We start from the raw sequence: 144,179 nt of genomic DNA on the forward strand, positions 1-144,179 counted from the left end.
TGGAATCCTTCAAAGCCCCTGGGCCAGAGGATAATACAGCCCAATCTGCAGAATCCTTTACAAATGCATTCTATGAGCACCTGCAGGAATGCATGGATCATGCTATCCCAAATAAAACCAAGACTCACTCCTCCAAAACAGGAGACCGGTCTGGTGGACCCCGCCATAAATAAACTATACAACAGAAGGAGAAAGCTACTACATGACAGAGCAAAATCCCAAAAGGGAAGGCATCTCTGATCAGTATTAGCAAGAAACTTGATCCCTCATAAAATCATCAAAGGCCAGTTTGAAGAAAAATTGCCCTAGACACTAAAGATAATCACAAGGCCTTCTTTAGTTATGTCAGTAACATGGGCAGAAACTCCCAGATATGCTCTGAATTGTTGCATAATGGTACAAAATATACCGAACTTACAGACATAGCCAACATCCTGGCAGACAGAAAACTTCTCCCCCTCCCCCAAAGGAGCAAATGCCTATCCCAACTGAATGTAACCTCCCTGACATCAGAGATGCACAGGTGAAAACTGCCCTCTCAAAAGCAAAAAACACAGCATCTATGGGACCAGACGGTGTCCCAGGCTGTGTCTTACATGAGCTCCAAGAAGAACTGAACCCTCACATTAAGTCATTGTTCAAACTTAGCCTTACTACAGGATATGTACCCAAAGAATGGAGTACAGCTACAGTGGTCCCACTCCACAAAGGTGGTGCCACAACGGACCCCAGAAACTATTGCCTCATAAGCCTGACTAGTCTGGTCTGTAAATCTATGGAGCGTATTATCATGGAACTCATAAACAAGGACATTGGGTGCCTCCAGACACTGGACCCTACCCAGTTCAGCTTTGATAAGGGCAGATCTTGCCTCTTAAACCTAGTTGATTTCTTTGAAACAGTTACCAAAGCCATAGATGTGGGCAAGGTAGTCCACACAGCCTACCTGGACCTTGCAAAAGCCTTCGACACAATACCCCACTCGGGCATCATAAATAAGCTTACCAGCTTAAATATCAACCCCTATATCACAAGATGGGTTGCAGAGATAGAACCCACATGGTCAGAATCGCAGGTGCCATGTCCGAATCCAAACCAGTTACAAGTGGCATCCCACAGGCGCTCAGTTCTGGGACCGCTCTTGTTCGGTATATACTTCTCTGAGGTTCAGGCTAACACGGGGGATTATGGCTGACAAAGTTTGCAGATGACTGCAAACTGGGGGCCATAATCAAATTTCCAGCTGACACAAGCATCCTGCAAAAGGGTCTCACAGAGACGGATGCTTGGTGCCAGAGCCACGGCCTCAAGCTAAATGCTAAAAAGTGCATAGTCATCCCCTTTGGGAAAAACAAGGTGCCATAAATTACCACATAGGTGGTAATCCATTAAGTACGGAAGAAGTAATTAGAGATTTGGGGACCAACGTAGATAGTAATCTCTCCTTTGATAATCATGTTGCCAAAGTGGTTAGAAAGACCTTCTGTATAGCCCACCTTATCACGAAAGGGTTCACATCTAGATCAAGAGAGGTCATTGTGCCCCTCTACTCATCAGGCCCATAATTGAATACAATGCCCCTTTTGGGATGTGTCTTACCCGACACCTGCAGCAACTGGAGAGACCCCAAAAGTACCTCACCAAGAGGATCATGGGCTACAAACAGATGTCCTATGCAGCTCGACTAAAGTAACTCCAGCTCTACTCAGTTGCTTACACCTACTCAGAGGCGATCTATGCCTGACGTACAAAGCCATGTCAAACCCAGAATTAATGGACATGCTCCACCTCAAAAAATCCAAGTCCCTTAGAGCTACGCTCCAGGGACCTAAACCTCAACACAAAATAAATAGGACATGCTGGAGGGACAGATTCATTTCCCAGAGGCTCCCTTCACTCTGGAATAGAATCCCAATTCATGTTAGACATAGCCCTCGCTGACCCTCTTCAAGCAAAATCTGGGCGTGGATGGGAAATAAATTCACCCCTGGGATCTCTTCTGTGTCCCTGCTAGACAGAGGCACAGTAAACTAATCTTGACCTACTTTACAGAGGCACAGTAGGCTAATCTAATAGGGAGGCGGAAGCCAAATACACTCTGGCTAGGCTTATAAATGCCCTAGGGCAGATAGCCTAGTATCTACCTATGAACCTATGAACAACCTATGCTCAGAAAGAAAAATAGATCCTTGCCATAACAAATGGATGTAAATAGTTTGAGAATTTGCATTGGAAAACTGTGTTGTTGAAAACAGAATATAATCCATTGCAGAGTATATTTAAGAAGTTCTGTATGGATGATTATTAAGGTCGTAAAGAATGTTGATAAGATGTAAAAAGCATACTTCATTTGTGAGGCAAAGAAATGCATACAGCAGATATGCTGAAATATTCATAGCTGCAAGTACAACAAAAGGATTTGCTTGATGAAGAATGGAGAAGTGAAATGGGTTAATTCCACAACTGTGTATGACCAAAAACAAGTTGAAATGTTTTTGAACTGTAGTAAGATTTATTGAGAGTTCAGCATGCTTTAAGATGACACATTGAAATTTGGTCAGGACAGAAGTGTTATAAAGAAAGTAATACTACCATATGCTTTAATTTAATGAGGTAACACTCTGTAACACGATTTGATGTTTGAAGCAGACACAGTAAAGGATCTTAATCAGTTAAAGAAATAAATGTTGGTAAGAATACATGAGTCACATTTAGAAAATATGCAGTGTAAACAAAGGCAATGCAATGCCTTATACTAATCAGACATGTTGATGCAAAGAGTGGAAGAAGTAATTGACTCATATTAGACAAATGACGTACTGGTGCTAAAAAAGATCCATATAAGATATCTGCCAGTACTGGACCATGGTGTAGAAGGAAAGAATTATGACATCAATGTTGTTTTAGATTAAGAGAAATATATCATTTGGCAACGCAACCTGCTTGGTTTGAGATTACATATTTGGTCAAAGCAAAACATATATTTTGCTTTTACTGCCTGAATGATTTGCATAGTGGCTTATTTTCTGGCACCCAAGTGACTCATCTATTCCTTCTTTGGAGAAGGAGGCAGGGTTATTCATTCCCTGGACAGGCTGAGAGCCATGTGCCCCATGCCATCGCTGAATGGGGTGACAGCCTGATCACCCTGTTCATTCCCCTCAGAAGCAAGAGTTGGGAGATAGGGAGGTCATGCTGAAAATCATGCAGACACTCCTTGACATACTCCTTATAGCTGTCTGTGACTTCCATGACTACAGCTTGCAAGAGACACATGCATGCACCCGCACTTGTCTACCTTATACCAATGAGGTACACTAATGTGTAGAGAAAGGTCACTACTGTCCATAGGGTCTATATTATATGAACGAAAGTTCATATAATCGAATGTTCCAATGAGTGAAAATTCTGGACATCGAGATGCATGCTGTGGGATGACAGTACAGAGAAGACTGGAGTATTTGCCCTTTCCTCACCATAGTGTGATCTTGGAGTTGGTATATATATATATATATATATATATATATATATATATATATATATATATATATATATTTAGCAGGAGTGGGGTGGGATGGGGTGGGGTGCAGCCCCCCCACAATATTGTTTTTGATTTTTGATATTTTTGCTCATTAGAGCATTTGATTATATGAACTTTCGTTCATATAATATAGACCCTGTCCATATAGTATGAACATGCAGTTGCATACATGCAGGTGTCAACCATGTAGTCAGCCATACAATCTCTCTCTCTCTCTCTCTCTCTGTCCAGCACGGGCAAGTTGTCGATGTCAACACCCCTTCTCTCTACTCCAGTACCCACCAATACTGTTAATTCAACAGGGGGGTTATCTGTGTAAAACAAAATAATTTTTCCTGTTTCCTTGCAGTTAACCACCCTGTTTTGGGACTCATGGATTCTTTCCATTGTTTATTGTATCAGGTTATTTGGAACAATTGATTTATTTGCTCTAAGTAACAGACATGATTTACAACATATTTTCTTCAATGAAATTATAATGCTGACTTTCCCTTGTAATGGCACTTTTGTTATGGAAACTTCCTTTAACTGGAAGTCTTTAAATGTCTTCCTCAGTAAATCCTTGAAACTCTCAGAAGTTCCTTTATTTATTTTACATTTGTTTACTGGGAAAGTCCGACTGGGCAGTGCCCATGTTCAGTGGAGGCCTGGGGAGAAAAGCTCCACATAGTATTAAATACATGCAATAAAAGTCTGTTGACGGGTACAGGATATGAAATGATACATGAAATTCATATCATATCACATATTAAGAAAATGCATACATTAATAGGTTCATTGCTAAGAATAAAACAAAATTGTATAAGGAAACAAGATATAGCTTGTTAGGTATAAAGTAATAATACAATGAGCAGTAGTGAAGACAAATTGACTTAAGTATATCTATGGATACAATAGTAAGCTTGGTTAGCTGAGTAAAATAATAGAATAGTTTTGAGTGTAATTACAGATGGCTAGAAGAGCACGAGGTTCATAGTAAATATACCATCGGAAGGTTGAGCATTTCATACTTTTATGGATGAAGTTTAGGGAATAGAGGGGAGAAGTGACTACATATTGGTTAGCCTGGAGAGTTGCATGAGCAAAGCCATCTTTCAACTAAATGATTCTGTAGTAGATTTCTGAGTTGTATTGGGTTGATAGTGGATATAATGTTGTAAAGTAGAAAGTTCAAGGCTTTAGCTACATGGGAAGAGTAAAGAGGGTCTCCTGCAGTATTTGCCATTTTTGTAACTTGTAATAATGCTTTATTTACAGAACGAAGTGTAAATTGGTTGGAGTATGGATGAAGTATATGGAGGAGAGTAGGAGTTTTTTCAGACTGGTAGAGTAGTTTGTGGGTCATGGTGAGCTGGTTGTAGGTAAGGAGCTGTGGTAGTTCAGGCCAGATGAGTTTTCTAAGACTAAGGCAGTGGTGAGTTTTGTATGGTGAACCAGTAGCAAATTTTGCGATTTTGTTATAGCATGATTATGTTTTTTTCCATGTCAGATTTTTTTAAGTTTGTGAATATTGGTGAGGCATAAAGGAGGGTTGACTGTTTTTTCTACACATCACGTGCAAACCAGATGAGTTCACTGGTGTTGAACTCCTTGATCACGGTTTCCCATTGGAAATCAATGCTGGTGGGAATTTTTTAATGTGCCCTGGCAGTGATTCCCTTTTGAGAGTTGTTTTTATTCATGTTTGTGCAGTCACAGAGTTGGCAATAAGTTCAGGAGGGTTTGCCCCTCTGCAAGCACATTTATTTCTTGTCAGGTTGAATTTCTTGAAATTTGTAAGTTCAATACAGTTGTAACAGGAAAAGTTGTACCGGACGTTTCAGGACTACTGCTTCTGAATACATTTCTGTGGGTCTCTTATAGATTGTAAACGTGCCTTGCCTTTGACATCTTAAAGTTCACATGGTGCCCAGATACTTCAGTGTTTCTAATTTTCATGGTAGTATTCTGATCACACATTCAGCATTCCCCGTGTAGAGCTAAATGAGGCCCCCCAATCAAGTTTTCTGATTTTATGAAGTATATCTATTGTTTTTGATTTAAGCATCTTTATTAAATCACAATTGAAACAATGACATAGTAGTATATACAGCTAACATTGGGTAAGACAGCGATTCAGGTCGTAACCTACTATAGGTCCCCAACCATGTCCCAAGATTCACACTCCACATTTCTAAGCACCCTGGAGAATATTAGGGTCCAACCTAACACTCTCATACTGGGCGACTTCAAGTACCCCTCTATTAACTGGGAAAACTACACATGTACCAATACACTTGCCCAACGCTTTCTGGAATTCATTAATTCCAGTGCCCTGGACCAACTCGTTCTTACCCAAACTAGAGGTAGCAGCATCCTTGACCTGGTAATTACTAACATGGGGGACCATTGCTCTACATCAATAGTCAACTCCTCCCTGGTTAGATCTGATCACAAGCTAATCACCTTGGAAATCCACATCCCCACCCCCACAAAGGTAACCACCATGAAAAACTTCTCCAAAGCTAACTTTGGGCTCTTAAAAACAGAGGTGGCTAACTTCACGGCAACCATGCAAATGGAGAATAGTTGCATGACTGCCATATCATACATCAATGCACTGTACAAACATGTACACAAATGCATGGATCTCGCCATACCCAATAGAACTAAGATGCTCTCCTCAAAAGAAAAAAAAAAGGAAGCCAGTCTGGTGGTCCCTGCCATAAACAAACTCTACAACAGAAGGAGGAAACAGATGCAGAATAAGGTGAAGTCCCAAGACTGGAAAAACTCCCTTATCAGCCTCAGCAAAAGGTTGAGATCCCTCATCAAATTCTCTAAAGCTAGCTATGAAAACAGAATTGCAGCAGATAGTAAAGACAACCACATGGCCTTCTACAGTTATGTAAAGAATCTCCATGGCAATACCCAGATTTGCTCTGAGCTACTGCACAATGGTATCTCCTATACCGAGCCAGCAGATACTGCAAATATACTGGCGAACAGATTCAGTGCTAACTTTACCCCTCCCCCCCACAAAGGACCAATCACAATACCAGTAGATTGCCAGGCACCCAGTATTACTGCTGCACAGGTTAAAACAGCACTGTCCAAGGCCAAGAATACAGCTTCTATGGGACCTGACAGTATCCCTGGCTGTGTTGTACATGAACTACAGAGTGAACTGGCTCCTCACCTGTGTGCCCTGTTCAATCATAGCCTCACCTCAGGCTTTGTCCCTACAGAAAGGCTCACTGCTACAGTCATCCCTCTCCACAAAGGAGGAGCAACTGCAGAACCTGGGAACTATCGCCCCATTAGCCTGATGAGTGTGATATGCAAAGCTATGGAATGCATCATCATGGACCTAATAAACAAGGATATAGGGAATCTCCAAACTCTGGATCCTATACAGTTTGGTTTTGTGATGGATATATCATGCTTGCTCAACTTGGTTGACTTCTTTGAGTCAGTCACCAGAGCTGTGGATGAAGGTAAGGTGGTTCATACAGTCTACCTTGATATGGCCAAGGCCTTTGATACCATTCCCCTCTCAGGAATCATAGAAAAACTTACTAAGCTAGGCATCAACCCCTATATCACTGTGTGGGTTGCAAATTGGCTCACGGATAGAACCCACAGTGTGAAAGTAGCTGACTTCAAGTCAGACTGCCGACCAGTCACGAGTGGAGTCCCAGAGGGTTTGGTCCTGAGTCCTCTCCTGTTTGGTATCTGCTTCTCTGAAGTCCAGGCCAACACGAAGGGACTCTAGCTGACAAAGTTTGCAGATGATTGCAAGTTGGGAGCTATTATTAACTCCCCAAGTGATGCTGACATCCTACAGAAAGGCATCAGTGAGACCAAAGACTGGTGTCAGAACCATGGCCTTAAGCTCAGTACCAAAAAAATGTGTCTTCATCCCCTTTGGGAAAAACCTGGTTCCCTTGAATTATCACATTGATGGTAGTGCACTGAACACAGAAGGCGTTATAAGAGATCTGGGAACACAGGTTGACAGCAACCTCTCTTTTGACCGCCACATTGCCACTGTGGTCAGAAAGTCCTTCTATGTGGCACATCTCATTACTAAGGGCTTTGCATCCGGGAAGAAAGAGGTCATTGTCTCCCTCTACTCTTCCCTCCTTAGGCCAGTCATTGAGTGCAATGCCCCATTTGGCATGTACCTCACTAGACACCTGCAACAACTGGAGAGGCTGGAAAAGTACCTCACAAAGAGGATCCTAGGCCTTAAACACTTGTCCTACATGGACAGACTCAAAAAACTCCAACTATTCCCTGTCTCATATCGCCTACTTAGAGGTGATCTCTGCTTGACTTACAAAGCCATGTCTGACCCAGCTCTGTTAGAAATGCTACATCTAAAGAAATCCCTGTGCACCACACACTCCAGAGACCTCCACTTCATTACCACAATCAAAAGAACATGCTGGAGGGACAGGTTCATAACCCAGAGACTGCCCATGCTATGGAATACACTTGCCATACATGTCAAGCAGAGCACCTCACTGGCCCTCTTCAATAGAAATCTTGATGAGTGGATGGGAAATAGAAAATTCACCCTGGGGATCACTCCAGTGGCTCTACTTGACAGAGGCACTGGAAACTAATGTCAGGTGGCACGTTGCCAGGGTAATCCTATGGGCTAGACTTGTAAAGGCTCCAGGGTCATTAGCCTAGTACACACCTATGAACCTATGAGAGAAGGTGGGTCTTTGCAATAGCTACTCTAGAACTGTCTGTTAGGAGATTTTTATTTCTATATAGGTTTTCCATTTTTTTGGGAACTTTTTTAATTGTATGTGATATGTGTACATCAAATCTCAGCCTGTTGTTATTATGAATCCTAGTAGTTTGGTTTGAAATTCGAGGTTGATTTTTATATTGTCCCCAGCTGTAATAGAGAAATTAGAAGGAAGTTCTGAGAGTCTGGTAGGTTGAAATAACATACGTTTGGTCTTATTAGGGTTGAGTATGAGCTGAGAGTTTGATAACCAAATTTCAATATCGGTAAAGGACTTTTGTGTTGTGTTTTGAAGTTCCTGTAAGGTTGGTGCTACACAAATAATAGTAGAGTTGCCTGCATATTGAATTGTGACAGCAAGGGGGTGGCAATGCTAAGGTTATTGGTAAAAATATTAAAAAGGAGGGCATGAAGAATGGACCCTTGTAGAACACCTAGACTGACGGAGAAGAGGAGAGAGGTCTTGTTACTTTACTGCCTGCTGACGGCTTGTTAGGTAACTATGGAATCATGTAAGGGCAGATGGATTGAGTTTGGGTTTGTGAGAACAGCTAATAGTTTAGCATGGTCGACGGTGTCAAAAGCCTTTGACATGTCTAGAAAAATGGATGCTACTATTTTCCCTTCATTTCTGTATTGGTTTATGGTATTGGTGAAGCTGAGGAGAGTTGAAGTGATGCTGTGATGCGGTCTAAAGCCCTGTTGGGATTTGGCTAGAAGGTTATTTGATATAAGGTACTGCAGAAGTTGGGAGTGTATACACCTTTCCAAGATTTTGAATAATGACTACTTTATACTATGGGTAATTTAGGAATAAGTGAAATAACTTCCAGTTAATCTGGGGTGACCATGAAATTGGTCAATGTTGATCAGTGCACTACCTGGTAAACAAATATAAATAAGTGAACAAACTCAATAAATAAATAAATCAGCAAAGCTCTCTTCATTTTTTTTCTGTATCCACGAATACTCAGTGAATTTGTTGCAGACATTTAATCCTTTGGATTATAAACAATTTGCAGATTATTATTATTATTATTATTATTATTATTATTATTATTATTATTATTATTATTATTTTGTAGATGCTATAACATCATTTACATCCACGGTGTAGGTTCATAGGTAGTTATAGGCTATCTGCCCAAGGGCCTATGTAAGCCTAGCCAACAAGGTTCCCTGGTTTACGCCACCCAAGACAGTTATTTTCCTGTGCCACTGTCAGCAGAGACACAGAAGTGATCCCCGGGGTGTATTTCCTATTTCCCATCCACTCATTAAGATTTTTCTGGAAGAGTGCTAATGAAGAACTTTGCTTGACATAGATGGGTAGCCTGTTCCAGAGTATGGGAAGTCTCTGGGACAGGAATCTATCCCTCCAGCATGTCATGTTTATTGTGGTGACAAGGTTTAGGTCCCTAGAGCATGTAGCTCTGAGGGATTGGGATTTCTTTAGGTGTAGCATGTCCAACAGCTCTGGGTTTGACATTGCTTTATATGTTAGGCATAGATCACCTCGGAGTAGGAGATATGCTATGGAGTAAAGCTGGAGTTTTTTCAGGCGGTCAGTGTAGGGCATTTGTTTGAGGCCAGTAATCCTCTTTGTGAGGTACTTCTGTAGCCTTTCCAGCTGCTGCAGATGTCTTGTGAGGTACATTCCAAAAGGGGTGTTGTACTGTATAATGTATCTAATGAGTGTCGAGTAGAGGGAAACAATGACCTCTTTTTTCCTGGATGAGAACCCTTTTATGATGAGGTGTGCCACGTAGAAAGACTTCCTAACTACTGTGGCAATGTGACTATCAAAGGAGAGACTTCTGTCCACCTGGGTCCCAAGGTCTCTTATCACACATTCGGTGTTAAGTAGATTGCTGCCAATGGTACAGAGTTTTTACCAAAGGGGATGACACTGCACTTTTTGGCATTGAGCTTGAGGCCATGGCTCTGACACCAGGCATCTGTCTCAGCGAAGCCTTTCTTTAGGATGTCCACATCATTTGGGGACTTGACTATGGCTCTTAGTTTGCAGTCATCTGTGAACTTCGTTAGCCAGAGGCCTTCTGTGTTAGCCTGTACTTCAGAGACGTAGATACCAAACAGGAGTGGTCCCAGGATGGAACCCTGTGGTACTCCACTTGTCACTGCTTTGGGGTCAGATTTGGAGTCTGCAACTTTTACAGTGTGGGTTCTGTCAGTGAGCCAGTTGGCAACCCATCTTGTGATGTAGGGATTTATACCTAGTTTAGTGAGTTTGGCTATAATTCCAGAATGGGGGATGGTGTCGAAAGCCTTGGCGAGGTCAAAATAGGCTGTGTGAACCACCTTACCCTCATCTACAGCTTTGGTGACTGCCTCAAAGAAGTCGATCAGGTTCAGGAGGCATGATCTGCCTTTCACAAACCCGAACTGGGTGGGATCCAGAGTTTGGAGGTTACCAATATCTTTGTTTATGAGTTCCATGATGATACGTTCCATGGCCTTGCAGACCAGGCTCGTCAGGCTAATAGGTCGATAGTTCCCGGGATCAGTGATGGCTCCCACTTTGTGGAGTGGGATAACTGTTGCTGTGCACCATTCAGTGGGCACAAAGCCTGATGCAAGGCTATTATTGAACATGGTGCTTAAGTGGGGAGCCAGTTTGTTCTGAAGTTCGTGTAAAACGTAGCCTGAGATGTTGTCCGGTCCCATGGATGCTGTGTTTTTGGCTTTAGAGAGTGCAGCTTTTACCTGCGTAGCTGTGATTACAGGGACTCTGCATTCTTCCTGTATAGATATGGGCCCTTTAGGGGCTGAGGGGGGGTAAAGTTAGCACTGAACCTGTCTGCCAGGATGTTGGCAATATCAGTTGGTTCGGTAATTTTCATGCCGTTGTGCTGTAACTCAGAGAAGATCTGGGTGTTGCCATCGAGACTCTTGACACAGCTATAGAATGCTCTGTGGTTGTCCTTAGAATTAGTGGTGATTTTGTTTTCATAGCTAGCTTTGGAGGAGCTTATAAGGGATCTCAGCTTCTGACTGAGGCTGACCAGGGAGCTCCTCCACTCATGGGATTTTACTCTCTTTTGTAACAGTTTCTTCCTTCTGTTGTGCAGTTTGTTTATGGCAGGGGACCACCAGATTGGCTTCCTTTTTTTGGAGGATAGCATCTTGGTTCTGTTTGGGATAGCATGATCCATGCACTCATGTATGTGCTTATAGAGTGCATTTGTGTAGGATTCAGCAGTTGTAACTGTATTGTCCATCTGCATGGGTGTCATGAAGTTCACCACTTCTGTCTTAAGAAGCATGAATTTGGCTTTGGAGAAATTTTTTATTATGGTTTCCTTAATGGGGGGTGAGGGTGGGATGTGGATATCAAGGGTGATTAGCTTATGGTTGGATCGAACTAACAAGGAGTTGACTTCAGGTGTGGAACACCGGTCCCTCATGTTGGTAATGACTAGGTCTAGAATATTGTTGCCCCTGGTGGGGATGTGGATAAGTTGATCCAGGGCATTGGAGTTTATGAATTCCAGAAAGCGTTGAGCTAAGCAGTTGGTACACGAGTAGTTTTCCCAGTTAATGGTGGGGTAGTTAAAGTCACCCATTATTAGGGTGTTTGGTTGAACCCTAATATTTTCCAGTACATCATGAAAAGAGGAGTGGGAATCCTGGGGCATGGTGGGGGATCTGTAGCAAGCTACAATTTGGATTGCAGTTTTGCTCAGAGTTAGTTGCACTTGGATAACCTCGGATGCATTATGCTGAGCAGCTAGCCTGGAGGTGTGGATATCCTTAATGAATATGGACACACCTCCACCTTTGGTGTTTCAGTCCAGGTTACATGGCCGAAAAGTGTGGTATGAGTTATAGCCTGGTAGTGCAGGGGTGCTCTCTGGAGCCTTGAACCAGGTCTCAGTCACTGCACAGATATCAATGTTATCCATTTTAAGGAGTGCCTCGAGTGAGTGCATTTTGAGATTTAGACTTCTAGCATTGAGTAGCATTACCCTCAGTTTTTGCTTGCCTGTTCCTGTTACAGTGGTGAATTTGTTATTTGAACCTTGCCTAAAAAGGCACTATAGGGGCAGTAAGAGCCTTAGCCAGTATCCAGAATCCCAAGGGCGACAGGTGCAGGCCATCTGTGGCAAAGCATCATGGTCTGTCGACCATGTCATCCCAAGCAGACAGATACTGGATCCCCTCAGAATGACACCAGAAGCTTAGCCAATTGTTGAAGTCAATCATTTTGTCCTTGTACTGCGGTATCATGCTGGGCGATGGCAGAATGCTACTCAGGGCTAGGGTCATACCTGCCTGGGCTACAAGATTGGAGAGCTCTTCCATGTCTCTTTTCATGTAGTCTAGAGAGGTATGTCTCAGGTCATTCACACCAACATGGACAATGACAGAGTCATATTTGTACTTGCTGTGGAGTGATCTGAGTGCATGGGTTATGTGGCGGATACTGGCACCCAACAGGCGGCTGACAGTAACCTTCTCCTTGTTTAGCCTGGTGAGTGGGACATCAGTGTGCCTGACTATAGTGTCACCTATGACTAGTGTGTTGGGTACATTGTTTTGCCTTATTGGCTGTGGTTGAGTGGCACACTGAGTCTGTGGGCTATGTGTCATTTGGGTTGTGTTGGGGGATGGAAGTTGCTTGCGTTTCTGCTTTGGTGGTCTCTGTTGCTTAGACAGATTATTATTGAGAGCCTCCACAAATGTTTTTGTGTTACTATGTGTAGATTTTTGTAGCTTTAGTTTCTTAAGAATACTGTATAGTGGCTTATGATTAGTCGTTGTGAACATTTTCGACATAATTAAACTGATGAAATCAATCATATTCGTAAAGAACTACCATCAATTCCGCCTCGATCTGCACATACTATTTCTGGCAGTCACTAAAAATCATACTCATAAAGAACTACAATCAATTCCTCCTCAGTCTACGCATATTAATTCTGGCAGTCAGTAAAAATGATATTCATAAAGAGCTACAATCCATTGCTTCTCAATCTACACGTATTATTTCTGTCAGTTAGTAAATCTTCTGGAGTCATATGTAACACGAGCTCCTTGTTACAAATTCCTAGCTCTTTTTCCTTTTGCACTAATATAAGATGATAATGTAACAGATTTATTTATGGACACTCTTGTGACTAACAACTTCAGCTTTTGATATGGCAGGATCAGTCCGTATGTGATATAAACCTGGCAAACATTACAGAGCAATAAATAAGCATGCGGCTGTTTATATATTATCTCAGGGTGCCTAGTGCTAGAAGATGGGAGACAGATGGGTCAGAGACAGGCTGAGGACTCATCCTTGATCTCATACCTCTCAAATACCCACATTTTACCTCATAGTTTTTGCTCTGTTCCTCATAAAATTTGTGGTTTTATGGCAAGTCACTGAGGATTGAAGTCACTAAGTAATGAGACACATCTGAATTTCAGACTTTGTATCCTTCAAAAAAATGCATGCTAACACAAAACCTGTTATTCTAGCAACTTTTTTTAAGTTTCTAAGAGCAATATTTAAAGTCTGCCCATGTTTTGGGGTCTTTGTCCCCCCACCTACCCCACTTTGTCCAAACTTCTTGAACTAAGAAGTTGAGAGGTATGGTTGGTCTAGAAATGCCAGGTGTCATACATTATAGAATATTATAGAATTTGATGAGCTTTGGGCATATATCAGACAAAGGGGGAGCTGCATGATATATAAAGGGACACTGAATTTGTGCAAACAGTGTAAAAACAGAGCACACTAGTATAATATGCTGCAATTTAGGAGCTGTATGATATATACAGGAACAGTGAAAACAGTTATAATACAGTAAAGTGTGCAGTCCTGTACAATATAATACAATACAGTATCACAATACAGGACAACTCATTACAGCTGAATACAAAACAACTCCATATAGCACAATACAGTGCAGTACTATGTAGTACAGTATTATAAGGACCTGCTGAACAGCAGGCATGCATGCCACAGTGCTATAAACCAAAGGATATTTAATAGTCATAGCATTAGTGTGCCAGAGCAGCAGGCAAGGATATCACAATGCAGTGGACAATGTAGTAGTAGTTCATTAGTATGTGTATAGTCTGCCTCTGTGGCACAGAGAGATGGAATACAGATTGCAACCCAGGTGACCAGGATCCATTCTTTCACTTCAGCACTGGAGGAACCAGGCAGGAGCTGGGGGAAAGGGAGGTGGCCCACTTCTCCTCCTCAGGGGATGGGGATGGTTGTGTACATTCAGAGGCACATGGAGTGGTGATATTTCTCTGGTGGGGACTAGTGAACCAACTTTTGCTTCAGGGAGGAACAGGGTTGCTTGAGAGGACACACCCCTTGGAGAATTGAGGTGACGTCTTTCTCTATAGCCCATTGCACATCATCTCCCCTATGTTTTTCTGGGTGCAATATAGAGATAGGATGGCACATAAAAATAAAATCTTGAACAACCCTGATGGCTGCCTGATGATGGCTCCTTCTGGTCAAATCTTGCCTGGATGATTTTATTTATTCATTTATTTATTGACATTTGATTACTGGAAAAGTCTGACTGGGTGGGAGTCCATTTTCAGCAGTAAACCAGGGAGAAAAGATGTGAAGCATTACAAAACATTTTACAAACAATAATTTTACAGTCTTTAAAAATAATACAAAAAACAACCACAGTTTAAATGATTATAACAAATCAGACATAATATGAAAACATTGGTTAAGAACAGATACAAGTTATATGACAACAATTTAATAATTACAGAAATTTTAGCCAGTTTACAGAGAAATTAAAGGTAAGTTAGTAATACAAACAAGCTTATTGTATATCTATATATAGCTATATCTAATCTATATATCTATCTATATCTATATATATATATATATATATATATATATATATATATATATATATATATATATATATATATATATATATATATGTATATATATATATATATATATATATATATATATATATATATATATATATATAAAGAGAGAGAGAAAGCCAGGGGGGAGAAATTGATAGAAGTAAGAAAGTGAATGAAGAAGGGAGAGTAAGGAGATGTAAGGTATGAATAGATATTTGTTCACATTTAAAGGTAATACTATAGTTTATCCTGGTGTTGAGATTATGTGGAGAATGGTGTTGAAATGATGGGGAAAATGGTCTGATTAACCATAAGGGAACTGAGAATTCACAAACAGTGGGGACAAAAAGAGAGAAAAAAGTTATTAGGATTATAGGATCATAGGAGATTACTAGGCTATTGACCTGGAGGTCATTTTAAGCCTAGCTGTTTCATCCCACTGTAATACCATGAAAATGACAGTCAACACCCAAAATTGAATTTAGTGATGACTGCCCATGTCCAGGAGTGTTGTGGCCTCTATGCCTGGTAAGAATTTACTGTGCTGCATCCACTCATTCAGGTTCCTCTTGAACAGTGTCATAGAGGTGCTCTGTTTCACACAAATTGATAGCCTGTTCCAAAGGTGCAGCAGTCACTGGGAGATAAACCTGTCCCTCCAACATGTCCTATTTAAGTTGCAGGCCATATTTAGGTCCCTGGAACAGATAGCCCTAGTCCCATTTGATTTAATGATATGCAACAAGTTCATTAGGTTTGGGTCTTGGATTGTTCTGTAGGCCAGGCATACGTCTCCCCTGAGATGTCTATACAACATGGAGTATAGTGACTGGGACTTTAGTTGGTCTGTGTAAGGCACATGCTGGAGCCTCTTTACTAGAAACCTTTGAGGTCTCTCCAGTTGCTGCAGGTGCTTTGTAAGGTACATGCTGAACGGTGCGTTATACTCAATTATGGGTCAGATTGTGCCAAGTATAGAGGGGTTATAACCTCTATTGCTCTTGAGGTGATGTCTTTCCTAGTCAGGTGTACTATGTAGAAAGCCTTCCTTACTACAATAGACACATGGTGATCGAAGTTAAGGTTGCAGTCACCTTGTGATACCAGGTCCCTTACCACTTTGTGGGTACTTAGGGTATTGTTGTTGATTTGATCGTGTGAAGGGACATTGTTTGTGCCGAAGGGAATGATGATATATTTCTTTGCATTCAGTTTGAGACTGTGACTAATACACCAGTTGTTGGTCTGTGTGAGACCCTCCAGTAGTATACTGACATCATATGGAGATTTAACGATTGCACCTAGTTTACAGTTGTCTGCAAACTTGGTCAGCCACAACCCCTTAGTTTTGACCTGAAGTTCTGAGAAGTATATACCAAACAGGAGGGGGCCCAGCACTGACCCCTGTGGAACCCTGCTGGTAACTGGGCTGCTGGTTGATGTGGATTCACCCACTTTGATAGTATGTGTCCAGTTGTGAGCCAGTTGGCAACCCATCTTACAACAAAGGGTTTTACATTTAGTTTGATAAGTTTATCAGTAATGCCCGAATGTGAGATTGTGTTGAATACCTTTACCAAGTTGAGGCATTCTGTGTGCACAGATTTGTACTCATCAATGGCCCTGGTCAGATTTTCAAAGAAGTCCACCAGATTTAGCAGGCAGGATCTGCCCTTGACAAAGCCAAATTGGGTAGGATCCAGGATTTGGAGGCCACCCGTGTCTTTATTTATGAGGTCCATAATAATATGTTCCATGGCCTTATAGATGAGGCTGGTCAGGCTTATGGGAATGTATTTCCCCAGGTCCTTTGTGGAGGGGAATAACTGTTGCTGTTCTCCATTCCACAGGAACAAAGCCTGTGGTTAGGCTATGACTGAAAAGGGTACTTAATGGTGATGCTAGTTCATGTTTTAGTCTGTTTAGAAGACAGTCTGGGATGTTGTCTGTTCCCATAGAGGCTGTGTTTTTTGCCTTGGATAAGGCTTTGAGGAACTGCTCATCAGATATGTAGGGTGTAGGGAAGCTTAGGGAAGGTTTGTGATATTAGAAGGGGATAAGGGAGTCAAATTTTCACCAAACCTTTCAGCTAGCAGGTCTGCTCACTCTGTGGGGTCAGTGTGTGTGATACCATTGACCACTAGTTCTGCACATGCTTGGGTCCTACTTTTAGGCTATGTAAAAGGCCTTATGGTTATCCTTGGCTGTACTTGCTAAGTTTCTCTCAAAGGAGCCCTTAGAGGATTTGACAAGTTGTCTTATTTGGCTATTGAGGTTGAAGAGGGTGCTTTTCCATTGTTGGGGCCTTGCCTTTGTTTTCTTTGACAGCAACCTTTTGTGTTTATTGTAAAGTTTGTTGATGCTGGTTGCCCACCATGGCAGCTTGTTTATACTTGGGACTCTAGCGCTGATTCTTTGTGGTATAGCCGAGTGCATGACTATGTAGCTGCCACAGCACAATATATTATAGAAGCCTTGGCTACATTAGTCGCCAGGACTTCATATGGTGGGTAATCCAATAGGCAGAATGTCATTAGATTCTAAAAGCTGGTTAATATGATAGGCACTAGTGCCGCAACACAGTAATAAATACAATGCAGAAAAGTAGAAGTAACACAGCAAGGTGTGAAATACTCTCACAGTGAGGCTACAGCAGGATAGTAAACAATCATCCACAACAGGGATTCAGTATAGCAGGGCAGTAAACAATTGGCTACAGTTGAGATATACATAGCAGGGAATGCCCATTAGCAATGCTAAATCCAGTGGCACTCAACGGCAGAAAGTGCCACAAACTGCCATCTCATACAACTAGTGTCAGCAAGAACTGTACCAATCCAGAGAAAAATAGGTTGTTTCTCACAATGAGTAGTACTGTTATATGCACTCTGGTATTTTTGCATATTCTGCAATCCCACTGTACTAAGTGAAACACTTCATAGATGTTGTGAGAATGTAATCTCACTTTGCTAAGTGAAACACTTCCCAGATGTTGTGGGATTGTTTTCAAGTCAAATGCAGTGGTAGAATTCAAGGTAAGACTGTAATATTACAGCTTCATACTACAGAGCAGTGGGCTCTGCAAACACAGCAAGGTTAAAATGGACCATAAGAGCACACAGGCCAATTAAAGTTGACACTGATGTGTAGCCAGTAGAAATTCAGGCCTGAAATAGCACCAGCAGCCTCTTCTCTCACCAGAGGAAACCAACTAGGTCAAATAATAGAGATGCAAAATTACCACAGCAGAAAAATGCTCTAGCATACTCTAATGTATAAAAACGTTATTTCCAGATGTCATATATTGTAGGACTGTTTTCATATCAAATCTGGTAACACAGTTTAAAGCATGTTTGTTGGGTTACAACGCAATACAAGAAAGATTCAACAATTACTGCTTTTTCTGAATTTTACACACTTTAGCAAATATGATTTTTCTCATTAAATAATGAGCATATGTAACTGGCTGTATGCTGGGCAATTTGTTAATTCATGTTTATACTTGGCAAAAGATTCTTCTCATATAATGGGCATGTATTACTGACCTTGTGCATTACTGACCTGTTTGTCAATGCATGCTTAGGGAGTTACCTCTTGCAAAACTTTTCACTTACCTTCTTCTTGTGGTTTCGTTTTTCTTGTTTTACCTGACTTTCTCTCTTTCTTCTCATATGCAGTTTTACATGTCTCAAATTCTTCTTTCATCTGATTCCAATGTTTGCTTTATTAAAAATTAATGTGTTTATTCTGCACACATCTATGTTTTTTAATGATAGGTCAGATTTTCTCAGCAGTCTACTCTTGTCTTGATAGTCTCATGTAGCACATAATTTCATGTCATAAGAAAGAATATTTTAATTCAACAATTACAATTTTGGTTTTATGCTTTAAATCAGTAACACTTTTCAGGACTTCCCATGGGGCCTTGTCCTCTGGCAAATTTGCATATCTGGGAGCCATACACATATCCTTCCCTTGATTCCTTGTGAATTGCTTATCCAGTCTCCCTTCCAAATCTTTTCTAACCTCCTTTGATTGATTCCTGTAGTTATTATGCACTATTTTATATGCCCTACTAATTATCCCTTTTTTAGCAGCAGCTTCTTATTCAACTAAAAACTCTACTAGAGCAGGTATTTTACTAAGGATTCCCCTATCCTTTTCTCTTTCTATACTCTGATATCAAACCCTGAGAGGGAAGGCAGTCTCTATTGTATTATTGCTATCATAGGTTCATAGGTGTTTACTAGGCTAGCGACTACAAGGGCCTTTTTAAGCCTAGCCATGCATCCCAAATCTCTGCAAGTTCTGATACCCTTGATAAGTGTAAGCACTGGCCTAGGAAATGAACCATTTTCAGGTTACCTGTTTGCATTAGAGACATAGGTGCCAAACCAGGGATGAACTTCTGGTTTCCCATCCAATTGTCCAAGTTGCACTTGAATTGGGTTAGGGAGGAACTCTGCTTCACATGGATTGTGAGCCTGTTCCATTGAGGGGTAATTTCTGGGATACATGCCTATCTCTCCAGCAGGTCCTGTTTATATCACAGGCAAAGTTTAAGTCTTTAGAACATGTAATTATGATACTGTTTGTTTTGTGGATATTCAGGAGGACCATCAGAGTGAGGTCTGATGATGTCCTGTATGCCAGGCATAGATCTCCCCTCAAAAGCCTGTAGGAGGCAGAATACAGGGATAGGGCCTTGATGTGGTCTGCATATGACATATTACTTACGCCCTGTATTCTTTTAGTAAGGAACCTCTGTGGACATTCCAGTTGTTGGATATGCCTGGTTAGGTACATACCAAAGGGGACATTGTACTCAATGATAGGTTTAATGAATGCTGAATACAGTGGAACAATGACTTCCTTGGATCTAGGTGCCATACCTTTGTTTATAAGTTGTGCAACATAGAATGATTTCCTCACTACTGTAGACATGTAATGATCAAAGACTATATTACTGTCTGTGTGTGTCCCTAAGTCCCTGACTACTGGGTCAGTTCTTAGGGGTGTGTTGTCAATAGGATAGTTACCAGGGGTGGATGACTTCCTGAAGGATAGTATTATGCATTTCATGGCACTTAGTTTTAGTCCATGGCTCTGACATCAGTTGTTTGTCTGTGTCAGCCCCTCCTGGAGAACATTTGTGTCAGTGTGAGATTCAATGACAGCTCCTAATTTGTAATCATCTGCAAATTTAGTCAGCCAGAGACCACTGACATTGGCCTTAACTTCTGAGAAGTAAATGCCAAAAAGGAGCTGTCCAAGGACTAATCCCTGAGGGACTCCACTTGTGACTGACCTCTTTGTAGAGGTGGACTCCACAATTCTAACTTCCAGGGTCCTGTCTCTGAGCCATTTGGCTGTCCACTGGGTGACATATGGGTTTGTACCTAACCTCTTGAGTTTGTCAACAATGCCCAAGTGGGATATTGTATCAAATGCCTTGGCCAGGTCAAGGTAGGCAGCATGAACCATTTTGCCCTCATCCATTGCTTTGGTGACCTTCTCAAAGAAGTCGATCAGGTTGAGTAGGCATGATCTGCCCTTGATGAAACCAAACTGGGTTGGGTCCAGTGTCTGGAGGTTTACTATATCTCTATTGATTATTTCCGTGATAATTCTTTCTATGGCTTTACATATAAAACTAGTGAAACTTATGGATCTGTAGTTTCCAGGGTCTGTAGATGGCCCACCTTTGTGCAGAGGGATGACTGTTGCCTTTCTCCATTCATGTGGCACGAAACCTGTTTGGAGGTTACAGTTAAATAGTAATTCCAGAGGCCCTGATGGGTCATGTTTCATAATATTTAGAAGGCATCCTGGAATATTGTCTTGGCCCATTGATGCAGTGTTCTTGGTCTTAGAGAGAGAGTATTAAAGACCTGTTCCCTAGTGATAGTAGGGAGAATTATATTTGATGATATTTCCTAAGGGAAGGTTGAGGGAGAGAGAGGAGTAAAGCTGGAGCTGAATTTGTCAGCCAGAAAGTTTGCTATAGCTTCTGGCTCAATATAGGTGGCTCCATTTACAATGAGCTCTGCACACAATTGCATATTGCCTTTGAGGTTGTGGATATTGCTAAAGAATGCTTTGTGATTGTCCTTGGCCTGGGAGGCCAAAACTTACCTCAAATGTGGCTTTGGTAGATTTTATTTGTCCTCTGAGTTGTTTGTTTAGTTTGATGAGAGTGCTTTTATCCTGCTGGGTGCTGCACCTCCTAATTTTTACCATGATTTTCTTCCTCCTGTTATACAACCGGTTGATTTTGTGATTCCACCAGGGTGGCTTGTTTTTTGAGTTAGTTTCGTACTTCTTCCTGGTGGGTGCAGCTGCCTCTATGCAGCTAGTAACATGCTTGTACAAGGTTTCTGTGAACAGTTCTGCATAGGCAGAAGTATTCTCAAGGTTTATGGGGGCTTGACATTTTGGCAGGTTCTCACTTAATAGCAGGAGGTTAGCCTTACAATAGTTCCTGAATATTCCTGATTTAGCTGGGGGTCCAGGTTTTATTTTTACTTCAAAGGAGACCATTTTGTGGTCTGATCTTACCAGGGAAGGCATTACAGTAGGGGGTGTGCAGAAGTCTCCCATATTAGTGTGGACCAGATCCAGTATGGTTGTACCCTTGGTTGGTGTATTGACTATCTGGTCCAGGGAGTTTGTGTTTACAAAATCCAAGAATCTCTGTGCATGTACGTTTGGTGTCATATAGGATTCCTAGTTAATAGTGGGGTATTTAAAGTCACCCATGAATATGGTATTGGGTTGGATGGTTAGTGTTTCTAATAAGTTTAAATACATTGTGTGGGTTTCCTGGGTCATAGAGGGGGACCTATAGCTTGCAAGGAAGTGGTATTGGGTTTTACCTATGGTGATCTGAACATGGAGCAGCTCAAGTGCATTGTCCTGTTTGACCAGCCTTGAAGTATATTTATTTTTGATGTAAATAGAGACACCTCTGCCTTTAGTCCCTGCCTGTGAAGTAGCTGGTCTAAATGTGTCATTGTCTTAAAATCTTAAATTTATTAATTATGTCAGCTGTTGTCTAGAAATGGTAAGTTCTCTTTGCATAGAGTTTTGCCTCATTTACTGTTCAAGCTCTCTGTCAGCATGTATTTGGGTCCCAGCATTATTTGTTTAGACCCTTCCAATGTTTAAATATTTTGTTGAGGAGGAAGGATATAATTAGCTGTATCCACAAAATTGTTTTGTTGAGAATTCTATCATTATAATCTGCAGGTGTACCCAAAAGCCAATAATGTCTATCATTTTGAACTGTAATGTAGTTCTTTGTGTCCAAGTAATTTTATGAATAATCCAGTCCCATAAGGGTCGAATAACCTGACATTTCCTAACTAAGTAGAGAAAATCGGCTTGTATTTTGCCACATCTCCAACCTTTATGCTTGTGATTCGGGCCCATGTGACAGTATTTTTGTGATAGAAAAGTGTTATGCACTCAATGATGACTTAAGTAAAGGAGACAACTGAAAATTTCTGAAGGCTGGGCCTTCCGTACTTTACAAACAATTCAGGAAGCTAAAGACATTGACTTCTGTGAATACTAGAAAATGTAAGCTATGATTGAAGATTTCAAAAACAGATGGTCTAGAAAATGTATCATTGGTGATTTAAGAAATAAATAGGCAGGCTTACTGAGAAAGTAAAAAGTCAGGTTTACCAGAATCAGAAATCATGCTCTGATCTAATTTCACACTGATAATGTTCAAATTAGAAGGAACATACTTATTGGGTAAATTCTCGCCATGTGCTCCTTCATGCCTGCATAAGAAATGATGACAAACCCAAGAAACACCAGGGTTAGAGAAATAATGGAAGTTGAACTTGTTCAGTGTTATGACTATGTTACATGTGAACTTGAAAGTTGCATAGCAACAGATCTAGTGCACCCAGACTTTAGAAAAACAGCCTTTGACTCAGTCCACATAGAAGGCTTATGAGAAAACTGGAAGGGTTTGGGGTAGGACCAACCAAGTAAGGAGCTAGACTGCTGAACACATGATTGATAAGAGATAAAGAGTTGCAGTGAGATGGATGAGATCAAGAATTAGGAAAGTGAATTGTGGTGTACTGCAGGGATCCCTGTCTTGGTCCAATGTACTTTAATGTGTGAGCCTCAGACATTTCTAATGGAATAGAGAAAAGGATCAGCCTCTTCACTGGTGGCAGAAGGACAGATGCAACAGTACAGGCTGGGGAAACAGTCTAGAGAAGGATTTGGAAAGTAGGAAGAACAGTGGCAGTTGAGGTTTAGCATAAACAAGTACCAAGTACTGCACTTATGTCAAAGGATGTTGGTATAAAGTATCAGATGGGGGGGGGGGGGTAAACTGGTGACAGAGGAGTAGGACAAGTATCTGGTGTTCAAAGAAATTCCAGCAACCTTGGATCCTGGTGAAACGATTTTATTGCAGAATATATAAAATAAAGTAAAAAACAAAACAACCTTGACCATCAAGGATACCTTGTTGTACCCTCTGAAAAGTAAACGGGCATCCTCAGAGTACAAAAAAACAATTCACAGTCCCACCCTTATATACTCAATTTGAAAATGAATAATTGAATAATTGAATCAATTTAAAATTAATTCATTAATTAGCAACAACAGAAAAAGTTTGTTAACCTTGGTCTGTATTACACACATAGGTTAAAACTATTGCAGAGGTATCAGACAAAAAAAGCAACAAGTGAAAATAGAAAAAAAGTAACAAATAAAAGAAGCAAAGCATTGTGAAGGACTAGAAATGTTTGAAAGTTGTTTGAACAAACACAGCAACACAAATACCACTGAGAATCGGTTACTTACTGAAATGTTGGAGTTAGTATTGGAAAATAATTTCCTATACTTCAATGAAGAATATTATAGGCAAAAAACAGGAGTAGCAATGGGGGCTAGGTGCGCCCCCATTTATGCTAATCTAGTTCTGGCACAATGGGAATTTTAATTCATTTTTAACAGTAAATATTGGCTCAAGGTGCTGTTATATTTAAGATACTTGGACAACATCCTCATTTTTTGGGGTGGGTCCAAGGAAGAGTTTACTGATTTTACAGTTTACTTAAACAACACTACTACATTTTTAAAATTCACCAGTCACATCTTTACAAACCATTGTGAATTTTTAGATATTGTTTTGACAGTAAACAACCGTCAGTTTGAATCCAATATTTTCAGGAAGATAACATATTCCAACTCTTGCCATCCGATTCATCAAAAAAGAAATCTAGTCAAGGGACAGATGGTTAGACTGTCGAGAATTACTAGTGAGGATACTGTATTTCTAAATGAGTTGCAAAAGTTGAGTAATATGTTTTTCACCAGAGGATATCCACACGAATTTGTTACTTTAATTAGTAAAGAGATTATACACAAGAGATCAATGTGTTACAAACCCATTATAAAATATGGATTACCTAGTTCTGATGGTCTTCATCCTGCATTGGCAAGACATGATACTTGCATCATTCCTTACAATGAGACATCACAAAAAATTGTTAACATAATACAAGAAAAATGGTTTAGTACTATTAAAGGTGATGCCAAATTAGTGGACATTTTGGGTAGTCAACCCAAACTGACATACAGCAGAGGTAACAACCTTAAAAAATCTTTTTGAAAAAAGTTACAAAACAGACAATTTTAACAAATCTAAGATGAATAGATGCGGGGCATGTCATATTTGTAGATACATATATGACAGTCCTTTTATTACTGTAGCTCACTTTGCCAAAACTATTCGTTGTCCTGGCCATTGTAACTGCAATACATCCATGGTTGTGTATGCAGCGTCTTGTACTGTTTGTTCGGCTTTCTATATCGGTAAAACGATTAGGAAGCTAAAACAACGCATCACAGAACACTTGAGAGACATCAAAAAACATAAAAAAACAAGTGCTCTTTACAACCACAGTGTTAAATGCAACAACTTTAAAAGATTTTTGTTTTTTGTCATAGACAGAATCCCTCACAATGTTCACAAAGGGGGAGATGAGAAAGTAATGCTTGAAGCAAAGGAATGTCTATGGCAATTACGTTTAAATGCGAGCCAATGGCCAGGCATCAATGAACATATCTCTATATCAAGTATACTCAGTTGAAATCACATTTTATATGATATGATATATTTTTTACTACATTTTTATATTCATATACAAAAAATTAGTTTTTATTTATGACATTCTTAGTAATTGTATCTTAGCTTTTTATACCAATTTACACCATTATATTTTATATTTTTATACTATTTTACACTATTACATATTATTACACAATTTAATTCATTGATTAATTTATTAATGTATTATTCAAATTTACAATTTTATATTTAACATATACATACACTGTTGATATTTATTTTTGATATATATGATTAATTATTGATGATTTAATATTTTAACAACTAAAAATTTAAATAATTAATATTTAAGCATTTAAAAATTTAAAATTTATATATGCAGATATTTATATACACATTTATTTTAGTAATATATACACCACTACTATCTATATAGTTAGAATTTTTAATTTTTTCCTTGAGCATACTATGGTTTTAATACTGCTTTGCTTCTTTTATTTGTTACTTTTTTTCTATTTTCACTTGTTGCTTTTTTTGTCTGATACCTCTGCAATAGTTTTAACCTATGTGTGTAATACAGACCAAGGTTAACAAACTTTTTCTGTTGTTGCTAATTAATGAATTAATTTTAAATTGATTCAATTATTCAATTATTCATTTTCAAATTGAGTATATAAGGGTGGGACTGTGAATTGTTTTTTTGTACTCTGAGGATGCCCATTTACTTTTCAGAGGGAGAAAGCGCTTAGTACAACAAGGTATCCTTGATGGTCAAGGTTGTTTTGTTTTTTACTTTATTTTATATATTCTGCAATAAAATCGTTTCACCAGGATCCAAGGTTGCTGGAATTTCTTTGCTTACAAGTTGTTGGCGTTTGGATTTGGTTTAAGTATCTGGTGTTGCTGGCAACATCTGGCTTGGTGTTGAGCACAACTGGCTTGGATCATCAGGAGCAGAGAGAGAGATAGAAAGAGAGAAGAGGGCAGTAGCAGCACAAAACAGAATGCTGGGGTGTATCATCAGAGGGAGAGAATCCAGAGCTAAAGGTAATACTTACTCTCTACAGTGTCCTGATTAGGCTACATATTGTGTATTTTGTGTATTTCTGGAGGCCATATAAGAAAAGGTCCATCACATTGCTAGAAGAATTGTAAAAGAAGTCTACCAGAAAGATTATTTGGTTGTAAGGAAAACTAGAGGGGCTAGACATGTTCTCACCAGAGACCAAAAGATAAAATCTAGCATGATACTAGTGCATATAACCATGTCTGTATAGGGATAATGTAGCTTGATACTAGTGCATATAACCATGTCTGGGTAGGGATAATGTCACACAATAATAGTGCATATAACCATGTCTGGGTAGGGATAGTGTAGCATGATACTAGTGCATATAACCATGTCTGGGTAGGGATAATGTAGCATGATACTAGTGCATATAACCATGTCTGGGTAGGGATAATGTCACACGATACTAGTGCATATAACCATGTCTGGGTAGGGATAATGTCGCACGATACTAGTGCATATAACCATGTCTGGGTAGGGATAATGTAGCATGATACTAGTGCATATAACCATGTCTGGGTAGGGATAATGTCACACGATACTAGTGCATATAACCATGTCTGGGTAGGGATAATGTCGCACGATACTAGTGCATATAACCATGTCTGGGTAGGGATAGTGTAGCATGATACTAGTGCATATAACCATGTCTGGGTAGGGATAATGTAGCATGATACTAGTGCATATAACCATGTCTGAGTAGGGATAATGTTGCACGATACTAGTGCATATAACCATGTCTGGGTAGGGATAGTGTAGCATGATACTAGTGCATATAACCATGTCTGGGTAGGGATAATGTAGCATGATACTAGTGCATATAACCATGTCTGGGTAGGGATAATGTTGCACGATACTAGTGCATATAACCATGTCTGGGTAGGGATAATGTAGCATGATACTAGTGCATATAACCATGTCTGGGTAGGGATAACGTAGCATGATACTAGTGCATATAACCATGTCTGGGTAGGGATAATGTCGCATGATACTAGGGCATATAACCATGTCTGGGTAGGGATGCCATATTTTCAGATGTCCAAAGCAAGACTTTCAGATTTTGCAGGGCAAGCTATACCCGCAACCAATATGAAGGACTGGACCTCACTTCTTTCCAAAATAAAATCTCATTTTTTATAGAATTTGAGTTGCATTGGCAATTTGGTTTCATATAATATTAAGGTATTTAGATGCAAGATAAGTACTTTATACAGTCATTACTGGAAACCTAGGAAATACTTTTTGCCCTAAAGTCTCAGGGCATATGTCATTTTTCATGGGACCTAACTGCACAAATAGGTACTATTCTGCATAAAGAGGGGCAGGCAATTGATAACCCTATGTCAAGGAGATGCAAGAAAGCTGCCTTGAACATGAAGGGCAGAAGCGGAAGGACAAGGCACACACATTTGACTGTAAAGACTAACAACTCCCTGGATCTACTAAGGTACTTTTTCACAAAGAGAGAGAGAGATGTAGACCCATTGAATGGACTATCAGAATGGGTATAGGATGGGGAATCCAGAGAGGAATTCAGGAGGGCATGGGACAGGTGGAGAAATGGTTAAAGTGAAAGTAGGCTTGGAAGGGAGGGAGGTAGAATAATTAATGCATTTAATGGAGCAGACAAGATACACATATTATCACCTACTGTCAAATAAATGTAATGCAGTTTAAAGACTGCAAGTTGTATAGCTTTATGCTGACTGATTGCATACTATACATCTCATGCTTTTTGCTCTTGTTCTGTTGCTTAATGGGAGGATATCTTACTGATTACTCTTCTTGCCTTTAAAAGAGGCATGTTTCTGTCTAAATGCCTTTTCCTTTTCATATCCAATAATTTCAACAAATTCTTCTGTCTATATTAAAAAGAGATGCTCCTACCTCTTAAGGCTGTATAACTCTCTTTAATGTTGTACTAAATGAGAAAACTAAATTAATGTTTTTTCATAAAAATGTTCAAAAGATGAATATGACATGACAGATATAAAGATAAACAAAGCAATCATGCCTGATGACATTCACTCTGTAGTGTTTAGATGACTGATGGGATAACTGATCATGTCACTTTTTAGACTCTAAATTAGCCATAGATGTGAGTGCATGGGGTATATATTAGAATAGCAAAGCAACTTGAGAGGAAATGCTCTTTCGTTGAGACATAAAGCCCGAAGTCTGAAAAGAGTGAAGTTACTGAACAGCGATTTTTTCCAAGGGAAAAAAATCGCTGGGCCTTTCCCGGGACTTTGCTGTTTTCTCCACTGTGGTGTGATCTCAGAGTTGGTATATTTAAGTAGGGAGGTGTGGGGGGCAAATTGTGTGTGTGGGGGAATTGCTGTTCCGTAACTTTGCTCGTTTCAGACTTTGGGTTTTACGTGTCGACGAAAGAGCATTCATTCTTAAGTCGCTTTGCTCTTCTAATATAGACCCAAGTGCATGTGTGTGTGTGTGTGTGTGTGTGTGTGTGTGTGTGTGTGTGTGTGTGTGTGTGCGTGTGCGTGTGTGTGTGCGTGTGTGTAGTATGGAAGAAAATAGCTAGCCATCTGTAAATGTGAAAATTGACCCTGGATGATTGTTACTCTTGATTTGGCACCCTGACTCCATGTACAAAAATGGGTAAAGTGGGCTTGATTCTGATGCTGATAACTTTTTGAATAAAACAATAGACAAAGGTAATATTCCCGAATATTGAAAAGCGCAGATATAGTTCCTCTTCACAACAGTGGAATGGGACAGGGGATGTAGACTACTGAAATGTCAGCCTGACTTCATATGTGAGGAAAATAATATAATCATTGTTGATGGAAAGAAATTCAGACTTTTTGAAAGCCCCTGGGTACTGGATGCAAGCAGCATGGATTCACAGCAGAGAGGTCATACTGATAAAATGTCTGAATGGAAAGATGATAAAATCAGCAAGAAAAGGAGAGGAGTATTGTTGGAATTTAATTCATCCTCAGGTTGAGATGGACCCTGTTTTTACAAAATCTCACCAAGACAAATCTGATATTTAGACTGTATTTTATATAACATATATCATGGACAGAGGTAAGTTAAAAATAAAAAAGACAGCTGGATGCACAAGTCCCAGGATAAAATATGTCCAATCCCAGTATATGCACTAGTGCCAGAACTGGAAAAAATGTCAGTGTAGAATCCTCAAGAAACGGAAACATTCCTACAATGGGGATAGGCCAGGCTCAGGGGAAGGATGGCTTCCCTGTTGTAGAAGGGAGTAGTAGTCCACAAAAAAATGCAGAAACTGACAGGTCAAAACAAGAGCCATAAAATGATTGCCTGGACTATTGAGGATAAGAAAGAAATTATGTAGTTACTATTAAGCAAAAAGCCCAGAATTTCCAGACCAAAGGTATGCAAAAAGATTGAGAGAAATTAGAGGAAAGAAAAATACTTGCAGAAGAAAAAAATGTCAAAAGCCTCAAATGCAAACAGATCCATGAAAAACATTATACAGAGGAAGAAACTTGTGCCATTTGGAAAAAGAAGTGACAGAGGAAATGTAAAAATATAAAGAACAAGACTTAGAGATTTCTGAAAGGCATAAAAGAAACATGGACATGTGAAAGAAAACGAGATCTGATATGGTGGAATATTTATGCAAAGGAGAAAGCCAAATAAATTAATACAAAAAAGCAGCCCCAAATATATTCAAAGAAAAATACAGGCAAAGGTGCCCAGAAATGGAAAATTTCACAATACAAAAAATAAGATCACAAAGAGGGAGCAGAAGGTTAGTAAAACAGAGGTTAGGCAAATAGATGCTGAAGTTATGGAATACCTGTGAAGTGAAGGATTTAGTGCAGAAAGTCTAACACAGGCAATGTCACAGCATGATGGAAAAATGAGTCTCCAAAGTAAGGAGAAACATCTGGAGCAAGTAGGAAATATCTGAAGAAGAAATATGGACATGGGAAAGAAAAATAGATTTTATATGGTGCAATATTTATGCAAAAGGAGAAAAAAACTAATCCATACAAAAAAGTAGCACCAAAGATATTTGAAGAGAAATATAGGCAAAGGCATCTGGAGATGGAAAATGTCACAATACAAAATATAAAAAAACAAAGGGGAAAGTAGAAAAGAGGATTAGTAATGGAGAAGTTAATGAAGCAGAAACTGAAGATTGAAATTATGGATTACCTGTGAAATGAAGGATTTAGTATAGAAAATCCAACTCTGGTAAATCACAACATGATGGAACAATGAGTCCTGAAATTAAGGAGAAACAGGTAAAACAGGAAACATTTGATCTCTTAGCACATGAAGATACTCTGGAGCATTCAGCAGGAAGCCAGTACAAAAGTTCAGCTGGAGTTGCACAGCAAGGGAAGGGCAAGAAACAATGGCAACTCGGATGCAGTCAATGTTGTAGAGTGATAGGCCAGTGAGTTTCCATATGAAAGAGCAAAGGATGATACAGGATGCAACTAAAAAGAATGTCACCGGACGATGTTCTGGAACTTTCTGTTGAATGCCCACAGGAAATAGAGATCAAGAATGTGCCCACAGTTGAGAAGCAAATGATCTAAAGGAAGAATTGCTTGATTTAATAGAGTTAGACATTTTAAGATTGATAAATGAAAATCAATAAGACCCAAACTGTTAGAAGTCTGATAAATCAAATGAACACAGTAATCAAGACATTTAACAGAAATTCATGTGATATAACAGAAGTAAACAAGATATATTACTGTGTAGCTAAATTAATAACAGCTAAAGTCTTATCATAAAAACACACAAGCAATAAGGAAAAGGAAGGGAAGAAATCAAATACAATCATGGAAACAATGAAAAGAGAGAACTATAAAGCAATTAAGACAAGAAGTGGCACTGTTAGAAGAGTATAGAAGAGGGAACAGCTCAAGAAAAATACTTAGAAAGATGGAAATGATAAAAGCAATGTGCAGTATCAGAGTAGACCAGGATCTATGTTACACTATTGCAAGTAATAAACTAAAGATATCAGCACAGGTGGAAAGAGTTAGAAGATATGCAGATAAATATAAAGGAAAAGTACAAAATAAGCAATTCATTTATGGCCCACAAAGTTTTACAGAGAATTGTGAAAGAAAGCAAAAGGAATAGAAACGCCGCCAAACAAAAAAAAGACACATTTTGGAGAAATATCTATGAAGATCCCATGGAGCATAAATATGCTGAATGGATAGAAGAAGAAAAGAAACAATAAGAAGTTCAAGTGTACAGGATATGAAATGGAATGAAGTAATAGCCAGAGAAATTGAAACAAACTTAAGAAACGCTCCTAACTGGAAAACCTCAGGCCCAGAAGCAATACCTAACTTCTGGATAAAACTATCAACATCTTTACGTGAAGATTTAGCCCTGAGTAAGAACTACTTATATACAAATTGCAAACTGACATCAACCTGGTTAACAACAGGAAAAATGATACTCCTTCTTAAGAATGAACCTGCAAGCTATCCTAAAAACTATAGATCAATAACTTGCCTTCTGATGATGTATAAACTATATACTGGAAGTGATGCTGACAGGATTTAGAGTCATTTAGAGGAAAACTCAATTATAGCAATAGAACAAAAGGGTTACAAATGAAAGTCATATGAAACAAAGGACCAGTCATTGTTAAAGTCATAATGGATAATTGCAAAAAGTAGAAGAATCTAAATATGACATGGATAGATTACAAAAAAGCATTTGACAGCATCCCACATTTTTACATGCATACATGCATACATACAAATGTTAAAGCCGTTCTAGCATGCCAGTATGCCAAAACATTTGTTCCCATAATAAATGTCCAGGCTGTTCTTAAAAATATCTAAACTAGTACTTGCTTTAATGTAATTTGGTAGTCTGTTCCAAGCATCAGCTACTCTGTCAGAGAACCAATTAGTACACTCCCATTCCTATAGAATCTTCTACATAGGTTATCTGACGATTCTCTAGTACTTACTGATAACCCCAAACATTCCCAGAGGTAGTTGTCCCTAAATACCCTATATACCTGAATATGATCTCCTCTTAAATATCTGTAAGAGACACTGTACAAGTTCAGATGTTTTAGTATTTCATAATAACTTAAGATTTTCGCATCCATGGATGCTCTTAGTATATTTATGCTGTACTCTTTCCAGTTTATTCATGCTTGTTTTCCTATAGGGTTTCAGTATTGTTATTCCATACTCAAGTTTGGGTCTAATATAACTAACAAACAATGACTTCATTATGTTTGATTTCCTAGACATTATAAATCTTTTTTATACAACCTATAGTTCTATAACTATCATTAGCCAATTGGTTAATGTTATGTCTTTCGGCTTTTCCTGGTTAGGGGTCGCCACAGTGGAACTCCGGTCCGCTAATGATTGGCAGTAGATTTTTACATGCCGAGTTGCCAGCTCTGATGCACAACCTTCAACGAAGGTATGCACATTCACGCATGTCTCCACACAGAAGACGCTCTAGCTGAGAATCGAACAGGACAACATCTTACTGTGAGGTGACAACGCTACCACAGCAGAAAAACGCATAGCTGAATCTACCCATATACCCAGGTCCTTAAATGAGTCTACAGTTTCAATCACTGTGTGCTGTATTAAATATTCACCTTTCAGTTTTGTCTCCCAAATCTCATATGCTTAGTTTTTGATGTATTTATCAACATATTATTCTCCTGTGTCCAAATGGTCAATTTAGTCAAATTATTTTGCAGACATGCCTTATCTGTAACACTTGCAATCAGTTTACCCAATTTTAGGTCATCAACATATAGACTGTAGAACACCTCAGATAAAAAGTAAGGTCTGAAAGACACACCCTGGGATTCATGAAACTCGGAGCAAGGGCAGTTTTAGCCTTGCACAGAGCGTCCTCCTATATGAATATTTATGAGGGCGTGCTGCTGCACCCTTGACGTGCACAGGAAATGTGTGCGAGTGCAGGGGTGTGTTTAAGTGCTCTACGGAGGCTTAAACATGCCCCCACAGTTGCACAACCTACAATGCTTACTATTAGAACCCGCCTCTAATAGTAAGCAATTAATTCAGTGTCCATGGATACTGAAATGTATGCTTAGCATACAAGAGTGTCCATGAACACTGAAATAAAATCAAAGTAGTAAACACACAAGCACGTAGTGGAATGTTGAGCCCCTTTCCCTAGAACTATCACAATTAGATTCCCCATGTCCCTATTTTACATTTGTATTGCTTCATTATTGAAAGTGTAAGCAAAGTGCAGCATGTTTGCGCATCACTGCCCCCTGCTTAGCGTAGCTTATGCATCAAAATCATCCAAATAGAAAAAAACATGCTGAATTAATGTTAACATCAATAGTGTAGTGGTTTGAACATCCACCTAGCGAACAGGCATTCACAGTTCAAGTCCCACTATAACACATATCATTTTCCATGTGGAATGTGTATATGAACATATTTATACATCTTTTTGCTGTATAACCTACATAATAACATGTAAATATGAACTGGAGTACTGCATGAAATGTTAACTAATGTTATTTAATCAAAGTGGTAGTGTCATAATGAATAAGGCACTAGTAAGCAGGTTTAAGCACAAATAAGCAGCAGTAAACATATATAAGTACCAGTAAGCAAGTCTGAGTGCATTTGCGCGGGTGTAAGCAGTGCCCACACACACATATTAAGCATAGTAGAAGCTAACTGAATTTGAGAAACTGCAATCGAAAGATAGCACAGCCTACCATCACACAAACATGCACACACCCGCTCAGAACTGCTTAAAAGTGCTTTAATTACTCTGTATCCAATGGCCCTTGGATACAGAGTGCTTTAATCACTCTGTATCCAATGATCCAATGGCCCTTGTTCTGCCCAGCAACAAAATAAATGGCCTCTGCAAAGGTCAAACCCAGGACCTTGCACACCACAGCCAATGTGATTTACCACTAAGCCATGGCAGATATACATAAATCTGATCTTATCACAAACATATCATCCAGCACAGTCATGCAACAACATAGGAAATGTATATAATTATGTAGATGTATGTGCATGTGTATGTATGACAATAAAACATACAATAATAATGAGAAGGGAATCAACAGCAACTCCAGTATTATTTAGTGCTGTCAGTGTATGTCATACCAAGCTGGGCAGGGGTGAACAGAGCACTGCTACTCACATCACAGGCAGGATACTACCAGTGGGAGTAACATTGTTGATCTGCTAAGTCTACTTTACAAACAATTACAGGGTAGTTCCTGGTGGGACTACCCAAAAATTGCTAGGTTGTGTGGACTTCTGACCATTACACAAGCAAGGGCAGGTATGTTCAAGGACCAAATGGTGGGAGAGCCTGATGATACATGGGTTGGGACAACATACATGTAGGGTTCCTAACGTTGGGGAGAGGGCAATGTGTGGAGGTGTGTTATGGCTGTGAAAGCAACTGGAGAATGGATGGTTTGCATGTATGTCGAACTCAGGTGGGGTGTAGGAACCATGGGTATGAAATTATGGATCCAGGAGTGTCAGGGTTGGATGGCCTGGTTCTAATTGGACCGCCTAGTGGAGGTCAGCGAGTTCATTATAAGTATATATGCATACACACATACATACATCTATTTGTAGAAGTACATTCCCTGTACCACATTCATTTTTTTTGCAGACATAAATAACATGAAAATGCCCCTACAAACCTCGACAGTAGATAGAATAATAGGTTGTGCATAAGAGGGAAGGGACGAATCTGCAAAAATGCAGAAGTGTGTACTTTGTCTGAAGTCAGTGCTGTTCTCAAAAAATAAAATGTGAGGGCTTTCTCACTATGAAATAGCGGAATCATTCCTGTGATCTGCCTGCTACGGCAACGCCAATCACTAAACCGGTCCTATTTGTAATATAATTTTACCGAACTCATACATTATTAGCTTTCATGTGTAACATGTGCGTTACCACATAGTCACAGTTATTAATTTATTGTAGTGTCTTGTTAACGGGAGTAATGATGTAATGAAGTATAGAGTCTAATCTTGAAATAAAGACGTGTGTCCCAGGTGGGACAACCCAAAAATTGTGAATAGTGTCTTATTGGTCACTCATTTCGCCAATGTTTGTGGACTAAAAGGTTGGAATGTCTGAGGATACGTGGAGTGAGTCAACCCATGGGATGGGTCTACAGGAGTAGGGAGTGGCCAATGTGTAGTGGTGTGGATACCCCATGTATCCAACTGAAGAATGGATGACTGCTGTGTCAGTGAAGTGTTGGGGTGGGTGTTTGGGGAACCTAGGATCCATGGTATATGGGTATATATGCAAATGAAGTAGCACAGCAATAGTGTAGTGGTTAGCGCTTCCACCTAATGAACAGACATCCCCGGTTCGGATCCCACTGCAGCACATACCATTTTCCATTGGTAATATGTATATGAACATATTTTGACATCCATCTGCTGTATAAGCTGCATAATAACAATTAAATGTGAACTGGAGTGAAGTGTCAGTGTCATAATGAATAAGGCACTAGTAAGCAGGTTTAAGCATATATAAGCATGTTTAAGTGTGTTTGCGCATGGGTATGTCTTGCCTACACAGATTAAGCAAAGTAGAAGCTAAATGAGTGCAAGAAACTGTAACCGGAGTTTAGCATTGCTTAGCTCCATGCAAACCCGCGCCCACCCGCTCACAACTGCTTTAAAGTGCCTTAATCACTCTTTACCCAAAGACACGTGTTCTGCCCCACAACAAAATAAACAGCCTCTGCAAGGCTAGAATTCAGGACCCTGTACATCACAGTCACATTAGTTAACCACTATGCCATGATAGCAATACGTATAAAGGAGGTAATCCTCACCACAGGGAAATCAAATCAAACATGTGAACTGAATCTATGTACAGTGTAATGTTCTATAACCTGTCACAGACCATAAATATGTGAATTGGAGTACTGCAGTAAACATAGATTTGAGGTGTTACTGTAATAAAGTTTTGATGTCTCCAGGACCCCATACAGTGTATGTACACATGAATCACGGATACCAGACACATATATGACCTGTAATGAATAAGACATCATTGACAAAAGGTAAATATAATGTTAGATAGCTAATAAGCAATGCTAACCGCAGCACAGCCCAACTAAGTAATTGTAAGCAATGTGTAGGGAAGCCAATACAATATGCCCACAGGTACACCTCTTTAATCAGTGCCATCCTGAAGTAAGCAGGTGTGCCCATAGCTTAGCCTTTTTGAAATCAGACAATTATGGAAAAGTGTGGGAATCCGGCCCTACTTAAACCGAAGAGGCGGGAATATGGCTAACTGATTGCAGCATCCCCCTACAGGCAGAATGGCTGGAGTGGGAGAAGGCACTCACTTTAGAGTGCAGTGCTGGGGCATCCAGGTGTCCAAATTCATGGTATGGCTCCTGGTAAAGCACCATGACAGGAGACTACTGCAGGGCCAGTACCAGGGCTCACAGTACAAAATGGAGGCCTGGGACAGTCTCACCCATGACCTCACTAGTGCCACAGGTATCCCCCTGACTGGTGAGCAGGTCAGGCACCATCATGCAGACCTGAAGCTGTGGAGGGGGGATGTCCTGGAACAGTGGATCCAGGAAGCAAGGCAGATGCAGAATGCCCCAGAACTAAGTACTCCTTCCACTACGTAGTTAATAATTGCCTAGCTTATGTATACTATGGATAGGTATGGCTAAATATCACTGTACTTCTCTGACAGCTGCAGATGAGCATGCTGTGAACCAGCAAGCCTATGATGCTAGGCTGCAAAGGATGCATTGCGAGACAGGTTAATAAATAGCCTACATGTACTGTCATAACAAATAAATGTAAGAGCCTTGGAAAGTGTTGTACCAGTATACAGAATTGTGAAATATGCTGTGAATAAAGGTGTAACCCCTGCATTGCTTCTGTTTACTCTGCAGTCATATGTTGTTGTACTGTTGCAGTTATTAAATAGTACTGTTGTAGTAAGCAGTGTTATCCACACTGTGGTATGCAGATAAAATGTGTATGAAGTGCTGTATAACAATGTTGGAAGAGCAAACAGGTCAGTCATATTAGACAAAATACATTGCAAAGCCTTACAACAATTGCCTGATAGCATAGTGTACAGTGATCTTAACTGTAATGCTTTTGTCACATACAGCAGGGCTTTGGATCCCAGGAGCGCTAGTAAGTTGTATGCATAATCATTCCACACAACTGCACACAGTTTGTTAGAATGTTCAGAGAGAAAGATGTATGCATATTTACACTTAACAACTGTACAGATTTTGCTAGAATGCTCAAATAGAGAGTGGTGTGCATATTCATACCCCTCAACTGTTCCAATCTGGCCAGTATGTCCTGATAAATGGCCCACATCACCTGCCTTTTGCCCTGTTCCCTGACAAATTAGTGTGATGATCCAAGAAATGCAGGCAGCTGTTAATGACATATAACTGATAGTCAGACTTGTACATAGTCAGAGAATGTATATGCAAACATACCTGTCATCCCACCATCTCACCCAAAGTGTATGAGAGCAGTCTCAAAACATGCTGCATTAACACCTGCATCTTGTCAAGCTTGTACATAAGACACAGGACCCATACATACTAAACTACAAACATACCATTGTACAATATAATGCCATTGGGTAGTGTAATAATACATGTAAGGGACAGACCACTGCAGTGACTACGAATGTTGTGAAAACTACAAGGATTTATTAGTTGTTAATTGAACTCTCTCTCTCTCTCATTCCTACCATATGTGCAAAATAACCGATTTACACAACTCATTTGGTATGTCTACACTCCTAACCTTTGTTGGGACATATGTCCTATTGGTTTATAAATATTCACATCTGTTTCTATGCATGTGCCATGTTAAAATACCCTCATATTGGTGGCCTGTTGCCATCAATGAAACCTGCATGTTGTTGTAATGGCCACTGTTTACCTATATATGCATGTGTTCTGCCTGCTCTGCAACTATTTTATATCTGGTTCCCTGGGTAATGGGAATACCTATGCATGCTGTTATAACTAATTGTGAATGCTGTTGATTATTGCTAACCCATATCTGCCTTAAATATGCTACAACATAGCTTGTATGGGAAGGCTGATCCCAGCAGACCCACCTGTCCCACCTCAGCTGGCCATGGCACCGGGCACCAGCACATCTGGGGCCCAAGCACAGGTGGAAAACATGCATGCAACAATATCATACCGGCTTGCATCTGTCAGCCTTAGGCTTTTGAATACTGGCCAAGGCTCTTGGCGCCCCCATGGTGCCTTTTTTAGGCAAGGCTCAAAGGTGAATCCCAACTCCATAAACAGCACAATAGAAAAATCAATGAGGGTTATGCTACTCAACGCCAGGAGTTGTAATCACACAATGCACGCACTCCTCAGTATGGACAACGTGAACATCTGTGCAGTAACTGAAACCTGTTTTAAGGCTCCTGAGAGCACACCAGCACTACCAGACTACAACCCATACCACACATTTCGGCCACAGAACATGGACTGACACAGACATGGAGGTGGTGTATCCATATTCATCAGGGATTCCTACACCTCCAGGTTAGTGGGGTAGTATGATACCTCTGAGATCATCCATGTGCAGCTAACATCAGCCACAACTACAATGCAAACTGTGGCCTGCTACAGATCACCCTCCATGACCCAGGGCCACCACTCCACCTATCTGGAGACAGTGAAAAACATGACAGTCCTACCGAACACCCTGGTATTGGTCGATTTCAACTACCCTACCATTATCTGGAAAACCTACTCGAGTACTCACTTCCAGGCCCAGCACTTCCTGGAATTTATCACCTCAAATGCCCTGCATCAGATGGTAAACTCCCCAACCAGAGGTGGAAACATACTAGAAGTGATAATCACCAACATAGTCGACAGGTGCACCACAGCAGAGGTAAACCGGTCACTGGTTAGATCTGACCATGAACTATTCACTGATGATTTCCACACCCAGCCATCTCCCCCACCCAAGGAAATCACAGTGAAAACCTTTCCTACAGCTAACTTCACACTACTAAAGACAGAAGTGGAAAGTTTCACAGCCCCCACACTAAGGGAAAACACTGCTCAAGATACAGAAAGATTTACAAATGCACTCTATAAGCACCTACAAGGATGTATGGATCGTGCCATCACTGGTAAACCAAGACTCGCTCCTCCAAGACAAGGACACCAGTCTGGTGGACCCCTGCAATAAACAGGCTATACAACAGAAGTAGGACAGCAATCCAGAAAAACAGCAAATCCCAAGAAGGACAGACATCCGTGACCAGTATTAGTAAGAAACTTAGGTCCCTCATGAAATTATCCAAGGCTAACTTCAACAGGAAAATAGCCAAGGATTCAAAAGATAACCACAAAGCCTTCTTTGGCTATGTCAAGGATGTAAGTGGTAACTCACAGATTTGCGCTGTGCCGGTGCAATATAGCACAATATACTGAACCTACTTATATCACCAACATCCTTGCAGATACATTCAGTGCAAACTTCACCCCCTAAAGAGCCCACAACAATACCCAAAAAGTACAGTATCCCAGACATCAGAGACACACAGGTGGAAATAGCCCTCTCAAAAGGCAAAACACAGAGTCAATGGAGGCAGATGGTGTCCCAGACTGCATCTTGCAAACACTACAAGACCAACTAACCCCCCACCTAATTAAGCTTTTCAGCCTCAGCCTCTACACAGGCTACATGCCCATACAATGGTGCATAGCAACAGTTATTCCACTCCACCAAGGTAGAAACACAACTGACCATGGTAACTACCACCCCATAAGCCTGACTAGCATGGTCTGCAAAGCTATGGAGCGCATCATCATCATGGCACTCATTAAAAAAGACATTGGTGACAAGACATTGGTGACCTCCAAACACTTGACCCAACCCAGGTCAGCTTGGTTGAGTGCAGATCATGCCTACTGAACCTGTTTGACGTTTTACAGACAGTCACCAAGGCATTAGATGAGGGGAGAGGTGGTTCACACATACTACCTGGACTTCTCCAAGGCTTTTGACACCATTCCCTACTCGGGAAATATCGATAAACTCACCAGCCTGTACATAAACCCATACATCACAGGATGGGTTGCTAGCAGGTTTACACATAGAACCTACATGGTAAGACTAGCAGCCTCCAGGTCCAACTCTTAACCAGTCACAACTGGTGTCCCACACAACTCAGTCCTGGGGACCCCTACTGTTTGGCCTGTACTTCTCAGAAGTACAGGCAAACACAGGTGGACTATGGCAAATCATGTTTGGCAATGACTGCAAACTGGGAGCCATAATTGACAGTCCAGCTGACACAGACATCCTTCAAAGGGCCTCACAGAGACCGACACAGGGTGTCAAAGTCATGGCCTCAAGCTAAGTGCCACAAAATGCATGGTCATTCTATTTTGGGAAAACTAAACACCCACATATTAACACATAAGTGGCAGCCACCTTAATACAGATGAGGTAATAGGGGATCTGGGGACTAAGGTAGATAGTGATCTTTCCTTTGACAATCATATCTCCAAAGTAGTTAGGACATCCTTCTATGTAGGCCATCTGATTACTAAAGGGTTCGCATCTAGACATACTGAGGTTATAGTGCCCCTTTACTCATCACTCATCAGTCCCATCATAGAGTATAATAACCCATTTGGGATGTACCTCAGAAGACACTTCCAAGAGCTGGTAGGACTACGAACGTACCTCGCCAAGAGGATTACTGGCCTCAAACATATGTCCTATGCAGCCAGACTGAATAAACTCCTGCTTTACTCAGTGGCATCTTGTTTACTCAGAGATGATCTCTGCTGGCCTACAAAGCCATGTCCAACTCAGGCTTAATGGATATGCTCCACCTATGGGAATCCATGTCACAGTGAGCCACACACTGTAGTGAGCTAAACCTTGCCACAACAATAACTACAACATGCTGGAGGGACAGATTCCTGCCACAGAAACTCCCCATGCTTTGAAACAACATCCCTAATTACATTATACAGAGCACCTCACTAACACTCAAGAGAAACCTTGAAGAGTGGATGGGGAACAGTAGATACATCCCAGAGATCCCGCCATTGGTTCTGCTCCACAGAGGGACAGTTAATTAATCAATGGGGTGGTAAAAGCTGACACATTTTGGCTAGGCTTATGAATGCCCTCGGGTAGTTAGCCAAGTACCTACTTATGAACCTATGAACCTATACATACAGTATCAGAACATGTTGATAGCTTAATTTACTGCTCAGGTGTTGACTTACCTTGTGCCAATAGCAGTTGTGTGTGCAATAGTTGACTGCCTATGTTGGATGCACACAGTAGACTGCCTATACATGACAATTTACAAGTAATCTTGTGTGTGTGCCATCCATTTTTAATGTGTGTGCAGGTGGAGAAAGGAGTCAGTCCCTAGGTGCCTACACTGTCAGTGTGTGTGCTATACATTCCCTCCTTGCCAAGGCATGGGCATACTGGGCATGCCTCCGGCTGCCTACTGGGGCTGGCTCAGGGTGTTCATGGTCTGAGCTCCTCTGTGCCTGTGGGGCCTTTGGCAGTGGTGGTGGGCTGTGAGGGCCTTCACCATTCTGTCCCTGCTGCAGCTGTTTCCACAGGATCATATTGTGTAGCATGGCACATACTATGAAGATGTGGGCACATGTGCCTGGAGAGTAATAGAAGGCTCCACCAGATATGTCTAAGCAATGGACCCGTGATTTAAGCATCCCAAACACATGCTCTATGATGATTTTGGTTTGTGCATGTGCCTCTTTATGGCATTCTTGCATGGGTGTGTGGGCATTTCTGATGGGAGTTATCATCCATGGTTCCAGTGCATAGTCAGTATCCTCCACCAGGTGGCCATATGGGATGTCCCCCACTGGTAAATACCTGATATAGCTGTGAGGCATGCCAGATGTGGGAGTCGTGATAGCTTCCAGGGCTGCCAGCACACACATCCAAGATAATGCCCTGGGCATTGCACATGACCTGGCAGTTGATGGAGGGGTATCCCTTGTGGTTTATGTAGTGCCTACCCTGCTCACCGGGTGGTGACTTGATGTGTATGTGCATGCAGTCTATTACACCCAGTACCTTCGTGTATTCTGCCAAATGGGGGAAGATTTGCATATTGCTGGCCAACTCCTCCTGCATTCAGGGGAAGTATATGTGCTCATTGGCATGTGGTAACATGGCATCCAGGAACTGGTGAAGTACCCTGGATGCTGATGCCTGTGAGATCCCCATGATATCCCCAGTTGGCCTTTGAATGGCTAGTATTCTCAGGCTTACACATACCTTCATATCCACTGGGATGGGTTCCCTTCAGTTTGTTTTGGCTCTGAGGTGTGGCTGGCACAGCTCCACAAGTTGCTGTAGGGTGTCCCTGTCCACCCTGTAATGCTCTACTAGCTCCAGATCATGTAGCCCCTGGTAGGTTACCTTGCATCTGAACACTCTTCTCCTCCTCTGGTGCCTGAGGTGGTTGTCAGCATCATCCTCCACACCACCTTCAGTCTCCAACACATACTGGTGGATCAAAGCTATGGCAGCTCCTAACATGTACATATTAAAAGTTCCCTGTATGTATACACCAATGGTGCAGAGTGTATGAGAATACACAAGTGTGTATGAGGTGCTTTCACACTTTATACTATTGTGCGATGGATGCTGCTGATGGATGTCATTGGCTGTGTATGAGCAATTCCAGCTGCAGGGTATCTTAATTATGGGTTTTAAACTGAGTACTGCAAGTGTGGGGCCTGTAGTGTGGAGTTATGCTTGCCTGCCTTGATTAATCTGTTGCCCTTCAATTCCCTTTTAAACCTGGATCCCCTCCCATTGTCAGGCATGCATCCACCTTCCAGCTTTCTTGTTTTGTACTTTCCCTACCCAGTCATGTGTTGCAAAATGTATTTTGTAGCTGATATAATGCAATTCTGCTGTGTTCTGCTGTGACACTTTACTGTTTTCTTTGCAGTACAGCCCCTCCCCTTTCCTGTTCTGCAGGTAGCTGCTTGCAGCCTTGTTAGCTGTTGTCAATGGCCCACTGTAGGTTCCTAGGTGTTAATTAGTCATTTGTACTCCAATTTCCCTGCTGCAGCATTTCCTTATTTTTTTTCTATATCCTTCCTGTTTCAGCTCCAGTGCGCGCCACGCAAACCTGTTTACCGAGTTAAAATGCATTTTAACCTCCGTTCACATGCATACTCTGTTACCTTGTGTGCTCTCAGCTTAGCAAAGCTGAAACCAGTTCAACACACCCCTTTCCTGCAGCTTTGCTTAGCTACGGGCAAACTGGGTTAGCAATGCTCCAATGTGCTTACAGCAAAGGTGACACACCCCTCTCGATGTCATCTTTATCTCATGGGCACACCTCGGTGTTATAACACTACGCTGTGAGGTGCATCCTTACACAAGCGGGGAATCTGTGATTCACTATAACTCCTTTCATTTGCATGAAGTTGCCTACTAATTCCTAGATACCGTGCACGGTTATTAATAGAACATGCTGGAGGGACAGATTCATCACCCAGAGACTCCCTATGCTGTGGAACAAAATCCCAGTACATGTGAGGCAGAGCAGCACTCCGCCTTGTTTGTTCAAGATCTTGACCAATGGGGGGGATATGGATCAGATATTTATTTATGACTACTTCACAGAGGCACAGCAGAAAAACAATAGGCAAAATTTTATAATAACTAAAGGGGTTATTCAAAATAAAGGGTGGCTAGGCTTACTATGGGCCTTAGCCTTATAAATAGCCTAGGCTGAACCTATGAACCTATAACACTAATACAGCCCCTTAGCAACCCTTGCACCATGGTGTGGTGTAACATGCCTGCCATTGACTATTATGGGGAAATCATGATATGTATTACATTGCAGTTTATTCTATATTTTTCTAGTTTCCTTGTGATCCCATTTGTGTGCTGCTGCCCTACACTTAAACTTTGCGGTAGTGCGAAAAAAAATTAAATGTTATCTTTATATTTTGTAAATTTTTTTTATGCCAATGGCTATATATTTAACCACTGGCATATATTAACAATATAATACCCGTGTTTGGCCAGCTGTCATGGCTCCGATTTTATGTTAGCAAAAATGTAAACCGTTTTTTACGCTTTACATTTCTGCATGCTTACACTACGCCTGCACCACTTCCTTGATTGCTAAATACCTTCATTTGCATGCTACACTGCTGCAAATGGGGTAATTAGCATACAGGTGCTGGGAGCTGTGCTGGCGTAGAATACACAGGTAGTGCACATGGAGACAGCTCATACCTGGATCACTCACCGGCCATATTTGGTGTTGGACCGCCAACGCTATGCCTGCATCTGGTGCAAGCTTCATGAATTCCGGGGACAATCTAAACAAGTAAGGGCCTAGTACAGAGCCCAGTGGGACACCTTGACTGTAACCAAGGATTTCACCTGTCCAGTTGGTGTGTGATACTTGCTGTGTCCTATTTGTAAGCCATGCAGCTATCCATCTTATCAACAGTACATCAATACTTAGTTATACTAATTTATTGATCAGTGTTTTGTGCATGACCCTGTCAAATGCTGAAGTTAAATCTATATAAATCACATCACAGCACAATTTTTCATTCATAGCTGTTATTATATTGTTATAGAACATCATGTTACAGGTGGTAATAGATCTATTTTCAACATATGCATGCTGATATATGGTTTCAAGTCCCAACCTATCGAGTTCTGACAATAACTTACCCAGTATTAGCTTCTCCATTATTTTTCCACAACATGAAAGTAGACTTAAGGGTCTATATGATTCTGGGTTTGTCCTACTCCCCTTTCCCTTAAAGACAGGTTTAATAAGTGCATGTCTCCAATCTTGAGGAATCTCCCCATATTTATATGACCTAGTGAATAATAGATGTAATGTAATAGATGTAATGGCAGTGTAAGTTCTTGCTTAGGTGTTCTCAGGTCATTGTTACTTTTTCCATCTCCTCCCTGTGCTTTGTTTGGATCTAGTTTGCACAGTTCTTTTTCAATATAATCTAATTTGATTCCGGTATCTGGGGTTACCTGGATGTCACTAGGACAACTTACCACCCCTTTTGTGGAGCCAAACTGTTTTGTATAAGATTTTGTAAATATATCTATAATCTGTTGTGTCTGAGAATAAATTTTAGAATCTGCATACATTTTATCAGTTTTTGTATCTTTACTCCTGTTTCCTATCATGGTCAATATCTTTATATACATTTTTTTTCAAAATGTTCTTGATCTTATCTAACACTATGCTTAATCTGTTTGTCCAGCTTGTTTATTTCAGTTTTCAAAGTTGTAGTTCGACCTCTCTTCCATTTCTTATATTTTTTGTCTCTTACCTTAATCAGGTATCTTGTTTTTATGGAAATATACCCCCTGATGTTGCATGTCTAGATCCTGATGTCAAACATTTGTTTTACTTTTTGCATTCAAACAATTTCCATTTCAAAACTTTCCACATTCCATCTGCAGTTTTTCCACTGAACACCTTACTCCAGTTACTTTTGTATGGTAACTGTTTTGCTTCCCTATAATCTGTAATTAACCTTCTGTGCACTGGCTTAGATTTCAGTTTGGTAGAATTATCCAGCAACAAATTAACCTTTATGACCGCATGATCAATGCCCTACGCAGACCGTCTCAAAAAACTCCAGCTTTACTAAGTCGCATATCGCCTACTCAGAGGTGATCTCTGCCTAGCATACAAAGCTATTTCAAACCCAGAGCTGTTGGACATGCTCCACTTAAAGAAATCTCAAGCCCTCTGAGCTACACGCTCTAGGGACCTAAACCTTGTCACCACAATAAACAGAACATGCTGGAGGGATAGATTCCTGTCCCAGAGACTTCCTATACCCTGGAATAAACTACCTATCTATATCAAACAAAGCTTCTCATTAGCACTCTTCAAGAAAAATCTTGATGATTGGATGAGAAATAGGAAATTCACCCCAGGGATCACCTCTGTGGCTCTGCTTGACAGTGGCACAGGAAAATAATTTTCTTGGGTGGCAAAAGTCAGGGTACCTTTTTGGCTGGGCTTGTATATTCCCCAGTGCCGATAGCCTAGTACCTACCTATGAACCTGTCAATGGTGGTAAAACTTGACTTGAAGTTACAGGAATTTCTTTGGGAACACAAACAATATCTAGTATATTCCGCCCCCAGGTAGGTTTTTTACAATCTGAAGCATTTATTGTTCCTGAATATACTCTGAATAATTTATTTACTAACATTGTTGAATCAATATTATTCCAGTCTGTTTCTGGTAAATTTAAGTCCCCAGCTAATATTATTCTTCCCTCCTGTGTTTCATGTAAGAACTGTATGAATTCCTCTAGGTCATCTGCACTTGACTTTGGTGGTCTGTATACTCCAATAATTGTTATATGTTGCAGGGTTGTCTTTATTGTCACAGTTACACAGTCTAGAGTATTGGTGTTATCATTGAACATGTAATAATCACAAGTCTCATAGCTATCTTTAAACACTATCATAACACCTTTACCTGATTTTTTTGTTGGATGTTTTGTTTAGGGATGAAGGTGTACTTACAGATGTATATAATACACTCTCTACATTGATCAATTACATTGTAATGACCATGAAACAGTGACAAACCAATTTGCAGCTAATCCATGGTAAAGGACAAATTATTACCCAAGGGATAAAAATTCAGAAGGAGATGTGTCAGGATGACTCTTTGTCACCACTGTTTTTTTTTGTCTTTCTCTTAACCCATTAACCTGTCTACTTAACAGATTAGGTCATTGCTATAGTTGCTCGTTTTCTTGTTGATCCCACATCAGTTCCCAGAAAACAACCAAGAGTAAAGACTTATCTTCTTTCTGTGCATGATTTAAAACTGTATGGTTCATCAGATGAAGAACTGAAAGCATAACTGCAAGTTGTTAAAACTTTCTCCAATGATATAAGAATGTCATTTGGTCTAGATAAATGAGGAAAAGCAACATTTAAAGCATAAAAACTGCAGCACCAAGAAAATATCAATTTAGGGCCGGGATATGATATAAAGGAACTTGAGTAGGAGGGAGTGTATACATATCTGGGAACTGATGAAGGATCGACAATAAAACTTGAGCAAATGTGAACAAAACTCAGTAAGAAATACTTTAGAAGACTAAAATTAATACTGTAAATAGCCCTGACATCTAGGAGCAAAGTCCATGCTATAAACCAATTTGATCTTCCTATTCTAACTTACAGTTTTGGGGTGACTGAGTGGCCCCAAAAGGTATTGGATCAGTTAGACAGGAAAACAAGAAAAACACTTCATGCTTATCAAATAATATATAAAAATTAGTATATGCCACAATTATATATCCCTCATTCAGAAGGAGGTATGGGTCTCTTGAAATTGATTACATGTATTGATCTGCAGTCGTAAGACTACATACAGATCCAAACATAATTTGTTTTAAAACACGAGGAGAAAAAAATCTATGATGACTTCCCTGCTTAGTTTAGGGGAAGCATATCAATGTCAAGTGGGAATGGAAATCAAAGTAGGAGTAGATAAAAATCGAGCAGCAATTGAATGTGCCAAAAAAACAAAAGAAAGAATATAAGATGAAGGATCAGATGAGAAGGCAAGAAATGCGGAAAATGCATAAATATACAGAAAACTCCTGTAACAACCTGATGTTGATCAGGATATGATGCAGGAATAGTTAAGGAGATGTGAATTTAAATCAAAAGATGAAAGGTTAATGTTGGCAGCAGACTGCATACACATTGGTTTACAAAGTCCATTGAACATGTGGGAGAAACAGACAAATGCAGGTTTTGTAAAACAGAACTGGAAACTGTCACACATCTTGTTTTTGGATGTGATAGACTAATAGCATAGGGTCTGTCTACTGAAAGACATAATAATGTGGAAAAACAGTTACATTTGGGATTGTGCAAAGATTACAATACAGAATAAGTTGGAAATCACTGGAAACATGAGCCACAAAACATTATATAGAACAATGAAGTTTATATCACATGGTATTACCCATTACCAACAGTTCAAAAACAGATGTGAAAAAACAGATATAGTGGTCCATGGAAAGAAGACAAAAGTAGCACTGAAATTGCAACACCCAGTGTCTTACATAACAGAGAGATACAAAGTCATAAAATATCAGGATTTGCAGTCAGAAATGAGGGTAATGTGGAAGGAGGATACCCAGACAGCTCCAATAATAGTAGGAACAGTGGATCTCATGAAAAAGAATTTCCAGTCTAATTTCGATATGCTACCAATACATGTAACTCCATATGAATTACAGAAGGAGTTAGTTCTAGGCATGCTGAAGGTGCTGTGAAGAGCACTTCTGGCTAACATCAAAGAGTGAAACAATACTAATTTTGTTAACTTTAATCATACTTTGACTTAGGAATGGGGTCCATTCTCATCATGGTACTAGAAACCCAAAAGACTTGGAGGAATTAAACTTGCAAATAACTCTTTAATAGAGTTTCTCAAATGGGTAACCAGAATCCTTTCTTGTCTAGTGTTCTGGCTATCCATTTGAGAAACTCTATTAAAGATTATTCATTTGCTATAGAATAAAAAAAAGGTTAATGAATAAGTTAGACAGAGCTAGAGAATGTCATGGGGTGTGTCACTACTAAAAACCCTGGCTAGACAAAAGGCTACATATGATGATAGGAAATGAACCTTAGTCCAATGAAAGCATGGTTACCAAGGAGAAGGGTTCATAGGTTAATACTAGAGTAATGACCCCAGAGGGCCTTCCAAAGCTTAGACATGCATCGTGACTGTGTCTGACAAGTTTTGATACCCTGGGGTTATTCTAGGGATATATGTTGACTTGGGCATGGGTGGTCAAGCATCTACAAGCTGCCTTTGTCTACTTAATGTACCATATCTTTCAGTACAGCCACTGATGATTGCTCATGCATGCATAAATAACAACAAAGAAGAGTATGAAGAAAGCATGCACTTTAGCTGGCAAAACAAACATGCAACAAGGAGGTATAGAAAGGATGAAGCGTGACATAGCTTTTAAAATGATTGCACCACCATTGTAGCAACTTTTCTGCCCAACACCTTCTGTTTAGCTCAGTCTTTCACTGAAAAAGCTTTTAAACTCTATTTTCATAAATAAATGATAGAGGATTGAGGAGTTTTTTTTGTTTGTTTTGAAGCATTTCCAACAAACCACTACTGATCTGAACTACTTCAGTTCTATACTGCAGTGAAACCACATATTTACAAAAGGAAAGGAAGAAAATGCAAGAATCTGTGAGCCTCAGGAGAAGAAGCTTTTTATATATCTATATAAATTCTTCTACTCACTCCTGATATGGCTGCAGAGCCTAACAGAAGTGAAATGACACAATCTTATTTTACATCTTCTTCTTCTTCTTTCGGCTGCCCCCGTTAAGGTTCGCCACAGCAGATCAACTGTCTGCATTTCTTCCTGTCCTCTGCATCTTGCTCTGTCACACCAACCACCTGCATGTCCTCTCTCACCACACTCATAAACCTTATCTTAGGCCTTCCTCTTTTCCTGTTACCTGGCAGCTTCATCCTTAGGATCCTTTTCCCAATATACCCATCATCCCTCCTCAACACATGTCCAAACCAACGTAATCTTGCCTCTCTGGCTTTGTCTCCAAACCTTCCAACCTGAACTGACCCTCTAATATACTTATTCCTAATCCTGTCCATCCTCGTCACACCCAGTGCAAATCTAAGAGGCAGGTGGAAAGATTTACCAGGCCCTTGCATGTCTCACCAGAGCTAAATATTCAACTGACTTAAATACAAAAGATTGGAGTTAGGAATTGCTCATACAATGTTGATCACTTCTAAGTGGAGTGAAACTGCAATTCTTGCAAGTTAGTTTATGGTGGCCCAGTCTCACAATCTCTTGAAAAAAGGGTGAGACGAATGTTACACTGACTGCCAGCAATTACTCTTTTTTTCGAGATGCACTGCTGCTAAGTGCAAATAAAATAATGGTGGGGGTACAATGGAGTTGGTCCTTGCAAAAACTACTTTTTTTGCATTCACTTGGTGTGATGAGCTTGAGTACATGCTGTCTGACAATATGTCTGCCTAAGTTGTCATTCTTGTAGCTGAGCTAAGATGATAATGCGCTCTGATGTGCTGCAGAGGTATATCAGATCCTGGTGGGAATATGGAGCATCCTGGAATTAACTAAGAAGAATAGTCTACTTTATCACCTCTGTCTGAGGCTCTTACTTGCATATAATCTTATCTATCTGAAATTATACACTAAAGACTCATTAATATTCAAAAAATCCTGCTAACTGGACAGCCTAATCGAACATAGACCAATAGAAGAAAGTCCATCCACTGAAGTATCATTGAGCGTCCAGACTTTCTATTGGCATATGTTGAGGGACAGAGCAAAATATAAGAAAATCAGGTATGATCTACAAAACTAAAGAAACAAAAAATACTTAATTTCCCTTGCATTTTTGCATTGTCCCTTCTAAAATCTCTATTTTTTAAACAGATATAGTAAAAAAATCACCAACAAAGATTCTCTTTTCTCAGCACTTATATACTATGCAAGTGTGGGAATGTTAAGTCCCATATGCATCAGCATACAGAAGACAATGTGGAAGATGACTGATGTGGTGTTATGCAAAGGCATTATTTAAGAAAGGTGTTGCCATCATTTTCATAGACTTTAACATTAAACAGGAATTTTTATGTAATAAATAAATTATATGCAGACTTACTGCAATAAATAAATCTAAACTGCAAAGTGTTGGTTGGTAATGATCAAGTCTCAAGAGAAAAGAAAAGGAAAAAAGAAGTTTCTAAATGAAGAGCCTAACAACTTTAATTTAAAAAAAACTTTAGTTAAATACTCCAAAACAGCGTTAGCATGATTTCTTGATTTCTTAAGCTTTTCTTTTTAAAATATTGTTTAAAGGCTGCTGGTTTAACTGTTATTGCTAAAAAGGTATATGTACTCAGTACTGTGTTTGGTGTAGTAAGCATGCTATACATTTGGATAAAAAAGTTTAATTATTATTTTTTAGAAATATCTGAATTATGAAAGACCAAATGCATGCTAATATAATATGTATACCCAATGATTAAATAATGTGTTAAGATTTTTTTTTATAAAAAGCTATATAACAGTTGTGTCTAGGCTGATAATGCATGCTACATCAGTTACCATTTAGCATGCCCTGCCCACTTTGTTTATTTTCAGTAGTAAAGTAAACCGATATAGGATACATGTGAGATTAATTTAATTCAGTTAAATACAGTATGCAAAAATGTGCAGGGCATTTTTATTTCCTTTTAGATGGCTTTCCTTTTCCATTCATAAGCATGTTCTGGTTACATAATTTTAAGAAGCGGGAGTATTCTGTTAGCCATTTTTGAAATGAATGCTTTCAATGTTGAGCATCTTATAACTTTGCTTTTATCTTATCACTAATTACATTGTATCAAGTTGCAGCGCTTCCTTAGCCTTCAGCTTTAGTTCCCATTATTTAAATGGATATGGTTGTACTTAAGTAGATAAGAGTGTTTCTGTGTACATATAGAAATGGATATAAAACTGTAAATCCAGATGTTACTTGCTGTTGTGGCTGCTTTGTGGATTTGAATGGCAGAAGGTGAGCGAGTAGTCTGGCATTGATCCTTAAGCTTTAGAAAACAGTTGCCAATAAAGCTGGTGAAGTTTGATGCAAAGTAAGGCAATAATCTTCAGGGCTTTGTGGTTTATTTTCTTTCTTTGTTGCTTTTTGTAAAACACATAGCACTTGCATAAAATGTGCAGTTGTAGTATGTACTTTTTCTAAATATAAATTTCTGCTGAGATCTGATTATTTTGTTTTTGCTCAAAAATTATTTTACTGAATTATTTCAAAAGTATTAGAATTTCAATTATAAACATTTGTGCTATTTCAAACAGATAAATAAACTATATACATTATATGCATAAGGCCTGAGTTAGAAATATTAGCTATAACCATTTGAGTCAGATATTATATATGTTATGAGTTGAGATGTTTTCTTCAATTTTCTTCTTTTAAATAGAGTCCGGGTTTGTTTCTAGTGTCTTAAAAAGAGTAAAGATCTTTCCCCAAGGACTGTTAGTCCATGGCTTAGGTGAAATTCTTAGTTCCTTTACCTTGACTTCCATTGTAGCAGTTTCTTTTAATAATCCCAAGAATTCTTCAAATGATGGTTCTGAAGTGGATTTCCATTTCCTGGTTACGCATTTTCTAGCAACTGCTAGAATAGTCCATAACAGATATATTTTTTTTTATTCATTGTAGATTCTTCATTAACATTCAACAAAATTAGCGATTTAGATAAAACAAAAGAATCAGTAAATATGGCTTGGAGAAAAATACCAATATCTTCCCAATATCTTTTAAGTTTGCAACAATCATAAAAAATATGTATCCAATCTGCTTTACAATTTTGCAGACATCTCCAACAAGTAACATTTTGTGAGGGATTCATTTTAGCTATTCTATTGGGTGTAAGAAAAGATCTGTGTAGAAATTTCCATGTGAAAATTCTCCAGTATTGAACATTTGATGTTAGTTTTATAGAATAGAGTAGATCCAGTAGTCTTATATTTCATTAATAATTTATACATTTTTGAAATGATATTCTTCTTATTTTTATTATCGTAAATAACTTCATATAAATAACTTATACATTTTGGTCTGGCTTTAAAAGGAGAGTTATTAATTTACCTATACAGATCTTGTGAGTGAAGTAAAATATCTTGTAAAACAAGCCAGTCTGAAGGTGAAAGATCATATGTATTTCTTATTAGTTGACCATCCATTACTCCTTGATTGTCTATACATTGTTCCCAACAAGAAAAATGCCTTGCTTCCCATAAGGAAAATATATTCCTATGAAATTTATTAGAAAAATTCTTAGTAGAACCAAAAGGACTTATTAACTCTATCCAAATTTTTATGTCTGAATTATTTATAACAAACTTTCTAAATGTGTTAAATATATTATTTATAAAGTCTAAGTTGGTTGGTCTTGTAATATTATATTGGATTCCTATAGATAAAATATGCCAGGGTTTATTAATTTGATTGTCTAGCATAAGATTATTTATTAAAGAGTTTTCTCTGGAGTAGATGATGATGTGTAAGGTTTTCCAATTTGAAAAATAACTAGGATCAATCCAATTTTAAATTATTCTAATTATAGAGGCATTTATATATGTCTCAATGTCTGGAAAATGTATTTCTCCTTGTTCCCATGATCTGAGATGATGTGTAAGAGCTATTCTATTTTTACTTGGATACCATAAAAATTTTAATAAAATTGTGTTTATTTCTTTTAAAATATATTTATCTGGTATCATAGGAATGGCTTGTGCTATATATAACGTTTTTGGTAAGAGAATCATTTTTATTAACTGAAGTCTATCTTCAAAGGTTAGATAAATTTTATTCCATTTTAATATATAGGTTTATAGGTTCATAGGTTGGTACTAGGCTATCGGCCCTAAGGCCTATGCAAGCCTAGCCAAAACAATTCCCTGGAAATTTTTTCCCACAATATTTACTTCTCTGGGCCCCTGTCTAGCAGGGCGACTGATATGACCCCCGGGGTGAATTTCCTATCTCCCATCCAATCATCAAGGTTCCTTTTGAAGAGGGCCAATGAGGTGCTCTGCTTGACATGTATGGGCAGTCTATTCCAGAGTATGGGGAGTCTCTGGGTCAGGAACCTATCCCTCCAGCATGTTTTGTTCATTGTGATGATAAAGTTTAGATCCCTGGAGCATGTGGCTCTGAGGGATTGGGATTTCTTTAAGTGGAGCATGTCCAACAGCTCAGGGTTTGACATGGCCTTGTATGTTAAGCAGAGATTGCCTCTGAGTAGACGATATGCCACAGAGTATAGCTGGAGTTTTTTTAGACGGTCAGCATATGGCATCTGCTTTAGGCCTGTGATTCTTTTAGTGAGGTATTTCTGTGGCCTTTCCAGCTGTTGCAGATGTCTTGTGAGGTACATACCAAATGAGGCATTATACTCTATAATGGGTCTAATGAGGGATGAGTACAGTGGGACAATGACCTCCTGTTTTCTGGATGAAAAGCCCTTAGTGATGAGGTGTGCCAAGTAGAAGGATTTCCTGACTGTTGTGGCGATGTGGTTATCAAAAGTGAGACCACTGTCCACTTGTGACCCTAAGTGTCTCATCACACTTTCGATGTGTAGTGTCCTGCCACCTATGTGGTAGTTCATGGGTACATGTTTTTTTCCAAAGGGGCTGACTATACATTTCTTGGCATTAAGCTTGAGCCCATGGCTCTGGCACCAGGCATCTGTTTCCGTAAGGCCCTTTTGTAGAATATCCACATCATTTGGGGATTCAATAATGGCTCCCAGTTTGAAGTCATCTGCAAACTGTTAGCCAGAGTCCCTTAGTGTTGGCCTGTACTTCAGAGAAGTAGATGCCAAACAAGAGTGGTCCCAGGACTGAACCCTAAGGTACCCCACTTGTCATTTGTCTGGAGCTGGATTTGGAGTTGGCTACTTTTACAGTCTGGGTTCTGTCAGTAAGCCAGTTGGCAACCCATCGAGTGACATAGGGATTTATGCCCAGCTTAGTAAGTTTATCTATGATTCCAGAGTGGGGGATGGTGTCAAAGGCCTTGGCGAGGTCCAGATAGGCTGTGTGGACCTCCTTACCCTCGTCCACAGCTTTGGAGACCGATTAGTTTTTTAAAATTATCTAAGATATTTTTGAAATTTATAGAAAGAGTTTATTTTATATTATTACATAAGGTAATCCCCAAGTAAGCTATTGTAGAGACTTGTTTGCCCATTATATGATTCCCTTCTATAATTAAGTCCTTTTTTGTTTAATAACATGACGTTAGACTTTGACTTATTAAAATGGAGACCTGAAATCAAATAAAAATGTTCTACTTCCTTCTCTAATTCTTTTAGAGATTGTTTTGAAGTAGATAGTGTAAGCAATATGTCATCTGCAAATAACATAATCTTAGAGTTATATTTCCCATATACATCAATGCCTGTTATTTTTGTATTAGACCGAATTGAAGAAGCAAATAGTTCAATGGCAAGAGAGAATAATATAGGGGACATAGGACAACCTTGTTTTGTTCCTTTTGTTATAGCTATAGATTCAGAAGTAAAAGGTCCTAATTTTACATATGCTAGATTATTTTTATATATATTCTTTATTAATGAGACAAATGTAGGAGGAAAGTCGTATAGAGTTAAAATCCTGAATAAATATTCCCAATGTAATTAATTAAAGGCTTTTTCTATGTCTAGAGTTATTAACAGGGCTTCCTGATCTTGTCTATTTAGATACTCTATAAGTGTCAATACTCTTTGAATATTGTCATAGGTATGTCTATTATAAATAAAGCTCATTTGATTTTCATTTATTGTTTATTAAAGATTTTTTAATTATGTTCACTAAAATAGACATAAAGATTTTATAATCATTATTGAGTAATGAAATCGGTCTATAAGAATTACATTGTGTCAGACCTCTCAACCAATTGGGGACAAATTTCAACAGAATCGGGGACAAGTCAAGAAAAAAATCAGGGACAGTCAGGGACACTTTTAAAATATTAGTGCTATTAACTTGAAATATTGACAGAATCAGAGCATATGAATAAATACACATTTTCTAAGGTAAAAAAAGGTTACAATTCTTAATTATTATCATTATTCATTAAATGTAATTCACCACCTTTTCTCCAAAAGTCACTAGTTTTAGGAGGGATTAAGAGGGACAGAGTTAAAATTTAAGTCAAAATCAGGAACGTACCTGAAAATCAAGGACAGTTGAGAGGTATGCATTGTGTAGGATCCTTATTTTCTTTTATTATGGGTGGTATTAGTGAATACCTCCAAGAAGGTGGAATTATATTATTATTTTGAACTTCTAGCAAGGTTTTGTGAAATAATGAGGTTATGGATGGTGGAAACATTTTATATAGTTTTATTATAATACCATCCATTCCAGGGGCTTTATTACTTTTGCTTTCTTTAATACTATTTGTAACTTCTTTGTATGTAATTTGATTTTGTATATCCAATTTCATTTTTTCAGGTAATTTTATTACTTTGGTAAATTTCAAATCTAGATTTAGGTGATTATTAGTGTTTTTGTCCAAATCATAATGCTTCATATAATGAAATTTGAATGCATCAAGAATCTCGCTTATATCAGAAACCTTTTTGTTATTTTTCCCTTCATGAATGATATTAGTAATGTTATTTAGTCTAGATTGTTTCTTTACCCTGGATGCTAAGTTATGCATGTATCTTGGTGATGTGGAGTAAGAATTTAATTTTAATCTTTCCAATGCTAGATTTGTTTTATGAGTAAGAATTTCATTATATTTTTTATTTAAATCCCCAATTGTTTTTTTGTTATTAGTGTTGTTTATTAGGTCCTTATTTTTAAGACTTATGATCTTCTTTTGTATATTGTCTAACTATGATTCCCATTCTTTTCTTTTATTTCTATACCATGCAAGAATTTTGCCATATATATAGACTTTTGAAGTATCCCAAATCATTATTATATTTAAATCTTCAGTATAATTAGTGTCTAAAAATTGTAATTCTAGATTTAGCCAGGGTTTAAATTCTTTTAATTTTGTAATATAGGCTGGTATTCTTGTTAAGAAATTTAGTTTTTTAAATTCCATTTGAATTTTGAGAAGAAGAGCATTATGATCTGAAATAGGACAATGAATTATTTTAAAATTTACTATTTTTGTGTTTAAATCATGTGAAACATAAATTTTATCTATTCTAGTATGAGTGCTAAATCTATAGTCTTGATGAGAAAATAGTAGAGTTATTTTCTTTAAATTTGTATGTGTCAATTAAATTATGAATCTCAATTCATTTAATGAGCAATTTAGCTATTGGCTTGAGACGTAGGTTTCTAATATTTGTAGTTTCCGAATTATCCAAAATACATTTAAAATCCCTAGCCAATATCAAATTGCCTTTATACGTGTTACTTATAAAGTCTAAATTTTTTTTGCAGTTCCAATAGCCATACCAGGAATCCAGTATAAGTTTACTAATGTCCACATTCTATTATTATATTTTATTATGACTATTGTTTAGAGACCTTCTTTATCTTCATAACTGTAAATAATTTGAGGATTAATAATACTTTTTTTTTCCCACAAAGTTATTACTCCTCTTGTTTTTTTATGTGAGGAATGGGCTAATATTAAGTATTCATTTGGATTCCAGATATGTTTATCAATTATATTAAAATGAGACTCTTGGAGAAATATTACTTGTGCTTTATTCATTTTTAGATATCTTAATAAATTAGATCTTTTCTTAGGGTTATTCAAGCCATTAACATTTATAGAAAGCAATGTCAAGTCCATGTAAGTTATTTAGTTCAGTAAGATTTATGGTTCTAACCCAACCCAGTACTCTATTTTGATATATAGATTGCTCATGTGAGTCTTCATTCCTATCTTTTTCTGTTGTTAGATATATGTTGTAGTCCAACTCAGGCCCATAAGAATGAAAAAATTTAAAAACAAAATCAACTACATCTAGTAATAAAAAATAGTAATACCAAAATACTCCTACTAGACATGGAATGATATACATTCCCAATCTGTTAGATGAAAAAAATCCAACAAATTGTCCCTCATACCTTAACAGCAAAGAATTTTCTATAAGCTCCATAATGATTTACTGGAGATATGCTAATCTTAGTGGTTTAAATATGAGAGCAACAATAGAATGCCAAATAACTTTAATTTCCCATCAGAAATCATTATGTCAGTCTTTTCTATGGCTTAAACAAGTTTTGTGCACCTTTGAACTGATTCATAAGTCATGCCATATTAAGTATTACACTGATATTCATACATACATTACTACATTTGTTATGCTCTATAGTGCATTTTCCCATGTCAATTTATATGTTTGAGAAGTAACTTAGTAAAAATCTTTAAAATTTTTTCATTGGACCCGATACTCAAATGTATACAATATGTTCCATGAGGTCATCACCTTAGAAATTGTGTGAAATGCAACATTATATTATACCATATGTATCGCTACACATACATATTCCTATTAAAACTGAAGATGCATTCCAATGTTATTATCAAGATCATAATAACTTGTGTAAAAATCAGAAATTACTACAGCATGCTTAATAACATTGAATATGTGTTATACCGTGCTATATTTGCACATAAGATGATGTTAACATGGAAAACCAGTGAATGATTCCATGTGCAAACTACAGATGCTGGATTTGAAATTTATAATAAGAAATTACGTTACTATGTTCAGAACTGTGAATCATGTTCTATTTTAACCTTCATGTATAGAGTAAACACATGAAATATTGACCATAGCATGGCATGTCTATAGTATTTCAATATCTTGAAGTTGGCTTGCACTAATACATAACTAATAAAGACAGTCAGCTATAGTGCTTATGCTGGTTGTTTCAAATATTATCAGATATTTGTGTTTTACTAAAATATTATTTTTGCTATAAACTTTATTTCAAAGGTATATAGAATAGATCTATCACCTTGAATTCCCCAATAAATGTTAATAACATAGATGCAATTATCTGTGAATAAGTAAATAACCTAATAAAAGTTATTGTCAGTTTAGTTGCATTTTCTGCTAAATGTTAAAGATTTTACAAGTTTTGGTCATAAACAAATTGGCAGCTACGTGTGATTAAGAAATAATTGACACTATGTCAGTGTGTCATTAATGTGCAGATGCTATTTACAAATTGAAAAAGAAATCTGAATTTACAACAAGCCCAGAGTCTTGTGATTTCAGCAGGTATAGATACATCTATGCACCATCTGTTCTATGTGTCTCAACTTCTATCTTAATAAGAATCCTTACCTCTGTCCCCTTAAAAGACCATATTAGTCTGCTCACATTATTTTAAATTGGGTTTAGTTTGATACAAATAAATGGATTGCAAGCGACAATCTACAAAACATGGCACTGACTCAAATAACATATGTAAAATGGACTGAATAATTTTTGACAAACGAATATGTGATATACATTGCCTATGCTAAAATAAGAATAAACTGAAAGAAAACAAAGGACAGGTAATGTGGAAAGAAATGCTGCATAATGCTTTCTTCAGTGTAGTTATGTGACCTAGCAATTCGGAATGTACATACCCTACAAAGGCTAATAAAAGCCAAACGGAGAATAAATAAAGACTAAATTCAGTAAAGACTCTGATGGGAAATCAAATAATTTATATTTGGAATAAGTTGTGAGATTAAATTTGTTCAAGTTGTATTTACAAGAAATTCTATTATAAAGTACCCCTTTAGATTTGCAAGTATAAACATTTTAGTAGCACCTCTATGCAAGGCATAGATAGAATCTTGCAAATATAATCCCATCACATTTACTATTGTAGAATAGCAATAAGGAACTCATGGTGATGTATATATCAGTTCAGTTCTATCAGTCAGTTGTTAGGAAATAACAATTAAAAGTGGCTATGTGAAAATCAATCTTTCTGGTGTTGAAATTTAATACCTCGGCATCATAAAGAGCTGCTACCAATCACCAGCTAACCAAAACTCCACTGTGATTATCCCCAATCGGGAAAGCTACAACTGCTAATCTTTTTTCATGAATATAGCCTATCTAGCTGTCTGACATGGTACAAACTGTGTAAGACCTGTCACAGCGTCTGTGATGCAAAACAATGTCTCGAACTGCCCTACTACTATGCTGTCATTCTTGAAGCATACATATATTTCTACACTTAGCCATTTTAATTGCCAAAACTATTTGCTGCCAACATCCCCAAAGCCATTAATTATTGAGTAATTCCCTATGTTCACCTCGACCTTCCCCCTGTCCTATTTCTACTTCTCTTGTTCCTGTTACAAACAGCGTATTCGCTTATTCTCCTCATTATACTGTCCTAGCTAATTTACCTAACATCCGACCCAAAAAAACCTTAGACAGTCTAGCTATAACAACCCCACTAGTCTATAACAACTAGCGTATCAGAGCTCTGTTTGGACATTGATGAACAAGCTCAAGAGCATCCATTCATTAATTAAAGATTAAATCTAGTAGATAAAGAGAAAACTTGTTATGTCAAAAATATCTGAAACCAAATTAAGCCAGTGGAATGGGAATTCTTTACTTGAGACCAATATAGCATACTAATTGTGATTTTAAATTTGTTGTTTGTGAGGTAAGGAATGTAAAACCAACTACTTATACTTATTTGAAATACAGATGTCCTATAATTTTTTGTTATAAAAAGATATATGGTAGGCTTGCCAATATTTATTAATCACAAACACCTGTTGGGCATAACATGACATGTCATCACAGAAAGTCACTGTAATTCCTGAACAGTATCAAGACAAGTATATCTGTAAATAACCAGGGTAATAAATTGTAAGATGTGTCTGATTTAGCACAGAAAGCTGTGTCAATGATTTAAACATGTGCACATTGTCCTTCATAATACATTTTGCATTTCTTTTTTTTTACTGAGTTTTAGAGATGCTTTATAGAAAGAAACATATATTAGCAGCCAATTTTAAGACTGATCCATACATACATACATGGAGTTAATTCCCTTTTTAAGTTCCCAGAGAGCTGTGAGTGATTTTGCGCCCTCAGTAGCTCGCGGAAACTCTTCTGAACTATGTACGTTCGTGCTTCACCAACGAATGTTAAAATTTGAAAAATAGTCTGTTTTATGAACTAGAAGTAAACTAGGCTTTAAAACAGATATTATTTATTGTCTCTCAACATTTTTATCCAATTATTTATTTTAAAGTTAAATATTTTAATAAAAAAAAAACCTTTTAACATATTTGCATGATCTAAACTTCGTACCAATCTAACATGCATCTATATCATACCATCCCTTCCCTACCTTTCTATCTCAACGAATCATGTCAAAGTAAGAACAAAACTATACGCAACTGTTAATCAGTGTTATTTATCAATAATATAACAATTAGATTTACTTTTGAGGTAATTTAAACTCATAAAAGCATTTATAGTGTAGAGAAAGGAGATAGAGAAATATTAAAGAGCAGGGAAAACAATGAAAACAAAGAGTGATAAACATGAAGAGAAATATAATAATAAGCAATATAAATCAAATGTTATACATACGCTTAGTTTATTTTAGAGTGTGTTTCATTTTTTAGTTGAATCTTTGAGAGAACTTGTAACTGCTGTGCTTTTTCAATCAGTTCTTTGTTTCTTCTTCTTGACATCAGTCCAAGAATTTTCTCCGGAGATCTTTTTAAAGACAAAGATGATGCCCAGTCCATTTCCTCTGAAATTGTTATTATATTATTATTTTTGATAAAAGAAGTTGCCTCTTTTAAATTATTGAAAGTTCTCATTTCATTTAAGTGGAGGATCTTGATTTTTGCAGGATACACAAGTTGAGCTTTTATTTTATTTTGTTTAAGCAGTTTAACAAGTGGCCGTGTTTTCTTCCTCATTTCTAGGACTCTGGAAGAATAGTCATTATCGAATCTTATTTGGTGTTGATTGTATTTTAAAGGACTATTTCTCCACGCTGATTTAAGTACAAGTTCTTTATCAATATATGATAAAAATTTTACTACTATTGATCTAGGAGAAGCATTGGGTGAGGAAGACCATAGCTTTGCCTACGGCTCTATGAGCCCTTTCTATGCCACTAGATAGCCCTGCTTTTAAGTCCAAAATTTCAGGTAGCCATGAGTTTAAAAATAAAATAATGTCCTCACCTTCATTTTTTTTTCTGGAAGACCAAATATTCTGATGTTTGTTCGCCTTTCTCTGTTTTCTAGGTCATCTATCTTATTGATAAGCCAGTTGTTCTGCTGTAAAAGGAAATTGCTTTGAATTTCTTCCTCTTTCAGTCTCCTATCTATATCACAGAGAAGTCTCGATGTCTGAGATTTTTGTTTGTTGTTGCTGCAATAATTCTCTGAGAACATCAGTTTGTTTTTGACATTTTGTACTTAGATTTTTAAGGTTGTCCTTGAAACCATCCTTTTTCAAGGATAGTTCCTGTAGAGTGGAAGATGTCAACTGAATCTCTTTTCTCAAGGGTGTTTCAGAGTGTGAATTCTTTGAGTTGCTCATATCCACAAGTAATAGTATTCTCCAGGTTGGTTTGACAGGAAAATATTAAAGAAATGATACCAAAATTTATATCCAGTTAGTATAAAGGCTTATCAATAGTATTTGATTGTTTTTATTTGATAATATTATTTTTTTCCTGTGTTTTAAAGCTGATTTTGTGGAGCTCTGAAAAAATGCTGTTACCAGTTAGCCATCTAGGCTCCGCCCCCGAGATCTGATAAATTATGATAGTCTGAAGTTTAAAATGACCCACTCATGTAGTATTGCTTGGTGATGTTATTTTGTTGCTTTACTCTTTTAAAGGATCAGTTGACTAGAACAAGTAGATGTCTCTTTTGTTTTGTAGCCAGTTCTTATTTTATAAGATACAGGGATATGATATGGTCTGTTTGAATCAATCTTTAATTCTGATTTGATTCATGTCTTGGATTTGCAGTCTTCAGCGTGGTATTTATGGTTTTGTTTGTGATGAGGAATCTTGTAAGATGCTCACTTGCTTTTATAATGTGTCTCAGCCAGAAAAAATAAATCTGCTTAATGGTTTCATGATTAAGCAAAAGGAACCTTGGAAATTATTGCAACAGTCCTGTTTCTGGTGGAAATACATATATAAAACAATGTCTCATATTGGGGATCTATACTTAGACCTTTAAATCAGGTTTTTATTCTATTAATTTGTATACTTTTTCTTACATGACTACTATATTTGTAATCAAAGGATAGATAATGGGCAGGATTCACGAAGCCTCCGTGTAAGAGTTACAAGGCTTACAAGGAGGCTGCAGTTAAACAGTGTGATGTCAGCATGCCATGCATATGCATGAGGGCATGCTGAATCACACCTAAGGCTTACACGGTCTGTGTAAGACAGTAGGGGGCGTGTCCGTAGGGCGAGCCCTGCAAACGGACACGCCCCCAGAAGAGTAAAAGTCCCAAAAGTAAACCCCCACGACAGAGTCCGTGTAAATGTGAATAAACACAACACAACACATGCCCCCACAGACTATGAACATAAAATGTATAAATGAACATCTTATATTTTTTTTTATAAGTTGTAAAGATGTTTGCCCGTGAGTGCGCTTTCGTTTGCAGGTGCCTGCCCGCTTAGCCACAGTTAGCAGTCAATGGAAAAGCATATAAGAACTAAATATGCAAAGTAAGCCAAGAAGCAATAGCATAGCGGTAGAGACGTTGGCTGAAGAGGAGGCAGTCATGGTTCGAGCCCACACAATATCAATTTTTATTTTTAGTGAAATAAGCACGAAACAGTATCCTGACATATAGGTACATATATAAAATTATATTTTATGTAAAATGTAATGAAATGGGCCATGTATTTTGAAGAAATGTGAGATAATAAAAAAAAATGTCAGCTGTGCCTATAACTGAGCTACAGTCTAACAAGTTGAGGATATCTGCCTGTAGGTGAGCAGTGTTTTAACAGGTTTAAAATGAATGCCCGTAGGTGAGCAGTGTTGTAACAGGATTAAAATGAGTGCCCGTAGGTGAGCAGTGGTTTAACAGGTGTAAAATGAGTGCCCAGGGTTGAGCAGCATTTTAACATGCTGAAACTGTGTGCCCGTAGCTGAGCTGAGCGTAATATGCGTGCTGACAGCCTAACAGCGCGTAAGCCAGTGTGACCCATTTGCGCGGAGCTGCACACCGCGCCAAGCTAACCAACGGGCAACATTGAGCAAGCTGTATCAAAACTGCCTTTACACAGACACACCTCCTAGCCTGTGTAGACAGTCATAAAATATAAAAAGCAATGGCCAGGCTCGAACCCAGGATACCATGCACCATAGTCAAAGTACTGAACCACTAAGCCATGACAGCTGCACTTAGAAATTCAGTAATAGCATATATATAGGAATGAATAGAAAGAGGAGCATGACAAAGCAGGTTTTGTGAAGCTGATACAATTCCAAAATGGCCAATCACAGATAAGTGCGGGAAAAATGGCATATATAAGCCCCATAGGCGGGAATACACAGCATAACCGATTGTGGAACCGACTTGCAACCAGGATGTCAGGTGTAGGAGAGGGTAGTTGCTTCCGAGCACAGAGGTGGGGCATTGAGGAATCTAAATATATGGTTTGGCTCCTCGTCCATGATCATGAGGCCCAACTCATGCAGGGCCAGGTCCTGTGGGGAGCATATAGGGCTGAGGCATGGGACCGGTTGGCACATGATCTCACCAGTGCCACAGGAATTCCAAGGACTGGTGAACAGGTCCGTCACCACCATACGGACCTGAAGAGATGGAAGCAGGACCAACTGAACCGTTGGATCCAGGAGGCCCGGCAAATGCCCAACGCCCCACTACTGAGTAAGTTACATGTAATTATTTATGTAAGAAATTAACCTAGATGATATTATGGAGATGTGTATTCCAATATTACTTCATTTATATTACAGCTGCAGGTGTCCGTTCCATGAACCGTCAAGCCTATGCCGATAGGCTGGTGCAGTTGCACCACCAGGCAGGTCAGTAATTCTCTCCCTGTAACTGTAAAAAAATATATAAGTATGACAGTTTACAAAAGAGTGTAGTGTAGTCACTTATTAATAAAATGTGCAAGTAACAGTGTAAGAGAGTTTGCAAGTATTGCTTGATTACAAAAGTGTGATGCAGCCTGTAATCCAAAAATAAAAATGAAACAAGTCTGAAATAAAGATGTTCCACCTGCAATATAATAGTACATAACCTGCAGCAGGCTGAAAAGTACAGCTGCAGAAGCTGAGTAAAACACATGTGTGAAATATATCCCTGTTTAAATTCTGAAACATGACACAAGTGAGACTGTTGGAAAGGATTGTTATAACTAAAAGTAAAACATGTCAATAAAGCCTAGAATTAAGTACCATCCTGAATTGTAAAAATAAAACAAGTGAGAGAGTGTGAGAAAGAGGTATGAATCCACCAATAAAGTAGTAATAACTCCTGAATAAAGTATACTGCAGTCAGTACAGAATGAAATGAATGTGACAGGCAGAACCAAACAGCAACATGTGTTGAAAAAAGTACTGAAGCTAGAATGTGTGTCCCAAAATCTGGATATGTTGCTCTCAGTTTGCAATATGCAGATAGTATGGTTGTATGAAATACCAAACATCCACAGGTGTCTATAGCCATATAAAGCAAATGTAGCAGGATGATGTAGCTGAACAGAGCCAGATATGAATGTGTATGAATAAATATGAAATGTGTATTGATGTAGCAGTAACATTCCTATCACCAACCTGAATTAGTTATCACATAGGAAACTGTAGTCAGACCTGTAGTGTGTATATATCTGCAGCTAGTAGAAATGTACAGCATATGTATAGGTATTTGAAGTTGTTAATGAAATATTTATTCACCCTACCCTATAACCACAAATAATCCATTCCACGTGAAATGGGTATGTGCATTCACAATTAACACCCCTGGACATTTGTCCTGTTGGTTCATACATATTTGCATGTACGTTGATGCATGTGCCCTATTCATATATCCAAACCTGATGGCCTGTTGCCATCAATCAACCCTGCATGTTGTTGGATTGTGTATTGCTGTTCAAATTATGCATATGTTATGCTTGCTGTTCAATGGCTTGAATTGATGGGTGTTTGGTTAATGGGAATACTAATGCATGCTGTTACAACTAATTGTGAATGGTATTGTACGTTACTAACCCAAACTGTCATAACATAATGCAAAACATGTAAATCCAAATAAAAGGAAAGGAAGGACCTCGGAAGCTTTAAATCCAAATTAAAAAGTTTTTAATCCACGACAGCCACAAGACAAGAAAAATCCACTACACAGCAACGGAAAGGCACCAACATAAACGCTATTAAATCCGTTTTCGTTTGTATCCCAACACTTCATCAGATGTGATTTGTTAACCAAATCTATCTAATATATATACTCCATTCAATAAATCAATTAAAAAATTCATCAATTAAATTAATAAATTGAACCATTTAAAAAGACATCCTTTAAAATACTCAAATAAACTTTGTTAATGTAACCCCATTTCATTATGTGTAAAACAATTTTAAAATATTCAAATTTCATACAAAATTGAAAAATAAATATATACTTTTATATTCCAACAGGCATTATGTTGTTGATGTATTAAATTGTATAAAAATGCAATGTCTTGATTATAACAGAAGTATTTAATGTTAAAGTATAATGCAAAACATAGGACGACAGGGAAGGCGGGTTCCAGCAGACCCATCTCTCCCACCTCAGCTGGCGAGTGCACCTGGCAGTAGTGCCCAGGCCAGACCCTCCTCCAGTGGCCCTGTGACACCTGTGGGTGGAAGCGCTGCAGGGAATAGGGCTCGTCCCCCATCTGCAAGTGTGGCCGGAGGAGAACATCCACTCACTGTTCATAGTGTCTGGACTGTGGTGCGTAGGGAGATCTGGCACGCTGTGCTTGGGCCCCTACGCCAGCTTGAGGCACAGGTGGCACAACTCATGGGCGTGCCTGCTGCCCTGCCTACACAGCCCCCAGCACAGCCCCATCCTGGGCAGTGAAGGCATAGTGGCAACTGCCCATGGGTGGGGATCTCAGTTCCACTGTTGCCATCTGTGGGCTCATGGGCTCGAGATATCCAAACATCTGTCCCCGTCAACTGTGTAACCCCCCCACATGTGTCATACACCACCCCTGTATGCATCTTGTTTGTCTTGTCTGTTAACCTCTCCTACCTACCTCCCCAGCTATACCGACTTCCCGTACCTGACATACCACTCTCACCTGAAAAAAAAAAAAGGCACTCTGTACCCACAAAAAAATTACGCCCCATACATAGCTGCTCATTTTGCACACATGTCTGCTGGACATGTAAACTGGCAATTACAATTGGCTGTACAACAAATATTATTGTTGACCTCACACCTCTCTCAGGGGTGGAAGGTTTCAAATTTCACACCAAATTACAAACATATGCACAGCTGTTGCTGATGAAGAAATGGGCAGCTATGGGCCTTTCCTACATCCCTCCTGCAAAACCCAAGCTTGTTTTCCTACTATCCTACCCTCTTTGTGCCCCCTTTTTCACCACTTTCCTATCTCCCCATTTTCTTTTCTTTAAAAGAAAATAGCGCAGGTGTGCGTGAGAGTAAGCACTTTTAAGCAGTAGTAAGTGGGTATGCGCGAAGCTAAGCGGCAGTGCGCATGCTTGAACTCCACGCAAACCAGTGCTAACCCGCTTACAACTGCTTAAAAGTGCCTTAGTCACTCTGAATGACAAGGCCTGTAGTTTACTCAGCAGCAAAATAAAATACCTCCCTCAGTCTCGAACACAGGACCTTGGAAACACTAGTCTGCATGACTTACCACTAAGCCATGACTGCTATACAAAAACATTGTGCTGAAAGAAGTATATCATAAAATAGTAGGAATTAATGTAAAGGGAATATAGCAAGTCTAGTACACAAAGCATGTCATGTATATTTACTGTCAAATCTAGTTTGCAAAATAGTACTGTGTGCTGAAAAACAGTCATGCTAGTTGGCAGCTACTAGGTAATAATGTCACAGTAGCATTTGGCAAGCCACACACATACTCAGAGCATGATAAACACTGCCATAGTTGAATAGTTAAGAGATCAGACATAGCAACTGTGACTGAGTTACAGGGATGTCCTTGATGTGAAAACAAATGTCAACTGTGCCCCACTGACACCCTGTCAAATGTACTAAGAGTAGGCAGTAGCCAGAGTGGAGCACATGCAACTACACATGCAATGGTAACTATGACTGACTGAAGGTATGCACCACCTGCACTTCACAAATGGTGTACTAATACATATGCTTGAAATAACCCACAGTCACAACTGCAGAATATCAGAATATGTCATTGGAGTAACCCACTGCTATGTACCATTCCATGAGGCTGATAAAAGATGCACCGGAGAGTATCTGAGGCCTGCTCAGCAGCATGATCAAATACCCCTGTAAGTGTCAAGGCCCACACCATGGCCAGACCACACTGCATGCAGTAACACCCTACCACAACAAACACATAGGGAATTGCTGCCCAAACAGATTTAGCAAGCATTACAAGCTGTGAATGTAAATGGAAAATAGGAAAGCCATAGCAACACATTACAGGAAAGACACCTAGCAGGCATACAAGGAGTGAATGTAAAGATCAAATATTGAAGCCATAGCAACAGATTGCAAGAGCCACTGCTATATACCAGTTACACCACAATCCCCACAGGAAAGCACACACACCCATATACACAGTATTACTAGTCGTAGGTGTCAGTTTACATACACACGGAGAAGAGGACACTGGAGGAAGGAATACTCAGCTTACAGAACAACATGCATTGCAGTGTCTACAACACAGCCTGAAATATGAAAGACATACCAACCCTTACACTCCCAGAACAGTGTCCACAGCAAACCAGCATGGTCCCCACCCTGATAATCTGAAAGGGCTACGCCTACCTAACAGACCTTTTTATAGCACAGTCCTGTAATCAGAGTGGGAACTGCAATCACTACACAACAGGCTGCATGCAATTAGTAAATGCTGGCTAATAATTGGTGCAGAGGCCATCACATGGACATGTGCAGATACCCACAAAAGCATCCTGTACTCCCAGTCCACACATGCAATACTTTCATTGCACCCGCTGGAGGTAGAGAGAGAGAGAGAAAAAAAAAAAAAAAGAAAGAAAGAGAAAGAAACAAAAAAAACCCCTGTAACAACAAAACAAAGAGGCTGACAGCAGGCCAAGTAACTTTAAGCCTACGCAAACAGCTGCAACAAACACAGGTAATGTAAAGTACTACTATAATACTCTACATACTGTGAACCCTCCAGATGTGTTATTGGTCTGTGTCTATGTATATGAGGATGTGCATAGGGACGGGGACATACTGAAACTGTCACTGAAGGCTCCACATACATATGTATGTGATGGTAGCTATGTGCACATAGCAATGTATGTTGTAGTGCAATGTACAAGTAGGTGGTACAGTAATGGGTGCTCAGCAGTACGTTACTGTGTGTATACATATGTGGGCCTAAAAAGGAATATATATATATATATATATATATATATATATATATATATATAACATGTGCATACGTATGTATATTGAGATATGTATGTGTATATATATATATATATATATATATATATATATATATATATATATATGTATATATAATATGCATATGTGTATACATAGATAGAGAGGTATGTAGAAATACATAGACATATATAGTTTCACAGTGTCATAGTTTAGTACTAGGCTATCTGCAGGCAGTGTATAGAAGAGATTTAGAAACGTGCGCCTCTGTATAGTAGTGACACAGTGAAGACCCCCCTACATAATAGCATTAGTTTACTGTGCCTCTGTCTAGTAGTGACACAGAGATGACCCCCTGCTGTAAACCTATGATCTCCTATCCACTTGCCAAGAATGCACATGAAGAGTGTCAGTGAGGGTCTCTGCCTTACATGAACTGGGATCCTGTTCCACAGTATGGGAAGCCTCTTAGTGATGGATCTGTCCCTACAGTATGTCCTATTCATATGTGTGCTGAGGTTTAAATCCGTAGCTGTTGTGGTTCTGATGGATTTGGATTGTATGAGGTGGAACATGTCCATCAATACCTGATTGTACATGGCCTACTACATCAGGCACAGATCACCCCTACGTAGGCAGTATGCTATGGAATAGAGCATGAGTTACGTTAGTCTGGCAGCATATGACAGTTGTTGCAGACCCTTGATCCTCCTGGTGATGTACTTATGGGGTCCCCCTAGCTGTTGCAAGTGCCACGTGAGGTACATACCAAATGGGGCATAGTACACAGTCAAAGGCCTGATAAGGGAGGAGTATAGGGGTACAATGACCCCTTTTGATCTGGATGTGAATCCCTTCATGATAAGGTGGGCAAGGTAGGAAGTCTACCCAACCACTTTGGCAATGTGGGTGTCAAATGAGAGGTCAGCATTGATCAGTGTCACCAGGTCTCCGATTACTTTGTCTGTACTCAGTGGGTTACTGTCTATGTGATAATATGTGGGTACCTTGTCCATCCAAAAGGGTATGAGTATACATTACGTGGCATGCAGTGTAAGGCCATGACTCCAGCACCAGTTGTTGGTGTCCATGAGGCCTGTCAGTAGGATGTATGTGTCAGCTGGTGTATCACCTATGGCGCCTAGTATGCAGTCATCTTTGAACATTGTCAGCCACTACCCTCCCATGTCTGCTTCCACATCTGAGAATTATATGCCGAACATGAGCGGTCCCAGGACAGAGCCCTGTGGGACACCACATGTGACTGACTCTGAGTCTGACATGGCACCAGTGAGTTTGACTGTAGGGTTTCTATCCGTTAGCCGGTGTGCAACCCATCATGTGACATATGGATTTACATTTCAGCTGTTGATCATGTCTATGATGCCAGAGTGCAGTATTGTGTTGAAAGCCGTAGGCAAGTCCAGGTAGGCTGTATGGACTGCTGTGCCCTCATCAATGGCTCTAGTGACTGATTTGAAAAGGTCAACCAGGTTCATAAGGCAGGACCTGCCCTCTACAAATCCAAACCAGGTGGGATCAAGTGTCTAAGTCCCCAATGTCTCTGTGTATGGGTACCATAATGATCCTTTCCATAGCGTTGCAGACCAGGCTGGGTAAGCTTATGGGGTGGTAGTTACCAGGGTCTGTAGAGGTGTCTCCTGTGTGGAGTGGGACTACTGTTGCTGTATGCCAGTGTCCAGGTACATATGCTGTAGTAAGGCTACGGCTGAATGGCATTTAATGTGCATGTGTAGCTCCTCTTGCAGTTCACGTAGCATGCAACCTGCAATACCGTTGGGTCCCATTGATGCTGTGTTTACAGCTCTGCTGAAGGTGGTTCCCAGCTGGACATCTGAGATGACAGGGAGGTTACAGTCAGCTGGGATAAGTAATTCCACATGTGTGGGTGAGGGAGGGGAGTGAACCTGTCTGTCAGAATGTTGGCATTATCTGTGTGTTCAGTGTAGCGTTTGTCACTGTGAACTAACTGTGAACACAACTGAGGTTTCCCACCCAGGTGTGTAACATAGCAGAAGAAGGCCTTGTGGTTATGTGTAGTGACCATAGTGATGTCCTTCTCATTGTTGGCCTTGCATGTTTGTACGACAAAACGTATCTTTCTACTACTGCTGATCAGAGATGCCGTAGCTCTATGGAAGTATGCTCTGCCATGCAGTAGCTACCTTCTGTTGTTATACAATTTGTTCAATGCTGGGGTCCACCAGACAGGATGCCTGCCCTTGGTGGAGAGGGTCATGGTTTCATTTGTGATTGCACGATCCATGCATTCTTGCAGATGTCCATAGAAAGCATATGTGAAGGTGTCTGCATTGTGGGAAGTGGTTTACACTGGCCCAGTGGGCATTAAGGATACCAACTCAGTTATAAGACATGTAAAGTCGGCATGTGAGAGGTTTCCCACTGTAGTCTTTTGTGTTGTGGGGGAGGTGGGATATGTATATCCAGGGGCATTAGTCTGTGGTCAGATGTGACTAGTGAGGGGTATACTTCCGGTGTGTAGCACATTGTCCCCATGTTTGTGATGATCAGGTCTAGTATATTATCTCCTGTTGTGGGAGAGGTGACTAGCTGTTCCATTGCATTTGACTTAGTGAATTCCGGGAACCTTTGGGCTAGGGTGTTTGGGGTAGAATAATGCACCCAGTGTATGTTAGGGTAGTTGCAGTATCCCAATATGATGGTGTGTGGTGGGACATTCATATCCTCCAATGTCTACAGGAAGGCTGGCTGTGGTCCCTGAGACTGGGAAGGTGGTCTGTAACATGCTACCAGTTGTATAGCAGGTTTGCCTATGGTTATCTGCACCTGGATGGTCTGTGATGCTTCATGTGTTGACACTAACCTGGAGGTGTGTGTGTCCTTCATGAATATGGACACACCCCCTCCCTTTTTGTTTTGTCCCGAGTCCTGGGGCCAAAAAGCATGATACGGGATATAGCCTGGTACCACTGGTGTGCTCTCAGGAGCCTTGAACCAGGTTCTCACTTACTGCACAGACATCGAGATTGGTAGAATATGTACATACAGATATATGTAATACACACATACATATATAGATATCTGTAGAGACATATACATATACAGATAGATCTGTCTGACAACAGATATGTCTGTATATGACTATCTCTCTCTGTCCCACCCCCTCACACTCTCACTCTCCCTGTGTCTCTCTCTCACTCTCTCCCCCTCTCTCCCCACATCTATATGTATATATCTACATCTATATATACATATTTTATATACATATATACAAACATATATATATCTATATACAGATATAAATATATCAATATATATATATATATATATATATATATATATATATATGTATATATATAGACTGTGTGAGGCACATGTGTGCAGATGTCTTGCAACAGGTGCCTGGTGTCAAAGGCATGGAGTGAACACCAGTGTGGATACTGGAGTACCATAACCCATTCAAAACACTGACACCAGTAACCACCACATATGTACATGCCTGCCCACCACTGCATGTGTCAGGGGGGAACAGGGGCAACAAGTGTACAATAGGCTCCACATTGATATACACAGTGGCACACTAGTCCTGTAATACCTGTACATGGAATGTGTCAACGGACATGGTGTGTCAGCTATGGACATGTAGGTCACTGTACCCCTCCACACCCCACAATGCCCTACACGGTATGTACCTCCCATGACAGCTACAGATATGGAGAAGGACACAGACATATGCAAGTAACTTTGTCAATGCACTCAAACACCACAGAGCGCACACAGACTACCTACATAGAGGTTACCACTGCTGGATATACATAGTTCAGTCACACCCATGACAGTTGTCTAACAACCATGGTAACACCTCCAACATCCACAACACAAATTACCTATGTCTGTCGTTCTTGTCACTGCAGTATAGAGCACATGGTGGAGGTACAGGACCCTACCCACAGATATGACATATCGTGTAGTAGACCACACAGAATTAAGAAGCAAGGCTCCCCATGAGTAGATGTCAGACATACCCCTGCTGAATGTTATGCAGATAGGTAATATGCCATATGAGTCACCCTGTGTAACTGTTTGTAAGGAGCAGGTACGATCATAACACATGTGCCACAAGGGGCAGGGTAGCATAACAGTATGCTGCTGTAGGCCCAGGGCCAAAAGCACACTACCTACCTAAGACACAATGCACACCCATGAATACATTGCAAATGGAACATGTGAGGTGGAATGAGTGTGCTAGTGACTGGGTGCATGTTGTGTACTGGTGTGATTGCTCACGATGACTGTCTGTCTGTCATGGTAGTGAGTGTCCTTGGTGTGAGGCCAGAGACAGGTGTGTGAGGTATTGTGATCAACACATACTACATTGCCATATGTTGTGCTGTGTTACCCTGTTTGTCACTGTGGTGTAGGTAGGGTTATGGCAAGTAAGAGTAGTGTGCATTACCAATGAAATATGTAACGTGCATTGTGTGCAGTGCATGGACTGATAATGTTCCCCATACAGTACCTTGATACAAACCCCCAGTGTGAGGTTGTGTATTGTACCTGAAACAGTGTGTTGACTGCTGCAGTATACTAGTCTGTCATATGGAGTGTGCCAGGTACTATTACACAGTTGTCGGATGAGCACTGATATCTGGTCATTTACATGTGTATCCCCCAATAGACAGACAGATGCTATATATGGTGCTTAAGTTATATCACTGCAGTCGAGTATTATGTGTATTATGTGTGCCATAGTTTGCTGACAGATATTGCTGACATATTTTCCTTATCCTTTTCAGGGCCATGGTTCACCAGCGGAACCCTGTCTACTCCGCTGCAGAGGAGGAGGAGATACACCAGAGCCTGGTGTGGGATTTCGCTGTACTCTTTTCCCGCACCAGCCAGAACCAGCAGGAGAGGGCTGCACTGTGGCAAGACCTGGTCCATTGGGTAAATGACATAGGCACACATAACCGGACATATGAGCAGGTACGCCATCACTGCAGTGATTTAATTAGAAATGTCCGTCAGTATGCGTCGGATATCCACAGGCAGCAGCTTGCCACAGGTGGTGGGGTGGCTAGACATCCCCCCCTCACCAGACTGGAGGGACTACTCCTAAGTGTTGTGGCTCCAGCACAGCAGCAACAGCAGCAGATTCATACATGTGTAATGATGGAGACTGGAGCCACACAGCAGCAGGACACAGAGCGTGCAGGTAACATGCCATGTGTATAGTTGACCATTCTGTACACTGTTAGGTTATGCATGTGTGAGGTGTGTCCTCGTTTTGTAGCTGTAATCTTGGTAATTATTGTGCATTAGTGATATCCTCAGTATCTGCAGTACACTTGTGGAAGCTAACTGTTGCACTACTGAACTGTATCATGCCCACAGTATCAATGGCACAGTTGTGCCCACTGACGATAAATGTATATTTTCTTCAGGTCCCTCTGGTGTAACAGCAAGGCAGCCTATCCATGCTGGTGAGTGTGTAATACCATTACCTTCAATACTCTGTATGCTAATAGCAATAATAGGCTGAAGCAGTAGTGCTATGTGTTTGATTGCAGGTGTGTTTGTGTCTGTGGGTTGATATCTCATATACTGAGGTGTGTGCATGTGCCCATGTGTGCATGTGTGCATGTGCCCATGTGTGCATGTGTGCATGTGCCCATGTGTGCATGTGTGCATGTGCCCATGTGTGCATGTGCCCATGTGTGCATGTGCCCATGTGTGCATATGTGCATGTGTGCATGTGCACATGTGCCCATGTGCCCATGTGTGCATGTGTGCATGTGCCCATGTGTGCATGTGTGCATGAGCCCATGTGTGCATGTGCCCATGTGACCATGTGTGCATGTGTGCATGTGCCCATGTGTGCATGTGTGCATGTGTGCATGTGTACATGTGCCCATGTGTGCATGTCTGCATGTCTGCATGTCTGCATGTGCGCATGTGTGCATGTGCCCATGTGTGCATGTGTGCATGTGTGCATGTGCCAATGTGTGCATGTGTGCATCAGTGGTGACAATGTGTACACTTTGTAAACTGTGTTTCCTGTCTCACTCCCACAGGTTCTGGTGCTGCTCTGGTGTCGTGCAGCAGGGAACCTGAATCAGCTGCTGTGGATAGTGATAATGATGATACCTGTGTAAGGGCACAGGTAGGTGTGCCAGGGTCCGTCATTGGTCAGCCAATTGACACTACACAGCTGTCAACCCCATCAACATGCACAGTCATCCTGCCAATACATCCTTTGTCACCAATGTCCCTAGGTGATGGACAGGATGTAGTGGGCATTGACCAGGGTAATGTGGTACCAGTGGCACATGCATCCCCACACAGCAGCCATGGCCAGGGTCCTGACATGGTACCACACAGGCAGACGTCCATGGGTTCTCGTGGGAGCATCCGTGGGCATGCCTGTCAGACATGCCCACAGAGGTCTTTCAACCTCAGCTATGTTTCGGGCTGTAATGCAGGCACAGTCACATATGGAATGGTACACCAGACAGGGTCTGCGGGAGCTGAGAGCATGTCGCACAGCCATGAGTGACAGTATGCGTGATGTTGCGTCTGCCATCCGCAACTTCACTGAGGTCATTGACAGACGTTGGGGGGACACATTATATCTGTTCCACAACTACATGTCCATGAGCCAGGGCAATGGTGGACGGTTGAGGCGTTGACGTGGCCGGATGCCAGCAACAACAGCAGCTGGCAGCCATCGCGGACAACAACAGGCCCGCGGCCACACACATAGTGCCAGCAGCAGCCCCAGCAATGCTGGGTCTGTGCTGTCATCAGACCACCCCAGGAGACCACGTGCACGTGGCGCTGGACAGTCCCAACAGGGACCTGTCTCCAGTCACCAACCACCTGCTTCTGATGACAGTACCCACTCTGGCTTAGTACCTGATACGGTCCGTAGCACCCCTGCCAGGCACAGGTACCGTGTCCGTGGCCACAGACAGTGATCTGTATGACCTGGCAGGTACAGTCTGTGGCTGTCCACAAGCACCTGTATATGGCAGCCATGAGGTGGGACTGTGTGCATTCATACACACATGCAAAGTGATAACACCTAGGGCTACCGCATACACACACACTGCATCAACATTGCCCCATCTTGTACTGCTGTCCCTCACCAACACACACACACACAGACATGTCAATTGGTTGTATCAGTGGCAGACTCTGGCATACCAGGTACACACCCTGTGCATATGATGAAACTGTGCCATCTCCTGCAATCTGTAAAATCGGTGCAGGAACAGGTTAACATGGTGCTGATGCACAGGGTGAGTACATAGACATATTGTAATAGTATGATGTTGACAACAGTACAGTGTAATGATAGCATTGTGGGTATATACCAGCATGCCTGATGCAGTTACAGTATGAATGTCAATGTATTGTTTTGTACACCCATAGTAATTACCACAGTGTTCTGTCTGCACATCTTTGCATACTGGTGGTGGGGCCGTGAAGGGATGGCCACCTACATAGGTAGCACAGGGGATACAACAATGTACATATTGATACTCAATGATGGCCATGTCAACTGCGAGTTGCATGCTGTCCACACACGACTCTGCAATGCAGATGTTTCAGGATGTTGATATCTGTGCAATACTGCACAACAGGTTCAAGGCTCACAAGAGCATACTAGCACTAAAAGGTCCCACCTCATACCATGCATGACAGCACCAAAACACAGAACTAACTATGACAGGAAGGAGAGTGTCCATACATGTCAAGGATAATGTGGTGCCAGGACAGGTAGCATACATCATACTAGGTTTGGAACTGCTGAGTGTGGGCTCAGTGTCTGTTATTTGACATGTGTATTATTACAGGTATGAGCACTTGGGTATCAGGCCAGTTATTCAACATTACGAAGGTATGTGGTCTATACACTTGTGTGGGGTGCGGCTGGACCCAGCCCGTCTGACCTGTGAATGTCTGGGTACTGGCTTATAGTGCCTGCATATATGCACGGTTACCTACTGGAAGTCGTACACCTTGTCTGTTGTAGCATAGTCTACATACAGGCCTGCTGACTGTAGCTTTGTTTGTATGCATGTTTGCCTGTTATGTTCCTGAAACACTAATTCCACCTGCAGTGCAGATATACAGTGTCTCTGTGGATCCCTAGTGACATCTGTATTGCTTACTGTACTGATGTCCATGTGTCACTTGACAGAACGTCACTGTTTGTCCTGTTTGCATGTAGCTTGCCTGTAACACATTGCATATGACTTACCTCACATTTGCTCAAGACAGCATTCATATATGCCAGCACTAACAAATCAGGAGCACTACACCCTCACATAGTCATCTTGAGTACCTTGTTCCCCATTGGCCCTATGTGTTGTTACTTAGTATGGTAGTCACAATGCTATGGTAGCATGTGCAAAGGTCACCTGTCGATGTACTCTCAGGTCCAGTTGGTGAATCTGTGAGTCATGTGGCAATGTTACAGCGGCCTCATGTACACAGACAGCCCTCTCCCCTTCCCATACATGTACAACACATGTGAGAGATGCAACCACATAGCCAAACTGGGGGCTAAGCTCTGTTAACACAGCACTGACATTCCCTGTCAGGTGGAGTGGGATACTACAGTGAATACAGTACCAGTCTCCCATAGACCTGCCACGACCGCAATCCAAGCACAGACACACAGAGGTACATTATTGGGCACTCAGAATAGCATCCTGCCTGAGCAGCTGACACCTGCAAAGTAGACACACAAGCAAACGTTAAGCCAGAGCGGAGCACATGCAACACATAGCTCACAAAGCCTGTGTGCCAAACAGTCACAGGCCATACGGCTTGACAACACACCTGCTACAGTTGTATGAGGTACCTCTATCATCACATACACTGAGGTCCTGCTCACAGGCTGAACAAGGTGACGGTCACGCTGAGCTGCCCATCGGGCACTATGATCCACCACATAACACAAGCATACCAGTCACTCCAAGGCATGTAGAAGTATGACTCAGTCATTGTCTGTGCCAGTGTGTATGACCTCTGATGCACCTCCCTGGACTACATGTTAGGGGACATAGAGGGGCTCTCTGAGCTTGTGGCACAGGCTGGTATGACCCTGGCCTTCAGTAGCATCTCACCCTCACCAAGAATGCTGCCGCAATATGTAGACAGGATCATCCGTTTCTGCAATTAACGTATCTTTCAGTGACATTCAAAGGGGATCAATTGCCTGTCAGTGTGGGATTACATGCTGGACAAGCCACATTGCTTTGCTTGGGACATCTTGCACCTGTCACCCATGGGCCGTTGTATATTGACAGAGGCTGTTGCTACACACATAGTGCCTTTGTATGCAAGGCTGACATTACATAGCCACCTACACAGGTATCACACGGGATAGGGCACTAATAGCAATGCTACTCAACAGCAGCAGTGTAAACCTCAAGATGCATGCAGTGGAAACTGTCCTTAGCATGGGGTACAGCAATATCCATGCAGTAACAGACTCCTGGTACAAGGCTCCCAGGTGCACACCATCAGTGCCAGGTCATTCCTGATACCATGCTTGTCATCCCCTACACATGCACCAAACCAGAACAGGGGGGATGTATCCAAAGGCACCTGAGATACACCCATCCCCAGGTTGGTGGCACTGCACAAAGCATCAGAGCCTCTCCATGTGCAACACACAGTGGGTTAGACTGCCTTCAGGTTCATAGCCTGGCACACACCACACTCCCATACCCAGGAAACCCACTTGGCCTTCCTGACAACACTGGGAATATGACGGTCTCTACACACACCATTATATGGTTGTACTGTGACTACCCAAACATACAGTGTGAGCATTATTCTAGCTGCAAGACCCTATCTGAAGGGTTCTTATCATTCATTACCTGCATTGCTATGGAACAACTTGTTACCACTCCAACAAGTGGTGACAACCTGCTGCACCTGTTCATCACCAACATGTGGACTATATGCTCCAGAACAATCATGTATCCCTCGCTGGTGGGATGACACCATCTACAACCCACACTGTATAGTCACATACCACATGCAGCCCCTGCACAGAACACCACAGTCATATAGTTGTCTGATGCATATTCCATGTATTCACATGAGGCAGGCTTCGGACATGGGATCTCTTGCAGTTCACAGGTACATATGTGTAGGTGGCACACATACATCATGTGTACATTTACATTACTGATATAACTTATGTCGTGCAATATTGGGAACAACACCCCACACACATGGACAAATTGTGTGACAAAAATACACATGGCATTTGTAGGATACAAACCCCTACTTAACTATGTTAGATCACTTGTGAGGGTCGCAGTAGCAGAGAGTGCTAATTGCATTACTGGGAAGTTTGCTTTCTCCTGCTGTACTTATAGGGTGCTGACATCATCAGTGTTTAGATAGTGGGATATGCAGCATGTGTTGTGTAGTAATAGTTGCCAAAAGTGACATTTGTCATACACATGTAATTGCACACACTACTCCCCCACGCACATTCACACACACACTGGACACTTGCAGGATTCAAACCCCTACCTAACTATGTTATGATACTTGTGAGAGACACATTAGCAGAGCACGCTATTTGCATTAGTGGGGGGATTGCTTTCTCCTGCTGTACTTATAGGGTGCTGACATCATCAGTGTTTAGACAGTGGGATATGCAGCATGTGTTGTGTAGTAATAGTTGACAAAAGTGACATTTGTCATACACATGTAATTGCACACACTACTCCCCCACACACATTCACACACACACGGAGCACTTGCAGGATTCAAACTCCTACCTAGCTATGTTATGACACTTGCGAGAGATGCATTACCAGAGCATGCTATCTGCATTACTGGGGGGATTGTTTTCTCCTGTTGTACTTATAGGGTGCTGACATCATCAGTGTTTAGACAGTGGAATATGCAGCATGTGTTGTGTAGTAATAGTTGCCAAAAGGGACATTTATCATACACTACTCCTGCACACGCATTCACACACACACTGGACACTTGCAGGATTCAATCCCCTACTTAACTATGTTATGACACTTGTGAGAGACGCATTAGCAGAGTGCGCTATTTGCATTACTGGGGGGCTTGCTTTCTCCTGCTGTACTTAGACAGTGGGATATACAGCATGTGTTGTGTAGTAATAGTTGCCAAAAGTGACATTTGTCATACACATGTAATTGCACACACTACTCCCCCACACATTGGGCACTTGCAGGATTCAAACCCCTACTTAATTATGTTACGACACTTGTGAGAGACGCATTAGCAGAGTGCGCTATTTGCATTACTGGGGGGATTACTTTCTCCTGCTGTACTTATAGGGTGCTGACATCATCAGTGTTTAGACAGTGGAATATGCAGCATGTGTTGTGTAGTAATAGTTGCCAAAAGGGACATTTGTCATACACATGGAATTGCACACACTACTTCCCCACACACACTCACACACACACCGGGCACTTGCAGGATTCAAACCCCTACCTAACTATGTTATGATACTTGTTAGAGACGCAGTAGCGGAGCGCACTATTCACATTACTGGGTATAATATTTGCTCCTGACATATGTATAGTTTGCTGACATCATTATGGATGAAGAGGTATGTACATCTGTGACTATCCATCAGTACAGGGGAGAGCATATCTATGCATTAACTTTGCACAGGCACAGTGGCCTACTGTACTGTGGAGGCAGATGCCAAATACACTGTGGATAGCCTTCTGTATTCCCTAGGGACAACAGTCAAGTATTGCACTCTGTGGCCATATGTTTACCTGTCAGATGCAAGTATCTGTTGCTCATATACTGTTTGTGGGTCTTTATTGCCATAGCCTTCCCTATCTCTATAAACAATGTGTGTACTGTGGGAGATGTTTGCATATGAGTGGGATCCTGTACTTTACTTATGTCTCTGTTGTAACTTCACTGTCTGCACTGGGTAGATGTCTGTATTGTGGGAGGTTCCTGTGTTAACACATAGACATGCCAGATATGTGTGTGCAACTGCTGAACTGTGACATGGCCTAAGTGTGTGAGCATATCCAGTTCGCAGTTTGTATGGCTTCTTGACTGCCACGTCTCATTTATCTAAGTGTGCGAGCATGCCCAGTGTGACCTTTCCTTATGTTGGGATCTGTGTACCACCACATTTCTGTTTGTGTGTGGACGCCATCTATATATCACAAGTACAGTTGAGTGTTGGACATCAGGTTGTGTTCTTACTGCCCAACTGCTTTGTGTCTGAACCTAACAGGCATTATGCTGTGCCTGCAGGGTTGCCACGGGATAGTTTGCATACAGTTGTCATCATCCTTTCCTGCTGACCAAACAGTTGTATTGCCGTATCGTGTACTGGTGCAGAACTTTCACTGTGGTGGACAGTATACTTGGTTTCAGTCCTATCACTGCTTGTAATATTTATAGTGAGCACACCAGACTGGTTGAGGGCCAGTTGTGCAGATATGACCATGTTGCATTTCGTTCAGATATGGACAGCATAGTACATGATTGTCCAACATTGTTAATGTATTCCACAACTTGTGTGGACAGTGACAAACAATGGCCATGTGCCTTACTTCATTTGTAATACTAGTCAGAGAGTGTTTGCCCTTCAACAAACATTTACTGGTGTTTGCCATGACATATGTCACGGTTAGTGTGCTGTGCCTCTGTCTACCCATGACATACAGGTGTTATCCAGGGTACACCTACCATCTCCCATCCAGTCATCATGATTCCTCTGGATGACAGTCACTGAGGGACTCCCTGGATATCCTGTAGTGGGACTTTAGTCATGGGTGGAGTGAGCTTCTGGGTCATGGACCAATCGGAACTGCATGTCCTGTTTATGTCTGTGCTGGGGATCAGGCCTGTCAGCTGCATAGGTCACCAGCATTCAGTGTTTACATGGTGCCAAATGTCCATTGATACCAGGTTGGTCATGGCTCTATACATCAGGCACAGTTCACCTCCAGCCAGGCAGTATGGCAGTGTGTGGAGCTGCAGTTTTTTTACTCAGGCGACACATGGCATCTGTTACAGCTCTGCAATCCTCCTGTTGGGGTATTTGTGTGGTCTTTCCAGTTGCTGTAGGTGTCTGCTACAGTACTCACTGAAGGGCCATTGTACACAATTGTGAGGCTGCTGATGGATGACTGGAGAGGCACATTGACCTACCCTAACCAAGTTGTGCTTACCTTCATGATTAGGTGGGTATATGGTATGTTTCTGTAACCACTACAGACACATGGTTGTCACATGCAGGATATCTATCACCTTGTGTCCCCAGGTCTCTTATTGCTCCTGATGTACTTGCTGGGTTAACACCTATGTGGTAATTTCTGGCCATGTACTGTGTTTCCACAGGGGTTGACTATACACTATTCTGCATTTAGCTTGTTGACATGGCTGTGGCACCACTTGTGTGTTTCTATGTGTGCCTTTTGTAGGTTGCTTGTGTCAGCTGGAGGGTCCGATATGGTGGCCAGTTTGTAGTCCTCTGCAAACCTGTTCAGACAGAGTCCGTCCATGTTGGCCTGTACCTATGTGACATATATAGCATACAAGAGAGGTCCCAGGACCATGCCTTGTGGGATGCCAGTTGTACCTGGTTTGCAGTCTGCCATGGCTACAGCATGTCTGCCAGGTCAGTTCTGTCCTTGAGCTGGTTTGCAACCCATCTACTTGCATAGGGGTTTATAGTTTGGCTGGTGAGCTTATCTGTACCACCAACTAGGGTATTGTATGGAAGGGTTTAGCAAGGTCCAGATAGGCTGTGTGATCAACATTCCCCACATCAATGGGCTTGGTGCATGTTTCACATGAGTCAGACATGTGAAAGGGGCAGGATCTGCCCTATGACAGCCACACTGGGTAGGGTCCAATGTCTGTAGGTACCCAATCTCATTATTCATGGGATCCATGATCATCCTCTCCATTACTTTGCCAACCTAGATAGTCGGGGTTGAGGGGGTGATAGTTTGCAGTATCCATTCAGGCACCCCCTTTGTGGTGTGGGACCACTGTTGCTGTACACTGCTCTTTGGGTACATATCCTGTGGTAGGACTGATAGTGCACAGTAATGCTATTTGCTGTACCCTTCTTCTTAAGTACTTGTTGGACACAACCCAGGACACCATCTGGTACCATTGATGCTGTGTGCTGTGCTTTGTAGATGCTGGCTGTTACCTCAGCATCTGCAATGTCAGGGGGCCAGCACTCTCCTGGGATAGATATTTGGCAGTTAGGTGCTGGTGGGGTGGTTGGAAGGAATCTGTTCGATAGGCTGTTGGCAATGTGTGTGGGTTTGGTGTATTGTTTGTGGTATTAGAGTGCTGTAGCGCATATCTGAACTGTTTCTTACTGAAGTTGGTGCGCCTTGTTTGCTGTGGCATAGACTGGATTCGGGCCTGCTGGATCTAGCTTTGTTTGTGTAACTTGAGCACTAATCCAGACATTCTCTAAAGTATTCAATGGTATTTATTACTGCTTGGTTGTAACTTGATTAAAGTGTAGCTATCATTCAAGTCTTTTGGATTAAGCACTTGGGCTTCAGACCAGTTGTTTTACATTAAGAAGGTTTGTGGCAAGCACTGTGGTGGCAGGACAGGTAGCTTTCATCCTTCTAAGTTGGGAACTGCTGATTGAGAGCCCAGTGTCCAAGTGTATTAGTTCTGGTTTAGGCACTTGGGCTTCAGGCCAGTTATTTTACATTAAGAAGGTTTGTGGTCTGCACTCTTGTGGGAGAAGAGGCTGGACTCTGCCCTTCTGAGCTGGGAATTTCTGGTTAAAGGTTTATAGTGCCTGAATATTTGAACTGTATCTTACTGAAATTGGTACACCTTGTTTGCTCTAGCATAGACTAGATCCAGGCCTGCTGAATCTAGCTTTGTTTATATGCTTGTTGTTTGTTTGCTTGTTATTTCCTGGAAGCTAATTCCACCTAATACGCAACTTCTCAGCGCTTCTGTGGATCACTAGTGATATCTGCATTGCTTACTGTACTTATTTCCTTGTTTCACTTGAAAGAAAGTTACTGTTTGTCGCTTTTGCATTTAGTTACTTGTAACACATTGCACTCAAGTTACCTGGCACTTGCTCACTAAAGCAATTATATAAGTCAGCACTAAAATTAAAAGCACTACACCCTCATTCCCCACTGGCCCTTGTTTTCAATTAAGGATTTCCCAATATTATTCTAGCATGTCCAAAGGTCAGTTGTCAATCTCCTCTCGGTCCAGCTGGTGAATCTGGGAATCTTGAGGCAATGTTATAACTGCCTCATGTACACAGACAACCCTCTCCTCCTCCCACATAACACAAATACTTGCGAGATGCAGCTATTTAGCCAAACTGGAGGCTGAGCTCTCTCAACTCAGGACTGGCAAGACCAGACAGGAGGAGAAGGCAACTACACACACCACAAAACCAGCCTCACATAATGCTACCACTCCACTGAATCAAACACATAAACACACAAAGACATACTCGGAGGCTCTGAGTAAAATTTACCTAAACAGCAGAGGCCTCCAAAGCAGACACCCAAACAACTGCTACCTCAAGACACCCCACAAGCAACACATAAACCACAAAAGCAGTGTGCAAAGCAGTCACAGCCCTTAAGGCCAAATACAACACCAAACATACTTGTCATAGGTGACTCCATAGTCAGACACACTGACGCCCCACTCACCAGGCTGAACAAGGAGAGGGTCACAGTAAGCTGCCTATCGGGCGCTAGAATCCGCCACATAACACAAGCACTCGGGTCACTCCACGGCAAGTACAAATATGATACAGTCATTGTCCATGCTGGTGTGAACGACCTGAGACGTACCTCCCTGGACTACATGAAAAGAGACATAGAGGAGCTCTCTGATTATGTAGCCCAGGCAGGTATGACCCTAACACTGAGCAGTATCCTTCCTTCACCAAGAATGATGCCACAATATAGAGACAAGATGATCAGCTTTAACAATTGGCTTAATGTCTGGTGTCATTCAAAGGGGATCCAGTGTCTGTCTGCCTGGGATGACATGCTTGACAAGCCACGCTGTTTCCAAGGGACGGCTTGCACCTGTCACCCTGGGATTCTGGATATTGGCTAAGGCTCTTGCCACCCCATAGTGCCTTTTTAGGCAAGGCTCAAATTCTAAACCTACCACCCTAGAAACAAAAATGGGAAGAAACTGAGGGTAATGCTGCTCAATGCCAGAAGTCTAAATCTCAAAATGCACGCACTGAGGCCCTTCTCAGTATGGAGAACATCGATGTCTGTGCTGTAACTGAAACCTGGTTCAAGGCTCCTGAGAGCACCCGGCACTATTAGGTTTTACCTCATATCATGCATTCCGCCCCAAAACCTGGACCACACCACAAAAGGAGGGTGTATCCATATTCATAAAGGATACCCACACCTCCAGGTTGGTGGCAACGCAAGCTTGAAACCATCCAGGTGCAACTAACCATAGGCAAAACTGCTCTACAAATTGTAGCATGCTACAGGCCACCCTCTCAAACTCAGGAACCCCACACAGCCTTCCTGAAGACACTGGAGGGTATAAATGTATCTCCAAACACCATCATATTGGGTGACTTCAACTACCCGAATATAGAATGGGAACATTACTCAAGCCCTAACTTTCTAGCCCAACGGTTCCTGGAGTTCATAAATTCAAATGCCATGGAACAGCTAGTCACTGTTCCCACGAGGAGAAAATATACTAGATCTCATTGTCACAAACATGGGGACAAAATGCTCCACACCGGAAGTATATCCCTCATTGGTGAGATCTGATCATAAACTAATCTCACTGGAAATCCACATCCCGCCCCACCCCAAACAAAAAGACCATAGTGAAGAACTTCTCTAAAGCAAACTTCACACTACTCAAGACTGGTGTGGTATCCTTCAAGGCCCCTGAGCCAGAGGAAACCACAACCCAAGCTGTGGAAGCCCTTACAAATGCCTTCTATGAACACCTCCAGGACTGCATGGATCAGGCAATCCCAAATAAAACCAAGACTCTTTCCACAAAGGGCAAACGTCCAGTCTGGTGGACCCCAGCCATTAACAAACTTTACAATAAGAGGAGAAAGCTATTACATGATAGAACAAAATCCATAAAAGGGAAGTCACCCTGATCATTATTAGTAAAAATACGAGCACTCATAAAATCAACTAAGGCCAATTTTGAGAGAAAAATTGCCATGGATTCAAAGGACAATCATAAGGCCTTTTTCAGCTATGTTAGGAACCTGGGTGGAAACTCCCAGATATGCTCAGAATTAGTCCAAAATGATACAAAAATCACTGAACCCACAGACATTGCCAACATACTGGCAGACAGGTTCAGTGCAAACTTCACCCCTCTCCCCTAAAGGAGAGATAACTATCCCAGCCGAGTGTAGCCTCCCGACATCTCAAATGCGCAGGTGAAAGCTGCTCTCTAAAGCTAAAACACAGCATCAATGGGACCGGATGGTGTCCCCGGCTGTGTGCTACACGAGCTAAATGAGGAATTAAACCCGCACATAAGGCAGCTGTTTAATCTCAGCCTTACCACAGGATACGTGCCCAAGGAGTGGCGTACGGCAACTGTGGTCCCACTCCACAAAGGCGGCACCTCTACGGACCCTGGTAATTACCGCCCCATAAGCTTAACAAGTCTAGTCTGCAAAGCTATGGAGAGGATCATAATGGAGCTCATAAACAAAGATATAGGGGACTTGCAGACATTGGACCCGACCCAGTTTGGCTTTGTCAAGGGAAGATCATGCCTTTTGAACTTGGTTGACTTCTTCAAAACAGTCACCAAGGCCATTGATGAGGGAAAGGCAGTCCATACAGCCTACCTTGACCTTGCAAAGGCTTTTGACACAATACCCCACTTGGGTATTGTAGAAAAACTTACCAGCTTAAATGTAAACCCATATGTCACAAGATGGGTTGCAAATTGGCTTAAGGACAGAACCCACAGGGTTAGAGTTGCTGGCTGTGTCAGACTCCAAGCCGGTCACAAGTGGTGTCCCACAGGGCTCGGTCCTTGGCCCCCTATTGTTTGGCATCTACTTCTCAGAAGTACAGGCCAACATGGGAGGACTTTGGCTGACAAAGTTTGCAGATGACTGCAAACTGGCCATAGTGGAAAGTGCATCGGACACGGATATCCTTCAGAAGGGACTCACGGAAACAGATAGCTGGTGCCAGAGCCATGGCCTGAAGTTAAACGCCAAAAATGTATAGTCATACCCTTCGGGAAAAACAAGGTAACCAAGCTACCATATAGGTGGGAATCCAGTAAGCACAGAAGAGGTTATCAGGGAGGTGGGGAGGGAGGTTGAGAGTGGGGTTTGTTTTGACACTCACATTGCTAAAGTGGTTAGAAAGAGCTTCTACATTGCCCACCTGATCATGAAGGGATTCACATCCAGATCTAGTGAGGTCATTGTTCCCTGTACTCTTCACTTATCAGACCAATGATCGAGTACAATGCCCCATTCGGGATGTATCTCACCCGACATCTGCAGCAATTGGAGAGACCCCAAAAGTTCCTCACTAAAAGGATAAAGGGACTCCAAAATCTGTCATATGCTGCCAGATTGAAGAAACTCCAGCTCTATTCAGTCGCATACCGTCTGCTCAGAGGTGACATGTGCCTGACATACAAGGCCATGTTCAACCCGGAATTAATGGACATGCTCCATCTCAAAAATCCAAATCCACCAAAACCACTAGAGCAAGCGACTTAAACCTTAGCACGGATATAAATAGGACGTGCTGGAGGGATAGATTTATCACTCCGAGACTCCCTATGCTGTGGAATAAAATCCCGGTCCATGTGAGGCAGAGCACCTCGCTGACTCTGTTCAAGAGAAATCTAGACCTGTGGATGGGAGATCGAGGTTTACCCTGAATCATCTATGTGTCACTGCTGGACAGAGGCACAACAAACTAATGGGCACAGTATTTTTTCATATAAGGGGTGGCGTAAGCCACAAAAATTTGGGCTAGGCTTATAAATGCCTTAGGGCAGATAGCCTAGTATAAACCTATGAACCTATGAACCTATATCTGTGGATTATCACCATGGTTCCTACCATCAGGTAGGACAGCTGTGTGATAATCATTTGTGTCCTGCACAATTTGTATCATCATAGGTTCATAGGTTCATACTAGGTTATCTGCCCTGGCCTTGTTTGAGCACAGACAGACTGTGTGTGGGTCTCAACACCCCTTGCAATGTGCATATTATGCCCACGTAGGGTTTACTTTCCTAGATGTGACACAGGGATGGCCCCCAGTGTACACCTACTATCTCCCATGCACTTCACCGGATTACTCTTGTTGAGTTTGTGTGTGGAGCTCAGCCTATCATGAACTTGGATTCTGTTCCAGAGTGTCAGTAGCCTCTGGGTTATGGATCTGTCCCTCCAGCACATCCTATTAATCTATGTGTGCAGGTTCAAATATCTCACTGTGGTGTGTCTGCTGGATTTGGGGTTTCTGCAGTGGAGCATGTCCATTCATTCTGGACTGGACATGGCCTTGTACATCAGGCATACATCGCCTCTGACTGTGCAGTATGCTTCTGAATTGGGCTGTGGTTTCTTTGGCCAGGCTGCAGATGTCCAATATTTAGACCCTTTATCCTGTTGGTGGGGTACATTTGGGGTCTCTCTGACTGCTGCATGTGTAAGGTAAGGTACATCCAAACTGGGGCATTGTTGTCACGTATGGGCTTGATAAGGGAAGAGTATGGGGGCACAGTGACCTCTGTAGCTCTACATGTGCATCCTTTCATATTAAGGTGGGCAATATAGCAGGTCTTCCTGGCCACCTTGGCAATGTGAGTGTCACATGACAGGTTACCGTCCACTTGAGTCCCTAGGTCCATGATTATTTCTTCCATACATAATGGATTGCCACCTATGTCATACTTTGTGTGTGCCTTGTTTGGTATTTGCTGAGACATTCATACTCTGAAGTGTCTTCAGGAAGGCTGGCTGGAGTACCTGGATTTGTGTGTGTGGTCTGTAGCAGGCTTCACACAGGTACACAGTTTGAGACAGTGTTACTTGCCTGTGGATAGTCCATGCTGCTTCTTGCTGTGGTACCTACCTGGTTGTGTGGTTATTCTTGATAATTACTGGTAGCCACACTCCTATTGTCATGTGTTCCATGTTTTGGAGCTGTAGAGCATGGTATGAGGCATAACCTGGTAGTATTAGGGTGCTCTTCTGGGCCTTGCCCAGGTTTCTGTTACAGAACACATATTGCCATTCTCCATGCTGTGGTGTGTTTGGTCTGCATGCACCTTGCAGGTTAGACTTCTGGCATTGGGTAGCATTACGTCCAGGTTATTATCCGTTGTGCTACCTATGGTGGTGGGTTTGTGTTTCCAGACTTACCTATTCCAGGCACAGTGGGGGTGACAACAGCCTTTGCCAGTATCTACACAGCCAGGTGTGCTGGGTGCGTGCCATCCCTAGCAGGTGGGGCATCATGTCTTGCTCGGCATGTCATCCCAGGCTGTCAGCCATGTGTTCCCCCTTGCTAACAGCAATACCTCAGCCAGTTATTGTACTTGATCTTGTTGTCTTCATAGTGTGGCATCATGCTTGGTGAGGGTGAGATGTTAGGTTGGGTCTTCATGTTTGCATATACTAGATGGTGTTACATTGCTTAACACATGGCAATCCTGCCTCAGGTGGTGCTGCAGGGCTGCCTCTATTGGATGCACATACTACACTCCCTGTACATGTTTGAGAGCAGGTTGTGTCATGTTAGGCATCCCTGTTACTACATGAGTGAGTCAGAGAGGGATATCATTCCCAGGGTTCCTACTGAGCCAGTGTATGTGCTATGCATTGCCTCTTTGCCAAGGCCAGGGCATACTGGGCACGCCTCCTTCTGCCTACTGGGGCAGGCTCAGGTTGTTCCTCCTCCGAGTCACGCTCTGCCTGTGACGGCCTTGGCAATGGTGGGGGGCTGTTTGTCCCGGCCCTATACTGGTCCTGCTGCAGCTGTTTTTGCAGGATCATATTATGTAGCATAGCACATACCATGACAATTTGGGTACATGTAGTTGGTGAGTACTGCAAGGCTCCACCAGATGTGTCCAGGCACCGGAACTGTGATTTGAGCAGCCCAAACACATGCTCTATTACATTACGTGTTTGTGCGTGTGCCTCATTATGGCGTTCCTGTTCAGGTGTGTGTGCGTTTCTGATGGGTGTAATCAGCCATGGCTCCAGTGCATAACCTGCATCCCCCACTAGGTGACCATGTGGGATATCCCCATTGGCAAATGTCTGGTACAGCTGCGTCAAATGCCAGATATGGGAATCATGGTAGCTCCCAGGGCAGCCAGCACACACATTCATTATTATGCCCTAGGCATCACACATGACCTGGCAGTTGATGGAGGGGAAGCCCTTGTGGTTAATGTAGGCCCTACCCCGCTCACTGGCTGGTGCTTTGATGCATATGTGCGTGCAGTCTATTGCACCCACTACCTCAGGGTATTCTGCTATTTGCTGGAAGAGACGCATATTGCTGGCCAATACCTCACTGGCATTGGGGAAATATACATGCTCACCGACATGTGCTGACATGGCATCCAGGAACTGGTGCAGTACCCTGGAGGCTGATGCCTGTGATATCCCCATCATATCACCAGTTGGTCTCTGGAAGGTACCTGTTGCTAGTATTCTTAGGCCAACACATACCTTGGTTTCCACTGGGATGGGTTCCCCTCTGTTGGTTCTGTGTGTGAGGCGTGGCCTGCACAGCTCAACAATTTGCTGCAGGAGGTCTCTGTCCACTCTATAGCGCTCCACTATCTCCAGCTCATGTAGCCCCTGGTAGGTGACCCTGGGCCTGTACACTCTTCTCCGTCTCCTCACTGTGGGTTGTCTGGCAGCATTTCCATTGTCACCACCCTCAGCAAGTCTCCTATGTCTCCTTATGACAGCTATGGCAGCCCCTAGCATGTTTGGTCTGAGTGCAGCTTTTTCAGTTTTCACTTCTGCTAGCTTACTCCTGTCTTGCTGTGTCTCTTGAGAGAAACATACTGCAATGCTGTTTGCAGTGTTTTAAGTGCTGGGCTGGGCTTGTATTCTGCCTGTGTAATTGCCTGCTTCTAATTGTTTTCACCTGCTACCTCTGCAAGTATTCCCTGCTAGTTTCCTACTATTTCTTCTGCATCATTTTCCTCTCTGTTTCCTCAGGGGGGATTAGTGCGCATACCAGCAAAAACACGCTCACAGTGGCTACCACGTGCGCACACATGCTTACACGGACTAGAATCTGCTTATTCGGGTTAAAACGCGCGCACACCAGTGCAAACAGGTTTACAGATCTTTAAACAGGCTCCTACATGCTTACTCTGCCTTACACGCGCACACTCTGTCTTACTCGCGGCTCCCAGCGTGCACACGCGCGCATGCACGTACAGCAAGAAACTTTGGTGTTGGCCACAGTGTACACCTTCCGTTTCTTGACTTTCCCATGCTTATCTGGTGACACTCCTCTTTTTATGCTGTGTGATTGACATCTTTCACATACCACTTTGCTCCAATGAGCTTGGTTTCTTCCTGACATTCCCCCCTGTGATGTCACCTATCTCCTACTCTGTTACTCCCCCTTATCTAACTCTTACACTACACAGAATGTGCTCATTTGCTATGTGACAGTGTGATTCACTATCTTACCACTCATTTATATAGGATTGCCTACTAATGCCTACATGTCTTACACTCAGCTTCCCCCCTTAGCAACCACTAGACGGTGGCCATGTTGTTTTTGGTCTGCTAGTCCCTGCATTGCAAATCCATGCATTACATAAAACCCACATTTGTGAGTTTCAAACCTTTATTTTTCTGTTTTATGTAGCGCAGCCCGTTTGCGCGGGGCTGCGCTGCGTTTAAACCTCGCCGATCTCCGAAAAAAATTTTTTATTTTATTTCATGTTTGCATTGGGTTAACATGCCAATGGCCACATATTTGGCCATTGGCATGCTGACTGCAACATTTGCACACTTTATTTGGAGCTGTCATGGCTCCGTTGTTTTATTTGCAGTAACGTACTCAGTTGTCAACTGAGTACATTTCTGCACCTAACACAACTCTTACACGGGCTGGTTTCAGCTTCGTGGATTGCTAATCTACCTCATTTGCATGCCTTTCGGGTGCAAGTGGGGTAATTAGCATATCCACACCCTGCCCGTGTAAGAGTAATTTTTAGCTATCTCTTACATGGGATTTCGGGCTGTTCCTGGATCGCGATGGCTGCATGGAGTCTTACACGACTCTTAGACTCCATGCAAGCCCTCGTGAATCCTGCCCAATTACATTATAATTCAGTATTATAAAAATACTTGGAATATTGGATTGGAAACTATGTTTGAGAGACTACAGATTAAATGCAAACTCTCATAAAAATGTCTCACATATTACCGTACGCTATATTGCTAATGCTGGAACCTGTAAATTATGCCTTACTTGTTTTATACAACTTTACATTAGGATTATTGAAACCATGCTACAGTAGTGAGTTTTTCTGGGGGGGGGGGGTAATTTAATTGACATATAGCTGAGGTACATAAATGGCTGTAAACAGTATAGTGTATATAAAAATGCTCAAAGTTTGCCCTAAAAATGCTTTTGTTAGGAATAGATGCATTGTTTTATTGTCTGGGTTATGTTTAAAAACTTAGTCAGGGGCTATTTTTTTCCTATTATAAACCACTTCATGTTTCCCTTTTTAGGCAGAAGGGTTGGAGCTTGGATTGCTGAGTACTTAAGCATTTTAGGAGTTATTGTTTGAATTAATTTTTATAGTTTAGGTTTTCTATCAAGTAAGAAAAATTGTGTTGTACTTGGTAGGATGGGAGAAACTAAAGGTTGTTATTATTATGATATGTAGGTTTAGCCCTTGATTTATCGAGTGCCTTAATGTTAGATTATACAAAGTCAGCATTAACATATAGTAGCCCACAATATCAACATTCAGAATACCTGACTTCATGTAGCAAACTATGAATATCCATTTTTCCGGTACGGGGTGGACAAAGCGCAAACACTAACGTGGGTTCTGCATCGGGAAGATCCATTAACATTTGTATTCGAGGCATACTGACATGGGTTGCTGCTCTGGTCTCTGGTTCTTCCAGCTCCTGATGTCTTTGTCGCACTCATGTACAGTTTGAGGTTTGGGCACTTGAGAAGTCGAGTAAGCATAACGTGTATATATTGTCATTTTATTAATAAATATTTACACTTTTTATGAAGTAAGAGGAAGGAAACTATGTCTGACACATATTTGATAATCTTCTGTCATATAATTCAAATGTATGTAGATTTTTGCTCTCTAAGGTTTACTTCTGTGCAGTTCTACAACAGCTTTCATTAGGCATTGTTTCTGTTAGACATTATGTCAGAATTGATGTGTAATGTAATTGCTGAAAAAAGCAAATCTGTTTTTCATCTATTTTATAACAATGTAGCACAAATTCCAAATATCTAGGAACCCATATGCTAGATGTTCAATGGAATCACATTAAAAACCCTGATTAAAGAATGTTGAGGTACCCAATAACTTTCATATGACACAGTTTAACAGGGAATAACAATCTCCTTTATTGCAGATAGAAGCATGTACATGGGAGACTAAGAAATCAAGGTCCTGCCTCCTTGAACAACAGAATCATACATTTTTATACCCTCTTTCATTAAAAATATCACCATTGTAACCATCTTAGAACAACCACTGACTAATTAGAAATAAAGACTACAGCATTCATTTTGCTAACTAAGATCCCCTAACTCCTTGTTTATGACTTTTCCATATTAGGCATGAGTTCTGAATTGCATAATTGAACTTTCTACATAGAACAGAACTTTCTAGATTTCTGCCATGATGGCAGTTTCTAATATTAGGCAAGACATTAATAATGAGATATATACTGAAAAGCACTCAGGAATCCATCTTGAAATGAAAGCATATTAGAAATGAAATAAACACACTAACATTTTCTACTTCTCTGTACAGCTCACCCTTCACATTCCCCCATCTGATGCTATAATGCACCACTCAAATCATAATACTTTTTTATGAACGGGCAATGATTACAAAAATTCAGATGAACAGATACTTTTCACTTGCTGTCAAACATTCTGATATTAATTGATATTCTGATATATTGATTCACTTACTATCAGACATTCTGATATTAAATGATATAATTCTGATGCACATGAATTCAAGACTTCTCTTAGAAATTACCGCCAAAGAACCTGGAAATGTCACTGCAATCACCCCACTTAAACTCTGCCCTACCCCCTCCACTATTCTCTCGTCCTCCCTCTCCTTCCTTACTTCCTCCTCCTTTCCCATAATTATGCTAACTAGTCTAACTCCTACTTTTTTTTTTTTTTTACTTTTTCTGCTCCCCTCCTGCCCACTCTAATACCATACTCATCTCATTTCTCTGTTTCCTTCTCCCCCTCATCTCCCTCCTGACTGCACTATCCTAAACCCACCACCTGGACACTAACTCCACTCCACTAACTACATCTCCTCTGTATCCTACCACTTGGTTCCTACTAATGACCTCAATTTCTTACACCACTGATACACTTTGCCCCTTAACCTAAGTTCTTCTGCCTGCTCCTTAGCTTGTTCTTTGTTCTTCGTTTTAGACAAAGTATAATTGCTTTTTATCCAATATATTATATTATTACTCTACTACACAACTGACTAATTATTCAAATACAAAACCTGCACTGTGAATTGTTTTACTTGCAAATGTTATGAATTGTAAATTTTTGTTCTACTTATTCTCTATTAATGTGGAGCTTTTCTCCCCAGGCCTCCGCTGAAAAAGGACACAATCTCCAACGGACTAACCCTGTCAACAAATGTCAAATAAATAAATAAATAATTATTCACATGCTGTTTCATTCTGCCCCAACACAAACAATTTTTATGCAGTCATTTCTAAAATGTAGTCTTATTAGCAACAAAAATATGCTTATGTCTTGTTGGAACAAAAATTCAGTCTGAATACTGTAAATAATCTTCAGTTATATATTGTCTATCTCTACTACATATATTTTTACATTCCTCAATCCATTGTGTATATTATCATATATTTTACTAAAGTCTTGCAACAGCAACACTTTATTTACTAAACTATGATTCTTACCAATTGTGGTCAGTGCTATTAATTCAACTTTATGCATTTGCAAGATGACATTGTTTCTGGATTTTAATAATTTTAAAATGCAAGATTTTACCATGAAAAGAATATGGCCTTAAAATATGAATATAACAGCTATAAGCAAGAATAACTTTAAAATACCTCCTCCCCTTTTGGAGAAAAGGTTAGTTAACCATGCCCACTGTGAACTGTCAGCTCCTTTGGCATGTGAAAATTAAAGAACATTCTGAATTATTTCTAGGTGACTATGAATGGCACCGGTATTACTAGAAATAAATGAGTAGCACTCCATTTTGATGAGCGTGCATGTATCCCTTTTACAAGCAAGAGTAAAAAGCAAGTGCTAAGCAGTTCTATAGCACCACACTGTGCATTGCAGTCAAGTCTTGGGTAATCAAATTAATGGATGTAAAGGTGGAATTGCTCAAAATCTTCAAGAGCTTAAATAACTTCCTAAACTGCCAGATTGACTTCAACATCCCATAAGCAGGTATAACACCTGCTCCAAAAATATTCAGATCACCAAGATCCATGTGAGCAAGCCCTTTAAAAGCAGTCTTTTGTTCAGAATTATGCTGAACTCGAGGCATCTGTCTTTCCAACTGGGTTAGGAATATCTTTAGTGTGTCTCCTGTGACAAGTGATATGAATCTTTCCTTCAGCTAAAACTGCTGTATGTTATTTAGCTAGACTAGCGCAGCCTATCTACCAAACACTAGACCAGTCTGTAGGCAACCAGGGATACGTTTGATTTCCACAGATCTAGTAATATTCATGTAATGCTGTCATGTTCTGACCTTCAGCTCCATCATACATTTTCCAGGTGAAATTGCAAGCACCATTTCCAACAAAAAGTGTTACAGTCTTAGAATAGCAAACATGTCCTTTAACAATCACTGATAGTTAAAACTGCATTACTGTAAAGGGGTAGAAACATGTTTATTTGTTTGATTTTTAGCAAGAAAAATAAGATGAAATGCAGTACAAAGCTCTGACTCAGTCACAGGTATAATAATTAATGGAATATCTCCAGGATGTGCAGTAGGTATATGTGCACACACCCAGCAGCTGTTAACATTGAGGGTCTGTGCACAGGTATGCAAGGCAGCAGAAAAAATATCAACACTAGGATGCCATTCAGGTTGTCTCAATTTGATTCAAACAAAATGCCTGTCTCCAGTTTTAGCAATGTGTGTATGTCTATTAAGAAATTATTCAGTACTTACAGTTCCAGTGGTTGCAGATTATGTGCACTTACGTCTCTGGGTAACAAAAATAAATGAAATAAAATAATAAGGAAAATCACAGTAATGGTCCTGATAATAGGTCCATAGGAAAAATAAGCATGTTGGGGCTGGACAGAGTTTTGAAGGAACTGAAAACAACGGTATTGATGTTTGTTCATGGTTCATATAAAATCGATCACCGAACAGTTTCTGACCAAAAGTTGTAATTGCAGAAGATTTCGCAAGTGAATTTTTTTTGGATAAAGCAATGTCTATGTCAGTGCCCAAAAGGCATGATGAATCTGTGATGCTGGATTCAGAAGAAAGAAAAAATGTTTTCAGTGTTGAAGAAGAATCACTAGAGTTTATTTCAGACCAGCTTTGAAGTATTAATTAACCCTCTTAGCTGCCTGTTTAGATTGGTAAAGGGATTTTTAGTATGTTGGGCTTTGTTTCTCCTATGCTTGGCCAAGAATTTTTTCTTTTGTTATATAACCGACAGATATTATGATACCACCAGGGTCACGTGTCTTTTGAGTTTATCTTATTCTTAATACAAGTGGGCACAGCTCGCTGTACACAACTATTGACATGGCTGTACAGGGATTTTATAAATAGCTCAGCATATGCTATTGTTTTACTGGGTTTGGAGGTGCTTGGAATTTAGCCAAGGTGTTGCTTAGTAGAGAGAGGATAGCCTTGAAATAGTTCCTAAAGGTTTTCGGTTTCTCTGTATCCCCGGATTTAATTTTTATTTCGAGCAATACTGCCTTATGCTCAGATCTGATGAGTGCGGACATTACATTGGGTGAGGAACATTTCTCCCCCATTGTTGTGAATACAAGGTCAAGGATGTTTGTACCCCTGGTAGGAGAATGGACCAACTGTTTCAGGACGTTGGTATTAATGAAGTTTGGAATTGTGCATTAGAAGGGGGTGTAGGATTCCCAATCTATAAAGGGGTAGTTGAGAACCCCCATGAAGATCGTATTAGATTTAATGGTGGCTGTAGATCAGAGTGTATAATGTACCTTTAAGAAGCATTCCAGTCAGTGGGCACGTGCATATAACTACTGAGCATGTGCAAGCAAGAGTGCCATTTTGAGTGAGCAGCCAGAGTGAAAGCATGTAAGAGTGTAACAGTTAGTTAATTCATGTAAGTTTAATGTTCCTGCCATCCATCCTGATGTGCTTGTGTGTAATAAACTACTTAAATGAACATCCAAGCCTTGTCATCTTATTCAAATATACAAGATGAGTGACATGATGTCAGAATGGGATCCAGAGTCAAAACCATGAGGCAAGCCGTTAGAAGTGGAGGAATATACAGAAGTGGATCATCCAATGCTCAAACATCTCACAAGCAGGTCAAAAACGAATTCCAGGTACTAAAACTCACTTAAATGAATTTTTTTGCAACAAATATAAAACGAAGCACTCAAAACACTCAAAATGAATTTCTAATTAAATGAAATGTTTTAAACTGCAACATATTGATAAAAATGTTTGAAATAATTCTGAAAACGTTTGAAACAATATTCGAATCACATAAAATATATAAAAAGGGGAAACAAATGTATTTTTTCATAATGTACTACTTTTTAGCATTAACTAAAGCTATTCAAAATATCCGAAATGTGCAAAGTGTTGGTGTGTGCAGCATTACAGCACAGTTATTTCACAAAGTACAGTCATTTCAAAGAATAGTTCACAAAGTAAAATTCTTTCGAAGAGTTTATTGTGAATTTGAATATTATTACAAGTACCTGGTGTGTGTGCATGTTCTTACATAATTATAAGGGCCAAGATTTCATTGTATTTAAATATAATTTGTTGGTATGGTAGAAGGATTTTGTAAGCCTGGTCCTGTTGTGTTTGATAACAATATTGCAGAAAACTAGACAGTATTTGAGCAAGGGTACAATATTTTCATACAGGCTGCTTTTTCTGACAAAGATGCATGTACAAAGGCATTTATTCTGCTTAATTTAGTTAGTTCAGAAGCCATTGAAAGACAGCATTCATTTGTGTACGCACCTGGTGTGTTTGCAGGGGAGAGGGAGAACCACCATATTGTGGTACCGGCTGAAACGAGGGAAGACTCTGAGTGCTTAAAATGTAAATTTAGAGAAATGCGTATCCCCCAAATGAATGTTACAATGAAAAGGCACTTATTTTACACAAGAGATCAAAAGCCTGGTGAAACCTTTACAGCATATATAACTGACTTGAGAAATAAGGCTAAAACTTGCAGATTTGGTAATCTGAGAGATGAGTTGATAAAAGACAGGCTTGTGTGTGGTAATAATAATGATGCATTGAAAAAAAATGTTGCTTCAAGACAATGATTTATCTTTAAATAAGGCCATTGAGATTTGTCGGATATATGAGCTTACAGAAAAACACACAAATAATATGCTTATAAATGAGAAAAGCACGCACGTGGCTTTTTTCAGTGCTAATGTAGATAGTATGCAGCATGAGGTTAAGAGATACAGGCTAAAGGGTGGGGTGGTCACAGCCCGAGCTCAACAAAACCCAGAGCAGCTTCAGTAAGGCCCAGGGTACACGCAGCAAAGCACAAGGGTGACTCAACAAAATCAAAGAATGTGCCCCCACCAAACCTCATAGTCAGCTGTCGTAATTGTGGTAGTAACCATGAACCCGAACGAGAAAAGTGCTTAGCTTTTGGTCAGCAGTGCCACAAATGTAAAAAAATGAACTATTTTAAAAGGCTTTATGAATCAAATGAAGCTCATTCTTTTATTAAAAGAGAATATCAAAAGAGGCAAGCTGATCAGTTAGAAAGCTGCAAACCTACTTTTTATGTTGATGGTGTGTCTGTGCTTGGTGAAGCAGTCAATGCAGTAGATTTGTGGGCAAAAAGTGAAATATTTTGTACTGTTTGGATTAATGGGAGACCCATAGAGCTCAAAGTAGATACTGGTTCAAAGTGCAATATTATGTCAGCAGAAATGTTTGCTAGAGTAAAAACTGGAGAACAACTTTACCTGACAAAGTGTGCAAAGCTTGTTGCTTATGGTGGTAATGAAGTTCAGACCAAAGGCTCAGTAGTGCTTCCATGTTACTCTCCTAGGAACAGCTATGAATTGCAGTTTTATGTAGTCAAGAGACATGTGCAGTCATTATTAGGTCTCAGAGACAGTTTGAAATGGGACTGCTTTCATTAAACAAAGAAGTCCACCATGTAAGCCTTGAAAGAAAACAGCTCAAATTTCTCCAAAACAATTTTTTCTGACTATGCTGATATTTTGAAGACAAACTAGACAAACTCCCAGTTGTGTACTCCATGAAGTTAGACCACGAGGTAAACCCAGTCATCAGACCAACACAGAAAGTTCCACTAGCTATACAGAACAGAGTCAAAGCTGAGCTAGACAGAATGGTGCAGCTAGGAGTAATTTGTCCAATAGAAGAACCAACAATAGAAGAACCAACTGAATGTGTATCCTCCATGGTAGTAGCTCATAAGAAAACTCAGATTATATCAGAATATGTATTGATCCAAGAGACTTGAACAAAGTACTAAAAAGACCTCATCATCATGTGTGTATAGTTGAGGAAGCTGCTGTCCTCATGTCAAATGTTACTGTTTTTTTCTGTCTTAGATGCAAAAAATTCATTTTGGCAAATTTTGCTTGACCGAAAATCTTCATTACTAACCACATTCAGCACACCATTTGAAAGGTACAGATTTTTGAGAATGCCTTTTGGAATAAATTCTGCTAGTGAAATCTTTCAGTGTGCAATGGAACAATTTTTTTCTGGCTGTCCCTGTGCTATTATAGTAGATGATATTGTAGTAGGAGGCAATGGTGAAGTCGAACACAATAAAAACCTCAAAGTTCTGGAAAGAGCTTATGAAGTGAATCTTAAGCTGAATCCTCAGAAATGTAAATTCAGGCTACAAGAAGTTACTTATGTAGGCCATTTGTTTACCAGTTCAGGCTTATGACCTGATCCTTCTAAGCAAACAGCAATTCTTGAGATGCTAGCTCTGGGCAATGTCCAAGCCTTAAAGTGTTTTCTTGGTATGGTCAACTATTTACACAAGTTCATTCCAGACCTAAGTTAACTTTCAGCACTGCTAAGAGAGCTGACAGTAAAAGATGTAACATGGTCTTGGTCAGAACAACACCAAAGAGCATTTGATGTTCTGAGACAAAAAATTGCCAGTCCACCTACTTTAAGATACTATGATGTTCAGAAACCAGTAACTCCTGTGATGCTTCTAAGTTTGGTCTTGGTGCAGTCATTCTTCAAGAGAGTAGACCAGTAGCCTATGCACTGAGAACTCTTACCCAAACTGAAATTCAGTATGTACAGACTGAGAAAGAGCTCTTGGCAATTGTGTTTGCATGTTCGAAGTTCCATGATTATATTTATGTCTGACCTATCCAGATAGAAACTGACCACCAGCCTTTAGTCATTATTTTGAAAAAGCCAATGCACACAGCTCCTGCTAGATGGCAATGCATGATGCTCAAATTGCAAAAATACAATTTCAATCATGTTCACACAAAAGGTAAACTTCTTCATCTTCTTGATACTTTATCCCAGTTGCCCAGAAAAATCACTGAACAGCATGACAATGAGCAACCTGATTTTGAAGTCATGGAAGTGAAATTTTTTTCTTACACACATCTTGATGAGCTTAGAACTCATACAGCTTCAGATCAATTTTTAGGTTCATAGGTTCATAGGTAGGTACTAGGCTATTGGCCCAAGGGCCTAAGTAAGTCTAGCCAACAAGGTTCCCTGGCTTACACCACCCAAGAAAGTTAATTTTCTGTGCCCCTGTCAAGCAGAGCCACAGAAGTGATCCCCGGGGTGTATTTCCTATTTCCCATCCACTCATCAAGATTTTTCTTGAAGAGTGCTAATGAGGAACTTTGCTTGACATAGATGGGTAGCTTGTTCCAGAATATAGGAAGTCTCTGAGACAGGAATCTATCCCTCCAACATGTCCTGTTTATTGTGGTGACAAGGTTTAGGTCCCTAAAGCGTGTAGCTTGGAGGGATTGGGATTTCTTTAGGTGTAGCATGTCCAACAGCTCTGGGTTTAACATAGCTTTATATGTTAGGCAGAGATCTCCTCAGAGTAGGCAATATGCTACAGAGTAAAGCTGGAGTTTTTTGAGGCGATCAGTGTAGGACATCTGTTTGAGGCCAGTAATCCTCTTTGTGAGGTACTTCTGTGGCCTTTCCAGCTGCTGCAGATGTCTTGAGGTACATTCCAAAAGGGGCGTTGTACTCTATAATGGGTCTAATGAGTGCTGTGTAGAGGGGAACAATTATCTCTTTTTTCCTGGATGAGAACCCTTTTGTGATGAGGTGTGCCACATAGAAGGATTTCCTGACTACTGTGGCAATGTGATTATCAAAGGAGAGACTACTGTCCACTTGGGTCCCAAGGTCTCTTACAACACATTTGGTGTTAAGTAGACTGCCATTTATGTGGTATTTAATGGGTACAGAGTTTGTACCAAAGGGGATGACAATGCACTTTTTGGCATTGAGTTTGAGGCCATGCCTCTGACACCAGGCATCTGTCTCAGTGAAGCCCTTCTGTAGGATGTCCACCACATCATTTGCAGACTTGACTATGGCTCCTAGTTTGCAGTCATCTGCAAACTTTGTTAGCCAGAGGCCTTCTGTTTTAGCCTGTACTTCAGAGAAGTAGATACCAAAGAGGAGAGGTCCCAGGACTGAACCCTGTGGTACTCCACTTGTCACTGGTTTGAAGTCAGATTTAGAGTCTGCAACATTTACAGTGTGGGTTCTGTCAGTGAGCCAGTTGGCAACCCATCTTGTGACATAGGGATTTATACCTAGTTTAGTGAGTTTAGCTATAATTCCAGAATGGGGGATGGTGTTGAAAGCCCTGGCGAGGTCAGGATAGGCTGTGTGAACCACCTTACCCTCGTCTACGGCTTTGGTGACTGCCTCAAAAAAGTCAATCAGGTTCAGAAGTCATGATCTCCCTTTCACAAACCCGAACTTGGTGGAGTCCAGAGTTTGGAGGTTACCAATGTCTTTGTTTATGAGTTCCATGATGTAGTTCCATGGCCTTGCAGACCAGGCTCATCAGACTAATACGGCGATAATTCCCAGGATCAGTGGTGGCTCCCCCTTTGTTGGGTGGGATAACTGTTGCTGTGCGCCATTCACTGGGCACAAAGCCTGATGTGAGACTATGATTGAACATGGTGCTTAGGTGGGGAGCCAGTTCGTTCTGAAGTTCATGTAAAATGCAGCCTGGGATGTTGTCCAGTCCCATGGATGCTGTGTTTTTGGTTTTAGAGAGTGCAGCTTTTACCTTCATAGATGTGATTACAGGGACTCTGCATTCTTCCTGTGTAGATATGGGCCCTTTAGGGGGTGAGAGGGGGGGTAAAGTTAGCACTGAACCTATCTGCCAGGATGTTGGCAATATCAGTTGGTTCTGTAATTTTTTTCAGAAGCTCAATCACTTTATCAGTCGAAGATGGCCGTCAAAGCAATCTTGTTTACCAGTAGAAGTGTAGCAGTATTTTCCTTACAGAGATGAGATTTTGTCAGACAATGGTATCATAATGAATGGTCCTAAAGTGATTATTCCAAAATTCTTGCAACAAGAGTACATTAAGATCTTTCACTGGGGCCACCCAGGAACTGATTCTACCAAAAGAATGCCGAGAGGTTTAGTATTTTTGCATTCTATGTCAAAAGATATTGAGAAAGAACTCTGTTCTTGTTCTGTATGTAATAGTACAAAACAGCATCAACAAAAAGAACCACTTCAATTAAGAGAGATTCCTGAACTACCTTTGTCGACAGTAGCCACAGATATCTTCGAGTGGAATGATCAGCATTACTTGGTGTTAGTAGACTCTTACTCAGATTGGTTTGAGATTGACCTTCTTCCTAACCTAACATCCAATACTGTCATTACTAAGTTGAGGAGACATTTTTCTGTCCATGGTAGTCCACACAGAGTCATTTCTGACAATGGTGTACAGTTCACAAGTCAGCTGTTCAAAAGATTTGCTGAAACTTGGGACTTTGTTCATATTACAAGTAGTCTTGAATACCCTCAGTTAAACAACTTGGCTGAATGTGCAGTTTTAGTGCAAAACAGCTGTTAGAGAAATCCAAATGTGTCAATACCGATGTTTTTCTAAACTTGCTTAATCTCAGAAACATTCCTCTCAATAATCTGTTTGGTTCACATGCCCAGACACTTATGTCAAGACAAATTAGAACCACATTACCAATCAGTAAGAATTTTTTGGTTCTAAAGATAACAAAGCAGTGAAAGCCTAACTTCTGAAAAAGCATTTGTCCCAGAAGTTCTACTATAATAAAACCAGCAAACCTCTCAAACCATTAAAAGAAGGAGAGATAGTGAGGGTGCAGACAACAAAAGGATTTGATTGGATTGGACTTGTGAAAAGTTTGTGTGAAGAACCAAGATCGTACATCATGGAATCGCAGGGAATGGAATTTAGGCGGAATTGGAAACATTTACTACCGGTGTCCAAGCCAGTGTTACAGCATCTTGCCTGTAATAAAGACTCTGATTCTCATAGTGATGTGCCCAATGTTCCTGTTCCAGGGGACATTTCATCACTTATTCCTGTTCCTAAAAATATCCCTGAAAGTCCTAAAGCAGAACATTCAGCAGTGATTGTCCCTGTTGCTAAACCCAGTTCTAACTATTACATTATGAGATCAGGTCATATCTTAAGACCTAGTCCCAGATACACGGCAACCTGCACATGGTTGGTTGTTTTGTTTATTATTGTCTGTATAATTTGCATGCCTATTCAAATGTCATTGTCAATGTGAGACAGATTAGTATAGAGGAGGATGTAGATCAGAGTGTGTGATGTACCTTTAAAAAGCATTCCATGTGCATGCGCATATAAGTACTGAGCACGTGCAAGCAAGAGTGCCGTTTTGAGTGAGCAGCCAGAGTGAAAGCATGTATGAGTGTAACAGTCAATTAGTTAGGTCTTTTAAGTTTAATGTTCCTGCCGTCTATCCTGATGAGTTTGTGTGTAATAAACTACTTAAATGCACACCCAAGCCTCATCGTCTTATTTAGATAGTCAAGACGAGTGACAGTGATGGACTCTAGTACATTGAGATAGGTAGTATGGGTTTCCTGAGACATGAATGGTGACCTGTAGATTGCTAGGATGTGGTATGAGACCTTATTTATGATGAGTTGCACATGTATGAGTTCTAGTGGGTCATATACTTTAATTAGTCTGGATGTGAGGCTGTTTTTAATATAGACTGAGACCCCGCCAGCTTTAGTTCCCCCCATTGCAGTAGCTGGTCTAAAGGTTTGAGAGGCATTATAACCTTGCCCTGCTGGGGTACTCTTCATGACCTTAAACCATGTCTCCATTACTTATTACTACACAGATGTCTATACTCTCCAGGGAGAGGAAGGCTTGCAGGGAGTTTAGTTTCTTGTTAGACTTATATCATTGAGCAGTACCACCTTCAGACATTCCTTGGTAGGTTCAGTTATACTGGGAGATTTATCAGTTTGGCATTGCCTAAAAAGGCACTGTGGAGGTGGAAAAGGTCTGTCGTATTCTTTTACCTTAGAAAGAAGACGCGGGACAACTGTGTGCAGTTGGTACCAACTCCAAACTTTATTGACCGGCCAACATACAGTACAATACACCCACTTCCTGTCTCACAGCCCTTACGTCATGCACTTTCCCCCGCCCCCAAAGAGCACTAGCTAAGGCAAGACAACTCAGTCCATTGAATACACCACATCTCCTTTTCCATAAGGCCCCTTTTCACTTAACACAAAACCCAGATCTATTCAATTTCTTCCACTTCCTACGAACTTGGTACATTGACACAAAATGCTCACTTAGCCACGTTCAGATTACTATAAACCCCAATGACATTGTTATTTATACCCTGATCTTCACAGATCCAAACGGTCCGGCTTGTTAATAACTCTTCCTGATCTGGTCCTCACAACATCACTATGTGCCCGGGATTCCGGGGGAAGGCCATTGCAAAATGGCAAGGCCTCATCGGTCTTACTTAGCACACTTTCCGGACACCCAGGGTTTGATTCACAGTCAGGCTCAGGTAAGGGAATCAAATGCACACGGTTTCGCCGCACAGTCCCTTGTGGCACATCTACCTTAAATGACCTCAATGTTTTTGATCTACAGTACCTGGGGTCTTCATATCTGTCACCCACACCTGGTCACGGGCAACACATCCCCAGCGGCCTTGCCCGATGGCGTCTGTTGTAGTTTTCGCCATTATACACCCTCTTCTCCCCTCTTTCCCCATGAGCCTTCTCCAGTCAGGCAGCACAGGGTCCAACGATGAATCGGAAGAGAGGTCCCAACCCGTCCCATAAGAAGTTCCGCAGGGCTATAACCATTCTGCAGTGGCGTTGTCCTGTATGCCAAGAGAGCCATGTACGGATCGGCACTTTTTTAGCAGGTTCTTCACCGTCTGCACCGCTGCCTCCCGTTACTCTGCGGGAACCTGGGGCTGCTTGTGACATGCTCGAAGCCATAAGCGGTTGCAAAGGAAAGACTGCCCTGAAAACTGAGGTCCATTATCAGACACAAGCACCTCTGGGATACCATGGCGAAGAAGAAAGATTTTAGGTGGGTGATGACCTCGTTGGATTTGCTATGTTTCAACAATGCGATCTCAAGAAACCTGGATAAGTAGTCCACAGCAAGAAGGTAAGTATGTCCTTTTAGTTCAAATAAACTCTTTGCCATGGTCGGTCAGGACATTCTGTTGGGATGAGGGGCTCAGGAGGATTCCTTCTCTCTGAGATGCACGTCCTGCATCTTAAAACCATGTCATTTATCTGTTGGCTAAGCCCAGGCCACCAGACGGTCTGACAGGCTCTGGCTTTGCACTTCACAATGCCTTGGTGTCCCTCATGCAATTTCAACAACACCTCATTACGTATGGCAGAGGGGATAACAAGGCATCTTTTAAAAGCAACCCATCTTTCACTGTTAGTGTGGAACGATCTGGCCAGTAGCTCTTCAGTAAGGGTTCCTGGTTATACAGCGGCCACCCCTGGCTGCACAAGTCCATGACACACACTGTCCGCTTTCAGCTGCTCCCGTAGTGTTTGGAGGAAGGATGGCTTCACCTGCATGTTTTCCACAATACTGTTCACGTAGATATCCGTGTCCTCCATTAACTCTGTTTCCTCCGGGTTAGCCTGGTTTTAAGTGGAGAACGTGACAGGGCATCTGCCACCCACAGTGATTTCCTGGGGCGATTGTATGAGAACTGCATCAGTCTCATCCTAAAGCGTTGGATTCTGTAGAAGATCCAGCGCCTGACCTCCCAGCAATGAAACCAGGGGTTTGTGATCAGTCTCTAGACAGAACGATTTGCCTAATAGGTAATCTCCACATGCCCAGGTAGACGCTAGAGCCTCTTTCTCAACCTGTGCATATCGTTGCTCTGTGGGCGAGAGTGACCTTGATGCGTATGCCACGGGTCTCCAACCGTCCTCCCATTGTTGCTGCAACATGCTCCCTAACCCAAAGGATGATGCATCCGGAAACCCTCTTGGTCATACACAGCCAAAACTGGAGGTGAGGTGATTGCCTCTTTTAAGTCATTGAATGCCTTTTCCTGGTCCCCACCCCAGTACCAGCTGTTCTTTTTTGACAATAAGTCTCTCAAAGCTCTGTCCCTCTCAGCCAAATGAGGGATGAACTTTCGCACCTGATTCACCATGCCCAGGAAACTCCTGAGTTCTCCTACTGTAGCCGGTGCTGCCATCTCCGTGATGGGTCCTCCTTGCGTCCGGGCTTATGGCAGAATCCGTAATGACATGGCCAAGAAGGTCACTGTGCCCCTCGACAGGTCACATTTCCTACATTCAACGTAATACCTGCTTCTTCCAGTCTCTTTAATACCGTGAAGTCGGGCATCGTGCTCCTCCTGGCAACCCAGACCAACACGTCGTCCATGTGACAAATCACACCCTCTAGTCCTTCAATGACCTCTGCCATCATGCGTTGAAAGTGTTCAGGTGCAGAATTAATGCCAAAGGGAAGGCGGGGGTTATGAATGTGGTAAGCGCAGCCGACTCCCTGACAAAGGAATTTGCCAAAATCCCATATTGGCATCCAGTTTGCTAAACACCTTCGCCCAGCAAGCATCCCAAGACTCTGCTCAACCGAGGGCAGCACGAACCTTTCCCTGCATACGTATTCATTTAGCTTAGTGTAGTCTACACATAGTCTCAGCCTGTTACTGTCTTTCTTTGGGACTACCACCATGCCTGCACACCAATCAGTAGGCTCTTCCATTCTGGTAACGACACACGCCTCCATCCTCATTAACTCCTCTTTCACTTTCCCCACCAATGGCAGTGGTATCCTCCTGGGGGTCTTCAGAGAGTATGGCACCGCCTTTGGCTGAAGCTTTATGTGGTATTTCCTACCCCAACCCAGAGCACAATTCGGGGTATGAGGTCTTCAAAGACTCCATGGTGATAGTGTCAACACGTTTCAGGAGACCCAGCCCCAAAATAGCAGGAAGGCCTAAAAGCGGCATGCGGAGTCCTTTACAACATACACTTTCTCGCATGTCTGTCTTTGTCCATAGCCGAGCTGAAGCTCCAAGGATCCTGTAACCTCCAGTGGCACCCCTCCAGAACCCAACAAGGGTTTCTCCGGCTGCTGGAGCACAGGAGCATTCTTCCCACTGAACAAGTTGTGCAGGTCTGACTTGGAGATAACAGTAACATCCGCCTCGTGTCAAGCTTGAAAGTCATAGGTGTGCCCTGTATTTTCACCTCCACAATCCAGGAATGGTTCCCGGAGGAGACAGAACCAAGGAAGAACCCCTGTTCTTCACGCCCTCGTCTTCCTCAATACTCTGTGAACTGTCGGCAGACCGCTGGTAGTGGCCCTTCTTCCCACGGCGACATCTTGCAGCAGTCGCCGGGCATAGGAGTCTATGGTGAAATGGCCCCCACACCTGTAACACCTGGCGCTGAAAAATCGGTGCCAAGGGCTTGCCCCAACCTTTCGAGGCCTCCAGCCTGCGTCTGGTGTCCAGTGGTGTCTGCACAGCATTCACGTTATACTGCAGGGCGGTACTGTCGCACCGCAAGGCCGTTTGCTGCTTCTTAACCTCCTCCGACTGTCTGGCCATATTTACAGCTCTCTAAGTCCAACTCTTTTTCCATCTGCATCCGCCGACAGTCTGGTGTCTGCCAAGCCCACAACAATTCTATCCCTTATGAGCTCGTCGCAGCAGCCCATAATTGCAGTGTTCGCTAAAGCATGCAGGGCAGTAACAAAAGCATCAACAGTCTCGCTCAGTTCTTGTTTTCGCATGTTAAATCGTGCACGCTCATAAACAATGTTCTTTTGACAATAAAAATCTTTCAAACCATCTTTCACTTTGGCATACTCCTGGTGCTCTGCCGGCCTCTCAAGACATCGTCTGCCTCATCGCCCATACAGTATATCAGGGTGTTCACCTGGTTCCCTTCTGGGTTGGAAGATAAATTACTGGCCTGCGGAACCGTTCAAACCGGGCGATCCATCGTGTCCATTCGGGGTTTGGAGAAGTCAAAGGGCTCTGGCGGCTGAATACTGAACGTAGCATTGGGCATGTTAATTCTAGCTCGTGGCTGCCGACCATTCTCGTCGTCCGACATGTCCGCTCTCCACGTCACTTGGCCACTCGTACGGTCTTCAGCAAGAGGTCAGCACTCCCAGGCACAGTCACACAGCACTTCTGACACCATGTCGTATTCTTTTACCTTAGAAAGAAGACGCGGGACAACTGTGTGCAGTTGGTACCAACTCCAAACTTTATTGACCGGCCAACATACAGTACAATACACCCACTTCCTGTCTCACAGCCCTTACGTCATGCACTTTCCCCCGCCCCCAAAGAGCACTAGCTAAGGCAAGACAACTCAGTCCATTGAATACACCACAGGTCTTTGCCCATATCTTGAAAGCCAAGGACAAGTGCAGACAATCCCTGGCAAAGGAGCATGGTCTGTCAACCATGTTCTCCCAGGCCATCAAATATTGTACCACTTTGGATTGATACCAGAAGCTAAGCCAATTGTTAAAATCAATAATTTTCTGTTGGTAACCTGACATCATCCTTATAGAAGGTAGTATGCTGGTCAGTGCTAGGCTCATACCTGCCCTGCTGAGACACATAATCAGCAACAGCAAGTTTGGTCATGTCTCACTTCATGTAGTCAAGGGAGGTGCATCTCAGCTCAACACCCGCTGCACTATGAAGAGTCATAATGGCACCTGTGGTTCAATAACATGAGTGCCTGTATGACATGATGTATCCAAGCCCCAGAAAGGCAGCTAACGATGACTCTCTCCTTACTTGGTCTGGTGAGGGGGGCATTGGTGTTCCTCACTATAGAATCACCAATGACCAGAAAATTTGGTTGTGCACTGGTTTTCCTTAAGAGCTTAGCAGTCGAGGCATTGGATACATGATACTATGTGTAGTTGTGGGTGGTGTTTTAACAGAGCATTTATGTGATGGCTGAGGATCATTTTTTGATTGTGCTGGCAGGAGTTCATAGTGTATTAGGAAGATTACCTGTAAGTTCCTCAGCATAAGTAGTTTTATGTCCAGGGTCTTTACCCTGTGCAGTATGCATAGTGCAAGTGTCACTGACAACCACCATAGGATTAGTTTTGGTTGTATGAGAGAGATTTGCCTCAAGTGTTAGTGTGTTTACAACTCTCACATGCTATATCTGTTTTATTAAGAATAAGTGGGTCGTCAGTGTACATGATGCAATTACTACAGTCTTCCCCGGGTATGTTGTCTGCTACATATTGTTCTTGAGTCACAATTTCATGAATACCCAAACTTAGCCAGCCCAAAGAAACCTTTGTAAGCTGTTCGTGTATAGGTGGTAACAAGCCCTCTACAAAAGCTGCTGATAGTCCTCTGACTTCCATGGGCTCTGACTTCCATGGGCTCTGGATGTCAAGAGAAGACTTCAAATGCATCTATCATGCTTTGTGAATACGCATCAATATACTCATTTTCTTTGTAAGCAATAGCTTTAATTCTTACCCACTTAGGGCTTGGGGCATGTTGTAATAATGGGTTTCAATAAATTATTTCTAGCAGCCTCATCTATGCACTTTTGTATGTTAGAGTCTATATTTGATTTGTTCCATATCTTTCTGAAAATATCAGTAGGTATGGATGCTTTTAATACTTCTCTCAAGTCTTCAGTAGTAGAGTTTGGCAACTGTTCATGCCCATCTAGATTTTAGCATACTTTTTCTAATGCGTTTGAATGGGAGGCAGAGAATCTACAATGGTTTGAAATCCACTGCAGTCAATGGTCGTACTACTCTCATAGTAGGTCCAGCCTCTCTATCTCTAGCTGTTGCTGGAGTTGATACTTCTCATAATGGATGCATTTGTGTGGAAGTTATATCAGAATCAGTAAAGGAGTCCGAATCTGTCTCTTCTCCTACATTAGCTTAACAAGGGATGTCTACTGATATTCTTCCCCATATATAATGATCGGAAATTGGGTAACGATGTGCTTGATTTTGTTCAAAGTGTTATTCTTTAAAGACAAACTTTTATTAGGAAATCTTATCAATTTTCCCCATGTGTTTAACATTAGCTCCTTATTTATGTTTCGGATATATTTGTTTCCCTTTATTAGCTATACACGTTAACATTTGATCTGATGGTGAAACGGTGGGTACCGAATATAGTTATTGACAGAGTCTAGTGTTATAAGCCAGCCCAGAGGAGTGAATGTAAGTGGTGGAAGTAGCTTGGGCTATATCTGAGGAAATGTTAGTTGTTTCTGAAACATTTACCTCCACTTCCCTCTTGGGGAGGGAGAACTGTTAGCTACTTGAGGCATCGGTGGGTCATAAGGTGGAAGGGTGCAGAAAGTAAATAAGGCCAGGAATTGTTTCATATAACTGTGTTATTGATAACTGTTCTAGTTATCTTAATCGATACATACCCCAAGAGTGAGATTTCTCAACTGCACAACTCTGTGATGTATTTACTGTTGTATTAGCCACCTGCAGCTGTGACTTTAACCTATTATATTTTAAGTTTCTACCTACAGATTCCTTTTCCTTATTTTTAACTTCTTGCCAATCATTAAAAGCTAACCGGCAAGAGATTCATATCTTATTGCCTTTCTGATTTGTTTTATTTTTTAGATTTTCTAAAAGTTTCTTATCAAAAGTACCCTTTCCCAGAAACTGTAAGTCACTGTCATTTTTAGTGAGTTCAGACCTTTGTATTAAATAGTTACAGCTGTCTCTTCCATACGTATTAAACCTATACCTGTCTGGAGTCCGATACTCCATCTCTTTTAAACCACTTGAGCTGGTGCCCATTATGAAAACCCACCCTCATACCAAAGGGATAGATATGTGACTATAATTAGGGTAATTCACATTCCCAAAGAAGGTATTCCTCTCTGTTCCTTTTCTTCATATTTGAGTAGAACCTGCTTTCACTCAGAAGGATACTCTGTCCTTATGACAAGGATACTCTGTTCTTGTATGTATTGATTAGACCCCACTAGCACACAACTAAATAACTTAATGCTGTTAGTGTGAGTGATTTCACATGCATCCAGTTTCTCAGATACATACAATTTACCCACTCACATACAATCAAAACAAGTGAAGAAATTTTAGTAAAGCCTACCTATAAAACTTTAAACTCTGCTGAGATTTAAAATTGCATATTGATACACTAGAAATTTGCCTGACAGAAAAGCTGCCACATTTGGGCCCAATGATAATTTCTAATATAACAGCCCACAAACAGCTAGGAAATCCAAGCAGACACAGCACCAAACTGTTAAGATATCTGTTAGAAAAATATGTATTAATGTATATGTTTAGTGTTTATTAGAAGCTAAAAGGGTTAACACATTTCATTCTATTTTATGTACAGCTTAATTCTGTATGAAATTACAAGATGCTTTTCAAACTGCAGTATGCTTTTTGAAACTGCAAGATGCTCTCTGACCTAGTATTTGCTAGCACAGCAAAATTCATGTTTATGCCTTTGGAAATTTACTGAGAAGCAGGTGATTATCTGCTAGGTCAGGAAAATAATGAATAGAACAATACTGTTTTCTATAATTTTACTAAACTTGAACAATCAGCTCTGTTCTTGTTATGAGAACATGCACAGCTGCAGAAAAGACAGATACAGTTAAACAAAGACTGCTTGAAGAAATGAACTATAATCTGTACTTGCTTTGTGCTCGAATTAGCTATAGTACCTTGAATGGTAACATTGCATAGTGAGAAGTTGTATCTGACCGGTGGTCATCAAGGCCACGTTGTTTTTCTTAGGAAGTTTTTTTTTTGTAAACTTGATATGCCAGCAGAAAATCATGGACAAACAGCTGCTATGAAATAATATTGAAAGAACTTGTGATTTATTACGTCAGCTTAGTAGGCAATATCTTGTAAGAAATGTATAAGAATAGCTTCACTTCCTGATTCTAGTTAGACAAACTCTGTATTAGCACGTTTTTGTCTCCTTGCTGCAAGATTAAAGTGCCTTAACCTGACCCTGCCGTGTGTTGATCTTTTGAAGTTGTTTTTCCTTTGACAGACTGGTCCTTCGGACCGGAAACTCTCACTTTGCCTCAGGTCAGATGGGCCAGGTGGCATGAAACCATATGGGGAAGAGACCACATCGGTTCTTCTGCTCTGAAAGACCTCCGACTGAATTGTCGTTCAAAAGAGGCCAGCCACTTTTCTGATCTGCAACTGGAGGATGAGTTAATGGTTTTCCATCGAACCTGGTGATCAAGCATGAAGGCTCAGGTAAGGTGAGATTTACCTTTTTTTCTGTTTTAGATCAGGGACTTGATTTGAATCATCTGTCAGGAGATTTGTTTTATACAAGTCAGTGACAGGAAGATTGCAGTCTTGTCATAGATCAGGGAAATTGGCTTACAGATCGAACCCACAGTGTGAAAGTAGCTGACTCCAAGTCAGACTGCCAACTAGTCACGAGTGGAGTCCCACAGGGTTCAGTCCTGGGTCCTCTCCTGTTTGGTATCTACTTCTCTGAGGTCCAGGCCAACATGAAGGGACTCTGGCTGACAGAGTTCACAGACGATTGCAAGGTGAGAGCTATTATTACCTCCCCAAGTGATGTTGACATCCTACAGAATGGCCTCACTGAGGCAAACGACTGTTGTCAGGACCATGGCTTTAAGCTTAATGCTAGAAAATGTGTCATCATCCCCTTTGTGAAAAACCCGGTCCCCATAAATTACCACATTGATGGTAGTCCACTGAACACAAAAAGCGTTATAAGAGATCTAGGAACACAGGTTGACAGCAACTTCTCTTTTGATCACCACATTACCACTGTGGTCAGAAAGTCCTTTTATGTGGCACATCTCATTACTAAGGGTTTTGCATCCAGGAAGAAAAAGGTCATTGTCTTCGGGCCAATCATCGAGTACAATCCCCCATTTGGCATGTACATTACTAGACACCTGCAGCAACTGTAGAGGCCACAAAAGTACCTCACAAAGAGGATCCTAAGCCTTGAACACTTGTCCTATATGGACAGAATAAAAAAACTCCAACTATTCTTTGTGTCATATCGCCTACTTAGAGGCGATCTCTGCTTGACTTACAAAGCCATGTCTGACCCAGCTGTGTTAGAAATGCTACATCTAAAGCAATTCCAATCCCTCCATACCACATGCTTCAGAGACCTCAACCTCATTACCACAATTAGCGGAACATGCTGGAGGGACAGGTTCTTAACCAGGAGACTGCCCATGCTATGGAACGGACTTCCCATACATGCCAGGCAGAGCACCTCACTGACCCTCTTCAAGATAAATCTTTATGAGTGGATGGGAAACAGAAAATCCACCCCGGGGATAACTCCAGTGGGTCTACTCAACAAAGGAACTGGGAACTAAGGTCAGGTGGCACTATGCCAGGGTAATCCTATGGCTAGGCTTGTAAAGGACCCAGGGCCATTAGCCTAGTACACACCTATGAACCTATGAAACAGAATAGGTTTGACAGTTATTCTAGATAAACTGTGAAAAAGAGAAATCGTGGTACCACGTGAAAATAAGAAGGGTTACGTAACATTTTTAATAGTCATTACAATATGGGTAATAATTGCACAAAAAGTTCCCAAGATCCACCGTTAACTGAAGATGCAAAATATATGCAATTACAGCATGCCGACAATAATAGGTACTATACAAAATGGGTTAATAAATATGAATTTGATGGCAAATTAGAAAAATCCTCGCTTATTAAACTTGTCAAACAGCTTAAAACCGACGCAAAAGGTCAGGTAAAAAAGCAACTTCAAGTAGGCATTCCTCAGGCATACAGGTGAATTGAGGAAGCAAACCGTAGGGAACAAAAAAGTAATAATTCAAAAGCTATGTTTCTAGATAAAGAAGACAATAATTTGGTAATAGCATCAGCCCCTCCACCCCCTCCACTTCCCGTACCAGAATATGAAGCGAGTGGACAAGCTGGTCCACCTCCGCTATACCCGGCTGTCACCGCGAAGCCTTCTGACAAGGATACTCTGTTCTTGTATGTATTGATTAGACCCCACTAGCACACAACTAAATAACTTAATGCTGTTAGTGTGAGTGATTTCACATGCATCCAGTTTCTCAGATACATGCAATTTACCCACTCACATACAATCAAAACAAGTGAAGAAATTTTAGTAAAGCCTGCCTATAAAACTTTAAACTCTGCTGAGATTTAAAATTACATATTGATACACTAGAAATTTGCCTGACAGAAAAGCTGCCACATTTGGGCTCAATGATAATTTCTAATATAACAGCCCACAAACAGCTAGGAAATCCAAGCAGACACAGCACCAAACTGTTAAGATATCTGTTAGAAAAATATGTATTAATGTATATGTTTAGTGCTTATTAGAAGCTAAAAGGGTTAAGACATTTCATTCTATTTTATGTACAGCTTAATTCTGTATGAAATTACAAGATGCTTTTCAAACTGCAGTATGCTTTTTGAAACTGCAAGATGCTCTCTGACCTAGTATTTGCTAGCACAGCAAAATTCATGTTTATGCCTTTGGAAATTTACTGAGAAGCAGGTGATTATCTGCTAGGTCAGGAATATAATGAATAGAACAATACTGTTTTCTATAATGTTACTGAACTTGAACAATCAGCTCTGTTCATGTTATGAGAACATGCACAGCTGCAGAAAAGACAGATACAGTTAAACAAACACTGCTTGAAGAAATGAACTATAATCTGTACTTGCTTTGTGCTTGAATTAGCCATAGTACCTTGAATGGTAACATTGCATAGTGAGAAGTTGTATCTGACCGGTGGTCATCAAGGCCACGTTGTTTTTCTTATGAAGTTTTTTTTTTTGTAAACTTGATATGCCAGCGGAAAATCATGGACAAACAGCTGCTATGAAATAATATTGAAAGAACTTGTGATTTATTACGTCATCTTAGTAGGCAATGTCTTGTAAGAAATGTATAAGAATAGCTTCACTTCCTGATTCTAGTTAGACAAACTCTGTATTAGCACGTTTTTGTCTCCTTGCTGCAAGATTAAAGTGCCTTAACCTGAACCTGCCATGTGCTGATCTTTTTGAAGTTGTTTTTCCTTTGACAATATCCAGTAACTTTCACACAGTACAGTTTAGCAAAGAATCATAATCTCCTTTATTGCAAAAATGCAATTATATATTTTTTATGCCTTATTTAATTAAAAGCTACGTTATGTAACAATCTTAGAGTAACCACTGAGCAATTAAAAATGAACACTGCAGCATTAATTTTGCTAACTACAATCTTCTGATTTTTTGTTTGGTTTGTCCATATTAGGCATCAGTTCCACATTCCATAAATGAACTTTCTACAAAGAACAGAACTTTCTACATTTCTGCCATGCTGGCAGTTTCTAATATTAGGCAGGAATAAATTATCAGATACATACTGAAAAAACTCAGGAATACATCTTGTAATAAAAGCATATTAGAAATACAAAACGTACACTAACATTTTTCCTTCTCTGTACAGTTCACCTTTCGCAAGACTATTTTTGCATCCCGGAACTCAAAGAATAGTGTTCAACTGGCTATTTTAAGAAATATGTGAATACAAATTAGTATGTATGGAATTAATAAAGATGATAGATTTTGCTATTTAAAGAAAAATCACTTGATTAAACCTATTTTTATTCTGATTGTTTATGTACCACATTTAAATAAGGGGGATTTTATACATTTTCTTATCTGTATTACAGAAGAGTTTTCGAATCACGGTGTTATTACTAACGATTGAAATGTTGTTTGAGACATTTTAATTGACATAAAAGAGAGGTATGTATTCTGCTTCTTTGCAGGATACCTGGCACCCCATTGGAAATGACAGAAATTCTTCCAAGTTTTAAGATTTAGGTTCTAAGACTTTTAGATTAATGTAACCATTTGTTACTGTTTTATTTAATAAGATTGGTGATATTAACACAAATGCTGTCATTCAGCCATTACTACATTTGCTCTTTTGCTCTGAATGGCTATTGCTACATCTATAAACACAGTGGTTTTATGTCCTCCTAAGTACTTTCCAACTATATTTTGCTGATGGATTATTAACAACTCAGGTGGTGTGGAGTGGATAAAGTAATAACCAGCAGACTACATCAAGCTGCGGTCACTGCTGAGTGAGTGGTGAGTGGAGATGAAGAACTTTTATTTGGGGTGTAGGCAGTTCAACAAATAGAAGATAATTGGGACAATTGACAGTTAGAAGATATTGCTGAAGATGAAATTGTCTGAGTGCATGTGCTGGCAGTGTTTTGTTTTTATTGTGTGATAATGATATTTATTTATTTATTTATCTTATTTTATATTTGTTGATTGTCCAACTGAGCTGAAGATCCCTTTTTCAGCAGAGGCCGGGGAGTAAAGCTCCAACATATTAAACAATTTTCATTATAAATTAGTATTAAATAACATTACAGGATTATTACAAGGCATTAAGTAGCAATACAATGTTATACAGTGTCAATAATCAGGAGTATAGCATAACTATTTCAAGATGTATAAAAAGAAATATGTCATTAAGGTGAATATAGTTTTTGGGGTAAGTGGTTACAAAAACCCAGTTTTATCATAATCTAGTTGCATGAAGGCAAGACAATTACAATAGAATGCAGAATGTAAAATATAATTTCAGCATAGTTCCTTATAATAGATATGCAGCAGCAATATAATTAATGCATTGCTTGTAGTTTTTAAAGTGGAACTTGCAAATGTATTGCTGCACAGCATTCATCTGGGTTTACCATGAATAATAACATTTTGTTTAATTGGGAATCTTGGGAGGAAACTTCTCAAAACAGCAGCAAAAAAAAATAAAAAATACAGGAACAATCTCTCACCCCTCACCCCAACAAAAATAGATAGACAGATAGATAGATAGATAGATAGATAGATAGATAGATAGATAGATAGATAGATAGATAGATAGATAGATAGATAGATAGATAGATAGATAGATAGATAGATATAGTAGCAATGGTAGAACCAATGAAATGTCAAGGTCCCTAACACTGACATATTAACATCGACAAAGAAACATCAACACATTTCTGCACATGTTCGACGGCTATTCCTTAATGCATAAGGCATACCCCCATGACTGGGGAGTGCTTTCATCCCCTCTGAAGATCAAACGCAAGAAAAAACAAACTGCTACTAAACCAGCACAGCTCCTGATTATGATCATAAATGTAAAATCATGGCCAGGGTGATTGTAGACATGACTTGCTGGGGCATTCTCCAGTTTAATCTTCTTCATGGCATATAAATGTTTGTACATGCGTTCATTCAATCTCCTGTCCGTCTTGCCCACATAAAAAGCTGGGCATGACGAACAAGAAGCGAGATACACCATGTGTGTCGATGCACAATTGTATGTCCCTTTGATAAGGTACTTGGTGCCCCTAATCCTGAAATATGTGCCAGACCTCACATATCTACAATGTTTGCACATATTGCACTTATACATGCCAGCTCTTGGAGTCATGTTGCCACCTTTCCTTTCTAACATGTTCTTGATATTCAGACCCCTCCTGAATGTAATCTTCGGGGCCGGCCCTAAATTATTGGGTCCTGTTAGTTCAGTTGGCAACAAACCCCAATTTTTCTGGATGATGGACACTATAGCTCTATCATCCATGCTAAAGGTAGTAATGAAACTGCAATGGTATACACCTCTAAGTTGGCTGTCACCCTTGGGGTGGCTATTCTCCGAGACAAAGTGACCCAAAATGGGTTGAAAATAGCCCATTTCCCTTTTGGATCTAACCTCTAGACACAAATCCACAGCCAACTCCTCAGGATAGCCCCTACATAAAAACAAGATTACATGCCTAGCAAGTCATGTCTACAATCACCCTGGCCATGATTTTACATTTATGATCATTGACCAGTTGAACTATGTGAATTGGGGAGGGGGACTGAATCTCTGAAATTAGAAATGAAGGAACTTATGTGGCAGTTGAGACTTGAAGCCTACCATCACCCCGGCCTCAATAGTATGTTATCTATCAGCTGTGTTCTTAAGCTGAGGAGTTTGGAAAGATAATGCATGGGGGGGGGGGTACAACATTGGGTGTGATTTGGACATAGGACCGGCTGAGCGATCTTGATATATATTTTATATATTTTATACCATGTTTGGTAGATGGAATGTCTTTTTATCAATATTTGAAATAATATGGCATGCTTTTTATTTATTTTAATGTGTCAGTCTTATTATGCGTATTTGGTTCAAAGTAAGTGTGCTTTTATAATATTATTAACTTTTGATTGCATTATCTAAGTGCTATGTAAGGAACAGTATTAGTTTTACAGTTGTATATTTTATATACATACAACTTTTTATATTGTGTGTTTATGGGATAGGAACATTTTAGTTAGATTGAAGCTACTTGTGCCTGTTCCTTTAAGGTAATTGGAGGGTGTGTTTTGTAATAGACTTTGCTTGCAATGGCTTTAAATGTAGCAGCACTTAAGTGTGAGTTGTTATTTTTCAAAGTCTGAAGAAGTTGGTGCAGGGCGCCGACGAAAAGCAGTATCGTGGTGCTTAATAAAATTGAAGTCGTTCGTTTATTGGTGTTCTGTTTGCTTATCCCTTTGGAATTTAAAAAGACCTGCTTCAGTGAGTTTGGCTATCTGGCTGAGTTTATTTTTGATGAGTTTCACCTCTCTGACTGTACTTATTGGAGGTGTTTAGTTCTGCTGCTTGGAATTAGGAACTGTGTTGGCTCAGTAGCAGCTTGTTGTTTTTGCCTTTGACTTTCAGAACAAGCATACGTGTGTTTGGGAGGCGTTTAGTCCTGCTGTTTGGCATCAGGAGCTGTGCTTTCATCCCCTCTACTAATTATTTATTTCAACTCTGAGACTGCACAATTCCCAGGGAAAGAGCATATTCCCCATCCTAGGGGACTGCAGAAAGTCATACAATTGTCAACCATCTGTATTGTCAACCAAAGTGTGTCAATAATACAGAGGTTGATTTAAGCAAAAATTGACCAATGGACTACTGCCAGTGAACCCAGTGCACACACACTCACACTCTCACACATGTATCTATATCTTTCCATCTATATATGCACACACATGCTCGCACGAGTGCGCGCGCACACACACACACACACACACACACATATATATGTATCTATATCTATTGCACACACACACACACACACACACACACACACACACACACACACACACACACACACACACACACACACACACATATATATGTATCTATATCCATCTATATATGCGCGCACACACACACACACACACACACACACACACACACACACACACACACACACACACACGCACATACACACACACACACGTACACTGACTCCTAATCAAACAAAGTCAGAGAAGAGGAAGTAAGTGCTGAACATGCAACACTCACCTTCTCAGTCTTCTGCATTTCAAGGCACTGGTGACATCCCATTGGGGAAGCTATGAGTGTCAATTAAATGGCCATTTTTTCTACTTTGCAGGTTACCATTATGAACACTTTTTTCTACAAAGCTTGACTATGGGGACATTCATAAAGGTTTCCATGAAGCATACGCTTTATAGTAACCTTTCTGATTACATTGAAAGCCCCAGTGTGGTGTGGCACAGTGCTCTAGTACAAAGACATACACAGCCACATAGGACTGGTTCCCTGGCTACATTATATGCTAATGAGGTAGTCTAGGGGAGAGGCATATACTGATAAGCCATGTGCTGTCTTTCCCAGATCCACCTCTGGGAAGGCATGTCTTCTACTCACAGAGTGATTCATGAAACCTCTTGGGTGTGTAGATCAGCAGTACCTCTCCTACCATATCACTGTAGTGAACACTGCTAAAAGGCAGTGTTTATCCATCATGGCAGAGGTGAGTGCTGGGGAGTTTAGTAGTAAGGTAGGGTTAGTACATGTGTGAGTGAGTGTATGCAAGGGGCATGTGAGTGTGTGTCTGCCTGGGAGGTAGTGGTAGGGGAGTTAGTGAGCGGGGTTAGGTAGGTGTGCACGTGTGTGTGTGTGTGTGTGTGTGTGTGTGTGTGTGTGTGTGTGTGTGTGTGTGTGTGTGTGTGTGTGTGTGTGTGTGTATGAATATATGAGAGTGTGCTCAGGTGGGTAGGGGGCTGTTTATTTGTGTGTGTTTGATGTGCATGTGTCTGTGAGTGTGGGTTTGGGTCCACACTCTATTAGAGTAATAAATATAGTCTACAATACTGGGTGGCGGAACCACTATCCACCAGTGATAACTGCACTACAGGGATGAGGGGAACACTAGACATCTGGGATTACTACATAAGACTTGTGCCCTAATGGCACTTAAAACAATACAGGGATAGGGGAAGGGACAACAACTACTCACCAGGACCCCAGGATATGATATGGGACTGCAACATTTTGTGATGGTGTAGGGCCGGAAAGGAGACATTGGGGACATTTGTTTAACACAGCAAAAGGTAAGAGGACTGTGGTGTGTGCGTATTTGAATGGGTTCTTGTTCGCATGTGGGACAGTGATTGAGGGGGATAGGGATGGCTGTGTTTACACGATGAGGCCACTGCAATCATCTACAGTGGGAAGTGCTGATCTGCACATCTCAGTAGGTAGTACGATTCAGAAATATGCAAATTAGATCATAATGAGGTCTTTCCTCAATGTGGCTAATTTGTCTCTGAATCACAAAATTACACATCAGCAGGAACTTTTGACTGTGGTGGAAGCTAATGAATCCGCTAGTATGTATTTATTATTATTTGTAAGATGAATCAGTGAAGTTGGCATAAAACACACTTGTTACTCTGACTAGACCTTCTCATTCTACTCATTCCTACTCGTCTATTTCTTAAACTATGTCTGTAGCTATATTTGTACTTGGCTATAGGTCTATTTATCTCTCTCCCTATGTACATGTCTTTATATGTAAATATATATATATATATATATATATATATATATATATATATATATATATATATATATATATGTGTGTGTGTGTGTGTGTGTGTGTGTGTATATATGTATATATATATATATATATATATATATATATATATATATATATATATATAGTTTACAATCACATAGTCGATCGCAGTGTGTGCGATCAATGTATGTGTGTAAATCAGGTAGCAGAACCATTAGTGCGAGTACTATATTGTCGAATCTTACAATAGCGAACAGCTAATATAGCAAGGTTTGACAGTGTAGTGCAGATTGCACTATAGTTGGGATTGTGAAATGTACCCTTTCCTCAATGTAGTGAGATCTCTGAGTTTGTATATATAAGTAGGGGGGGTGTGGGGGGCACAGGGGGGGCTTGCCCCCCTGCAAAACATGTTAAAATAATGTTAGCAGCTACAAGAATTTCAGTGAATTTGTAATGTTTGACATTCGACTTCACTGAAATGCTCAGTTCGGCATTTACTGTGGTCAGTGTTGTGCTTTCCAAACATTTTCTTTGGATATATGCACTTTCGGCCACAGTAGTGTCGAACATGTGATAGTAAACCTCTCTCTCTCTCTCTATATATATATATATATATATATATATATATATATAAGTACTAAGCTAACTGCCCTTGCAAGCCATTTTAAGCCTAGCCAATTATCCCTTGTGAGACTCAAACCCTGCACCTTGCGTTTGTAAGGACTCCTATATATATATATATATATATATATATATATATATATATATATATATATATATGAGAGAGAGAGAGAATGAAAGAGAGATACAGAAAGAGAGATTTATGTATACCAATCAAGGGTGCCTATCACATACTTGAATTCTCACAAACTTGAAGCTTAAATCCCAAAAGCTCAAAAAAAAAAAAAAAAGAAACGCCCCCCCTGCTAATTTTATATGTATAACCTGCAAGATCACACTACAGTGGAGAAGGAGCAAAACCTCAATCTCCACTGCACTATGACCCCATACAATGAATGTCTATGCCTTTTGTGCTTCTGGGATTGCGATGTTGCCCTCAATCTTTTAAGTTTCAGGCTTGTGAGAATACGGAATTGTGATAGGGATCCACCAATTAGATATATATATATTTATTTATACAAATATTTCTATATACCTTTATATATCTGGCAAACACTAAAGAATTTGTAACCAAACTTAAGCAATATGTAACCAGTACTTGTATAAAGTAATAATAAAACATCTATTTTAGACTTTTGTCACTTAAACTGTCCTGTAGATATTATACATACTAATATAATGTGTTATTCTTTACCGTATTCCACTACTCCTTTTCCTTACTTTCTTACCTTAATTTCCATTCTCTACCACTTGCTTTCTGTTTTGTTTAGTCTTCTCTACTATGTAGTTTTTAATTTTTTTTAACTTCCTTTTCTGATCACTTTTACATGCTCCTCTTTTTTAACTATCCCTACTACTCTTTTTATAACTCTTCCAATTGTATATATTGTAAATGTTTACTAGTCTTTTCAGTATTATTATGTATACTTTCCATATATTGAATGAACCTACCACACTCTACCTTTGTAAACCCAAGCTCTTCAATTCAGAAGTTTACTTTCTAGGATTATATAGATTTAATAGCATGACAAGTCTGTTTGTAAACTTTCTCCCTAGGCCTCCACTGAAAATGGTCTATTGTATCCAGCCAGACTATTCTAGTTAAGAAATAGAAATTAATAATTAAAAAAAAATAAGGTGGATGTTCATAGGTTCATAGGCAGGTACAAGGCTATCTGCCCGAGGGCATTTATAAGCCTGGCCAGAGTGTGTTGGTTTTCGCCGCCCCATTGATTAATTAACTGAGCCTCTGTCAAGCAGAGCCAATGAAGTGATCCCAGGGGTGTATTTTCTGTTACCCATCCACTCATCAAGGTTTCTCTTAAAGAGTGTTAGTGAGGGGCTCTACCTAATGTAGTTAGGAATTTTGTTCCAAAGCATGGGGAGTTTCTGTGACAGGAATCTATCCCTCCAGCATGTTCTATTTATTGTTGTGGTGAGGTTTAGCTCACTAGAGTGCGTGGCTTGCAGTGACTTGGATTTCTTTAGGTGGAGCATGTCCATCAATTCTGAGTTGGACATGGCTTTGTAAGTCAGGCAGAGATCACCTCTGAGTAGGCGATATGCCACTAAGTGCAGCCGAAGTTTTTTCAGTCGGATTGCATAGGACATATGTTTGGGGCCAGTAATCCTCTTGGTGAGGTGCTTTTGTGGTCTTTCCAGCTGTTGGAAGTGTCTTGTGAGGTACATCCCAAATTGGGCATTGTTCTCTATGATGGGTCTGATGAGTGACGAGTAGAGGGGCACTATAACCTCTTTATTTCTAGATACAAACCTTTTAGTAATTAGATAGGCCACATAGAAGGATTTCCTAACTACTTTGGCAATATTATTGTCAAAGGAGAGATTACTATCTACCTGGGTCCCCAGATCTCTTATTACCTCTTCTGTATTAAGGGGGTGGCCGCCTATGTGGTAATTCGTGGGTTTTGTTTTTCCCAAACAGAATGACTATGCATTTTTTGGCATTTAGCTTGAGGCTGTGACTTTGACACCAGGTATCTGTCTCAGTAAGGCCTTTTTGAAGGATGTCCGTGTCAGCTGGAGAGTCAGTTATGGCTCCCAGTTTGCAGTCATCGGCGAACTTCGTTAGGCATAGCCCTCCTGTGTTTGCCTGTACTTCTGAGAAGTATATGCTGAACAGTAGGGGTCCCAGGACAGAGCCTTGTGGCCACTTGTGACTGGTTTAGAGTCGGACCTGGAGCCCGCTATTCTTACCGTGTGAGTTCTCTCTGTAAGCCAGTTGGCAACCCATCTTGTGATATAGGGGTTTATGTTCAGGCTGGTGAGTTTTTCTATAACAAGTGAGGAATGGTGTTGAATGCCTTGGCGCGATCAAGGTAGTCTGTGTGAACCACCTTTCCCTCATCTATGGCCTTGGTGACTGTCTCAAAGAAGTCTATCAGGTTTAGTAGGCATGATCTGCCCTTAACAAGGATGAACTGGGTCGGGTCAAGTGTTTGGAGGTTCCCAATGTCTTTGTTAATGAGTTCTATGATGATGCACTCCATAGCCTTGCAGATCAGGCTAGTCAGGCTTATGGGGCGATAGTTACCAGGGTAATTTGTGACCCCTCCTTTGTGGAGCGGAATAACTGTTGCTGTGCACCATTCTATGGGCACTTACCCTGTGGAGAGGCTGAGGTTGAGCAGCGTGTTTAGGTGGGAGGTTAGTTCATTCTGTAGTTCGTGCAAGATGCAGACTGGGACACCATCTGGCCCCATTGATGCTGTGTTTTTGGCTTTTGAAAGGGCTGTTTCCACCTGTGCTTCTGTGATTTCTAGGACACTACACTTTTCCGGTATTGTTGTGGGCCCTTTTGAAGGTGAGAGGGAGGTGAAGTTTTCACTGAATCTATCTGCCAGGATGTTGTTAATATCAGTAGGTTCAGTATATTTTGTGCTATTTTACACTAGTTCAGAGCATATCTGTGAGTTGCCACTTACATTCTTGACATACCTAAAGAAGGCTTTGTGGTTATCTTTTGAATCCTTGGTTATTTTTCTTTTGAAGTTAGCCTTGGATGATTTTTTGAGGGACCTTAGTTTCTTACTGATACTGATCAAGGATGCCTTTCCTTCTTGGGATTTGCTTTTTTTCTCAACTAGTTCCCTCCTTTTGTTGTATAACCTGTTTATGGCAGGGGTCCACCAGACTGGTTTCCTTCTCTTAGAGGAATGAGTCTTGGTTTTGCTAGGGATGGCACAATCCATGCATCCTTGTATGTGCTCATAGAGTGCAATTGCAAAGGATTTTGCATCTTGGGCAGTGTTATCCTTTAGTGTGGGGGCTGTGAAACTTACCTCCTCTGCCTTAAGTAAGGTGAAGTTTGCTTTAGAAAAGTTTTTCACTGTCATTTCCTTGGTTGGGGGTGGTGGTGGGGTGTGGACATCTAGAGTGATTAGTTTATGGTCTGATCTAACCAGTGACTGGTTGACCTCCAGTGAGGAACACCTGTCGCCCATGTTGGTGACGACCAGGTCCAATATGTTGTGGCCTCTGGTAGAGGAGTTTACCAGCTGATCCAGAACATTTGAGTTGATAAATTCCAGGAAGCACTGAGCCTGGGAGTTTGTACTCAAGTAGTTTTCCCAGTTAATGGTAGGGTAATTGAAATCGCCCAATATCAAGGTGTTCTGTAGGACCTTCATGTTTTCCAGTGTCTCCAGAAAGGTGGAATGGTGGTCCTGGGTCATGGAGGGTGATCTGTAGCAGGCCACAATTTGCATTGCAGATTTGCCCGATGTTAGTTGCACATGGATGATCTCAGAGGTATCATGCTACGCCACTAACCTAGAGGTGTGGGTATCCTTGATGAATATGGATACACCCCCTCCTTTTGTGTTTCGGTCCATGTTCTGTGGCCGAAATGTGTGGTATGAGTTGTAGCCCAGTAGTGCTGGAGTGCTCTCTGGAGCCTTGTACCAGGTTTCAGTTACTGCACAGATGTCGATGTTCTCCATACTTAGGAGTGCTTCAAGTGCATGCTTTCTGAGATTTAAACTCCTGGCGTTGAGTAGCATAACCCTCATTTTTTTACTTGTGCTGCTTACGGAGGTGGGTTTGAATTTTGAGCCTTGCCTAAAAAAGGCACTATGGGGGCAGCAAGAGCCTTGGCCAGTATTTGAAAGCCAATGGGTGACAGGTGCAAGCCATCTCTTGCAAAGCAACGCGGCTTGTTGAGCATGTCATCCCAGGCTGACAGACACTGGATCCCCTTTGAATGACACCAGAAGCTTGGTCAATTGTTGAAATTGATCATTTTTTCTTTATACTGAGGTATCATTCTTGGTGAGGGCAGGATGCTACTCAGGGTCAGGGTCATACCCTCCTGGGCTACATGATCAGAGAGCTCTTCCATGTCTCTTTTCATATAGTCCAGGGAGGTACATCTCAGGTCATTCACACCAACATGAACAATGACAGAGTCATATTTGTACTTGTTCTGGAGTGACCTGAGTGCTTGTGTTATATGGCCGATTCTGGCTCCTGACAGACAGCTAACAGTAACCTTCTCCTTGTCCAGCCTAGTGAGTGGGGCGTCAGTGTGCCTGACTATAGAGTCACCTATTACTAGTGTGTTAGGTATGTTATTTCGCCTTAAGGGCTGTGATTGTGCGGCACATTGATTTTGTGCATTATGTGTTGTCTGGTTTGTGACAGGAAGTGCAGGTTATTTGGGTGACTGCTTTGGAGCTCTCTGATGCTTTTGCAGGTTTTTATTTAGAGCCTCCAAGTATGATTTTTGTGTATTTATGTGTATTTTGCCAGTGCTGGTTTAGTAGGTCTATGTGAGGCTGGAGGTGTGGTGCAAGTGTTAACCTTCTCCTCATGACTGTCTGTTCCAGTCTTGGGTGGAGAGACCTTAACCTCCAGTTTGGCACTATAATTGCATCTCTCGCATATGTTAGTGTTTTGTGGTAGGAGGAGAGGGCTGTCTGTGTACATGAGGCAGTTGTAACATTGCCTCAGGATACCCAGGTTCACCAGCTGGACTGGAGAGTACACCTGAAGTTGCCCTTTGGTCATGCCTGAATAGTAGGGTGAGTTGCTTGGTTGATGAGGGGTGGATAAAGAGCCTTGCCCTGCTGGGCAATCAAGTGTCTGGGTATATTAGTGCTTGCTATTAGGTCTGAGCAAGTGCTGGACTGTAGGATGCTTTTTGAGTGCTTAGGTTGAGAGTTAGACTAGTTTCAAGTGAAAAACTGAAGAGGAGACTTAGTGGAGCTGGGAATAATTTAACCCTAGCTAACCAGTGCTGCCTGGCGCACAAAACAGTGCAAACGTGGTTTTTAAACTACTAACTTCTGGGCTGGAACCACTCCTCCAGGGATAGATGGCTGCTCAAAGTTCTCCTCTCTCACAGGTGAAGAGAGAAACTTCCCTCTATCCAAGTAAGGTATGGGCAACTCAGAAACTTGTAACAGCCCTGAATTCAGCACTAGCCTGAAAACCAGACTATACTAGCTTAGAAAGGCAGGAAACAAGAATTTCTTTTTTGTTTTTTTTTAAAAGATAAGGCAAAAACAGTAAAAAGTACACTTAAAACAGCTTTGAATGATTACAAGCGATCCGAAAAGGCTATCACACTTTAGTGTGTAGCCTACAACAGTTAAACAATTTATTTAAATAAAAACAACTTTTTAAAAGTGCAGGCAGTCAAATAAGTACAATATGTGAAAAAAACAAGCTTTTAAATCACAATAAGTGCTGGAAAATCAGCGTTTAGGCAGAAAACAGTTAAGTACAGCAAGAAAATACAGAAAACTGATACTCAATCACTCCAAAGTCTCTCTTTTAAGCTAGAAGACTTGTATCCGTTTAAGGCTTTCTAGTGCTTTCCAGTAGGTTAGTTACAGGAAAGATGGGAAACAAGCACAGATGTGGTCTTTTAAACCAGAAAGTTGAAAGAGATGGACAACTTCCTGAATGATCAATAAACTACAATTCCTGGGCCAAGAACCACTCCTCTTGTGGTAGACAGGCTACTAGTACTTACCACTCACACTGTGATCATAAGTCTGAGTTTGTGGGGTGCAACTTGGCGTTATATCAAATATTAGAGATTTCTTTGTCTCACTGGAATTTGGATCACATAACTTCTATAGAAAGAGTGATAACATGATGTGACAATCTTTGGATTACAATTCTTGGAAGACTAAAGTTAAAATCAAGAATATACATTAAATATGATTAGTCCTATGATGCAGAGAGATGACGTCTTGCCTGCAACCCAAGTAACCAGGGTTCAGTTATCATCCCTGGTACTGGTGAAGATAAGCAGGACAGGAGAGGAGTGAAGAGGCCCAGCCAGCTTGCCTCTCCCAGGAGGGGTAGTGTGGGTGGGAGAGGGAGGTATGTGCTTGGGGCCACACAGAAATGGTGCAGTTTATCTGGTGGAGACTAGGGAAACCACCTCATGTGCTTCAGGGAAGAGAGGCAGAGCTGTGAAGAATGACAATTACAGACAGCCCATTACATGCCATCTTCTCTTGCATAGTCAAGCATGTGCAGGAAATGGAGGGAAGCAACAGGGAAAAGTTAAACTTCCCAGGTGGCTGCCTCAGTGATGGCCCCTCTCAGTCTGCTGTCACCTTGGTAATGGGAAATGAATGGGCCAACAGACAGAGAGTAGGTCTGATGGGTGGCAGGCAGTGAGGGCAAAATAACACAAATAAAAAAACGAATGAACATTAAATGGCCAAAGAGTGGTCAAAATTTCAGATTTTTAGGCTGTTGGTGCTTGAAACATTTTAGTAGCATTAAACTATTGCCTTCTGTGGTCAGCTGCTAGTAAATCAATATGAATACAGGTTTTGGGCAAAAATATTCATTAGAGTATATTGGCGTATAGACTTTCAGTCGCTGTAATGGTGAAATTACCTATGCTTAGACATAAGTACTGAGATTTTAATTTATGTAATGTTTCCTGTTCATCTTATATAAGCTTGAACGTTGGATTTTAGGATCAGTTTTGTTTAGGTGACTTACTAATTTGTGGTTTCTTCAAACAATGCATTGCTCTATGTTATGAGGAAACTGTAGTTCCATCATATATCACAGTTTGTAGTAAGTGTTTGTATTTAATAAAGTGTAATGAGGTTTAATATCACTCTGTCAGGACATAGATGTGGAGGCTGATAGGCTTGTGTGTACCTAGCAGTGTGCTAGTGCTCCCTCATATATCACCACTGAAGCTGTGAAGCTTATTTTATCTGGTTCTGAAACTGATCCACTAAATACAGTACCTGAAGCTGTCTTGCTTGCAGCACTTGGTATTGATATTATTCCAGTAGGTATCAGTACTGAAGTAGGTCGTCATGTAGAAAGTACTAGTAACGAACATACTAATATAAGTAAGGGAGCAAAGGATAGTCTGCTAATTCTGATAAAGATAATGATCCTTTAGAAGGATCTAGTCATTTTCTTAAACTATAAGAAGATTATGGGTGCATGTAGACTGAGATCCCACTTCAGTGGTCCCCCCTAGAAAAAATTAATTACACTAACAACCACAATGGAAATTTCTTGCCTTATGGCACCAGCTGAACATAATAATGTAAATGGGGGTGGAGGAGGGAGGTATGATGCATACTATATTATTAAGCACCTCATTAAATCCATATGATCCAGAGATAAATGAAAGCACAGGAAGAAAATGAACATCAACCATACTTGAAAGCATGGAAAACACCCTCTTCATAGTTTGAGATGACCCTAGTGGTATGTATGTTATACTATCAAGCCACTAGAAAATTATGTTGGCTGTGAGGTGTTAGTCATTGTGGATTCCACATTCTGAACTTTATATAATTTAATACCTCAGATTAGTAGATGACATTTTACCATCTCTTATTTCCTTGCGTGTAAACTTAGGGATATAAAGGAAGCAGCAATACATTTAAATGGTTGAAAAGTCTAGAAGTGATCTCTAACCAAGAAGTAATTAGTGTATGACTGGATGAGATTAGTAAGTCTACTGTAAAAGAAATGTTAAATACTTACAAGGAAATCATGCAGGCAGCTAAGGAAAGGGGCTTTATATTTTCAGTAATGGACATTATTCCTTCTCAGAAATTGAGAAGGTACTTGCAATCAAAGTACGAGGTACAAGGTGTACTAACTTTGAGAGGCTCTAAATGCAAAAGAAAATTGTGTTTTTTTCCATGGATAGAAACCATTCAAATCACTGAAGTAATTAACGCATTGCTTCAATGGTTATTAAACCAGTTAAATATTTTTTGAAATTATGCAAGGCCAAGGAATATAAAGATCTTGGCATCACTATTGCATCAAATTTATTTTTAACTATTATGTCAGGGCTACAGTACAAAAGCAATTACATATATGGGTTTTTTATTAAGAAATCTTTCAACTAGAGACAAGAAATCTTTGGTTATGTTGTATATAACTTACATCAGACCCATTAACGAGTATAAAAATATATTTTGCACTTACACTTAAATTCAGTTAAAATGTTCAGAAGGTGTTCAGAGGAAATATACTAAAATAATGCTGTCATTAAGACACATAGATTATGGGGCCAGATGTAAGTATTTAAAACTGTTTTCTATTTGCTATATTCACATTCGGGGTAAAAGGATACTGGCATATAACACATTTAACAACCCTGTTTTACAGCTAATGTACTATATTGAAGTCTCTAACTCTCTTAAAAGTTTTAGACAATATGGGGTGAAAGTAGGAAAATCTTGTACTAGGAATTCATATGTTAAAGTCAAAATTGCCAAACTATGGATTAAAATCCTGATCAGGATAAGGAGGTCCAAAAATATGGAGACTTTTAAATCCAGCTTAGACAGTTGGGCTGATGACAAAGCCTTTTAACTATTTCTTGAGAAATCAGTATTCCTTGACAGCTGTGAGGTCTGAACACTATGCCTGAACTTGTGAATTTATGAATTAATCGCCTTAGGAGCACCACTGTTATGACTTAACTACTGTTATGTGTAATGCAGGAAGCTTAAATTCTGAAATCAGGGTTGTTTGTCTTTTCCCGGTTAGGGGTCACCACAGCTGAACTCCAGTCCACTAATGATTGGCAGTAGATTTTTATGGTGCTGAGTTGCCAGTCCGATGCCCAGCCTTCAATGAAGGCATGCCCATTCTACACATGTCTTTCAAAAGCCACTCAACCGCGGGGAGGACATGCAGACTCCACACAGAAGGCACTCCAGCCAAGAATCGAACAGGAGAACCTCTTGATGTGAGGCAACAACGCTACCGCGGCACCACCGTGGCTTCCCAGTAAATTCTGAAATCAGGGTGTTGAAGCATATTGCAGCAACAGGCAAGACTGATGTTTTTGTTATTCCTAAGACACAGTCTGGTATTAATGCCTCTCCTCTTAGATTATTGGGATTCATACGTTACCCCAATCTTCTAAAACTCATCTATGATGGTAGGTTGACACTGTATCTAGACTATTCTAACGTTTATCGTTCTCCAGTAGAGGTGTTGATATATTGGATATTTTATTATTAATTAAGGCACTAAAGAGCAATATGCCTCCACTAGTCAATTCTGACCATGTTTGTGTTAAATTTAAAATATGATTTTCACATAGTTTACATCACTTAGTGAAGTTAGGACATCTTACAGAACAGATTATTATTACATTTCACAGGTTTTAGAAGAATTTTCATTGTTTAATTAGGAAACGTTATGTTATAATATATGTCAAAATTTTTACAATACCATAATTGCTATGATGACATATCACATATCACTGGTTAGAGTTAAAAACTCATTAATTAACTATAATGGTGAAACATACCTTGAGCTACAAAGCTAGCTAAAAACATAGGTTCTGGAAGTTATTTAATCCTGTCCTTTATTACAGTTAAACAGTGACTAAATAAGGCTATTAAAGCTGTTACTAATCAGCCCATACAGGGGAAAGCATAATATGAGAAGTTGTTATTGCCAGTGCAGTGGTGTAGAGGCATAAATTCCTAACTACGGCCAAGGTGAGCCAGGTTCGATTAGCATCTTGGGCGTCTAAGGCACTGGCAGAGAGGTATATGTGGGGCTGTTCTGAGAGGGAGGGCATTCACTGTTGGTACCTACTACAGGGAGGCATGGTCTGATGAGGGGAGTAGTCATGGGATGAATTCAGTGACTGTAGGGGAGAGTAGGGCATAGCAATAAAAAAATCCCCCAAACAGAATGTGAACACCCAAGACTCCCTTAATGCCCTTAAGCTCCATGACCAACCACAGCAGGATATGGAGAAAGTCCAGGGGTTAGCAGTAGCTACTAGTCCCATCATGGATGCAGATCACTAGGTAGCAGTACCGTTAGGATGATTTGGGAGGCAACCCTCTCTCCCAGAAAAATAAATAAATAAATAAAACAAAAAAATATATATATAAATGGTTATTACTCCTTCTACAGATAGGAACAACTCATTTTTCCAATATACCAAACAACCTGATATATAAAGGCTGCTCTGTAAGCTTGTTTGTGAGAACTGTAAATATATTCATGGAGGATTTTTTTCTGGCTAAGTTTAACATGCAATATTTATACTCTACACCAGTAATATGAAATGCCTGTCAATTATGCAGTTTGTTTTAGACAAAGTTCTGCAGGATTTAAAAAAATTGTCATCAAGTCCATATGGTGTCACATGTGTATACTTAAGAAATGTAGCTTCTCAGCTTCCCAGTATTCTGGCAACATTATTCCAGTCAATGCTGTTTAAAAGTTATATATCTGATATTTGAGAAAGGGCAATGGAAGCACTGATCCCAAAGGGTGGTGATGCATCACATAGTGGGAACAGCACATCCATTAGTCTGACCTGCATATTTTTACAATTAATTGAAACACTAATACTAAAGTTAATAACATCAGATTTAATTAAAATACATGATGGCTTCTTTGTTGTGCATTCTTGTATTTACAGCTTACTTTGTTTATACATTTCTGTGACATAAGCAATGGGGCAGAACGTCTCAGTGTATGCTGTCTATCTGGATTTAAGTAAAGCTTTCTGCAGTAACTCACATTATATGATCATTCACCAAGTCAAGGAGTACAAAATCAACATGTTTATTATTATCTGGATTGCTAACAGGTTACAATATTATACCTTTCAAGTTTGGATAGCCTAACAGTTTGACTAGACAAAGTATTTCTATCTCAGGGATCTTTAGAGGGTGTATTTTTGTTTAATCAATGTATGATGTCAATGCCAATTACAAATCTTACAATGTAATGTATTTGTTGCAACCTTTTACAAACCGTCTGCGTAATCCTAGCAGTCTCAGTTTGTGTACAGACAAAATAAAGATCCATACTTAATATGGCATCATAGCAGGGTTATACACAGTGAACACAATACCTCATGCTGTTTGCAATACTGCTGCCATTATTAGACATGCTTTCTTGTACACATATTGCATATAATGATTAAAATCCGGGACTTTAATAATCCCTAGGTTCTTATATGTGTTTACAGGTTTTATAAGTAAATCATTAATGGCACAGGGCGGCTCATTATTTCTGTGGCCAATATGAAAAAAGATTGATGCTTTTGGGCTAATCAAGCAGCTCATCAGGCTGTGCTTGAAAAACTTCGTAATATAAACAATATTGATTACTGGTTAGGTGGTTTTAGCCATCTACAGATTTACTGCATATTATGAAATTTGTAAGTTGTTTCAACCTGTGACCTGTTATATTATCTAATTCTTTAAAATGTTTGAGAATAAAGTTTACAAAAATGTGAACATTGCCTGGAAAGCAGTTAAAATGGATAGTAAGAGATGATACACACACCAGCCATTGTCGTTATCTAAACTTTCATTTTTAAAAATTAACATTTCCCCATGGTTTTCCATCAACTTAATGCATGTTTATAACTGGCTCTAGTGTAATTATGTAAAGAAATGCTGAGATTAAAAGAATTTAGTATCTTAAATCTCCCAGAATCACATTTTAAACTACTCGCTCCTAAAGCCAGTGGTGTCTTAAAAACTCTTGATTTTCATAGCTGCTATTTGATCACCACACACTGTTAACTAGACATTAAAATTAATTCATATGTTTTTTACTTTGGTCCAAAGTTCTACAAATTAAGAATTTTGATCTAGAAGCTTACCCTTTTTAACCACTAAATCTATAAATACATTTTATTTTCCTGTACAGGTGAAGTTTATGATAAGGTCATTCTAACATTTGATTTGGAACTTAGAAATGAGAGAGTCCTTCAGCCTGTACTAAATAATATTAGTAATTTGCTAAATATATGTATGCATGTTAAAGAGTTTTTGACTCCATATATTCGTGCAACCCTACATTTGCCCTGTCAGCAGGCTTACATTACTCATATGCTCATAAACTGTAGTTAATAGGTTGACAGGCTGAACCTAACGGCCCTAGAGCCCTTATAAGCCTAGCCATATTTATCCCACGTTGGCCCAATTGTCAGTGGTTAGGTGAGTGAAGTTCAAAGAGATAAGGGTCTATGGTAGTTAACACTAACTTCTTCTGTCCAAGAGGGACATGGGCACTACCCCAGGAATGAATTTGCAGTCACCCATCCATTAATCTTGGTTGCATTTGAAGAGGGTCATAGAAGTGCTCTGTTTCATGTAAATTGGAAGCTTGTTCCAGAGAAGTGGCAGTCTCTGGGAGATGTATCTATCTCTCCAGCATGACCTGTTCATGTCAGAGGCTAGGTTAAGATCCCTGAAGCAAGTAACCCTTGCACAATTTGATTTATGAATGTGTAACATTTCCATCAGGGCTGGGGCAGAGACTGCCCTGTAAGCCAGGTACAGGTCACTCCATAGCGACCTGTAAAAGACGGAATACAGTGACAGGGCTTTCAATCTTTCTGCATAAAACTTTTGTGTACCCTGTTATTTCTTTGTGAGAAATGAAAAACCTCTGTGGTATCTCCAGTGGTTGCAGGTGTCTGGTGAGGTACATGCAAAAGGAAGCATTGTACTCCACTATTGTTCTGATGAGGGCTGAGTATATGTAATTAGCAGGGATGTCAGCTTTCTCAAAGAGAATAATAATGCATTTTTTTGCATTTAGCGTTAATCCGTGGCTTTGGCACAAATCATTTGTCTGCGCTAACACTGTATGCAGTATATTAACACCATTGGGTGACTCGATGCTTGCTCCCAATTTACAATCATCAGTGAACTTGGTAAGCCACAGACCACCCAAGCTGACCTGGACTTCTGAGAAATAAATTCTGAACAGTAAGGGGCCCAGCACAGAACCATGTGGTACGGCACTGGTGACTGGTCTTTTGCTAGAGTTGAAGACACCCACTTTGACAGTATGTGTCTTGTTAGTGAGCTAGTTGGCTACCCATTTAGTAATGTAGGGGTTAATTCCCAATTGGGAGAGTTTCTCTTTAATACCTGAGTTGGTGATTGTGTCAAATGCCTTGGCTAGGAAAAGATAGGTGGCATGCACTGTCTTTCCCTTGTCCAGGGCCTTTGTGACTTTCTTGAAGAAGTCAACCATGTTTAACAGGCATGATCTACCTTTAACGAATCTGAACTTGGTTGTGTCCAGAGCTTGGAGATTACCTATGTCCTTGTTAATAAGGTCCATAATGATTCCCTCCATTGCTAGTCAAGCTTATGGGCCTATAATTCCCAGAGTCAGTTGATGGTCACCATTTGTGCATAGGGATTACTATTGCTGTCCCTCATTCTGTCAGAACATAGCCAGTTCACAGACTGTGGTTAGACAGGGATCCAAGTGGGTCTGCTAGGTCATGTTTTAAGTTGTTTAAAAGGCAAACTGGGATGTTGTCTGGTTCCACTGATGCTGTGTTTTTGGTCTTAGAGAACACTAAGATGACCTGCTCTCTTGAGACAGTAGGCTGAGGAATGGAGGTAAGCATACTTTGGGAGATGACTGGGGGGAACAGGGGGTGAAGTTTGCTGCAAATCTGTTAGCTAGTAGGTTGGCTATTATCTTCTGATGAGTATGGTTGGTGCCATCTGTAGATCAGAGTGTGTGATATACCATTAAGAAGCATTCTAGTCAGTAGGCATGTGCATATAAGTACTGAGCACGTGCAAGCAAGAGTGTCATTTTGAGTGAGCAGCCAAAGTGAGAGCTTGCATGCATGTAGTCAGTCAGTTAGATAGTTCATTTAAGTTCAATGTTCTTGCTATCCTGATGTGTTTTTGTATGCAATAAACTACTCAAACACCCAAGCCTCATCTTAATCTTAATGCACATATGATGAGCCACATGATATCAGAATGGAATCCAGAGTCACAGCCATGAGGCAACTGGTTAAAGTTGGAGGAATATATAGGAGTGGATCATCCCTACTGCTCAGATGACTTGCAAAACAGGTCAGAAACAAATTCCAGGTATGAAACCTGGCTTAAATGATTTCTTTCACTACAAATATAAAACAAAGCACTCAGAATGCTCAAAATGAATTTCTTATTAAAAGAAATGTCCGAAACTGAGACAAATTGATAAAAATATTCAAAATAATTATGAAAGCACTTGAAACAATATCCAAATCGCATAAATGTACAAAAAAAAGGAAAACGACCACATTTTTTGCTATGTACTACTTTTTTGCATTAACTAAAGCTATTCAAAATATCCGAAGTGTGCAAAGTGTTTGCAAGTGTGTGCAGTATTATAGTGTAGTTATTTCACAAAATTATTTCAAAGACTGTTTCGCAGAGTACAGTCTTTCAAAGGGTTTATTGTGCATTTGACTATTATTACAAGTACCCGGTGTGTGTGAATGTTCATACATAATTACAATGGCCAATATTGCATTGTGTTTTACTGTAAGCTGTGGGCATGGCAGAAGGATTTTGCAGACCTTCACTGCTTGTCTTTGGTAACAATATTGCCGAAAACTGGAGAGTGTTTGAGCAGGAACATGATATTTTCATATGGGCTGCTTTTTCTGACAAAGGCGCATGTATAAAGGCATTCATTCTGCCTAATTTACCAGGTTCAGATGACATTGAAAGAGAGCGTTCATTTGTGTATGCACCTGGTGTGTAACCCCCAAAAGAATATTACAATGGAAAGTTACTTATTTTACACAAGGGGTCAACAGCCTGGTGAAACGTTTGCCGCATATATACAGTAACTGACTTGACAAATAAAGCTAAAATGTGCAGATTTGATGATTTGAGAGATGAGTTGATAAAAGACAGGCTTACATTTGGTATTAATAATGACACAATGAGAAAGATTTTGCTTCAAGATGGTGATTTGACATTAAATAAGGCCATTGAGATTTGTCAGATGTACGAGCTTACAGAAAGGCACATGAGTATACTTAAAAATGGGAAAGCAAACCTTCTAGTACCTTCTGTAGCTCATGTTGATAGCATGCAGCATGAGGTTAACAGATACAGGCTTAAGGGCAGGGCCACTTCAGTAAAACACTTCAGTAAGGCTTAAAGCACATGCAGCAAAGCACAGTGGTGACAAAGCAAAACCCATAGCAAATCTCATATTCAGCTGTAATAATTGTGGTGGTAATCATAAACCCAAATGAGAAAAATGCTTAGCTTTTGGTCAGCAGTGTCATTTTTGCAATAAGTGGAATCATTTCAAAAGGTTTTGTAAATTAAATAAGGCACAGTCTTTTATTAAATGAGGGCATTCCAGGAGGCAAGTCGTTCAATTAGAAAGCTCTGACCCTACTTTTTATGTTGATGGTGTGTCTGTATTTGGTGAAACAGTCAATGCAGTAGATTTGTGGGCAAAGAATGAAATCATTTGTACTGTTTGGATTAAGTGGGGGGGTCCCGTAGAGCTCAAAGTAGATACTTGCTAAAAGTGCAATGTTATGTCAGCAGCAATGTTTGCTAGATTAAAATCTGCAGAACAACTTGATTTGACAAAGTGTGTGAAGCTTGTTGCTTATGGTGGTGAAGAGATTTAGACCGAAGGCTCAGTAGTGCTTTCATGTTACTCTACTGGGAACAACTATGACTTGCAGTTTTACATAGTCAAGAAACACATGCAGTCATTATTAGGCCTCAGAGATAGTTTGAAAATGTGACTGCTTTCATTTAATAAAGAAGTCTACAATGTAAGTCTGTATGACAACAGCTCAAATTTCACCCAAATCATTTTTTCTGAGTATGCTGATATCTTTTTCCAAAAAACTAAGCAAACTACCAGCTGTGTACTCTATGAAGTTAGACCCAGAGGTCAGCCTAGTTGTCAGACCAGCACGGAAAGTTCCAGTAGCTATGCAAAACAGAGTCAAAGCTGAGCTAGACAAAATGGTGCAGCTAGGAGTAATTTGTCCAGTAGAAGAACCTACTGAATGGGTATCCTCCATGGAAATATCTCATAATGAAAGCTCAGATGATATCAGAATATGTATTGATCCAACAGATCTGAACAAAACAATAAAAATGCTTCATCATCCAATGTGCACAGTCATAGAGATTGCTGCCTTCATGGTAAAAGCCACTGTTTTTTTCTGTCTCTGTCTTTCTGTCTGAAAGAGTTCATTTTGGCAAATTTCACTTGACCAAAAATCTTCATTGTTAACCACGTTTGGTATACAATTTGAAAGATACAGATTTCTGAGAATGATGAATTCCGCCAGTGAAATCTTTCAGCGTGCGATGGAGCAAATTTTTTTTGGCTATCCATGTGCTATTATAGTAGATGATATTCTGGTAGGTGGCAATGGTGAAGTCAAACATGACAGAAGCCTCAAGAAAGTTCTAGATAGAGCATGCAAAATGACTCTTAAGCTGAATCCTCAGAAGTGAAAATTCAGGTTATGAGAAGTTACTTATGTGGTCACTTGTTTACCAGCTCATGCTTATGACCAGATCCTTCAAAGCAAACAACAATTCTTGAGATGCCAGTTCCAGACAATGTTCAAGCCCTACAATGTTTTCTTGGCATGGTTAACTATCTACGCAAGTTCATTCCAGGTTTTAGCCAACTTTCAGCACTGCTAAGAGAGCTGACATGCAAAGATGTAATTTGGGCATGGTCCGAACAACACCAAAGAATATTTGATGTCCTGAAACAGAAAATTGCTAACCCACCAACTCGCAACTACTATGTTGTTCACAAACCAGTTACTCTTTCCTATGATGCTTTTATGTTTGGTCTAGGGGCAGTCATTCTTCAAGAGGGTAGATCTGTAGCCTATGCATTGAGAACTCTTACCCAAACTGAGATGCAGTATGCCCAGACTGAGAAAGAGATTTTGGCAATTGTGTTTGCATGTTCAAAGTTTCATGATTATATTTATGGCCGACCTATCCAGATCGAAACTGATCATCAACCTCTTGTTACTAATTTGAGAAAGCCTAGGCATACAGCTCCAGCTAAACTGCAACACATGGTGCTCAAATTGCAGAAGTATAATTTCAGTCTTGTTACACAAAAGGGAAGCTTCTTTATCTTACTGATACTTTATCCAGATCACCCAGAAAAATCACAGAACAGCATAACAATAAGCATCTTGATTTTGAGGTCATGGAAGTGAGAAATTTTTCTTTCACACATCTTGATGAGCTCAGAACTCACACAGCTTCAGATCCAATTCTCCAGACACTAAACCTTCCTTCCAAGCAATCTTGTTTACCAGTAGAAGTGCAACATTATTTTCCACACAGAGATGAGATTTTGTCAGCCAATGGTATCAACATGAAAGGTCCTAAAGTGATTGTTCCAAAATCCTTGCAGCAAGAGTACATTAACATTTTGCATCGTGGACACTCAGGAAGAACTGATTCTACAAAAAGAAGGGTGAAAGGTCTAATACTTTGGCCTTCTATGTCAAGAGATATTGAGAAAGTACTTTCATCTTGTTCAGTCTATAATAGTACAAAGCCACATCAACAAAAAGTACCACTTCATTTAAGCCAGATTCCTGAACTACCTTGGTCAACAGCAGCCACACATATCTTTGAGTGGAATACGGTACCAAAATCCAGTAGCACCACCAAAGAACGCTCCAGTACACAAATTAGAAGAAAACAAAAAAGGAGCATAACACCATAGAAATAAAACTGGAACTTTTAATACAACAAAAATAAGAACAGGATAAGCGCTTTCGGCATGTGCCTTCCTCAGATCCACTTGTTTTAGTTGTATTAAAGTTCCAGTTTTATATCTTTGAGTGGAATGGTCAACATTATTTGGTGTTAGAAGTAGACTCTTATTCAAATTGGTTTGAGATTGACCTACTTCACAGCCTAACTTCCAGTACTGTCATTACTAAGTTGAAGAGACATTTTTCTGTCCATGGTAGACCGAACAAAGTTATTTCTGACAATGGTGCACAGTTTACTAGCCGGCAGTTCAAGAAAGTTGCAGAAATGTGGAACTTTGTTCATAGTACAAGTAGTCCTGAATACCTCAGTCAAACAGCTTGGCTGAATGAGCAGTTTAAAGTGCAAGACAGCTGTTAGAGAAATCCAGACATGACAATACCAATGTTTTTCTAAACTCATTTAATCTCAGAAACATTCCTTGTGATAATCATCTTGGTTCACCTGCCCAGAGACTTATGTTGAGACAAACCAGAATCACATTACCAATCATCAGTAATTTATTGGTTCCATGTGCTAAGAACAACAAAGCAGTAACAATCCAACTGCTGAAGAAGCATTTGTCCCAGATGTCTTACTATGATAAAACCAGCAAACAACTCAGTTCATTGAAAAAGGGGAGATAGTGAGGCTGCAGACGTCAAAAAGTTTTGATTGCGGTGATTTGTGAAAAGTTTGTATCAATAGCTGAGCTCATACATTGTGGAATCACAAGGAATGGAATTCAGATGAAATCAGAAGCATTTGTTACCAGTGTCCGAACCAGTGTTACAGCATCTTGCCTGTGGCAAAGGCTCTAGTTCTCAGAGTGACTTGCCTAATGTTCCTGTTTCAGAGGACATTCCGTCAGCAATGCCTGTTCCTGAGAAAATCCCTGTGAGTCCCCAAGCAAAATGTTTCCCAGTGACTGTCCCTGTTGCTAAACCCAATCATAACTATTATGTTACGAGATCAGGTCTTATCTCAAAATTTAGTTCCAGATACACAGCAACCTGGACATGACTGTTGTTTTTCTTTATTAGTGTCTGTATAATTGCATGCCTGTTCAAATGTCATTGTTTATATGAGACAGCTCAGTAAAGAGGGAAGATGTAGATCAGAATGTGTGATACACCTTTAAGAAGCATTCCAGTCAGTGAGCATGTGTATATAAGTACTGAGCACATGCAAGCAAGAGTGCCATTTTAAGTGAGTAGCCAGAGTGAGTGCATGCATGTATGTAGTCAGTCAGTTAGATAGTTTAAGTTCAATGTTCCTGCTATCCATCCTGATGTGTTTGTATGCAATAAACTACTTAAATGAACACCCAAGTCTCATCATCTTCTTAATGCACAGAAGATGAGTGACACCATCCATAACCAGTTCAGCACATAGCTGGGTATTCCCTTTTAGATTTTGGAAATCTGTTTAAGCTAGAGAGGGATTTCTTCCTCTGCTGAGTCAGTTCCCTCTTGCTCTTGGTCATTAGTTTCTTTCTCTTGTTGTATAGCCTGTTTATATTAGGGGTCCACCAGGATGGCTTATTTTTTTGACAAGACTTGATTTTAATCTGATCAAGTACAGTCGATTCTATAGAACTGCTTAAGTGGTTATATAGGGCATTGGTGTACACCTCTGCACAGAAGCTTGTGTTATCTGCATTGGAGGGGGCTTTGAAAGTTCTTGTATCATCAATTAGTAGGAAGTAGCTTGTCTCTGAAAAATTCGTAAGAGGTTTTGAGCTGTAATGGGTATCTGGTCTTATAGTTACATCGAACAAAACTAATTCATGGTCCGATCTTACCAGGGAGGGCATCAAACAGTGGATGGTGCAATGCTCTCCCATGTTCATGAGTACTATGTCCAGGACATTTGAGCCTAATGTGCGTGTGCTGACTAGCTGTTCCAGAGCATTTGCATTGACAAAGTTCAAGAACCTCTGAGCCAGCATGTTTGTGGTTATGTATATTCCTAGTTGATGGTAGAATAATTAAAATCACCCATGAGTAAGATGTTGGGCTATATGGCAACTGACTCCAGTAAGTCCACGTATGTGGTACACTTTTTCTGTTTCATGGTGGGGGATCTATAGCTAGCTGTGATGTGGTAAGGAGCTTTGCCTACAGTTAATTGGACAAGGAGAAGCTCAGGAGAGTCGTATTGTTTGACCAGTCTTGAGGTGTACTTATCCTTAAGGAAGATGGATACCTATCATCCTTTGATTCTTTCATGCCCAGTTAGTGGTCTGAACATATGTAAGGCATCATATCCCTGCATGGCCATGGGTGCTTTCCACACCTTTGAACCATGTCTTGGTGAGTGCAGAGATGTCAGCATCTTCCAAAGTGAGAAGTGTTTCCAGGAAGTGCAGTTTCTTGTTTAGACTCCTATCATTAAGCAACACTACCTTAAGTTTATCTAAAGAGGATTTTGTTATGTTGGAAGGTTGGTTGTTTTGACACTGCCTAAAAAAGGCACAATAGGGTTGGATAATGCTTTTGCCAGTATCCAAAATCCTAGAGGAGACAGGTGCAGACCATCTCTGCAAAGCAGCATGGAGTGTCTTCCCAGGCTGATAGTTATTAGATCCCCTTGGACTGACACCAGAAGCTAAGCTAATTGTTAGTCAATCATTTTTGTTTGTATTGTGGCATCATTCTTGGAAATGGTAGAATGCTGCCCAAGACTAGGCTTATACTTGCCTGTGACACATAAACTGAAAGCTCGGTCATGTCTCTCTTCATGTAGCCCAGTGCGGTATGTCTGAAGTCATTCACCCCCACATTGACTATGACGGAGTGCTTAAGTGACTTGACAGAACCTGTCACCTG

The sequence above is a fragment of the Protopterus annectens genome, chromosome 1.part0, assembly GCF_019279795.1.
Source record: "Protopterus annectens isolate FY-2018-M chromosome 1.part0, PAN1.0, whole genome shotgun sequence".
Lineage (NCBI taxonomy): Eukaryota > Metazoa > Chordata > Ceratodontiformes > Protopteridae > Protopterus > Protopterus annectens.